The sequence below is a fragment of the Staurois parvus genome, unplaced genomic scaffold (assembly GCF_062004578.1).
Source record: "Staurois parvus isolate SC_StPar_1 unplaced genomic scaffold, SC_StPar_1.0 ptg000154l, whole genome shotgun sequence".
Taxonomy (NCBI): Eukaryota; Metazoa; Chordata; class Amphibia; order Anura; family Ranidae; genus Staurois; species Staurois parvus.
The window spans coordinates 505,531-649,709 of NW_028317950.1; the positions used below are offsets into that span (position 1 = coordinate 505,531).

Below are 144,179 nucleotides of genomic sequence, written 5' to 3' on the forward strand. Positions count from 1 at the left end.
TGTGGAGCCTGGGACGGGGCCCCAGGGAGGGGTGCCTACCTACAGGCTGGTTGCTGGAAAGGAGGAACTCCACTGTCCCACCATCATCTGGGGTGGACAACCTGTGCAGCAGGGAAGAAGCCAGCCCAGCGTAAGGCCTGAAGTCAGCCACCAACTCACTAAGCTGACAGGACAGGAAGTGTGACGGAAGGGATGAATGCTGCTCAACCGACCCCAGGTGTCCAATGTTGAGGAATTGCCTCAGCCGCCATTCTGGCCACACCATCTGATGCGTTTTGTCCTGCTCACCAGGGCTTGGTCCTCTGTGACAGGAGAGTGCGAGTACTCCTACAGCCCCCAGGCCAGATAAGGGGCGGTCAGGAGCAATACCCAACTAGTTCTCATCCGTGACTACTAATGATAGCTCTTGGGACCTCTTGCCCATGGATACACTCAGTGCAGCTGGGTGAAGAGGAGGGTTCATCTGAGGTCTGAGGAGGTACATCAAATGGGCTCAGTACTCCTTAAAGAGACTGTTGCTGATTTTTTTGTCCACATTTTGTACAGTGTTTTGCTAGGAAGTTCTCAGGTTCTACAGTTCCTTGGGCATCCTATATTCCCCTAGACCCTATCCAAGTTGTTAACCCCTATTAAAAAAAAAAAAAAAAAAAACAGCTCTAGGACTGTTTACTGACTCTGAAGGTACAAGTGCGGAAAATGCATAATGCCTGGCCATTCAGAGCTTAGGGGGACCTAAAACAATTACAGAATCCAATATGATCAATAGGTGGCTCTTTAAATGCCTTTACAGCTCATCAGTTTAGAGAGTTTACTAATAAGTGCCCCATGTGATGGCACTGGGCAGGTGACAGATTCTCTTTAGAGAGACATCGGGGTCTATTAGATCCCTAATGTCTTCCTTGCTCTCCACTACAACTTATCAAGCTCAGAACTGTCTTTGATCCACGGTTTCCCCAACTTTTACAGTTGTGAACTGGAAATGCTCAGACCTGAGCGCTTCCAGGTGCACAGTCATAAGGGGAGATGGAATGTATGTTCTCCGAAGTCCTCCTGCTTTCCATTCTGACAGCATATATTGTAGCTCCGAGCTCCTGGGAGGAACATGAGAGTGCAGTAACCACCAAGGAAGGGTGGAGGAGGGATGGTCCACGCAAATTCCCATTTTCAAGCCCTGGATGTGCCAGACACATCCAAAGACCTGAAAAAAGAACCGAGCCGTTCAAATGAATGGGAAAGCCCCACAACTGCATGCGATGCTTTCTCGTTTGTTCACCAATAATGGGGTCAAAGCAGGCAGCAAGGAAAAATCACATCGCCTCCACTGTCACTGACATTCCCAGCACATAAACATCAGCTGTCCAGGAAAGGATATGAGCAGTGCATGGGGCGTTAAAGCCCACCCCTTTTGCCTTCGCACATGTTTTGGACAGTCATAAAGAGATTAACTGCCTTAATTTAACTTCATATCAGGCTCTTGCAATCCCCTGGTAGAACAGAGCCCATGCAGAGAAGGGGAGAGTCAGTAGAAGGAGCCAATCAGTTGCGTTCAAGCACTCCCAAGGAACATGCTGATAGGAGGAGAGAGCGTTACTCTACTGCTTCTCTTTCTACTGTCCAAATATAGACTGGAGGGAGGAATAAGACCTTAAAGCTGACTTCAGGCAAAAAAGTAGAAGTAGAGTTTTTCTACTTGCCAAAGGACTTGAAGACCTCCTGGTGGACATACAGGCTTCGATTTTATGATCTGGTCAATGTGTGATTCAATCAAAATGATTAAATCTGAAAACAATCGAATAGCCATAACTTCCCTTCCATTTATAACTTAAGGGTGTGAACACCATACCTATGAGCATGTTGGACATCCCATTTCAAAACCATGTCCGTTATTAAGGAGCTGGTCTCCTTTGTGGCTATAACAGGCTACATTCTTCTGGGAGGGCGTTCTACAAAATTGTGGAAGGTGTATGTAGGAATGTGTGCCCATTTTTGAGGTCAAGTTGGATGAAAAGACTTAGCCCATATTTGGCAGTCCAGTTCATCCCTAAGGTGTTCAGTATGGTAGATGGCCTAAATTTGTGGATGCCCAACCATTGCACCTATTTGAGCTTGTTGGACATTCCATTCAAAAGCCATGGCCATGTATAATGAGTTGGCCCCACTTTATATGTATAAAAGCTTCCAGACTTCTGGGAAGCTTCACATGAGATTTTGGAGTTTGTCTGAGAAAACTTGTACCAAAATAGCATTTGTAACATCATACTGATGCTGGATGGACTTCAAAAAGGTGTTCAGTGAAGTTGAGGTCAGGGCTGTGTGCAGGACATGCTTCATCCAAAACAGACTGGTCAAACCATGTCTTTATGGAGAGGGCTTTGTTCACAGGAGCACAGTCATGCTGAAACAAAAATGGACCTTCTCCAAACTGTTACCTCAAGGTTGGAAACATGTAATTATCAAAAATTTCTTTGTATACTTTTCAGGGACTGGGTTTGAACCCAGGACCTCTGCTGCATCAGGCTGTGTTTCTTATTGTTGAGCCACCTGGAATGCTGAGCAGTTCCTGAACAAATCCTTGGATGATTCTGTCTTGAACCTTGAACTCTTTTCTCCTCCTATGCACTTCCTGATTTAAACCATGCTTCCTGTTGCCAGATTATTGTGCTCCTCTCAGTATTTCTACCAACAGCCTTGAGCTACCACTATTACTTCTTGGAATCAACCTTGGCTTGTAACCCCAACTACAAAACTCTTCTCCTACATCAGTCTTGGCTAGTGACTCCCACACTGATCTGAGAACGTCAGGCTAAGCACCATTCGCAGTTCTTAAGAGGTTGAATTGTCTAAACCACTAGACAGATGGTCTAGTGGTTTAGACAATTCAACCTCTTAAGAACTGTGAACGGTGCTTAGCCTGATGTTCTCAGCCATTGGTCTCCACTTTCTACAGGTATTTTCCTAACAATACTGTAACATGACCAGCACCCTTCACTGGAAACACCTGAAATCCATCATTTGGGGAAGGGTCCACATGCTTTGACTAACATATTCGTAAGCCTTATTATGAGATTTCCTTTTAGTTGCAAGAAAAAGTATGTGAACCCCTTGGGATTACGTGGAGTTTTGCATGACTTGGGCATAAAATGTGCTGTGAACGTCATCTAAGTCACAACAATAGAAGAACACAGTCTGCTGAACATAATACTACACAACATTAGATGTTGCCATGGTTTAATTGCACATAACATGTAAACATTCACAGTGCAGGGAGGAAAAAGTATGTGAGGCCCTAGCTTAATGACTTCTCCCAGAGCTAATTGGAGCCAGGAGTGAGCCAACCTTGACTCCAATCAGTGTGATGATATTGGATGTGTTGCTGACAGCTGTCCTGCCCTTAAAAAACACACATCTGTTTTGGGTTTACTGGTTTCAAGAAGCACTGTCTGATGTGAACCATGCCTCGCAGAAAAGAGCTCTCAGAAGACCTACGATCAAGAATTGATGACTTGCATGAAGCTGGAAAGGGTTACAAAAGTATCTCCAAAAGCCTTGATGTTCATGTGTCCACGGTAAGACAGACTGTCTACAAATGGAGAAAGTTTAGCACTGTTGCTACTCTCCCTAGGCGTGGTCGTCCTGTAAAAATGACTGCAAGAGCACAGCGCAGAATGCTGCATGAGGTAAAGAAGAATCCCAGAGTGTCAGCTAAAGACCTACAGAAATCTCTGGCACATGCTAACATTTCTGTTGACACATCTACAATAAGGAAAACATTAAACAAGAATGGAGTACATGGGAGGACACCACGGAGGAAGCCATTACTGTCCAAAAAGAATATTGCAGCACGTTTGAAGTTTGCAAAAGAGTACCTGGAAGTTCCACAGCACTACTGGCAAAATATACTGTGGACAGATGAAACCAAGATTGAGTTGTTTGGGAAGAACACACAACACTATGTGTGGAGAAAAAAAGGCACAGCACACCAAGATCAAAACCTCATCCCCACTGTAAAACATGGCGGAGGGAGCATCATGGTTTGGGGCTGCTTTGCTGCCTCAGGGCCTGGACGGATTGTTGTCATTGATAGGAAAATGAATTCCAGAGTTTATCAAGACATTTTGCAGGAAAACGTACGACCATCTGTCCGCCAACTGAAGCTCCGCAGAGGATGGGTGATGCAACAGGACAATGACCCAATGCATATAAGTAATTCAACAAAACAATGGCTGCAACAGCACAGAATACGCCTTCTGGAGTGGCCCAGTCAGAGTCCTGACCTCAACCCGATTGAAATGCTGTGGCATGACCTTAAGAGAGCGATTCACACCAGACATCCCAAGAATATTGCTACACTGAAACAGTTTTGTGAAGAGGAGTGGTCCAAAATTACTCCAGATCGTTGTGCAGGTCTGATCTGCAACTACAGGAAACGTTTGGTTGAGCTTATTGCTGCCAAAGGAGGGTCAACCAGTTATTAAGTCCAAAGGTTCACATACATTTTCCTCCGTGCACTGTGAATGTTTACATGTTATGTGCAATTAAACCGTGGCAACATCTAATGTTTGTGTAGTATTATGTTCAGCAGACTGTGTTCTTCTATTGTTGTGACTTAGATGACGTTCAGAGCACATTTTATGCCCAATTCATGCAAAACTCCACGTAATCCCAAGGGGTTCACATACTTTTTCTTGCAACTGTAGGTAGGGGTTCCTCTAGTGGTCATCCCAGAGATCTTTTGGAAAACCCTGACAGAGTATGGGACCCAGGGGGGGGGGGGGCAAAACTGAACAAACAGTGATTTGGAGAAGCTTAGTGTTTAAACAGGAGATTCGGGAAGGCTCCGTGTTGTGGTGTGATAAAAGGTGGACAGCTGACATGACTGATCTCTGCCTAGCCGCAACTTTACATCTCCAAGCTCTTAACAACTCAAGTCTTTCAAAACTCCCAAAGTGATCAATAAACTTGAATTATATTATTGAAAAGGCTGAAAAGAGGAGCTGAGGAACAAGAACAACGGTTTTCCATACAGTGTGTGGGCAGAGCTGACTGCAGCATTATAATACAGTTAGTGCTTTAGCCTGCAGTATGAGTCACAACAATCGTCATCATAACAAATAGGATTTCTGGCTGGACTGAAAATATTGGATGACAGTTTCATTATACGGAATATGCGCCATGGCAGGGCTCCTTTAGAACAGATCCTCCAACGTCCTGGGGCCACATCCAACCCACTGCAAGATTTTATCCAGCCCACAGCGAGTCAGTGGTGTGTCCTTGATGTGCGCAAATTGAGGATTAAGGTTAGCAGAAGCTGCTGGTAGTCTCTGCTTCAACTCCCCCCTCCCCCACCTCCCTTCCCCATGGAATCCTGATGTAAGGGGACTCTGATTTAAGGGAGACTCCAATGCAGACCTTGATATAAAGGGGGCTCTGATGGGGACCTTGTAAGGGGGACTTCGATGCAGACCCTGATGTAAGGGGGTCTTTAATGGGGATGTTGTTGTAAGGGGGACTCTGATGTAAGGGAGATTCCAATGTAGACCCTGATGTAAGGGGGCCTCCGATGGGGACCCTGATGTAAAGGGGGCTCTAATGTGGGACCCTGATCTAAGGGATACTATGATACAAAACCTTGATCTAAGGGGGACTCTGATGTAAGGGAGACTCCAACACAAACCCTGATGTAAGGGGACTCTGATGTTGTTCCTTTTGTAAGGGTTACCTTGATTTAAGGAAGGCTCTGATTCAGACCTTGCTATAAAGGGGGCTCTGGTGGGGACATATAAGCGAGATTCTGATGCAAGCCCTGATCTCCTGACCTGACCTGCCCTGACCTTGCTATAAAGGGGGACTCTGAAGGGGGACCCTGATCTCGGGGGGACTCTGAAGCGGGACCCTGATCTCGGGGGGACTCTGAAGCGGGACCCTGATCTCGGTGGGACTCTGAAGCGGGACCCTGATCTCGGGGGGACTCTGAAGCGGGACCCTGATCTCGGGGGGACTCTGAAGCGGGACCCTGATCTCGGGGGGATTCTGAAGCGGGACCCTGATCTCGGGGGGACTCTGAAGCGGGACCCTGATCTCGGGGGGACTCTGAAGCGGGACCCTGATCTCAGGGGGACTCTGAAGCGGGACCCTGATCTCAGGGGGACTCCGATGCAAACCCTGATGTAAGGGAGCCCCTGATTTAAGGAAGACTCTGATGAAGACCTTAATATAAAGGTGGAGTACTGTAGACTCTGATGTAAGGGAGGCCTCTGATGTAAAGTGAATTCTAAAGTGAGACTTCAGTGTAAGGGGGTCTCCAATTTGGGACCCTGATCTAAGTGGGCCTATGATGTAAGAACCTGATGTAAGGAGGACTCTGAAGTGGGACCCTCACCTAAGTGGAGCTCTGATGTTGGGCTCTGATCTAACAGAGATTATAAATTGAGACTCCAATCTAAGGGATACTCTGACATGGGATGATTTAAGGTGGGTGTAAAGTGGGACTCTGTTGTAAGTAGGAATCTGATGTAAGGGAGACTCTGAACACAATTAATACTTTCAATTTATCATTTAAGACCTTGGATTGATTTTTGGAGCTCTCATTGGATTGCATGTATGTGGATTCTCATCTCTGGGTCCTTTCCTTGTCCCTCAGGGTGTCCCTGTTTTATGGCATACTCCTGGACCAGAGTCAGTGTACCCAATGACCCTTCAAAAATCTGAATCCAGCAAACCTCCCCCTCTCCCCAATTTACTCTTATGTTTTACTTCGTATCTCGGTCACTCTGCTTTCTCCTCCTAGCAGCATGCTTCTTGCTCTGCAACTATTTGGCTCCATGTACCTCTTTGTCCTTTCCCAGACAGAGCTCTGCTGTACAGGGACGGCAAAAGGATGATAATTAAATTTAGGTACTTACACTGCTTGTAAAAAAAAAAAAAAAACTTATGGTGCATTAATTATTACAGAGCTGCGTTCATGTGTTTTATTTATAGCTGCCCGCCCTTTAATATTATTCCATCTCTCCCTTGAATGGCTCCATTGTTCATTTTTTTCTAAAGACAACTCCATTTTTTTCCAGGAATAAAAGCTCATGTAATGCTCTTTGTGACTTTTACAGACAAAATGCCAAAAAAAAAAATAAAAGTCAATAATTCAATGTGCATGCAGTCAATTTGGCCGGTACATGTGATCAAATCTTTAGTAAATTGAACACATTTTCTGTTGGAAAAAATTAACAATTAAGATGTCAATAAAAATGCAGCATGCCTTGAAATGTGACTATTGAGCTATTTAGGTATATTGCCCCTTTGTATGCATGGAAACCCAGTGAGGTTCTCTTATGTGCTGCCTTCTAGTCTGTTAAATGTTGTTAATATATTATATAATGTATAACAAATATTAAAATTATCAGCATTTAAAGAAGTTTGAGTGAAAAAACAAAGAAAAAAAACCCCTACCAAAAACAACACAAAACAAAACAAAAAACAATGACCCAAAATACATTCTACTCCTAACGATCACAGCCATACTACATCCATGTAATTTGTCTTGCCTAAAAAAACACTGACACTAAATAAAGTTTTTTTAAACCCTTTTGCTGCCAGAGATTTTTTTTTTGCACACGTTTAACCACGGGCCCTCCAGAGGATTTCCCTCCGTTCCCGACCAGGTCATTTTATGCGATATGGCGCTGCGTTACTTTAACTGACAATTGCACGGTCATGCAACGCTGCACCCAAATAAAATGTATTTTTTTCCCAAAAAAATATAGCTTTATTTGTTCACTTCTGCGTTTTTTATTTATTGCACTATTCACAAAAAAATTCAATTTTGAAAAAAAAAACCCAAAACAATATTTTTGACTTTTTGCTATAAGAAACATATCCAGTAAAAAAATAAAATTGTCATAAATTTGGGCCATGTCTTTGCTAAAAAAAATCCCAATACGTGTAAATTAATTGGTTTACGTGAAAGTTATAACGTCTACAAATGGCGGTATATATACTGGATTTTTTTTATACTAGTAATAGCGGCAATCAGCAACTTATAGTGCGACTGCTGTGGGCATTCTGACATGGGGGGGGGAAGGGGGCCACCAACTAACTGCCACTGACATCCCAACAACACTAATACAGTGTCAGAGATACTCTGTGATTGTCGGATACCGGCGGGGAATCTCCAGCCGGGACCTGGTGATCGACATCTGTAGCTGCCAATGGCAGCGCCGATAGGACGGCATGTGCGCCCCCTACCCGGAAATGCAAAAAAATGTATACATACATGATTTTGTGCAGCCCTGCCGCCCTGTAGAAGTACTTCTGCTATAGGGCCGTTGGGAAGCTGTTAAAAAATCATTTCAGGGCTGAAGATTTTATAAAGCCCCAAGCATTATATTTTTTTTCTGAAAGCAGAGACCCTACAGAATAAAATAATGGTAGTGCCAATTTTTTGTGTCCCATGCAATAGTTTAAAAAAACCCTAAATTTCAGTTAAAAAAGACACTAAAGCAAATTTTACATCATAACAAATTACCAATGTTTTAAAAAATATATATATATAAATGATGAGATTTTGCTGAGTAAATAGATACCCAACATGTAAAAATCTTAAAATTGTGTGCGCCCCTGAAATGGTGAGAAAATTCAGTAAGCCTCTACAGGTCATCAGTTTAGAGTTAACCATGAATAATGAGTGTAGAATTATTATACGTGTAGTGCCCCTCTAGATAGCCATGGGGAGCTAGTTTTAGTTAGCCAGGCGGAGTAGCAGCACAGGGAAATAGTAGGGTCAACTTTGGGTCAGGGCTGAGGCTCTGCAGATCAGTTCCTTGATACTGCCCCCTGCTCTAGAATCTTGGAGAAGATTCTAGAAACAGTGGGCGGGGATGAGGAGGGGCTGACCTGAACACTTAAAGGACTCTGGCCAATCCCCAAACAGGAGGCTTGGTATGGGGCCAGGGAGTCCAATCCCCAAAAAAGAGGCTTGGTATGGGGCCAGGGCAGCCTTTAAATGTGGCTGAGCCTTCTCAGGAGCAGGAGAGTTCTGGTGTAAGATGTGGGGAAGGCTGAGATGCAGGGGCCTCGGAAGGAGCCCAGTGGCAAGGGGCCTATCTACAGGCTGGGCCTTGAACAGGAGGATCGCTCAGCCTCTCCAGTCCCGGAGGGGGGCCTACCTACAGGCTGGGACTTGGACAGGAGGATCGCTCAGCCTCTCCAGTCCCGGAGGGAGGACTACCTGTGGAGCCAGCCTAGCATAAGGCCTGAAGGCAGTCACCTACCTACACCAGCTCACAAGAAAGACTGAGTGAGTAATCCTACACCCCCTGGGCCAGTTAAGGGGAAAAGAGCACTCTGGTGGAAAACCTGATTAACTTCTTACCAGGGACTGTTCATTTTAAAGTGGCAGCTGCTGGATCTCCTTGCCCAGGGATTCCTTCAGGCAGCTGGATAAGAAGAGGATTTATCTGGGGGTCTGGGGTGGTACACTAGGAGAGCCTGGAGAGCTCTCCCAGAAGAGAAGTTCTGACTTTGAACTTGTACATAGTTGCCAGGAAGTTGTCCTCGGTTTACAGTTCCCTTGGGTATCCCATACGACCCTTACCCCATCCAAGTTGAATTCCCCTAATAAAACTAAAAAACCAAGCTCAAGGATTGTTCATTGTCTCTGGAATGCAAGTCAGTGGGAAATGGATGTTGCCTGGCTGTGCAGGACTAAAGGGGGACCCAAAACTTCAGCGACTCATAAGGGGGTAGTGCTACATACACAATCTCGGTTTTCTTGTGTAGGTGCCAATGCCTGATCTACGGGGGTGCTGTTGTGGGCCTTGTCCCACTAGATTTCAGTGGTGTTCCCCCAGAACCAATGACATTGGTATCAGGAAGTAGAGGGGCTTGGGGGCATCAAGCAACCTTACCGGTGCCAAGTTAGCATGTCCATATAGTTTCCTGCCCATATCCTCTGCACTGCATCCTTTGTTGCGATTAGGGAACTCTTATGAGATGGGGCAATTCTGATTTGAAGGGAAGTGATGCTGTGATAGGGAGATGCTCTGTCTTTATAGGGAGATGCTCTCTTGTGATGTGGGGGGGTGCTCTCTTGTGATGGGGGGGTGCTCTATCGTGATGGGGTGGACACCAATAGGAAAGGGGACTCTGATGGAATAATGCATGTGCTTTTTATTGCAGCTATATACAGATGTAAGGAACTAGGAGAGAATAAAAAGATATTGTTTTAACAAGATGCCCCCCTGATTTTTTTAGTGCACCCCCAGATCAGACACCTGGTAGGTGCCCCGGTTGCTTGCATTTACAGTGCCTTGAAAAGTATTCATACCCCTTGAAATTTTCCACATTTTGACATGCTACAACCAAAAACATTAATGTATTTTATTGGGATTTTATTTGACAGACCAACACAAAGTGGCACATAATTGTGAAGTGGAAGGAAAACAAGAAAGTTTTCAAAATTTTTTACAAATAAATATATGAAAAATGTAGCCTGCATTTGTATTCAGCCCCATTTACTCCGATACCCCTAACTAAAATCCAGTGAAACCAATTGCCTTCAGAAGTCACCTAAGTAGTAAAAAAAGTCCACCCCTGTGTAATTTTATCTCAGTATAAATACAGCTGTTCTGTGAAGCTCTCAGAGGTTTGTTGGAGAACATTAGTGAACAAACAGCATCATGAATGCTAAGGAACACACCTGACAGGTCGGGGATAAAGTTGTGGAGAAGTTTAAAGGAGGGTTAGTCCTTAAACAAATATCCCAAGCTTTGAACATCTCACGGGGCACTGTTCAATCCATCATTCAAAAATGGAAAGAGTATGAAACAACTACAAACCTACCAAGACATGGCCATCCACCTAAACTGACAGGCCGGACAAGGAGAGCATTAATCAGAGATGTAGCCAAGAGGCCCATGGGAACTCTGGAGGAGCTGCAGAGATCCTCAGGTGGGAGAATCTGTCCACAAGACAACTCTTACTCGTGCACTCCACAAATCTGGCCTTTATGGAAGAGTCATTGCTCAAAGAGAGCCATAAGTCCCGTTTGCAGTTTGAGAGAAGCCGTGTGGGGGACACAGCAAACATGTGGAAAAAGGTGTTCTGGTCAGATGAGACCAAAACTTAAATTTTTGGTCTACAAGCAAAATGCCATGTGTGGCAAAAAACTAACACTGCACATCACCCTGAACACTCCATCCTCACCGTGAAACATGGTGGTGGTAGCATCATATTGTGGGGATGCTATTCTTCAGCAGGGACAGGGAAGTTGGTCAGAGTAGATGGATGGAGTCAGATATGCAAATACTTGAGACTGGGGAGGAGGTTCACCTTCCAGCAGGACAATGACCCGAAACATATAGCCAGAGCGGAGTGATTTAGATCAAAGCATATTCATGTGTTATAATGGCCCATTCATAAATCCAATTGAGAATCCGTGGCAAGACTTTAAAATTGCTGTTCACAGACGCTCTTCCATCCAATCTGACAGAGCTTGAGCTACACTATATTGCCAAAAGTATTGGGCCGCCTACCTTTCCATGCACATGAACTTTAATGGCATCCCAGTCTTAGTCCGTAGGGTTCAATATTGAGTTGGCCCCACCCTTTGCAGCTATAACAGCTTCAACTCTTCTGGGAAGGCCATCCACAAGATTTAGGAGGGTGTCTATGGGAAGGTTTGACCATTCTTCCAGAAGCACATTTGTGAGATCAGGCACTGATGTCGGGTGAGAAGGTCTGGCTCACAGTCTCCGCTCTAATTCATCCCAAAGGTGTTCTATGGGGTTGAGGTCAGGACTCTGTGCAGGTCAGTCAAGTTCCTCCACCCTAAACTGGCTCCTCCATGTCTTTATGGACCTTGCTTTGTGCACTGGTGTGCAGTCATGTTGGAACAGGAAGGGGCCATCCCTAAACTCTTCCTACAAAGTTGGGAGCATGATATTGACTCTGCAGACAGTTGGCGACTTCTGCGCACTGTGCGCTTCAGCATGCACTGACCCCGCTCTGTCATTTTACGTGGCCTACCACTTGGTGGCTGAGTTGCTGTTGTTCCCAATTGCTTCCACTTTGTTATAATACCGCTAACAGTTGAGCGTGAAATATTTAGTAGCAAGGAAATGTCCCGGATGGACTTATTGCACAGGTGGCAACTTATCACGGGACCACGCTTGGAGTCACTGAGCTCCTGAGAGCGACCCATTCTTTCACAAATGTTTGTAGAAGCAGTCTGCATGCCTAGGGGCTTGATTATATGCACCTGTGGCCATGGAGGTGATTGGAACACCTGAATCACATAATTTGGAGGGCGGGCCCAATACTTTTGGCAATGTAGTGCAAAGAAGAATGGGAAAAAATGTCCCTCTCTAGATGTGCAAAGATGATAGAGACATCCTCACAAAGACTTGCAGCTGTAATTGCAGTGAAAGGTGGTTCTACAAAGTATTGACTCCGGGGGAGTGGGACGGGGGTGTACAATGATAGTTCACCCTTTTTTCGGTAAAGGTGAATTTACCCTTTAACCACTTGCTGACTGTGCTATAGCCAAATGACAGCTACAATGTGGTCATCCAGTTGTGGAAGGGCATCGTATGTTGTCCTCCCAGGACCACGCCCCTCTCGTGCCCCGGTGGCGCTCACCTGGAGATCTCTGTGAACGCTGTGTCCTTTGGACACAGCTGATCACATGTCATGGTAAAGGGCCCATCACAGCGGCCTTTTACCACATGATTAGCTGTGTCCAATAACAGCTCATCACGATGAAGGCACCCTTGCCAGTTAACGGCAGTACTTTCCTCACTTCCATAACCGGCAAGTGTGAAAGGAAATATCTACACTTATAATCAGGGCACCGAATATCAGCGCCCAATCAGTGCAGCCCCAAAAGTGCCTGTCAGTGCTTCCAATCTGTGCCCATCAGTGCTTCCAATCTGTGCCACCAGCCAGTGCCGCCTATCAGTGCCCATTAGTGCAGCCTCATAAGTGCTGCCAATCTGTGCCATCTATCAGTGCTGCCAATTTGTGCCGATCAGTGCTGCCAGTCACTGTCCTTCAGTGCCGCCTATCAGTGGAGCCTCATCAGTGGAGCCTCATCAGTGCTGCCTCTCAGTGCCCATCAGTGCTGCCTCTCAGTGCCCATCAGTGCTGCCTATTAGTGCCCATCAGTGCAGCTTCAAAAATTACCTGTTTTCAAAATTTTATAATAGAAACTTTGAAAATGTAGTAAAATAAAAAGCTTTTCTGTCTTTTTTTGTTTGTTTAGAAAAAAAAAAAAAAAATACCCCAGTGGTGATTAAAAACCATCAAAAGAAAGTTTTTTGTTTGAAAAAAAATTATAAAAACTTAATATGGGTACTGTGTTGCATGACCGTGCAATTGTCATTAAAAGTGAAACAGCACTGAAAGCTGAAAATTGGCCTGGGCAGGAAGGGAGTAAAAGTGTCCATAGGCAAGTGGCCAAAGGGATAACATAGGTAGAAATGGTCATGTATAGCAGAGATGTACCTTGATTTTTTTTTTTTTTTTTTTAAATTTGATTTTGAACTTTACATTTCATAACATTAGCACTTGTGCTTTAACAATGCTATTGTTGCCCCTGTGTGTCATTGTAGATTTGAAATTGTTCTTTTTCATTCTGCAGCATGTGGTGACACATAATCCGTATCACTTAGTCTGGAAGGCATAAACATAAAACAATTTTTAAAAATAATATTAATTCATACAATAACGATCTGTTTACTGCACTCATAGGAGCTGTAAATCTAAAGGAATCACAATGACAATATACTACAGCTAGTAAACCGTCAAGTACTTCCAGTGACGGCATCCTGCGGCAATAAAACATTGTTTCCATATGTACATTTCAAGGTAATCCGGTATTGCGCCGTACGACAAAGCCTCCGGAATGACAATGAAACAAATCATAAGTCGAGTATCTTTTCTATATTATGACAAGTTAAAGTCAAACATAAAAATTCTAACATCAGAATCTTTTTAAAAATCAGATAATCTTTATTAACCACTGCAATACCGGGCACTTTTACCCCCTTTCTGCCCAGGCCAACTTTCAGCGCTGACGCACTTTGAATGACTATTGTGCAGTCATGCAACACTGCACCCAAATGAAATTTTGTTCATACAACTAGAGCTTTTTCTTTGGTGGTAGTTGATCAACACTGGGGGGTTTTGTTTTTTCGATAAACAAAACGAAAAAAAACCCTGAAAATTTAAATTTTTTGTAATAACATTTTGTAAAAAAAATAATTTTTCTTCATTCATTTAGTCCAAAATATATTCTGCTACATTTGGTAGAAATAAGCACAAACAGTGTATATTATTTAGTCTGTAGGAAAGTTAAGAGTCCACAAACCATGGTATATACTGTATATGAAAACTGATCAATCCTGAAATACTGACGGCCGACCTCATTTCTTGAAGCCCTAAAACCCCAGGCCAGTACAGAGACCCCCCAAATGACCCATTTTTGGAAAGTAGACAGTCTGAGGTATTTAGTAAGAGGCATGGCGAGTATTTTGAAGTTATTTGTTATAATTTTTTTTTGACAAATTGACAAAAACATTTTTTTTTTTCACCAGTGCAGTACAGCATCGCTGACTGGTGACAGTACAAAAAAAAATATTTTTTAAATACTTTTTTTTTCTTTATAATACACTGTGATCAGAGTAATATACTGTTACCATAGTAACACTGTACTACTCTGGGGAAGTGATCGGTACACAGGTCGGTCTCTGGCTCGGTACACAGGTCGGTCTCTGGCTCGGTACACAGGTCGGTCACCGGCTCGGTACACAGGTCGGTCACCGGCTCGGTACACAGGTCGGTCACCGGCTCGGTACACAGGTCGGTCACCGGCTCGGTACACAGGTCGGTCACCGGCTCGGTACACAGGTCGGTCAAAGGCTCGGTACACAGGTCGGTCAAAGGCTCGGTACACAGGTCGGTCAAAGGCTCGGTACACAGGTCGGTCAAAGGCTCGGTACACAGGTCGGTCAAAGGCTCGGTACACAGGTCGGTCAAAGGCTCGGTACACAAGTCGGTCACCGGCTCGGTACACAGGTCGGTCACCGGCTCGGTACACAGGTCGGTCACCGGCTCGGTACACAGGTCGGTCACCGGCTCGGTACACAGGTCGGTCACCGGCTCGGTACACAGGTCGGTCAAAGGCTCGGTACACAGGTCGGTCAAAGGCTCGGTACACAGGTCGGTCTCTGGCTCGGTACACAGGTCGGTCAAAGGCTCGGTACACAGGTCGGTCAAAGGCTCGGTACACAGGTCGGTCAAAGGCTCGGTACACAGGTCGGTCACCGGCTCGGTACACAGGTCGGTCAAAGGCTCGGGACACAGGTCGGTCACCGGCTCGGTACACAGGTCGGTCTCCGGCTCGGTACACAGGTCGGTCACCGGCTCGGTACACAGGTCGGTCAAAGGCTCGGTACACAGGTCGGTCAAAGGCTCGGTACACAGATCGGTCATCGGCTCAGTACACAAATCAGTCATTGGCTGTGTCCGATGGATACAGCCAGTGACAGATCTCACTGCAGTGCAGCAGCGATCCAGGAGGAAGTCATATGACATCCACCCAGATCGTCTAAAGTCCCGCCCAGCCGTCATTTTGCTATAGGCTGGCGAAAACTGGTTAAACTTTTTCAATTCCATTTTCACAAAACGCACACAGTTCACATAGACCAAGCTTTTGACTCCAGTTTTCTTAATTTTAAAATATTTCATAGCCCACAACATGTACATATGTGTATATCAACAAAGACTCCATTTGCCCTCTTGAAACCTAATCCCTTCAAAACGACAAATGAAATTATATACAACAAATAATTATTCCAAATTCCAATAATTCTCCAATTATTTAAATACAACGGTTATTTAAGACTCTCTAAATAGCGGAGAGATTCACCACATTTTCCCCAGAATTCAATTTACCTGTTAACTAATTATTTGACTTTCCAGGTGCAATATATTCTTTCACTCCATACTTTCTATCCATTATTTCCTACTCTCTTTAATACCTCAACTACTAGAATGCCACAACTTCAGCTACTAGTTATTAAAAAAAATTACCCCCTTATGTGCTTCGCCCTAACAACCTATCCCTAACTAATTGTAGCAGCGTTAATCCAGGTATGTCCAGCCAGTTACACCACAGTTTTGTAAATTTATCTGGACATCCCCTATGTTGATAAACCATATGCTCTTTTTGTAAGACTTCATTTACTGTTTTTACCCATAGAGAGTGGGTTGGGGGAGCCGTGGATTTCCATTTCTGAACTATGAATTTTCTTGTTATAAATAGCAACAATGGATTGCCATACAAGTCTGACAGGTATATACTTCCTTATCCAGCCACTCCGATCTTGGGTTTCATAGAAATGTTAACTCTAAACACATTATTAAGTGTCCAGTACACAAGTCCAGTATCTAACCAGCATAGGACATCTCCATATCTTCACCAGTGTCCCAACATGCCTTTCACATCGTGGTCATAGTTGGGGTTTCCCTCTTATGCCACTAAAAAAGTTTTTGGAGGGTATACTATACTCATTGGCCACTATTAGTTACACCTTGCTGGTACCGGGTTGGACCCCTTTTGCCTTCAGAACTGTCTTCATTTTTCATGGCATAGATTCAACAAGGTGTTGGAAACATTCCTCAGAGATTTTGGTCCATATTGACATGAGTTACTGTTGCCTTTCTATTATCTGGTTGAACTGGGTAGACTTTTGTCTTTTTTCAGCCAGACTAACTATGTAACTATCTTGAACCAGTCTGCCCATTCTCCTCTTACACCAAGGCATTTTTGTCCACACAATGAACGCTTACTGAATATTTTCTCTTTTTTGGACCATCTCTGTGCACCCTAGAGATGGTTGTGAATGAAAATCTCAGTAGATCAGCAGTTGTTGAAATACTCAGACCAGCCCATCTGGCACCAACAACCATGCCACGTTCAAAGTCACTTAAATCCCCTTTCTTCCCCATTCTGATGCTCAGTTTGAACACCAGCAAGTCATCTTCAACAGATCTACAAGCCTAAAGACATTGAGTTGCTGCCATGTGATCAGCTGATTTGTGTTACTAAGCAATTAAATTGGTGTACCTAATAGAGTGGATGGGCAGTGTATGTCCAATATATAACTGGGTAAGATCCCAAGATGCAGAAAGGGATACATTTTCTGTTATAAAGAATATCAGACCACTCCTCATCATTTAGGGGGCAGATATCCATTTGCCAATACAATCTGCATCTCGGAGAATTTGATTTTGACCTCATTTTGTAGCAGTGCATTATTATTTGCCTTATTTGTCCCCTCATAGATGTCCCTACTAGACTTTGGTTAAGAATTGTGCGTGTAACATGTACCCAGGGTATCTGTCTAGACTGGGTTTGGATAGCATGCCTGAACTGCAAATAATGAAAAAAAAACTTTTTGGTAGGTGAACCAAAATTCTTCAAAAAAACTGCACTGCAGGGATGCCCTGGCCTCTTCCTTGGGTAGGATAGAAGGAGCACCTGGTGTCCTTAAAACTGCAGCTTTGATGTATGGTTTTTAAGAAGTTTATTAAAAGTATAAACCTGTACATCAAGCCAACATGTTTTGGGGGAATGGACTCCCCCCTTCTTCTGTTGCGTGCTATTGGATGGGAATGGTTCCCAAAATTATATATTGATTATGAGGTTTTAGAAAGCAGAATGGCAGAGTGCCGGCTAGGCATGTACCGAAAAATTTTGGGAACAATTACCATCCAAAAGCAAGCAGCAACATCTTTGAAGAAGGGGGGAGACCATTCCCCCGAAACATGTTGGCTTGATGTACATGTTTATATCTTTAATAAATGTCTTATGAACCATACATCAAAGCTGCAGTTTTATGGACACCGGACACTCCTTCTATCCTAACCTGCGGTGACGATTTCTCCAGGATCCAGCTGCCTGCACAGACCTCCTTCATTACAGGTTAAGTGATGTGACAGTTTTTCTTTTTTTAAGCCTAACTTCAGCTTTAATCAAACATTTTACTGCAATTTTTTTTTCTACCAGCTCCTTCGATCCTACCCAAGACTTCTCGCATAAACAACCATAAGGACGTATCAGAAAGGTAGCAGCCCAAGCCCCCAAGAAGGTCTACCACCACCATCGGGCACGAGCTACTGGAAGGAACTTCTTGCTCTTTGCCCACATAATCACCCACCCACAACACAATCTAATGATCTAGTCTTTCCAGAGGGGTCTCCAGCACAAACCAGATCCTGTCCTCTTCCTGGCTCTGACCACTAGATGAGGTGGAAAACCATAGGCAAAGTAGTTTTTTTTTGTGACGGCTGTGGGAATTCGGAAGCAATTTTAAGGTTAATAAATAGACCCTTATGTTAGGACAATGCCATCAGAATATTTTATTAATATTCAAGTTACCGCTGAGCACTTTAGTGATTATCTCCATAACTACTGTTGATTTTGAAGACTTCACAGAGACTTTCTGGTAAATACGGTGCAATATCTAAACTTTGTGAAAAAAATACATTTATGTGAACTTGGAACCTTACTGATTTCAATTTAAGAATCGAGAATTTGTCATTAACCTTCGTGTCTCTCCTTGATTTCAGGATATGATCAATGTATGGTAATTTAGGTCTCCAACCGACATGTCATGGATTATCACACTGAGGTATAAATTAACCTGTCGCACTAAAGACAAAGATCTGATTGCTGAGTCTGTGCACCAGAATATAAAACCGAGACTGTAAAGATATAAATCTAACGTGTAATTGTTGCACTGACTTAGTGACTTCAATGTTCAGAATGGCATCTTACTTTTAACTGTGACAGTCCTGGTTCACCATATATTTGGATGCAAACAGCGCCACTATTAACAAAATTCTGCTGAAATAAAACAATAAAAACAGAATTTTACACAAAAGGAAAAATTATTAAGGCTGGAAAAAAATAACATTTTCTGTAACTTTTCTTTTTTCTTTTTTAACCACTTGTCTTCCTGAGTATTTACCCCCCTTCCTGACCAGGCCATTTTTTTGCGTTACGGCACTGCATTATTTTAACTGCCAATTGCGTGGTCATGCAACGCTGCACCCAAATTAAATTTTCATCCTGTTTTTCCCGCTAATTGAGTATTTGATTGCATGTGTGGTTTTTATTTTTTTGTGCTATGAAAAAAAATTACCAACAATTTTGAAAAAAAATATATATTTTTGACTTTTTGCTATTAAACGTGGCCACTAAAAAAATTTAAAAGAACAAATTTCGTCCTAAATTTACACCAAAATGTATTCTGTGACACGTCTTTGCTAAAAAAAAATCCCCAATACGTGTAAATTAATTAAAGTGAAAGTTCTAGCATTTAAAAATGGCGGTGTATATATATTAGGATTTACATTTTTACTAGTAATGGCAGCGATCAGCAACTTATAGCAGCGGGACTGCGGCGGACATTCTGACACGGGGGGGGGGGGGGCTAACTGCCACTGACATCCCCAGTGACATCAATACAGTGATCAGTGCTAAAAAAAAAAAAAAGCACTGACACTGTACTAATGGCACAAGGGGTTAACACGAGGGTAATCAAAAGGGTTACCTTTTGCTGGGAGTGTTTTACTAGGGGGTGGTCTCTGTGTGCTTCACTGTAATCACACTGCTCTGGATGGCTGTGCCATCCAGAGCAGTGTGCCCGAGCCAACAGGGAGGAGGACTGTTAATAAACTGTAGGGAACTGTTATTTTATACACTAGTTGTGGTTTGTTTACATCCATATACAGCCACTACCATAGAGGTCCCATTACAGACAAGTCCCTAGGTGTGCTTCCTGCCCCTACAAGGAGGTCAAGAAACCCCAGGATGTTATATAGTTTGTTTTCCAGGAAGTATCAGGCAGAGGGTACCAGCCTGCCATGTGCTATGTATCTGGGGAGAACTGTATGGGGATTCTGTGAGTAATGATCCAGATTAACAAGGCTGCTATTTATCTAGTTGTTACTGAAGCAGATTAGGTCTGCCTCTGTTATATTTCAACTTCTGTATAGGAACCCTAATATCTCTGTAAGAGAGAGATTTGTGGTTCATTATCATTATTCTATTTACACACTGCAGAATCCTTATAGTTGTCTATATATATATATATAGATCATTGTTTTCACCTGCATAAGACTGTCAGGTGAACTTTCTGTTAATTGCAGTGTATCTTTGCAGCCTCTTTGCTTAAAGCTATAGCATCCTTATTGGTCTGGATCTCCCTTTAGCTAGGATTAGTATAGGGAGCGTTGGATAGATTAGGCTAGAGGTAGGTTAGGCATCCGATGGCCACTTAGACAGATAGAGGCCCGGTTGCAGTGACAGCCCAGTTTAGGGATAGGGACAAAGAGTAAGGCTAGATAGGGCATTTTATCCTTTTAGGTGATGCATCGCTGATCTTCAGACAAGCAGTGCAATCATCCGCATGTTACTTGGATGCCATCACAGCATCTAAAGTGGAAGCATGCATCTTATTGACTCTCACCTCTCCAGGGGCCCCTGAAACCGGACTGCGCTATAACCCATGGTTGGAGGTATTCTGTATACCACATGCACATATACCCGGTTATAATTGCAACCTCCTAATTTATGGTAAATTGTAATTCCTGAATGTTATTCTTATGCATCCTGTTTTATGTGGCTGCTTTATATAAACTTTGCATTAATCTCATACAGGTGTGGTGACATGTTTTCATGTTAGAAATATAAGCTGGGTGCATTAATACTGCTATGCATAGTTACTTTAAGTTGTCTACCTGTTACATTCCTAGAAAGGGGTGAGTCTCCTCAATTGCAGGATCCCTATTCTAGGTGGAGGCACTGCCATTTGTATTATCACAACCCCCTCTTCCATATAGCGAAGGCTCAGGATTGCCTACTCATATACAGGTTAGCGCCATAGCTTGTTTGGTGTGGGCCATTTCACATAACCCCCCCCAAAACAGGGCTACATTTGGAGGCACTGCTGAGATCGAAGTGGGTTTAATAGTCAGTCATGGAGGAGCAACACGAAGAAAAGTGGCGCCCTCAACCTATTCATAGAAGGAGGTACCTTCCCTCTGTCCCACAAAACGTCAGTGTAAAAGAAGAACAAATGCCAGTTAACTATTCTTTTCAGGAAGATGTCAATATTTCACAATCTAGTGAGAATGCTGTTGGCACTTTAAATCAACTGACTGAGATGCTAGCACAAGGGTTACAGGCGGCACATTATAGAAAGCTAAAAGTGTTCTCTGGTAATGTTCCTGTACCACAAGGAGAAGAAACTTTCGAAGTTTGGAAAGAGCACACCCTTCAATGCTTGAAAGAATGGTCCTGCTCAGAGGAAGGCAAGCGTCAGCGTGTTATGGAAAGTCTGCGATCTCCAGCAGCAGAACTAATCCGCTTGTATCGAGATACCCATGAGGGGGTAAGTGCAACAGACTATATACAAGTACTGTCTGACCATTTTGAACCATACTATGACCTTGAACAGATGGTTGCTGACTATCGTATGACCCGTCAGAAAGAAGGAAAGAGTGTTTCCACTTTCATTAATCGATTGCAGTTACTGTTGTCACGTCTGGTGTATCACACTGCAATACATCCTGATGCAGTGAATTCAATGAGAACTAGTCAATTAGTACGGGGGTTGTTACCTCATCATCCTCTCGCACAGCTCCTCAAAGTGAAGTTATCTGATGATGATCTTCCTCTTCATGGACTAATGAAGTTAGTGAAGAAATTGGAAGCTGACATTCAGTTTAGCACCCCTAAGAAAGTGAAACAACCTTTTAAAGAGGACCTCCCTTCTCGTCCTGTTCAAAATGATCAACCTGAATTCACTTGGTCCAAGTCTTCCATTAACAAGCCCGTTGCATTACACAGAGGGAGAGACTCTAGAAAGTGCTTCAGGTGTGGTCAGACGGGCCATTCAGCTAGACAATGTCATGACGATTATGAGGGAACGGTGCAAAGTGTGTCATTCCCTGTACAAAAGCACAAAGGACGACTGAAATATTCAAAGTCAGGATCAAAACAGCCTATCATAGGCTCCAAGTCCATTGTTAACGTTACTGTCAACGGACTTAAAACTTCAGCTTTGTTTGACACTGGGTCTCAAGTTACCCTTATCTATCGTTCCTTCTATCAGAAGCATTTGAGCAACACACCACTTCAATCTACTGGACAGATGAAGTTGTGGGGGTTGAACTCTAAGTCATACCCTGTTGATGGAAGCCTGCGCATAATTGTTACTGTACCTGGTTTAGAGGACAAAGGTGTTCCTCCCATGGAGATCACTGCACTTGTGTGTCCCGACACTGGGGACTCCAATGCCGCTCCTGTGATATTAGGTACTAATTGTAAAGCAGTACACTGTGCTTTTCAGAAGTTTCTTGAAGGAGGTCGAACTGCTTCTTTTGATCAAATTGAACTGTCTTCTGATCTTAAAGAGCTTTGTAATGTCCTCTCTGTTGGCTATCAACACGGAGTGGTGTATCACATCGGTAGGCATGCAGTGGAAATTCCTCCAGGGGGAGAGAGAATACTAAGGGTTGCTTCCAGCATTGCTCCTGAGCTACTTGGAGATGGCAGTTATGTCCTTATGGAAACACCTGAAGAGATGATCAACAAAGAGGGGTGGAAGGTGATTCCTGAAAGGAAAGACTGGAGGGCCAGAGTGGACCTATCTACAGTTGTGACTGTGAGAAACTGTTCACCTTACCCCGTTGTAATTGATCCTTACCAAAAGGTAGCCCATTGCTATCCTGTGTTTGGTGTTAACCCCTATGCTGAAGTGTGCAAAGTGCAAGTTGAAGGTACCGCTCCTACTGTTGAATTTGATCTGACTGATCCAAACTTATCAGAGCTTTGGGTTCACAGATTGACACAGCAGTTATCAGGATTACCAGAAGTATTTTCTATGGATGAAATGGATGTAGGCTGTGCCAAAAGTGCTCAACACACTTTCAGGCTAACAGATGCCACTCCCTTCCGGGAAAGGCCCAGAAGGATAGCTCCAAAGGATGTTGATGAGCTCAGACAGACCTTACATCAGATGAAAGATCAGGGGATCATTGAGGATAGTAAAAGTCCTTATGCTTCACCTATTGTTGTGGTAAGAAAGAAGTGTGGATCTATTCGCCTATGTGTGGACTATCGAACCCTGATTTGAAGGACAATACCTGATCAGTATACACTACCCAGGATAGAAGAGGCTTTGGAAGCTCTGAATGGAAATCAGTGGTTCACAGTTCTTGATTTGCGGTCAGGGTACTATCAGGTTCCAATGGCTCCTGAAGACCAAGAGAAAACAGCCTTCATATGTCCTTTGGGCTTCTATCAGTTTACCCGCATGCCACAAGGCATAAGGGGTGCACCAGCAACATTTCAAAGATTAATGGAACGCGTTTTGGGTGATTTAGTGCCACGAGAGTGTCTTGTGTACCTCGATGACATTATTGTGTTTGGAGCTTCATTGGAGGAACATGAAGAACGTCTCATGCGAGTGTTGCATCGTCTAAAGGAGGAAGGGCTGAAGTTGTCTTCAGACAAGTGTAAGTTCTGCCGTTCATCTGTTACCTATGTAGGCCACATTGTTTCTGCTGAAGGAGTGGCCACAGATCCTGCCAAAGTTGAAGCAGTTGTGAATTGGCCACGACCTCAGAATATCACAGAGTTACGTTCATTCCTTGGATTCTGTGGTTATTACCGCAGATTTGTAGAAGGATATTCGAAAGTGGCCAAGTCCCTACATGACTTGTTGAAGACTGATTCGAGCGGTCAAGAAAAACAGAAGAAATCCACCAAAAATCCTTTTGGCGATAAGTGGACTTCAGCCTGCGAGGATGCCTTCATTCAGTTAAAGAAGAAGTTAACAGAGGCACCCGTTCTGGCCTATGCTAATGCTCGAAAGCCGTATGTTCTCCATGTAGATGCTAGCTTTGAAGGACTGGGTGGAGTGTTGCACCAGGAGTATCCAGCTGGGTTGCGACCCGTCGCCTTCATCAGCCGAAGCCTCACAGTTAGCGAGCGCAATTACCCAGTTCACAAGTTGGAATTCTTAGCTCTCAAATGAGCTATTGTCGATAAGTTACATGATTATCTTTATGGAGCAGCTTTCGAAGTAAGAACGGATAACAATCCTTTGACATATGTCTTAACCACAGCAAAACTAGATGCCACTGGGCATCGCTGGTTGGCTGCTCTATCAAATTATCAATTCACCTTGAAATACAAACCTGGTCCAAAGAACATTGGTGCAGATGCGTTATCCAGACGCCCTGGGTTACCGCCTGTCTCTGAAGACAATGAATGGGAGGAAGTCCCTGGTCCTGGTGTTGGAGCACTATGTTCTATGGCAGCAGTAGTGGACGATAACGTGGCTTTCTCAGAGATGCGGCTCATAGACTCCATAGGAAGTGGACCTGATGCTGTACCAGACATGTTTGCTTACCCAGCAGCCCTAGGCTCATTTGAGAACTGTTCTATATCTCCTCAGCAAATGATTAAGAGTCAAAAGGCTGACCCTTTGATTGGACCTTTATATAGAGCAGTTAGTGTTAATGATCCAGAGATATTGAAGAAAACCTTGCCTGCTGAATGTAGCTCATTTCTGAGAGACTGGGATAAATTCAGGATTGAAAAGGGCCTACTCTACCATGTGACTCTGTATCATGACCACCCAGGGAGACGTCAACTGGTTCTCCCTTATTGTTTTCGAAAGATGGTTTTCAGAAGTCTACATGATCATCATGGTCATTTGGGGCCTGAGAAGACCTATGGCTTGATTCAGGACCGCTTTTATTGGCTCAGAATGAGAGAAACTGTTACTAGCCTTTGTAGAAGGTGCCTCCGTTGTCTGAGACGAAAAACCCTCCCAGTTCGAGCTGCCCCAATGGGACATTTACAGAGTTCAGGCCCCATGGATTTGGTCTGTATCGATTTTCTATGCATTGACAATGATTCAAGAGGAATTGGGAACGTGTTGGTAGTGACTGATCACTACACCCGGTATGCACAAGCTTTTCCTACCAAGGATCAAAAGGCAGTGACAGTCGCCAGAGTGCTTTGGGAGAGGTATTTCATCCACTATGGCTTACCCCACAGATTGCATTCGGATCAGGGAAGAGACTTTGAGAGCAGACTAGTTAAGGAATTACTTCAACTGCTCAACATCCATAAAAGCCGGACTACCCCTTATCACCCTGAAGGTGATGCTCTCCCTGAGAGATTTAACAGAACTTTGCTTGATATGTTAGGTACTCTACAGGTTGATGATAAACGTACTTGGAGTCGTAAAGTTGAAGCCATGGTTCATGCTTACAATAGCACAAGACATGAGACTACGGGATTCTCCCCTTATTTCTTAATGTTTGGAAGGGAGCCTAGACTGCCAATAGACCTCTTGCTAGGGGTCTCCACTGATGGTGTCGATCATCAAAGTCACTATCAGTATGTAGCTCGTCTGAAAGATACCCTTAAGTCAGCTTATCGTTTGGCTGAAGAAAATGCTGCCAAGATAAATGAAGGGAACAAAAGGAGGTTTGATCGTCGTGTGAGATACAGAGAATTGAAACCTGGTGACCAGGTATTGCTTACAAACTTGGGCCCTTCTGGGAAGCATAAATTAGCTGACCGATGGAGGAATGAGATTTTTACAGTGGTGAGCAAATTACCTGGACTTCCAGTGTACAAAATAAAGGGACCAGAAGGTAGAGTAAAAGCTTGGCATCAAAACCATTTGCTCCCTATTCCTCAAGTCACTGATGATGATGACTCAGAAGATACTGTGGGAAGGGACTCCCCACAACCTCAGGCTAACATTACAACTGACCCTCCTGACTCTAATGAGAGTGACTGGACTGTAGTTCCTGAGATTCAGAGCCCAACAGCTTCTCCTCTTCCAAGAGAGTCACTGAACCCTAGATCTCCAGAGTTTGTGCCTGAATCAGTGAGTACGCCTAACCAAGGATCTAGTTCTACTCCACAATCAGTGCCATCTCTTCCCATGACACAAAGCCCTCATTCAGTACCTGAAAATCAGGGATTACCTCATAGGGAAGTGCGTAGAGGAGGAAGGGTTAGACATCCACCACCTGTTTTGACTTATGATGATTTCTCAGCCCCATCTATACCATGCCTGGGTAGGGGCAGTATCTAATCTGGTCAATATGCTACCTGTATTTGCATCACCTGGCATGTATTTATACTAATCTGTTGTTTTCTTTAGCAAACCATTGTAATGGAGAGAGGACAACGTTGTGTATTTGAAATTGAATTTCATTATTGTATATAATTTGAGCTTCCTTTGACGGGACGTAAAGGTTTCACCAGGGGGAGAGTGTAGGGAACTGTTATTTTATACACTAGTTGTGGTATGTTTACATCCATATACAGCCACTACCATAGAGGTCCCATTACAGACAAGTCCCTAGGTGTGCTTCCTGCCCCTACAAGGAGGTCAAGAAACCCCAGGATGTTATATAGTTGTTTTCCAGGAAGTATCAGGCAGAGGGTGCCAGCCTGCCATGTGCTGTGTATCTGGGGAGAACTGTATGGTGATTCTGTGAGTAATGATCCAGATTAACAAGGCTGTTATCTATCTAGTTGTTACTGAAGCAGATTAGGTCTGCCTCTGTTATATTTCAACTTCTGTATAGGAACCCTAATATCTCTGTAAGAGAGAGAGTTGTGGTTCATTATCATTATTCTATTTACACACTGCAGAATCCTTATAGTTGTCTATATATATATATATATAGATCAGTGTTTTCACCTGCATAAGACTGTCAGGTGAACTTTCTGTTAATTGCAGTGTATCTTTGCAGCCTCTTTGCTTAAATAGGCATTTTATCCTTTTAGGTGATGCATCGCTGATCTTCAGACAAGCAGTGCAATCATCCGCATGTTACTTGGACGCCATCACAGCATCTAAAGTGGAAGCATGCATCTTATTGACTCTCACCTCTCCAGGGGCCCCTGCAACCGGACTGCGCTATAACCCATGGTTGGAGGTATTCTGTATACCACATGCACATATACCCGGTTATAATTGCAACCTCCCAATTTATGGTAAATTGTAATTCCTGAATGTTATTCTTATGCATCCTGTTTTAAGTGGCTGCTTTATATAAACTTTGCATTAATCTCATACAGGTGTGGTGACATGTTTTCATGTTAGAAATATAAGCTGGGTGCATTAATACTGCTATGTATAGTTACTTTAAGTTGTCTACCTGTTACATTCCTAGAAAGGGGTGAGTCTCCTCAATTGCAGGATCCCTATTCTAGGTGGAGGCACTGCCATTTGTATTATCACAACCCCCTCTTCCATATAGCGAAGGCTCAGGATTGCCTACTCATATACAGGTTAGCGCCATAGCTTGTTTGGTGTGGGCCATTTCACATAACCCCCCCCCCAAAACAGGGCTACAAAACAAAACAGTCCTCCTCCCTGTCAGAGAGCTTCAGAAATCACTGGGCACTGGCGAGTAATTACTGGCTGGGACCAGGTAATTGACAGCTTTAGTTTGTGCCACTGTTGTCAGTGGAGCATGGATTGATTATTCAGGCCTACTCAGTGTCCAACAGGCTGCTGTTGTGATTGCTTCCCCCTGTATTCTAGAGAAGGGGTCACCAAACTATGGCCCTCCAGCTGTTGAAGCACTACAAGTCCCATCATGCCTCTGTCTCTGGGAGTCTTGCCTGTGGCTGTTAGAGTCTTGCAAGGCCTCATGGGACTTGCTGTTCCTCAACACCTGGAGGGCCATAGTTTGGAGACCCCTGTTCTAGAAGATTCTAGAATTATAGTGAGAGGAAGAACAGAGTAAGCAGCCTGAATATTTAGGGAACTCCAGCCAATCCCTGGGGAGGCATGCTCAGTAGGTGGTTGGACAACCCATAAATAGTCTGGGGCCTGAGATAGGAGCAGTAGAGTTCCTGGGTTCAGTCCTGCTGGAGGAGACCCCTGTGCAGGACTATTGGAGGTGCCCCTAGTGAGACATCAAGGTCCTAGATAAAAGTCTTAGCTGGGGGCCCTATTTGCAAGCTCAGTCCTGGAGTCGGTTTGGGTTTGGAGAATTTCACTGGAGAGTGCCAGAAGGAAGTTGGGGGGGGGGGTCCTGCTGTCCTGTGGTGGATTGAGGCTGAATCTCCCTCACTGAGGAGTGCCTGGTGGATATCGGAAGGAGGCAACTCCAGCCAATCCCTGGGGGGTGTGCCCAGTAGCTGGTTGGAGAGCCCATAAATAGTATGGATCCTGAGACAGGAGCAGCAGAGTTCCTGGGTCCAGTCCTGCTGAAACAGACCTCTGTGCAGTGTGTCTGGAGGTGCTCCTAAGCGGACATCGAGGTACCAGCTAAAATACGCAGCTGGAGAGTCCTGGAGTCATATAAGTTTGGTGAAGTTCCCTGAAGACAGCCAGGAGGAAGTTGGGGGGATAAATACCCAGCTTTCCTAGTGGAGCGAGTCTGAATCTTTTCACTGGGGAGTGTCTGGTGGATATCGGAAGGAGGCAAAAGATGATCCTGTGTAGCCTTTGATCTTTTGAGGAGAAGTCATAGTCGCCATCAGTATTAGAGATTCTGTGAGGACATTTCTCTAGCTTGCTTGAGTTGCACAAAAAATGTCCCAAACTGTTCAGTTCATCAGCTTTGGGGTATCCCATGTTCCTCTCACGCCATTCAGGTTGATGGTTCCCATCACAAAAAGACACCCTTAGACTGCTCCTTCGAGCCAGTGGAAGAGTGAAGAAAATGATGCTGCTGTCCCTTGCCTTGTGACCTAATGATATTGGTAGATATATAGACTTGGTAGACTTATAGATGTAGCTGTGAGAAAGTCCATCAAGGAGTTAAGACTGCGGACAAGCTTGGACCAATGTAACTATATAATATATATATATTACACACACATTTACACCATACCTGGACAATCCCCCTGGAAGTTGGAAGTCATTGTAGTAGACATCGCTACTACAGTGATCTCCACTAGCCAGGGGAAATTATGACCTGCTCTTTCACCTCATCCAACCAGAGAACACTTTGCATTAATTCAAAAGAGGCAAAGTATTCTCTGACTGGTGTTCATTCAGAGTGGCCATCCTCCTGTGTTCACAATGCAGCAGGCCAGCAACTCGGCATGGTATCTGGAAGCTGGGAGAACACTAAGGTAGTGGCGATTTCCATATTCCAGGGAAATCTACATCTCTGCCCCCCCCTACCCACCTCCACACACCATTCCTTTGTTCCATCTCCTACCCACCTCCCAGTACCACCCCTTTTAGAGATTACATAACAATGTATAATTTTGTGGTGCTACGTAATTTGTTAATGATAACAAGAAAACAAAATACCACCCAAGCTACAATAGGTCCCTAGCATCAACAACAGATCTCCTGGCAGCCATCAATAGACCCTCTAACAGGCAGCAACAATCGACCTCTCCCACAACAGTAGATCCCCACCAGCAACAATAGATCCTCCAGCACACCCCAGCATTCCTTGCCATTATACACATTCAGTGCTGAAGATACGTTCCCCAGCGTTACCGCTGAAAAGAAAAGCCCTGGAAGCTGGAACAGTGTAACTATGTATAAAATACCATACCTGGAATTCTTTAACAAAAGTGGAATTCCTCTATATTTATTTTAGTGATGCCAGTATTTTCCAAACAACTTGCTTTAACCATTAATTTTATCTGTCAGAGTTCATACTTTTTCACCTCATCAGTTAAATGTAGCAACATATTTTTCTTTGTGATTTTCGATGTCAGCTATGTCTGTCAGGGATACTGGGGTTTTCCTTTTCTTTCTCTGATATACAATGGACCTGACCTTCTCCAAGCAGAGATATTGCCACCAAAGAATAAATCCCGCTCTGATAAAAATCATTTTTTTTTCTGCAAATGTCTTTGCTAACAATTCAAAATAATTGCTTTTTACTTTTCTATTATCTTTTTCGCTGCTGGGAAAATCTCTACTGACATAATTTATCTGGGATTTATCGCCAGCTTTGCCTAAAGAGTCTTTCCATTTGCTCCGTGTAGTTTCTTTAATCCGGTCAATGCCTTATGACTTTGGTTCTTCTATGGTTCACGCAGTCCATTGAAGGACAGCTCAGAAAGTTACCTCTCGACAAATACAACCTCTTACATTGCAGGGGTGCAAAGTAGCCTTCTCCCTTTTTGTTTGGCATGGCATGGACAATAATCCCTGATGACCCTGCCATGAAGTTTCTTTTTCATACACTTCCTGTTATAGGGTAATAATGCTCTCTCTCTGGACCAAACAATGTCAATATGGATGAGCAAACTTTGAAAGTTAATGTCTATGCTTTTACCTGGCATGAATCCTAACTGGTCTGTGGGAACTAAGGCTGAAAAGACAGGGTTTACTCGATTAGCCAAAATTTTAGTGAGCAAATTATCTACATTTAGTACAAAAGAATTTGATAAGTTGAGGACAAATTGGGGTTCCTGCCAGGCTTAAGGACCCTCCGTCATGGAGGCAAGGAGAGACCCTTGGTTCAGTAAGGACAGTAGTGACTACAGTAACTTCGGGGCTAGTTCTTCAGTGTAGGTTTCAGCAAAATTCTACCTGTAGTCCATGTGTTTGGGGTGTTTTACTGGACTGGAGAATAGAGATGGCAGTTTGGACTTCCTCCAGCGTGATCAGGGCATCAAGTTGAGCTCAATAGGTGGGAGTAAGGGTTTGGAAGTCCACATCTTCCTTGTAGGTCTTAAGTTTGTCATTGGTGTAGCGTTCCCTAGAGCTGTACAAACTCTGGTAGTAGAAGGAATATTGTATGTTATTATGTATTGGGTCTGTCAAAAAGTCATCAACTGGATCTGAATTTTGGAGAATACTGGATGAAACAGTCTGCTCTCTCACCAACAAAGCCATCAACTTTTTTTGCCCCTTTCTCAACAATCCTTGGAGTTAGCAATTTATTTTCTTGTGGCAGAGTCACAATGGAAAAGAATGTCTTAGCAAGGCCATTTATAATCTATGGGTCTCAGTCTCTGCTTTCTCCTAGTTAGTCCATAGCTCTCGTTGCACCCTATCAATGGTAAACTGATATTGACCCCCTATAAGAAATGCCTTGAATGCATACCATAGCACCTACACCAGGACAAAGTCAAGGTTAACAGTATTCAAATCTCATCAGATCTGACTCAATGCAGGTTTACCTTTTTGTACTAGTTACATAATACTCTGTGGCAAAAAAATAATAATCTCAATATTCCTTTTCTAGAATATAGAAAATGCAAATAATTGAGATTTGAGAACTGAGATTTGCTCAATAATTTGTATTAGTTCTAAATACGAGTACAGTGCATGTAAACAGATTGTTACAAGATCCCATGTTTCTAAATAAAAAAAATTAAATACTCTTTGTGAAAAGGATAATTTTTTCCTTTAAATACTGGTAATCAATGGAAATAATTACATTTAATTAGCCTAATTCTGCAAAGATTACATCAAGGCATGTATTAATTACATTTTTGTAATAACATTCCTAAAATAATCTTGACAGAATCTTTTATGTTAGGAGAAAAATTAGCCAAGAACACACTAGAATAGTTCTGAAATTCAGAAAGAATCGAAAAGTTCCCTCCACTGACATCCACTAATTTTGCACCCACAACCTGTTCTGCCATAGTGCAACCATGGTATAGTAAGCATTTCCAGATCTTATGCATTGGGGGGGGGGGGGTACAGGAGAGCACAATAGCAACACGTAAGTTGTGATTCCCTCTGGCAAGTGACATGGGCTTTCCCAGAGTGTGGAATCAAAGAACCAGTCGGTCTTCACCAGAGCCAATTATGGTAGATACGAGTTGAAAACCCTAGCAGTCCCTGGAAATCTTCACCACAGAGGGACAAGAGTGGCCCCTGGGATAACCACCAGGGGCTAGCAGGTACAGCAGGACTATGGTGTAGAGACAGAGTGTGGTTTGGGCCTAGCAAAGGTATTGGCGTATTAGCTGACAGCAAGCAAAGAGAAGTCAGACAGTTCGTGTTCGCAATGAGTGGAAGCAGGGGCGGACTGACAACTCATGGGGCCCCCGGGCAATAGGGGATCATGGGGCCCCTGTGTCCTTGCCCAAACTCAAAAAAGCCTATGAAAAAGGTACCAGGGCATCTCATGGGGCCCCCTACTGACCCCGGGCCCTCAATAGGGGTTAATGGGGCCCCTGTGTCCTTGCCCAAACTCAAAAAAGCCTATGAAAAAAGTACCAGGGGCATCTCATGGGGCCCCCTACTGACCCCGGGCCCTCGGGCAGTGCCCGAGTTTCCAAATGGTCAATCCGCCCCTGAGTGGGAGGTAAACAAAGCTGGAGATGAAAAAGCAGTCAAGTTCAGGCAGGGGTCTTAGCAGGCAGCAAGCAAAGAGTAGTCAGACAGTTCATTTCAGCAAGGAAGATTACCAAGATCAGAGAATAGTCAGGCAATCTGGATCAGCAACAACAGTAACAGACTTCAGTATTCTAGCTCTTGCAATGGGTATAGATGAGCTTGTACATCCTTCAAACTCATCTCTAGCCAATCATTTCCGCTACATAGTCTGCCTCTACATGAGCTGCCAGGCAGGAATAACCCACCCACAGCGTGGAAAATAAAAAAAGGGAGCAGAGTTTGGGGTTTTGCTAGAACTACGCGTTCAGAGTTTGCATGAACTCATCTCTACTTATAGGTAGCTGGTTTGATAGCACATCCATCACTTCAAGGTTGTAGCCTAAATACCCTTTGGATCAAAGGACATAGCAAGAGTCATTTCAGGGAGTATTTCAGCATTCATTATCCAGGGCAGGGTGTAATCAGTAGCCTGTTATCTAGGCAAAGGTCAGGACAGGAGGCAGTCAATCACAAACATATCAGGCAAGGATCAGTAGCAGAGACAAGGCAAGGCACATGAGCCAAGAAGCCAATGCTATCATGAGCCCAAAGCCCTGGACTTGTAACTTTTAAATTAAGCACCACCAGCCAATGAAGAGAGAGGAGGCTAGGAAGACAGAAACGCGTTGTTGCCTAAAAATGAGGATGCCACCAGAGATAAGTGCCTCTGCTGGCCAATGTGAGTGGGACATTTCAAAAATGTCAATGTCCTGTTTACCAGCATATCATGCTCAAGTTGGGGAAAGGTCAAGTGGTTGAGTGGAGACTGCAAGAATCAGAGGGAGACACAGGATGAGGTATTTTTGACTAAGGTTTTGCTTAAATTCAAATAAAGGTTGTAGTATTGTAGACAGTAGTCACGATTTTAGAAGTGAATTGGTTGAAAGTCTAACTTAATGATCATTACAGTTCCCATTGATGGCAAATAACAAAAATACCAACACCGAAAAGGTCAGTGCATGTGTTTTGTCGTATTACTCTATTTGTACTGAGGTGAATGTATAATACATATGTAAAACATTGAGGAAATTGATGGTGCTGTAAAAAAAATCAATGTAATAAATAAATAAATAATTTTCAATATACATCAACATTGGTTTCTAGATAATCTACCATTTTCATTTTCTCCGATGTGCTCTTTGCTTTTTTGCAGCCGATATTTAATTTGGCTACACAGAAAATATTATTCAATGTTTAGCTGAGCATAAATTGACCATGACAATGACTCAGAGCATTTCATACTATATGGAAGGAGGAGGAAAACCAATGAGGAGCCACTGGATGAGACGTTAATACTACACAACTTTGAAGCACAGGTTCCCTTTTCATTTCCTGCACGCCTATAACGTAGACTGTCGCACTAACAGCACACAATAGGTCACCAGGGACTACAGGGTCAACCAGCTTTATCAGAGCTCCCAACTATATATCGATATCTGTCCTACAGTGGCTATGCAGAGAAAGGCGCAGTTATGACATTTTCATTACACCTACAGAAAGCTCTGTACAAAATCAGAATATTAAAAAAAAGAAAAAACAAAGAGAAAGAGAGCAAGAAAAAGAGAGGAGAGAGAGAGAGAAGGAGAGGAAAGAGGAGAGAGAGAGAGAGAGAGAGAGAGAGAGAGAGAGAGGGAAGAGAGAGAGAGAAAAGGAGAGAAGAGAGAGAAAAGAAGAGAAGAGAGAGAAGGGGGGCAGGAGAGAGAGAGAAAAGGAGAGAGAGAGAGCATGAAAGAAGGAGAGAGAGAGAGAGAGAGAGAGGGAGGGGAGAGAGAAGGAGGGGCGAGAGAAGGAGAGGAGAGAGAAGGAGAGGAGAGAGAAGGAGAGGAGAGGGGGGGAAGAGCGAGAGGGGGGAGAGCGAGAGGGGGGCGAGATGTGGGGGCGAGATGGGGGGGCGAGAGGGGGGAGAGCGAGAGCAGGGGAGAAAGAGAGAGAGGGGGAAGAGAGGGGGGCGAGAGAGAGGGAGGGGGGAGGGAGGGGGGAATGAGGGAGGGAGGGGGGAGGGAGAGAGAGAGGGAGGGAGGGAGAGAGAGGGAGGGAGGGAGGGAGAGAGAGGGAGGGAGAGAGAGAGGGGAGGGAGAGGGGAGGGCTAGAGAGGGAGATAGAGAGGAGGGAGAGAGGGAGAGGAGAGAGATAGAGGAGAGGAGAGGAGAGGGAGGGAGAGAGAGAGGAGAGAGGAAGCGGGAGAGAAGGAGAGAGAAAGCAAGAGAGAAAGAGAGAACGCGAGAGAGAAAAGCGAGAAAAAGCTGGAGAGAAAGTGAGAGAAAGCGGGAGAGAGAGCGAGAGAGAAAAAAGAGAGAGCACGAGAGAGAAAAGGAGAGCGAGAGAGAAAAGGAGAGCGAGAGAGAAAAGGAGAGAGAGCGAGAGAGAAAAGGAGAGAGAGCGAGAGAGAAAAGGAGAGAGAGAGAGGGGGAGAGGGAGAGAGAAAAGGAGAGGGAGAGGGAGAAGGAGAGGGAGAAGGAGAAGGAGAGGGAGAGGGAGACAAGGAGACGGAGAGAGAGAAGGAGACGGAGAGGGGAGAGAAGGAGACGGAGAGGGGAGAGAAGGAGACGGGGGGAGAGAAGGAGACGGAGAGGGGAGAGAAGGAGATGGAGAGGGGGGAGAGAGAGAGAGATGGGAGAGAGAGGAGGGGGGAGAGAAAGAGAGGGGGGAGAGAAAGAGAGGGGGGGAGAAAGAGGGGAGGAGGGGGGAGAAAGGGGGGGGATAAAAGGGGGGAGAAAGGGGGGGGGATAAAGGGGGGAGGGGGGATAAAGGGGGGATAAAGGGGGGGGAGATGGGAGAGAAAGGGGGGGGGAGAAATAGAGAGAGAGGGAGGACGCGAGAGAGGAGAGAGAGAGAGGAGAGAGAGAAGGAGAGGGAGAGAGAGAGAAGGAGAGAGAGAGAGAGAGAGAAGGAGAGAGAGAGAAGGAGAGGGAGAGAGAGAAGGAGAAGGAGAGGGAAAGAGAGAAGGAGATAGAGGGGGAGAGAGGGGGGGAAGGGGAGCGAGAGGAGAGAGAGAGAGAGAGAAGGGGAGAGCGAGAGGAGGAGAGAGGGGAGAGAGGGGGAGAGAGGGGGGAGAGGGAGGAGAGAGAGGGGGAGAGGGGGGGGGAGAGAGGGGGAGGGAGAGAGGCAGGGAGAGAGAGGGAGGAGAGGGAGAGAGAGGGGGAGAGGGGGAAGAGAGAGGGGACACAGAGGGAGAGGGAGAGAGGGAGCGAGAAGGAGAGAGAGGAAGCAAGAGAGAAGAGGAGAGAGGGAGGAAGCGAGAGAGAGAGGAAGTGAGAGAGAAGAGGAGAGAGAGAAGAGGAGAGTGAGAAGGGGAGAGAGAGAAGGGGAGAGAGAGAAGGGGAGAGAGAAAGGGGGGGGAGGAGAGAGAGGAGGAGAGAGAGGAGGAGAGGGAGGAGGAGAGAGAGGAGGAGAGGGAGGAGGAGAGGGAGGAGGAGAGAGAGAAGGCGAGGGAGAAGGCGAGGGAGGAGAGAGAGGAGAGAGAGAGGAGAGAGAGAAGGTGAGAGAGGAGAAAGAGAAGGTGAGAGAGGAGAGAGAGAGAAGGAGAGAGAGGAGAGAGAAGGAGAGAGAGGAGTGAGAGCGAGAGAGAGAGCGGGGGTGAGAGCGAGAGAGAGAGCGGGAGTGAGAGCGAGAGAGAGAGTGAGAGCGAGAGAGAGAGCGAGAGAGAAAGCGAGAGCGAGAGCGAGCAAGTCTTCACATCTGGAGGAAAAGAAATGTAATCTCCAAACACAGAAAGGTTTCTTCACAGTGAGAGCTGTGAAAATGTGGAATAGACTCCCTCAATAGTTGGTTCTGGCCAGCTCAGTGGATTGCTTCAAAAAAGGCATGGAATATTTCTTAGATACACAGAATATAACTGGATACTAACATTTATAGGTAAAGTTGATCCAGGGAATATCCAATTGCCTCTCGGGGGATCAGGAAGGAATTTTTTCCCCTGCAGGAGCAAATTGGTTCACGCTTTGCTGGGTTATTTTTTGCCTTCCTCTGGATCAACTGGGGGTATAGGATTATAACTTTTTTTTTCTATGGTTGAATTGGATGGGCTTATGTCTTTTTTGAGAGAATGAGAGAAAGCGAAAGAGAGAACAAGAGAAAGGGAGGGAGAGAGAGAGAGAGAGAAAGAGAGAAAGAGAGAGAGAATGAGCTGGAAAGGAAAAGTGTGTGTATTCCTGATCTTTTTAAAGCTGGCATCACCAGCATACCTCTAGCTGTGTGAGCTCTGAGCGGTATGGGACTGTCTCCCATCATCTAGACCAGCCATTCTCAACCAGGGTGCCATGAGGTTTCTTCAGGGGTGACTTGGCAAAATATCTAAGAATTACCCAAAAATTGTATACAAGCCAGTGGGTGGAACAAGCCGGCCATGTAGTTTTACAACGGCACAGGTTTTCATTGTGCACCATTACAACCTAATAGCCGCCGGTGTCCTGACAACCAATGACATCATCAGTTGATGAGGATGCCAGCTACCTGCACAGCATTCTAGTTTGACTCTCTCCTGCCCCTCTCCATCAGTGCTGGGGTCATGTTAGCTCAGTGATGGAGAGGAGCTGAGAGAGAAAAGAAACAGTGGTATACTAGTCAGTACCAGTGTGCAAAAGCGTATTTGCTTTGGAAGAATAAATCACCTCTAATGTTGGATGTCCAACATGTGTGGATGTTGCTGCGATATATAAAACTATTATAATAGTTTTTCACATTTTAGAATGGCCTCAAGACTGTTCATAATTTTAGAGGGTGCCTTGAGACTGATCATAATTTTAGAGCATGCCTTGACTGAAAAAAGATTGAGAAACACTGGTCTTGACGCAGTGACATCTTTCCTTCCAGTGACACCACCAATGAAGGGACATCTTTCCTTTCAGTGACAGCACTGACACAGGGACATCTTTCCTTTCAGTGACACTACAGACACAGGGACATCTTTGCTTCCAGTGACACCACCGATGCAGGGACATCTTTCCTTCCAGTGACACCACCGATGCAGGGACATCTTTCCTTCCAGTGACACCACCGATGCAGGGACATCTTTCCTTCCAGTGACACCAATGAAGGGACATCTTTCCTTCCAGTGACACCAACGAAGGGACATCTTTCCTTCCAGTGACACCAATGAAGGGACATCTTTCCTTCCAGTGACACTACGGACGCAGGGACATCTTTCCTTCCAGAGACACTATGGACGCAGGGACATCTTTCCTTCCAGTGACACTACTAATGCAGGGACATCTTTCCTTCCAGTGACACCACCGATGCAGGGACATCTTTCCTTCCAGTGACACCACCGATGCAGGGACATCTTTCCTTCCAGTGACACTACGGACGCAGGGACATCTTTCCTTCCAGTGACACTACGGACGCAGGGACATCTTTCCTTCCAATGACACTACGGACGCAGGGACATCTTTCCTTCCAGTAACACTACGGATGCAGGGACATCTTTCCTTTCAGTGACACCACTGATGCAGGGACATCTTTCCTTCCAGTGACACTACAGAAGCAGGGACATCTTTCCTTCCAGTGATACTATGGATGCAGGGACATCTTTCCTTCCAGTGATACTATGGATGCAGGGACATCTTTCCTTTCAGTGACACCACTGATACAGGGACATCTTTCCCTCCAGTGACACCACTGATGCAAAGACATTTTTTCAGCCAGTACCACCACTGATCCAAGGGCATTTTTTTTGGTAGGGTGCTAAGGGGGGGTGGGGTGCAGTTTCCCTTTTTCACCCTGGGCACTGGATGACCTTGGAGGCAAGTACTTCCCTACAGTCAGTGATCTTCATAGTGAAGCCTCGTCCAGAGACCCCCAGCGTTTCCCAGAAAATGGTCACTATGTGCTACGAATGGGCGAGTTGACCTATTCATTTCTAGGAAAAGTTGTACTCCAAAAGACCTCCTATAAAGAAGGCTTTCCTATAGATATGGAGCCACAGCATGCATGCGCGGTGTGAAGTGGCCACTTTCAAGTGGGCCACACTGGATCGGGCCTGAAGGTATTTCATCTCATGGGCAGCACTTGGTGGTTACACGTGTACTTTAAATCTTTAAGATTTAGGTGAGAGGTCATTTAAGCCAAATTCAGCTGCATTGGTCAACATGACTATAATTCTGACTAGTTTGCCTGCCTTTTTTGCTACCATTTTTATGTCTTTTATTTTAGTACATTGTTGTAATAAAAATCATGGTCTGTCTATTACTGTTATTAATATTGTCTGACAGGTGTAGAAAAATGTTCCCTGTGTTGTTTTAATTTTTTTTTTTAGATATTTTAATTGCTTTATGATTCTTTTTTTAAATACTGCAGTTGTCCCACACAATTACAATATCAAACAAATGCACATTACGGCTACAAGGCCATCTGCAGGCAGGAGGCTTTTTTTGTCAAGGATACTTCCAGCCTGAATTTGATTGCTGACATAACATACATAAGAGATCACATGACTAGGAACTTTACAGAGACTTTACAGTGGAGATCTGTTCATCATGGGGAATTGTGCTCAGAAACATTAAGGAATATGTAAACCCAACATTCCAATATTCCTGATATGCACCTGCTGTGCCATGCACTATGAAAAAAAAAAGTCTCCTGTTCTCTTTTTACCGTTTCCCTTGAGTGAAATCCGCAGTGTTCCTGCCAGTCCCTCTTGATTTCCTATTAAAAACTGACTACACTAGGCATGCGATCACAGCGTGGTCAGTTTTATAGCTGTGCTGGGAACACAGTTTGCTCTCCTCCAATGATCAGACTTCTGCTCACCCCTCCCCCCCCCCGCTCCTGCACAGCCATTCTGTATGCTGCTGTTTCTCCTCTCCCAACTCTCTGTTCTGTGTTTCAATAGGGAAAAAAGTATTTATGTTTCTTATATATATTCAAAAATGTTTTGCCTTTCATTTCTATTTGATACTGAATGGATTATTTTTACAATGTAAGGGTTTACCTATACTTTAAAGTAACTAAGAAACTAAGGGTGGCCATACATTATACAATTTTCTTGAGATTTTTGCTTTAGATTTTTCCAAAAACCATATAATAGGAGGTCAAACCTAAACAACACATTCAATTGTATACAGTTAGGCAGGCCCTAGCACTACATAGTTGAAGGTAAAGCTAAAAGAAATTGGACAGAAAATTGTATAGTGTATGGTCAGCCTAAGGGGGAGTTTTACTAAAGCTGGTGCAGTGAGAATCTGGTGCAGCTGTGCATGGTGGACAATCAGCTTCTAACTTCAGCTTGTTCTATTAAGTTTTGGCAATTAAACCTGGAAGCTGATTGGTTTCTATGTAGAGATGCACCAGATTTTGCACGCTCTAGTTTTAGTAAATAACCCCCTAAGTCTCTGTCAGAAGCACTAACACAGAAGTTCTTGTTTTTCTGAGCCCCCCCAAGAGTTTTTTATTTATTGATCCTGCCAGTGTGTCTTATTTTTCAACTTCCCTTAACCTCTTCCCGTCTGGCCCATGTACATAAACAGCCGGACTGAAACGCTGCCGATGCGGATGGACGTTTCTAAACATCCCTTCGCACCCATTCCCTGAGCACGCGGCACCACGATCAGTGCCCGCTGTCATCGTGAACACTGATCGCTGTACGGGACACCTCTGTGTGAAGTCCCAATTCATGTGATCACTGATTGGCCAATCAGTGATCACATGATTAGTAGTAAACAAGATGTCACTTCCTGACATCATTGCTTACTACTAGTGAAATCTGTGAATGAGCAGGGGTGGACTGACAACTCATGGGGCCCCCGGGCAATAGGGGATCATGGGGCCCCTGTGTCCTTGCCCACACTCAAAAAAGCCTATAAAAAAGGTACCAGGGGCATTTCATGGGGCCCCCTACTGACCCCGGGCCCTCGGACAGTGCCTGAGTGCTCGAATGGTCAGCCCACCCCTGGGTACAAGACTATTCACAACAGCCTTGTACCATGTGACGAGCTGTGACCAATCACAGCTCACACAGTATTTCTCAATGGCTGCAGGAATGCAGCCAGAGAGAAGGAGAAATATTTGCTTTTACAGCCTTTATGGGTGTAAAAGCAAATCAGTGTAAAAAACAAATCTTCATCACCCCCCACAAGTAGTAGTGTCACTATGGTGACACTGTACTGCTAGAGTGACGGCATGTTAAAAAACAAAAACAAATATTAAAAAAAAAATAAAAATGTAAACAAATTAAAATTGTTTGGTTGTAAACTAATTTGGGTTATTTTTTTGCTAAAAAGATAGATGAATACATATTGGCCAAGATTTATGAAGCAAGATTTTTTTATTTGCTAAATTTTATAAGAAAAACACTTTTTTTCAAAATGTTTGGACTTTTTCATTTATATAGCAAAAAAATAAAAATCTCAGTGGATAAATACCACCAAAATTAAATTTTATCTGTCCAAAAATGCTAATAAATTCATATAGGTACAATGTTGCATGACCACGCAATTGTCATTCAAAGTGTGATAGCGCTGAAAGCTGAAAATTGGCCTAGATTGGAAGGGGGTGAAAGTGTCCGGACTTGCAGTGGTTAACCACTTCAGCTCCGGAAGGTTTACCCCTCCATGACCAGGCACTTTTTTTCCATACAACGCTGCATTACTTTTTTACTTACTGAAAATTGCACGCAGGGCTGTGGATAAGGGGGTACCACCAGTCCTCCTGTAGGGGCCCAGGCCTGCAGGGGGGCCCAGGCGAATCGGATGTGGGCAGGAATGGTGAGTGGGGCAATTACTGGAACCAATCCCCTGTGTGGCTCTTGTAGCAAACTTGCTCATCAGAGTTGGACGCGGAGTTACCTTTTTTTTTTTTATTAGAAGTATTTCTCAATCCTTCATTCCCTACCCCCTCCCTTCCTGAGAGGCCCAGTGACAGCTGGTGTGTGCTGGTTAGGGGGTCAACCGCAGGTTAAAGCATCCTTAGTTCGGTGCCGAGCAGTCTGCGAAAGTGTAGCCTTCCTCACCTAAGTCACGATAAGGCCAGCTTTCCTCAGAGAATTGGGAAGCACTGACCCGAGAACTTGTGCAGGCTCACCCATCATAAAACAGATAAGGCAGCTTCTCCCAGGAATTGAAAGAGATTGTAACCTCACAAAACCAGTTAAAGATGACAGAATGAAATGAACATTCCTCAAGTCAGGTTTTTCCCCTATGTTTCATGTCATGGATTATGACAGATGTTGGTTCTAATTCAGAGTTCGCCCGACTGACCCCTCCCAAAACAGCGTAGTGGCCAGTATTCAGAGCCACCTCCCTTGCAGGGGGATTTTAAAAAAGACAGGCTGGCAAGCCTAAGGTAAGCAAGCACACATCTCCAAAACGTAACATCGTAACAGAGGAGATCAAAGACCCTTTCTGCTCTGCAACTTGGATCTGCTTACAAACCAAGGCGTATTGGCAAGTAACTTAATCCTTTAACTTCCTTCCTAATATCTCTTTGCTGTGCTGTGGGTCTTTATATGCATATATATATATATATATATATATATATATATATATATATATATATATATATCTTAGTTACATCTTTTTGTAAATATTTTGTGGCACCTGTTTGACTCTTTTAGTAATAAACCTTTCTTTCTGAAAGTGTTGAACTGTTTCTAAGTGCTTACTTGCAATTCACAAATTCCTGCCTTTAAAGAGACGCTGTTGTTTGTTATAATCTCTGTATAATGGGCCTGCGGACCATGTTGTATAGATCAATATTTCAATCATTATAGTGTATATTTGATAACGGGAGTTTTCCAGTCTCCAACAAAAGTGGTGGTGGCAGTAGAGGGTTAGTTGCGTAATTAACCCGACCCAGTAACAAGCGCATTCAGGCTGCAGACACCGATTATAGCCCATTAGCTGGACAATCGCTGTGCAGGATGCAGCTGGGTGTGGCCTTATTACGCGTGTCGCACCGCGGTTTTAGATCGGCCGGTCCTTTGGTCATGAGTTTGGTGAGAAGGTCTGGGGTCTGACGTCACGGGGGTGACGTATTATTGTTGGTCGCGGTCGTGCGATTGTCGCATGTTGGTGGCGGCGATCCTGCCAGCTCTCTCTGCAGCAGCTGAAAGCCGGCTTCTTCTCCCCCCCTTCCCCCCGGCTAGCTTTCAGCTGCTGCACAGAGAACCATACAGGTGATCGGTTCTAGTAATTTACCAGACCCTTCCATTCCTGGACAAACAGAATAAGTGATCGGTACTGGTCACTCACTGTGTTCATTCATAAGTGAAGCATAGTAAACTTTTTTTTTTTTGTTGTGAGGATGGGGGGCCCTGTCAGGTTGGCTGCAAGGGGCCCAATAATTTCTAACAGCAGCCCTGATTGCACAGTCCTGCAATGCTGTACATAAATAAATTTATTTCATATTTATCCACAAGTAGAGCTTTATTTTGGTGGTATTTGACCAACTCTGGGTTTTTTTTTTTTTTGCGCTATAAACAAAAAAAAACCCCAAAATTTTAAAATAATTTTTTAATGTCTTCTATAAAACAAATACAATAAAAATTTAAAAAAAAAAAAAATATCAAAATTTGTTCATAAACATTTAGGCCAAAATGTATTTGGTTATATATTTTTGGTAAAAAAAAATCCCAATAAGCGGATATTGATTGGCTTGTGCAAAAGTTACAGTGCCTATACATGGCGGTATATATACTGCAATTTTTATTTTTTTAATACTACTAATGGCGGCTATAGTGGGATTGCAGTATCACGGTGTACAGTCAGACACTGACACTTTGTGGGAACCCATGACATGAATACAGTGATCGGTGCCAAAAATATACACTGTCACTATATTAATGATACTGGCTGGGAAGGGGTATAAGCATCTAGACCAGGGGTCTGCAAACTTTTGAAACAAAGGGCCAGTTTACTGCCCTTCAAACTTTAGGGGGGACAGATTGTGGCCAATAGGAGTAGAAAATATCCTGGCATGAGTAGGAGTAAAGCATAACCTAGGCTTGGTGGCCAGTGGGAAGAACAGCACCCCGTCGCTGGGATCAGCGGGAGGAACAGCGTCCCGTCGCTGGGGTCAGCGGGAGAAACAGCACCCCCGCCGCTGAGGTCAGCGGGAGGAACAGCGCCCCGTCGCTGGGGTCAGCGGGAGGAACAGCGCCTTGTCGCTGGGGTCAGCGGGAAGAACAGCGCCCCGTCGCTGGGGTCAGCGGGAGGAACAGCGCCTATTCATCGTTGTCAGCGGGAGGAACAGCGCCCCGTCGCTGGGGTCAGCGGGAGGAACAGCGCCCCGTCGCTGGGGTCAGCGGGAGGAACAGCGCCCCGTCGCTGGGGTCAGCGGGAGGAACAGCGCCCCGTCGCTGGGGTCAGCGAGAGGAACAGCGCCCCGCCGCTGGGGTCAGCGGGAGGAACAGCGCCCCTTCATTGTTGTCAGCGGGAGGAACAGCGCCCCGTCGCTGGGGTCAGCGGGAGGAACAGCGCCCCGTCGCTGGGGTCAGCGGGATGAACAGCGCCCCGTCGCTGGGGTCAGCGGGAAGAACAGCGCCTATTCATTGTTGTCAGCGGGAGGAACAGCGCCCCGTCGCTGGGGTCAGCGGGACGAACAGCGCCCCGTCGCTGGGGTCAGCGGGAGGAACAGCTCCCCGTCGCTGGGGTCAGCGGGAGGAACAGCGGCCTGTCGCTGGGGTCAGCGGGAGGAACAGCGCCCCGTCGCTGGGGTCAGCGGGAGGAACAGCACCCCGTCGCTGGGGTCAGCGGGAGGAACAGCGGCCCGTCGCTGGGGTCAGCGGGAGGAACAGCGCCCCGTCGCTGGGGTCAGCGGGAGGAACAGCGCCCCGTCGCTGGGGTCAGCGGGAGGAACAGCGCCCCGTCTCTGGGGTCAGCGGGAGGAACAGCACCTATTCATTGTTGTCAGTGGAAACAGTGCCCCGTCTTTGGGGTCAGTGAGAGGAACAGCGCCACATCGTTTTGTGTACTGTGTGTGCTGTTTTACTAGGCAATCTGGCAGATCACCGCTGACAGAACACAGGTCTGCCTTTTTTCCATAGGCAGTGCTGTGTCCAGTCAGTCCCTTCACCAATAATGGGTGCCTGCGCTCCTCCATTGGCTGGCACCTATTGATCGGCTTCTGCTGTGTCCAATCACAGCAGAAGTGGTGCTCTGGCGGTGCATGCGTGCCCCCTATGTACAAAACCTGCAAAGAACGTCCATCCTGTGGCAGTAAATCTGCTATAGAGTGGACTTAAAGTGGTTAACAGATTGACCAAGCTGTCCAGCAAAAGTGGCAGTTAGAGGGTTAGAGGGTTGAGGCAACCCATTTAACACTGAGAGGGGTGCTTGCAATGGTCAGATTTTATTTATGAAAACAATGTACCGTATATACTCGAGTATAAGCCGAGTTTTTCAGCACATTTTTTGTGCTGAAAAACGGCCCCCTCGGCTTATACTCGAGTCAACATCTGCAGATGTCTAGCAGGGGGGGCGCGAGGCTCCGTCAAGGGGGGCGCGTACAGGGGTGGGCAGAGGGCTGCTGTCTCCTACCTGGCTCCCACGATGATCCATCCAGGAAGCGCCACTCCGGCCACTCCCTCACTCCTGCCGCTCGGCTCCGCCTCCTCACCGGTGATTGGCCGCCAGAACTGTAGCTCAGGAAAGGTACACAGGCGGCCAATCACGGGCGAGGAGGCGGAGCCGAGTGGACCCGCGAAAATCGAGTGAGGGAAAAGCCGGTAAGTGTGCAGTGCAGAGGTGCTGCTGCAACCACATATGCTGGCTGCAGCAGCACCATACTGCAACAGGTGTCAACAAGTGTCATTGGTGTCAGTGGGAGGAATAGTGCCGCATCATTGGTGTCACTCATACTAATGATGGGGCATTATTCCTCCCACTGACACCAACGATGGGGCACTATTCCTCCCACTGACACCAATGATGGGGCACTATTCCTCCCACTGATACTAATGATGGGGCATTATTCCTCCCACTGACACCAACGATGGGGCACTATTCCTCCCAGTGATACCAATGATGGGGCACTATTCCTCCCACTGACACCAATGATGGGGCACTATTCCTCCCACTGACACCAATGATGGGGCACTATTCCTCCCACTGATACCCTCGGCTTATACTCGAGTCAATAGTTTTTCCCAGTTTTTTGTGGTAAAATTAGGTACCTCGGCTTATATTCGGGTCGGCTTATACTCGAGTATATACGGTAGATGTGGAAATATCATCCTAAAACTGAAGTATGCTACTGGCAGAATCACCAGGTGAAAGTGAAGGGTAAAAGGCAAGCTCGAGCAAAGATCTGGTATAGATTTTTTTGTTTTTATGGGGTTCCACCTTAAAATTCATACCAGAGCTGGATGGATTTAAGGGGTGACAGCCATTTATTTACAAATAGAGGTAAGTGGCCAAGAGCTCTCATTTTCTATTACATTTAGACCCAAATCAGGACATTGGTGACCATGGTGAAGGCAAATTAAGGGGAATTGTGGTTGTCTCTAAAGTGTATGTAAAAGGAAATCCTTTGGTTGTTTTGGAGAAACCAGAAGGGTTCAAACCCTTATCCAGTCATTATTTACAATCTGTATCCCACTAGGAAGATTTCCCTTTCTGTCCTGGAAATGCAACAGAAAATATTCGAAAAGTGATGGCAATTCCCACAACAAACAGCTGTCACCTGAAAATGTGTCCCTATTGGATGATATACTAGCTGAATCACCAGTTGAAAATAAAAAGGAAAAAAGCCAATAAAAAATATTGCAGCCACCATCTAAATCTTGGAAGACTGCAATATATCAGATTATGGTTCTTGAGTTCAGATACTCTGTAATAAAGGGATTATGGGAAGAGAGTTAGCTAAAAAGTAAAAAAATACGATTAAAAAATAATACTCAAGTCCCAAGGCAGTGTAATAGTTCATCTCAACCCCTGGCGCTGACGCATTTGCTGGACAGTGTGCTGCGCATATAAATGTGTTGAGTGAAGGCATGTGATATAAGAAAGGAATTCATACACTGAACATTACCATCACTGCATTTTATTCTTTATTTTTTGCAATAGCACTCTTATTTCAGTTGTTATTTTTTAACGAACAAAGGTACCTACTGAAATAAAAGAAAGGAATTCAGTCGTAATTCATAATTAATAATCACTTAATAAATACGAATAATACTCATAATATACACAAGAACAATAATAAAAAAAAATCTAACCACTCATTTATAATGAATACAAGATCTACCGTATTTTCCGGCGTATAAGACAACTGGGCGTATAAGACAACCCCCTACTTTCCTGTTAAAATATAGGGTTTGAGCTATACTCGCCGTATAAGACTACCCCTCTTCCAACGCACACCAAATAAAAATGAAAAAACATCAGATTTGATTTCAATATGGTATGCTATTTCAGTATGGTATTCCAATGATGGGGTGCTATTCCTCCCACTGACACCAATGATGAAGCACTACTCCTCCCACTGACACCAATGATGGGGCACTATTTCATCCACTGACACCAATGATGGGGCATTATTCCTCCCACTGACACCAATGATGGGGCACTATTCCTCCCACTGACACCAATGATGGGGCATTATTCCTCCCACTGACACCAATGATGGGGCACTATTCCTCCCACTGATACCAATGATGGGACACTATTCCTCCCACTGACACCAATGATGGTGCCCCATCATTAGTGTCAGTGTGTGAGGAATAGTGCCCCATCATTAGTCAGTGGGAAGAATAGTGCCCCATCATTGGTGTCAGTGAGAAGAATCGTGCCCCATCATTGGTGTCAGTGGGAGGAATAGTGCCCCATCATTGGTATCAGTGAGAAGAATCGTGCCCCATCATTGGTGTCAGTAGGAGGAATAGTGCCCCATCATTGGTGTCAGTGGGAGGAATAGTGCCCCATCATTGGTGTCAGTGGGAGGAATAGTGCCCCATCATTGGTATCAGTGGGGAGAATAGTGCCCCATCGTTGGTATCAGTGGGAGGAATAGTGCCCCATCATTGGTGTCAGTGGGGGAGGAATAGTGTCCCATCATTGGTATCAGTGGGGAGGAGGAATAGTGCCCCATCATTGGTGTCAGTGGGGGAGGAACAGTGCCTCATCGTTGGTGTCAGTGGGGAGGAGGAATAGTGCCCCATCATTGGTGTCAGTGGGGAGGAGGAATAGTGCCCCATCATTGGTATCAGTGGGGAGAACAGTGCCTCATCGTTGGTGTCAGTGGAGGAGGAACGGTGCCTCATCGTTGGTGTCAGTGTGGAGGAGGAATAGTGCCCCATCATTGGTGTCAGTGGGGAGGAGGAATAGTGCCCCATCATTGGTATCAGTGGGGAGAACAGTGCCTCATCGTTGGTGTCAGTGGGGAGGAGGAATAGTGCCCCATCGTTAGTGTCAGTGGGGGAGAGGAGCGGCTGCTCCTTCTTCCAGTTCGGCCGCTCGATTTTCGCGGGGCCGCTCGGCTCCGCCTCCTCGCCGGTGATTAGTCGCCTGTGTGCCTTTCCAGTGCTGGCGCCCAATCACCGGTGAGGAGGCGGAGCCGAGCAGCCGCGTGACCATCGAGCGGCCGAACTGAAAGAAGGAGCAGCCGTGCTTCCTGGACCGGATCGTCGTGGGACCGGAGCCAGGTAAGGTACAGCAGCCCCTCTGCCCACCCCTGTACTTAGTGACCGTTGGAGGAGGAGGGGGGGCAGCGCCGCGCCGCCCCTCGAAAAAGTGCCGCCCTGACACCCCGGCTCGCACTGGCGTATAAGACGACCCCCGACTTTTCAGAAGATTTTCAGGGGTTGAAAAGTCGTCTTATACGCCGGAAAATACGTAATAATAATAATTAAAAGTAATTAGTCCTAATTCATATAAAAAAAAAAAAAAATATATATATATATATATAATAAAATATTAAAAGTATCTCATAAGTCCCAATTCATAGTTATTAAAAAAAATAATCTAAGAAAAATAACAAATAAAAACATAATAAGTCCTATTTCATAAATAAGATTAATAATCATTATGATGTCCTATGTCATAATACAAAAAAAAAAAATGTGAAAAATAAAAATAAGTCCTAATTCATTATTATTAAAGTAATTTGTCTGCACAAATTCATAAACCATAGTAATAAATACGTCCTAATTCATAATCCAAAAAATACTAAACATTTTTTAAAAATAAATAAAAATAAGTCATAATTTATAAATAATAATAATAAATATAATTCATAAGTCCAAATTCATAAAATAATAATAGCAATAATGCAATTCATAAGCCCTAATTTATAATAAAAAAAATAATTTGTAAGTCCTAACTCATAATAAAAATTACATAATAAAAATTGTAATTTATAAGTCCTAATTCGTAAGACACAAAATATTGAGGTTATTTTACAACAACCTAACTTCCGGTATCACCCTATGCTGTGGAACTCTCAGGTTTCCAACATAGGTTGGTTAAAGCAGGCCTTGAAACTTCCACTCACCTGCTCGCCAATGGCGAGTAGAAATTATGGTGGGGGTGAGTGTGTCCCCCGGGGCTGTCTTGCTGAGCAGACGTGATCTGTCATTGGCACTGGGAGCCATCAGACTGCTCAATAGCTGAGTGCAGTGAAAGCAAAGGAAGGAGTGTATGCTGTGCTCTCTGCCTCCCCCTAGAGTGCAGTACCCAGCTCTGTGAGTAAACAACGAAGTATTGCAACTTTTTATAGGGGTGTGTGTGTGTACGTGTGTGTTTGTGTGTGTCTGTGTATGCATGTACATGTGTCTGTGCGTGTGTATTTCTGTGTATGTACATCTGTATCTGTGTGTATGCGTGTCTGTACATGCCTGTGTGTGTATACATGTGCCTGTATGTGTGTGTGTGTGTACATGTGTCTCTGTGCGTGTGTGTACATGTTTGTGTGTATGTACATACCTATGTGTGTACAGGTGTCTCTGTTTGTGTGTGTTTGTTGGTGGCGAGTAACTCTAAGACCTGGCTGGTAGCTCAGGACTTGAAATTTTAAGCCCTGGGTTAAAGTGTATATTAAACCAATCGATAAAATTTGATATGAGCTTTAACATGTGTATGTCATCTTAAATCTTTTTAAATCTGCAGTTTTAGGCTGGCCATACACTACACAATTTTCTGTCCAATTTCTGCCCAATTTCCTTTAGATTTACCTTCAACTGTGTAGTGCAAGGGCCTGCCTAATTGGATACAACTGAAAGTGTTGTTTGGGTTTGACCTCCTATTATATGGTTTTTGGTAAATCTAAAGCAACAATCTCAAGAAAATTGTATAATGTATGGCCAGCCTTAATTTAAACAATCCCTGGTAATCCTGCCATGAATGTCTAGGTCCATGCACCTCCTGTTATAGGGTGACCCAGTCTGCCAATTGTTTTCAGGCATCGGCAACCTGCCACATAGGCTTCAGGTAAAGACCACAAGTGGCCATTTCAACACACATTACGCAGACGCGGTCCATTGTCATCGCCATCAGAAAGTGCCATACAGCCATCACTGGAGTACATGCAGACAGAAAAAGAGGCTGCAGGAAATCAACATGTAACAAAAAGGACAAAAAAAGGCAAAAAAAAGTATTTTCTAAACATTTCAAAAAAATCGCAGCTGTTTATAACACCGGTGATTTTGTAAATGAAATGTCTAAGGTCTACTATAAAGGTGGTTTTGAAATGTTAACAATTCATTAAGTCAAGCGACTCAAGTAAAACACTGAAAACACAAAAAAGCCATAATGCATGCTGAACTCATCATGCTGCTAATGAGCCGACCACCAACAAATACTTAAATCTCTCAGGAGGGGGGAGATTGAATGGCCAGTGTAGCCCCAGACTGAAAAGAAGAAGACTGCAGCAGGTTGACTGCCTGGCTGGGAAGATCTTCTGGATTTATTCATTTACTTATTTGTATGTTCCAGACAATGTACACTTGCATCCCTCCTTGCCCAAGGAGCTCACAATCTATAGTCTATCTCACTTGCTTACATGGATTTGGATTCGTATAAGCAATGAACAGATCCAGCAGCGCTCAATGGAAATCTACATGCACGCCTAAGGGGATGCTGGGGAAGCTCGCCTCTGTACGTCTCCAGCAATCAGGACTGACAAAAATAACAGCTCGATTTGAAAAAAGTAATGCATTCGAATCAGCACTTAAATGCAGAAATGCCCCCATTGGTTGTTGAGTGGTGGAGACCAACGTCACCATCCTGCACACTATGAGAACCAAGATGCAGGAGCATGCACACCAGTCCTGACTTCAAGGCAGATGGAAGGAGACACAGACACTCTCTCTCTGGCAAAGGATTTTTTCCCACTGGGAACTGGCGGAGAACATTTTCCGTTAGCACAGAAAACATCCACTGGAGTTCAGAGTTTTTAGGAATTGGAGAAAAAAAAAAATCACATCTTGTTCTGCTTTGGAGGACTAAAAGTAATTGCAAAGGGATTATCATGGGGCAAACAATCACCATTTAGGAAAAGTTTTGCACACCTGGACAGGGTAACCTGTGGAATACAGCAGTAGACGGAATTATCTGATGCCCTAATGTATTAAAATGACCAGACACATGTGGTTCTCCCTACCGTACGTCTCTAAGCCCTTTAGGAGGACCAATGTGGTGAACTCCTCCGACGTTTTCTCTGCCTTCTATGGCTTTCCTAACATCTCATCCCTCTTCAACGGGGACATAAACATTGATGATATTGGGGACTTCGAGAACAACACAAAGTATGAAGCTGAGTCACAGAGCTTGACCGTGAAAGCCTTATTGATAGTCGCCTACTCTGTCATAATTGTCATCTCTCTCTTTGGGAATATTTTGGTTTGTCATGTCGTCATAAAGAACAAGAGAATTCAGTCAGCAACCAGCTTGTTCATTGTGAACCTGGCAGTGGCAGATATAATGATTACCCTTCTCAACACCCCCTTCACCCTGGTAAGGTACCTGATATAGAATTCTCTTCTCAACCTCCCCTTTTCACGTTGGTAGGGTATATGCATTGTAGAGATAACTCTTCTCCACAGCCCCTTTACCCTCGTAGGTAACCAATGTAGAGATACCTGTTCTCCACAGCCCCTTCACCCTCGAAGGGTAACCAATGGAGAGAGAACTCTTCTCCACAGCCCCTTCACCCTCGAAGGGTAACCAATGGAGAGAGAACTCTTCTCCACAGCCCCTTCACCCTCGAAGGGTAACCAATGGAGAGAGAATTCTTCTCCACAGCCCCTTCACCCTCGTAGGGTAACTAATGTAGAGATAACCCTTCCCCACAGCCCCTTCACCCTCGTAGGGTAACCAATGTAGAGATAACTCTTCTCACAGCCCCTTCACCCTCGTAGGGTAACTAATGTAAAGATAACTTTTCCTCTTCACTAGATAAGGTTCCTGGTGTTGAGATAACTATGCTTGATGCCCCCTTTAACCTTTTAAGCTTCCCTATTTAGAGATGATTAGCCTTCTAAAGACCCCCTTCACCCTGGTAAGTTACTTGATATAGAAATGAGTACCCTTCTCAACACCCCCTTCACCCTGGCTACGCACCTGAGGTAGAGGTGATTAGTTTTCTCAACACCCTCCTCATCTGGTAAGGTACATGATGTAAAAGTTAAAACTCTTCCCAACAGCCCCTTCACCTGGTAAGGCACCTGATGTAGAGATGTTATCTCTTCTTCACACCCTCATCACCCTTGTAGGATACCTGATGTAGAGATAACTACTCTTCTCAATACTCCCTGCACCCCAGTAAGGTACCTGATGTAGAAATGATTACAGTTCTCAACATTCTCTTTACCTTGGTAAGGTACCCAATGTAGGGATGATTACTTTTCCTAACACCCTCTTCACTTGGTACGGTTTCTGAGATAATTACTCTTCTCAACACTTCCATTGGTAAGATACCCAAATAAAAATGATTACGCTTTTCAACACCCCCTTTAACCCAATAGGGTTCCCAATGTCGAGATGATTATTCTACCCAACATCCTCCACCCTGGTAAGGTACCTAATGGAAGGATAATTACTCTCCTCAACACCCCTTTACCATGGTAAGGTACCCAATGTAAAAGTTGATTACTCTTGCCAAAACCCCTTCACCCTGGTAAGTTACCCAATGTAGAGATGACTGTTTTTCCTTACAACCCCTTCACCCTGGTAGTTACCCAAAGTAAAGATGATTAGATGACCAATCATCTCAGCATCCCTTCATCTTGGCAAGGTACCCAATGTAGAGATGAAGACTAACACCTCTTCACCCGGTTAAGGTACCTGATGTGGAGAGGATTACTCTTCCCAACACCCAGTTTAACCTGGTAAGGTACTTGATGAAGGAATAATTATTGTTCTCAACACCCCTTCACCATGGTAAGGTACCTGATGTAGAGATCATTACTCTTCCCAGCACCTCTTCACTCTGGTAAGGAGCCTGTAGTACACATAAACCACTGTACATTATTACAAGATGTTATTGTGCAAGTCTCTATTATTAGCAACCCATTAGAACAAGATCAGTGTGATCTACAAACATAAAACACTAGAAAACAAAAAGTGAAAGGTAATTTCAGCTCAGCAATTACAGTTACATACATGAAAAATAAAGAGTCACATAATTATGTTAAAGTAGACATATGGTTAAAGGAAAATATATCACATGACTTGGCATATATTGGTTATATGTGTCCCCCATGTAACACGTGTAACCTGTTTGTACTCCAAAAATGTGAGACTCAATGTTTTCTAAAGCGAATTTGTGGCCAGGTTCTGGATATTCAAACAATTAACTATTCTTAACAGAGCAATGAACTTCACAACAAGAGTTTACTGACCTCTGTAGCTGAAGGAACTATGCAGCAATTCATTCTCAAGGTTCACAGCAGAGGCACTAAAGTTTATCATATTGGTTCTTTGAGCATCTCAGCTGACCCTGCTCCCAACTTCTAAAATTGACTCAAGAGCACTGCTCATCCTGCTCCCCCCTCCCAGCAGTGAATTACCAGCTCCGTTCACTCTCCTAGATTTGATTTGCCAGCTGAGCTCTCCCTTCCCAACAGTAACTCAGCAGCTCCGTTCACACTGCTCCCCACCTGCAATGGTGATTTAGAAGCATACCCCCTTTTTCAGCCGTGACTTGGCAGCTTAGTTTCATCTGCCAGCAGTGGCTCAGTGGTTCAGCACACCCTGATCCCCCTTCCTCTCAGCAGTGACCTAGCTGGCTTTCCCCTCCTGAAGATACCCAGCAGCTCAGCCAAAACCTCCCTGCAGGGACTTAGCAGTTTAGCTGACTGCCTTTCAGTAGTGACTCAGCAGCTCAGCTTCCCCTCCCTGCAGTGGTCCAACAGCTTAACTCCCCCCTCCCATCAGTGATCAAGCAGTTCAGCTGCCCACCTCTCAGCAGTGACTCAGCAGTTCAGCTCCCCCTCCCAGCAGTGACTTGACAGCTCAGCTCCCCCTCCTAGGAGTGATTCAGCAACCCAGTTCCTTCCTCCCAGCAGTGACCCCGCAGCTCAGCTTCCCTCTCCCATTAAAGACCCCCGCAACTCAGCTCCCTTCTCCCAGCAGTGACCCCGCAACTTAGCTCCCCTCTCCCAGCAGTGACCCCGCAACTCAGCTCCCCTCTCCCAGCAGTGACTTGACAGCTCAGCTCCCCCTCCTAGGAGTGATTCAGCAACCCAGTTCCTTCCTCCCAGCAGTGACCCAGCAGCTCAGCTTCCCTCTCCCATTAAAGACCCCCGCAGCTCAGCTCCCTTCTCCCAGCAGTGACCCCGCAACTTAGCTCCCCTCTCCCAGCAGTGACCCCGCAACTCAGCTCCCCTCTCCCAGCAGTGACTTGACAGCTCAGCTCCCCCTCCTAGGAGTGATTCAGCAACCCAGTTCCTTCCTCCCAGCAGTGACCCCACAGCTCAGCTTCCCTCTCCCATTAGAGACCCCGCAACTCAGCTCCCCTCTCCCAGCAGTGACCCCGCAACTCAGCTCCCCTCTCTCAGCAGTGACCCCGCAACTCAGCTCCCCTCTCCCAGCAGTGACCCCCCAAATCAGCAGCTCCCCTCTCCCAGCAGTGACCCCCCAAATCAGCTCCCCTCTCCCAGCAGTCACCCCCCAAATCAGCTCCCCTCTCCCAGCAGTGACCCCACTACTCAGCTCCCCTCTCCCAGTAGTGACCTCGCAACTCAGCTCCCCTCTCCCAGCAGTGACCCTGCAACTCAGCTCCCCTCTCCCAGCAGTGACCCCGCAACTCAGCTCCCCTCTCCCAGCAGTGACTCAAACAGCTCAGCTCGCCTTGCTTCCTTACCTAGCACTACATCAGCAGCTTACTTGAACCCTGTCCTCCCCCTACATTTTTGTGTGTAGTTATTTTTATGTTTTATTGTACTTTTTGCAAAAAAGAAAAAAAAAAGGAAAAATGAACAAAACCTTCAGGAAACATTTAAATTTCATTGCACCATTAAAAAAACGCCCTACCACCCCCCTTCCTCCTTACGTTTACTTCATTGATTCCAATGCAAAATGTTCTCAATTTCACCAAAATTTTGGAAATGACAAAAATGGGGAAATTTGCTTGTTTAGAATATTCGCATTTTGTAATAATTTCAGTTATCTTTGCCAACTCCCTTCCTTACCATTTAAGGTATAGTTCAGCTATTTCCATACATTACTAACTACCCCCCCCCCCCCCCCCGTCCTCCCGCCAGCTATATCAAGGATCTCATTCACTTCTAGAAGGTTAAGCCCACATTTGCCCAGATAATTAACCCCTGGGGGTAGTTGATTGTGAGAGTAGACCCCCTACCTGTCAGCCCCTCCTAGCTGGGAGAATGATCCTATATGTGCAATGATCATCCTATTATACGCTCATAGCATGCCTTGGCCATGATAGTGGTTGTATCCAATGTGATGGTTGTGACAATGATGTACTATGCTGTATAATAAAATGCCTTAATCCCCATTCAGTAGAATGACTACAATGGAAATGTAATGTGACAGCTGCTGTCTTTTTCATGCTAGAACTAGGCAGTGACAACACCTTTAATATAGTTACGGTAAAGAGACGATTTGTCAAAGCATCTCTGATAGCATGCCATAGAACAAGTCACATGTCCTAAATGTCCTTCAAAAAGGGTATCATTGGGAATTTGAAATAAAAACATTACTATTCTTGTAGTACCATGGACAGCAATGCTGGCACAGCTCCTAGGACTATTTAAATCCTGTATAATAATAATATCTTGTTTATTTATTTATTACAGGTACTTACATTTTATGCAGCGCTTTACATATATATATATATAATCTATATATCTCTATCTATCTATATATATATACACCTAAATATACACACACATATACATGCATATATATATATTAATACACACACACACATATATATATATATATATATATATATATATATATATATATAACATTCACATCAGTCCCTAGCCCTCAAGGGGTGTACAATCTAAGGGCCATTCATACATACACATGCTAGGGCCAAGTTAGACAGGAGCCAATTAACCTCCCAGCATGGCTTTGGAGTGTGGGAGGAAACCGGAGTACCCGGAGGAAACCCACGCAGGCACAGGAAGAACATGCAAACTCCAGGCAGGTGGTGCGGTGGTTGGGATTTGAACCAATGACCCTAGTTTTTCATGCAAATGTTGATTAAATTAAATCAGATATAAACCCTAACTAGGTGACATTTTATTTTCTCTATGCATTGTGTATCATAGGGCTCATTGACACTTGCTTTAAAATGTGGCATTGGACACGATTTTTTAAAGCGTTCTGGATACTGACATTTAAAGGTAAAGTTGATCCAGGGAATATCCAATTGCCTCTCGGGGGATCAGGAAGGATTTTTTTCCCCTGCAAGAGCAAATTGGATCATGCTTTGCTGGGTTTTTTTGCCTTCCTCTGGATCAACTGTGGGTGTAGGAATATAACTTTTTTTTTTAATGGTTGAACTGGATGGATTTTTTGCAGCCGCTTCCAGTTTGCTTGGCCCCCAGCGATGGCTGCATGCCATTTCTCAGGGTTTCCTGAGGATGAGAACAGCTGGCTATGTCAGTGTATTGTGTGTTGAAATTACCTCTTCTTGTATCAGTTTGAAGCCTGTGTGACAACCCAGGAGAGCAATTAGAGGACAGGGGCAGAGTGTTGTCAGCCTTTACAAGGAAGTGTTTGAACAAGGACCTCCATGGCAGGATCGCCAGGAATTATTCTCATGGAAGATGCAGATTTTAAAAGATAAAAAAGGCTTTCACAATGACATTACCATGGTCAAGCTTCTATTAGAATTTAGTGATTAGGTTTATTTGTTCTCTTCTAGACTAGTGTTTGATCCGTGTTTTTACTGCCCCCCAACCAACCCCTTAAGCTGCAAGGCAGCTGACAAGGATGTTCGCATGCTGCCGTTGCTTTACTTCACCACCTGTGGCAAAAAAGTACCCCCCATCATGTTCAGCGGGCAATATCGCATTATTGATTTATTTCAGGTAATTATATAGCACCATCAATTTACACAGATGTTTACATATATATTATACATTCACATCAGTCCCTAACCCTCAAGGGGCGTACAATCTAAGGTCCCTAACTCACATTCATACATACACATACTAGGGCCAATTTAGACAGGATCCAATTCACCTACCAGCATGTCTTTGGAGTGTGGGAGGAAACATGAGTACCCGGAGGAAACCCACGCAGGCACAGGTAGAACATGCAATCTCCAGGCAGGTGGTGCCGAGGTTGGGATTCGAACCAATGACCAGGCGGAAGTGCTAACCATTTAGCCACTGTGCTGCCCATGCACCGCAAATGCCCTGCCACTGCATGCAGTAGTAGTGTGTTGGTGCAACATTTATGGGGTTAAAACAACAAGGATCATATCACCTGTCAGATGCCTCTGAAAAGTTATCCACATGTGGATCATGTTTCAATTGTGCGCCAATTTAGCAGCGCATAAGTATTTGGAAGAGGATGGGTAAATAGTTTTAGCATCAAACAGGAAGTTAAAACATTGCATTAAGTACTCCTATGTGCTGTTGAAAGTGTAAGTTTGTCAAAGCGTCAAAATAAAGTTAGTGAGCAGCAGATGGAAGGTTTGTGGTGTTTTCCCTGTCTGGTGATCTTTAATTCCTACTGTAACAACAAAGGGGCTCATTTAAAAAACAAAAAACAAAATACTGGGCAAATGTCTAAGCATTCACACAGCTGTCCTGAATAATCCCCTTAGTGTGTTTAAAATGTTAATTTCCCATGATCATCAGCTCCATCTAGTGGACATAATGCTGCTTTTTTTGTCAATTACCACAATCAGGAAAATATTGCATTACGGCCACTAGATGGAGCTAGTGATCATATGAATTAATCAGTATTTAAATGATGAGGATTTTTCGGGATGATGATCATTCACACTGCAATTTGTTTTTTATACCTAGGCCCCATATTCTCTAAAAAAAAAATAATATACCTATCTATATCTATCTATCTATCTATCTATCTATCTATCTATCTATCTATCTATATATATATATATATATATATATATATATCTATATATATATATATATCTATATATATATGGGTTGGGCACACAAATGGAAACACTAAAAGATTAGCAACTGTGAGGACATGTTTCATGTTGAAAGCAGAAGTGATTGTAACACTGTTTTGTGTCCACTGTGTGATGAGACACCTAGCTGACAGGTGGGAAGCCTCACTTTTGTCATTCACTGCATATATATATATATATATTCTACATTATTAATTTAGTAATAGTAAACACATTAAAAGTGTCCAGATGAAGATGCTGGAAGTATTTTCACATTGGTTGTAGGTCTTGTACCATCTGTGACATTATTATTTTTGAAGTTCCTCCTAAGGGAAGCCATGCTCATCTCTGCAGTGGTGGAATTAGAGGAGCTTACATCTATAATGACTACAAGTTTTCTCATATCCCTGCCTCTAGAAGCTTTAGAAGAAATCCTGTGTTTTAATCATGCACTGGGATTTGTTTTCAAATCGGATAAGATATTCGGTATTCTAAATTCATAGGATACAATGTATCAGATAAGTGGTTATTGCATGCACACCACTACTATGGTTCTTTGTAAATGCAAATACTCATTTACAATGTGATAGAAATGTTCTTTTTTAAAGCAAAACAGTACTATATGACTAAAGGTTTGTGTACACCTGACCACCACACCTATAGGAGCTTGTTGATCAACCCATTCTACAACCTTGGCCATTAATATGGAGTTGCACCCCTTTGCAGCTACACTATATTGCCAAAAGTACTGGGCCGCCAGCCTTTCCACGCACATGACCTTTAATGGCATCCCAGTCCGTAGGGTTCAATATTGAGTTGGCCCCGCCCTTTGCAGCTATAACAGCTTCAACTCTTCTGGGAAGGCCATCCACAAGGTTTAGGAGGGTGTCTATGGGAAGGTTTGACCATTCTACCAGAAGCACATTTGTGAGGTCAGGCACTGATGTCGGACGAGAAGGCCTGGCTCACAGTCTCCACTCTAATTCATCCCAAAGGTGTTCTACGGGGTTGAGGTCAGGATTCTGTGCAGGCCAGTCAAGTTCCTCCACCCCAAACTCGCTCCTCCATGTCTTTATGGACCTTGCTTTGTGCACTGGTGGGCAGTCATGTTGAAACAGGAAGGGGCCATCCCCAAACTCTTCCCACAAAGTTGGGAGCATGAAATTATCCAAAATGCCTTGGTATGATGATGCCTTAAGAGTTCCCTTCACTGGAACTAGGGGACCAAGCCCAACCCCTGAAAAATAACCCCACACCATAATCCCCTTTCCACCAAACTTTACAATGCAGTCAGGCAAGTACCATTCTCCTGGCAACCGCCAAACCCAGACACGTCCATCGGATTCTCAGACAGAGAAGTGTGATTGTTCACTCCAGAGAACACGTCTCCCCTGCTCTAGAGTCCAGTGGCTGCGTGCTTTACACCACTACATCCGACGCTTTGCATTGCACTTGGAGATGTAAGGCTTGGGTGCAGCTGCTCGGCCACGGAAACCCATTCCATGAAGCTCTCTACACACTGTTGTTGTGCTAATCTGAAGGCCACACCAAATTTGGAGGTCTTTAGCTACTGACTCTGAAGACAGTTTACGACTTCTGCGCACTGTGCACTTCAGCATGCGCTGACCCCGCTCTGTCATTTTACGTGGCCTACCACTTGGTGGCTGAATTGCTGTTGTTCCCAGTTGCTTCTACTTTGTTATAATCCCACTAACAGTTGGGCGTGGAATATTTAGTAACAAGGAAATGTCACGGACGGACTTGCACAGGTGGCAACCTATCACGGGACCACGCTTGGAGTCACTGAGCTCCTGAGAGCGACCCATTCTTTCACAAATGTCTGTAGAAGCAGTCTGCATGCCTAGGTTCTTGATTGTATACACCTGTGGCCATGGAGGTGATTGGAACACCTGAATCCAATGATTTGGAGGGCTGGCCCAATACTTTTGGCAATATAGTGTACATACACACACAGTGTATGTGTGTGTGTATATATATATATATATATATATATATATATAATTATATTATATATAATTTTTTTAAACATTATTATTAATAATAATAATAATCATAAAACACATTAAAAGTGTCAAGATGAAGGTGCTGGAAGTATTTTCACATTGGTTGTAGGTTTTGTACCATCTGTGACATTATTATTTTTGAAGTTCCTCCTAAGGGAAGTCATGCTCATCTCTGCAGTGGTGGAATTAGAGGAGCTTACATCTATAATGACTACAAGTTTTCTTGTATCTTTGCCTTCTGAAGCTTTAGAAGAAATCCTGTCTGTTTTAATCATGCACTGGGGTTTGTTTTCAAATCAGATTAGATATTCGGTATTCTAAATTCATAGGATACAATGTATCAGATAAGTGGTTATTGCATGCACACCACTACTATGGTTCTTTGTAAATGCAAATACTCATTTACAGTGTGATAGAAATGTTCTTTTTTAAAACAAAACAGTACTATATGACTAAAGGTTTGTGTACACCTGACCACCACACCTATAGGAGCTTGTTGGTCATCCCATTCTACAACCTTGGCCATTAATATGGCGTTGCACCCCTTTGCAGCTATCACAGCCTCCGAAGGCTTTCCACAAGATTTTGGAAGGTGTCAAACTTTGTGCCTACTTGTGAGGTCAGGTATTTATTTTGAATGAGAAGACCTGGCTCGACGTTCAAATTAATTCCAAAAGGTGTTCAGCAGCATTGGGGTCAGGGCTCTGTGCAGGACGCTCAGGTTCCTCCACACCAAACTGGTCAAACAATGTCTTTTTGGAGATGGTTTTGTGCACAAGGGCAGTCATATTGCAAAAAGGCCATCTCTTAGCAAGCAGCTTGCTATGGGGGGCACCCAAGCAGGCTCACTCCTGAGCTGCTGCTCTGCGTGTCCATGGCTATGGCTAATATCTGCCCCTTCTCAGTCCTTATTGACTCACTGTCTGTGATTGACAGCAGCGGGAGCCAATAGCATTATTTTTAGAAGTGCATATTTTATTGCTATATTAACAAAAAAAAAATCAACTAAGATTTTTAAAAGAAAAAAGCTGAAAAAATGCAAACGGTCTCTAAAATAAATAAATAAATAATACACAAAAAGTAAATAAAACACAAAGAAAAGCAAATCCAAGAAGCCCTTTTGAAAGCCTCAAGAACACCCTAACCCATCGTTTCACCTTCCTGGTTGACTCATGTATTTTGCCAGTCAGGCAAAATGTACAATATTTGGTTGGGGTAACACACTTACAAGAAGCCACCTTCATATTTTCGCCTTCCCAATTTATTCCAATGCATTTTGCTGATTAGCCAAAATTTGATCAAAATGGAAAAAAGGGGAAAAAAGAGCTACAAAAAATGAAAACTGTCTCTTCAAAATTAAGTTGAAAATATTTTTTTTTCTGTTTAAAAAACACAACATACACCAAAAAAGTTAAATATAATTAAAGAACACAAAGGAAAAAGAAAAACAAGAAGCCCTTAAAAGCCTTAAAAATGCTCTAAACCATCATCATTTTGCCTTCCCAGCTGTCTCCAATGCATTTAGATGATTAGGTGAATTGTCCAAAATATGGTCAAGGGCTCACAGCCGCACGGCTATCAAATATGTACCTAAAAAGAATGACCATAGATAATTTTTTGCTCTCTCTCTTTTTTGTATTTTTTGTTCTATAAAAAAAGTGCAAAATGACTAAGTTAATATTTCCTTTTTTTCATTGTTTAAAAAAATAAAATAAAAAACACAAACTATACCGAAAAGTAAAAATAAATATGAATAGAAAAATCCAGGAATCCCTTAAATTTCCTAAACCATCATTTCACCTTCCATTACATTTTGCTAAAAATGTAAGTCAAAACTAGATGATCATCCAGTTTATCTCATGCCTGGATGTCTACACGGGGGATTCTGCCCCTGAGGAAGTGATAGCCAGACTTGATTCGTGAAGAGTTGGGACATTTTTGCTTTTCACTTGGTGTGCTTAGAACACTAGATTGGTGCAGGGCGAGGGGCACTTCTTCATTTCCTGACTATTTTCATTACATATTTACAGCCTTTCAATAATATTTAAGTGTGGCCATTCTGTTTTTGCACTACCTTTTCAGTATCCTTCCTTGATCGTTGTCCCAGTCACTGTCCTTGCTTTTGAGAATTTTTCTTTTGCCATGTAATTTATTCATATACTGTAGTTTTTTTCAGTGTTCCATATTATGGCGAGGTTTCTTAAAACCTTTAGAACCATATTGTGCTAATCTTTTTATAAATATTTATATAACAGATTATTACAAGGTTACAGTGTACAATGCCAATGAATCATCTCAGCCTCAAAGTTATGGGCATGGACCAAGGACAATGGGAGCTTTTCTGAAAAATGCTATTATTTGTACATAGAGACAAGTCAGCAATGTATTTGTTCAGTGTCTTGTACCTTGTGGTAGAGCCTGGCGTGAAGAAGAAAGACCTCTCTTGCAGCTCTGGCCAAAGGTCACTGGTAGTGAGACAGTGGCCACAGGAGAATGATGAGGTATGAGCACCTGTAGAGTGTCCAGCAGACTGCACAGGTAGGTAGCCAAGGCTTCACCAAAGACGAGCCAGATGGCAGAGACAGCAGAAGGCAGACAGGTACAGGAGACCAAGAACTGACAGACAGTAGACTGGCTGGTGTTTGCAGACAGGTTCCTGGTGCTGAGCAGGCTGGCGGAGACAAGGTAGGTAGGACACCAGTCAGGCAAAAGCAGTCTCATTCATGTCTATTGGGATGAAGCAGCTGCACGGAAACAACCGCTGCTCCCAATTAGACATCCGTGCGTGTACAGGTGCATATGGGGATTGGGTTGGGTTTGGAGAAACAACCCCCACACGGATGCCAAGATTGGGACCAGTGGCTGTGACTGTGCAGCCACTGCATCCCAATAGATATGAATGGGACTGCCTACATGTGGTTGCATGGAACATTTAAGCATCCCATATGGGCATAGACAGCCCTTCCTATGGGTGTACAGATGGGTGTCTCAGTTGTGGTCCTGCATCATCACCCTGTCACATAGACTTCCGATGGAGACCAGAATTTTAACATTCATTGCTCAAGCATGGTCAACTGTTGTCACTAACAAACCCGTCCTGAGAAATGCCATTAAGCCTTTGATGGATTACATGTAGACAAGAAGTGGCTGCAAAAAGACCATCAACAGCACTGAGATTAATGATTGCAAAAAAAAAAAGTGAAGACAAGGATTTTATTGAGTCAGGGTTTACATCTACCAAGGTTGGCCAAAAAAATACCAATGTCGGTGAACCTTCTCTCCAGCTACTACGGGATCAGAATAGCCCCTCCACTTAAAACAGGAATGGCAGAAACCTACTCTGTAAGAACATCTCACATCCCCAAACCCATGCTTTGTGCGTCATCAGTCTATTATCACTTCTTTTATTGTTTGTTCAAAGTGTTAGATAGTGTGACCCCGACCTTTACTTCAACCGTGGTACCATTATTTCTAAGGCATTTATCTGACCATTTTTATTGTATTTCCAATCCGTATTTTCTTTAGTATGGTGATACAGGAGTTTTACCGATCTTGTTTTTTTAAAAATCTAAATATTCCTAGCCAAGTTATTCTCTGCTTGATGTGAAAGCATGACCACATTTATCTATTTCGGGTGTTATTCACTTGGTTCTGATAATTATGCGTGAATATGTTGGTTACTTAATGGAATAAACAACAAAAATAATTAAAATAAAGATTTGGCACCAATTAGATAATTATTTTAAATTAAATTGTGCCCCCAACATTGTCCCCAGTAAGTTAATAATTTAATTAAAATTAAACATTGACGACAGCCTTGGCCCCAACTAGGTAAATGTTTTAATTAAAATTAAATTAGGCTTCCAGTCTTGACCCCAAATAGGTAAATCATTTAATTAAAACATAAATGTGCCCCTGGCCTTGGCCCCAAATAGGTATATATTTTAATTAACATTTAATTGTGCCTGTGCCTCTACCTTTAGTCCTAACTAGGTAAATAGATTAAATTAAACTGCGCCCCCAGCTTTACTCCTAATTATGTAAATGTTTTAATTAAATTGTGCCTCAGCCTTGGCCCCAGTTAGGAAAATATGTTCTTAAAAATTGAATTGAGTCCTAGCTATTGATTCCACTTAGGTAATATTTTAAATAAAATTAAAATGTCTCCAGCCTTGGCTCCAATTAGGAAAATTTTTGAGTTACATATGTGCAGAACTAAAAAAAATGTTTCTTTTTGATTTGTCAACTAATTTTGTTTGGTTAAATTTAGTTCAATTTTGAAATCCATTTAGTTTTTTTAATTCGATTTTAATTTTCCAAATTTGGAAAATTCAAATCTGCATGGAATTTTTTTTTTATTCGAATGCGGCTGCCGAATTTTTCACATGTAAGAATTGCAAAATGTTTACATTTTATATTTGTTTCCAAATTCTAATCAAATTCAAATCAAACTTGAATTGTATTTTGGATGAATGTTGTTTAATTATTTTGGATGATTCATTTTTATTTGTTAATATTGTGATTCTGAATTCGGATACATCCGAATTTCTGAATAAGGAAAAATTTGTCCAAATCTCGATACGGAATGAAATGAATCTGAATGTCAAATTTTAATTCAAATTAAATTTTTCCCCTGGCCTTGGCCCCAAATACGTAAATATTTGTACTAAAATGTAATTGTGCCCCTAGCTGTAGTCCTAACTAGGTAAATAATTTAATACAAGTGTGCCAGATTTACTCCTAATTATGTAAATGTTTTAATTAAAATTAAACTGTGCCTCAGCCTTGGCCCCAGTTAGGAAAATATTTTTATAAAAATTAAATTGAGCCCCCAGCATTGTCCCCAGTTAGATATTTTAATTAAAATTAAACGTCGTCTCCAGCCTTGAAATAAAATTACATTTTGCCACCAGCTTTGGCCTCAGATAAGTAAATATTTTTTGTTCATTTATTTTTATTGAAAGGTTAACAAACAAGTCCTCAGGGAGTATACAATGTCAACATGAAACATTATCGACCTCCATGCAAGGAGCGAGAGTGAATGACAGTATCCAAGTTAGATCATGAACAAGCAACCGCCAATGTAAAAATCGGGATAAATGTTCTCTGAGATTTGACAAAAAGGGAAAGTCAAACTAGTTTATATACATAAAATACCAACAGAAATTATCATTTTTCAAGGTGGCAACTAAGTGTGCTTTCCCTGTCATAGCTCAGTGTTATTTGTAAGGTAGATAGATACCAGAAATGATAATGGTAGACAGCAGGACGGAAGGGAAGGAAGGGGGCTCACAAGGAAGGACCAAGCAGCAGAATCGACTGGAATAACAAAAGATGGAAGTGTCTCCAGGCTTTCCAAGAGGGATTCTTCAATATCTGGAGGCTAAAACTGGTCAACCCAGGGTTGCCACATTTTTGTGTATGAGCAGATTCTGTCCTGTAAGGTAGCTTCAATGTTAGCATGTATCATCGCTTGGGTAACCCTATGTTTGATGGCAAGAGTACAAGGTACAGGTGGTTTCCAAGATCTGGTGATTGCTTAGTGGCTGTAGTAATTTGGGGCAGGGGTTTAAATTGGCTTTTGGTCAGTCTGGATGGGTTACTATTTAACAAGGCCATCTGGGGGACCGGTTGGAGGTCAATACCAAATAGTTGTGAAAGAATTTGCAAAAATTTTGAACTAAAAAGGACCACACCAAAGTGTAGGTCCACCAAATATGAAGGGATGAACCAGGTTCTCCAAAATCAGGAAAACAGATGGAAGAAGGGCAGGCCAGAATATACTTATCTAGGTGGTACCCTGTACCAATGTACCTTGTAAGTTGTTTCCGATTCCAAAATATTCTGTGACAATTTATGGGTGGCAAGCCATATATTTGACCAATCTTCAAATTTAAATTCGACGTCCATTGAGTGATGTAGGCGGGGGGGAGGGATGTAGGGCTGGTGAAAGGAGTCTTCTAAAACCTACAGATCACCCCTTTTGCACGTGGGTCGGCTGTATATGTAAGTGTTCGAACAAGGTCATGCTGTCTAGATCTTTGTAAAGGGTTTGAAAGGGTTTTCGTGGCATAAAAGTGTCTAACCTGAAAGTAGCAGAGCACTTCGGAACTCGAGAGTTTATGTTGTTCTTGCTATAGGGAAAGGGGCCTAAAGCCTGTAAAAGTAACCAGGTGATGTAATCTCCTTAAGGGTAAGCGTAAGCGAGACCAGTTATGAGAAGTGGCTGGGTAAACAAACACTGGATAAAATGTCAGATTGTGGAAGAAAGAGCATCAGGTTATGTGGGGATAACAATTCCAACAAGTCCCAAAGAACTAAAGACTGCTGGGTAAAGGGGTTCATAAGAGCTTCCCAGTCTTGCAGTTGAAGCTAAAGGATGTTGTTGATTAAAAGAGGATCAAAGTCCACTGCTTTTAAACCAACCCAAAGGTGTACTTCCTGAGTGGTGTGGTATTTTATGAATTTTGATAAGTATAGAATCCTTAGTCCCTCCACCAATCTGGGATGTAGCAATATTAATGTAGAGGTGTGGGGTACCCATGTAAAAAAAGAAACCTTACATTGCAATAAATGAAAGAGAATGCTATGGACAACGCTCTAAAGAAGAAGAGAATTTTCAGCAGCAATGTCAATTTTACTGAGGAAATCTTGCCCAACCAGAATATTTGTAGAGAAGACCATTTGGACACAAGATTTGCCAAGTGGGCCAGCATAGCAGGGTTGTTCACCTTATAAAAATAATCAGGGTGGCTAGTGAGATTTATACCTAGGTATCTCAGACTGTACTTGGTCCATGTAAAGAGAAACTAGGTGCACAAAGTTTAATATTCCGCCGTTGTCAAGGTGATATTCATGGCCCTTGATTTAATCCGGTTGACCTCAAGTTCAGAGATGCAAGTAAATCTATCTAGAAGTGGGAGTAGGTTTGGGGTGGAGACAAGTAGAGACATGATAAAAAAAAAAATAGGACATAATCTGCAAATTTACAGATTTTGTGCTGCGCAACCTCCTTCCTTTTATATTTGGTTCATTGTGAAAATTTGAGCGAATTACTCAATTGCTAATGCAAACAGCATGGGTGACTATTCTGTCTTTTCCCTCAAGCTCCTGGTCATGATCCCTGACATCACACTCCAAAATTTCCATCCATGTCTCCAAGTTGGAGGTTCGCTGATCCAGCTCCATGATCTCCCTGGCTAAACATTCTGTTATCCAGTGTCCTTTAGGACTTTCTTGAATACAGCCTCTATCTGCTGTATAGAGGTTCCTTTGGATGAGCAGGATGATCTGGGAACTACTGGGGCTAAGGTCCTCTTCCCTTTCATCATCACTAAAATGAGCGGTCAGGGGTTGTGCTGCAGGGATATGGCTGCCTCTTTTTTTTGTGGAGGCCCATGTCAATGCCCTGCTGATTGTTTTCTACTTAGGTTTGGTCCAGGAGGGGTTTTGTTGGTTAGCATATGTTGGGTGCGGCTGGTAACCCAGAGTTTCTGCTCACTATTCTAATTGTTCTCCTGGCCTTGGCCCCATTTAAGCAAATTATTTACTTAAAAAGTACATTTTCCCCCATCCATAGGCCCAACTAGGTAAATATTTTAATGAAAATATAATTGTACCTCCAAGCCTTGACCCAATTTAGATAAATAATTTGCTTAAAATGTATTTGTGCCACTAACTTTACTCCCAATTAGGTAAATGTTTTATTTAAAATTGAACTGTGCCATCAGCCTGGGCCCCAAATTAATAACTGTTTTCCTGAGAGGGCTGAACATTGAAACATATACTCATCCCACAATGATTTGCACTTTGCCGGGACTGAACTTGTTTTTTCTAATTTGAGCAGCAGGTTAATGCAGTGCACGAACAACACACAGGGATAGCAGTCTCATTTTCGCCTCTGAATTTTTTCTTTTTTATTAAAAAAAACTGTATCCAAACCCAAGTACAAAAATATAATATATTGCATTTTACCAGGCCTTAGATTTGTATATTTTCTACAAATACAGATTTTATTTTACAAATTGCACAACAGTATATCTTTTTTTAGTGCAAATAGGCACAAACATACAAAAACAACAACCCCAATTTTAAAACAGTTAGAAACCTAGACTGTTAGAGTTCAGCTGAAGAGTATGTTGTCTATTTGCAAAAAATGGTCTGGACAGGTGTCACAAACCTTTGCCTAGCCATTAGAAAGTCTTACTGTATTTTGCCTAATAGGTTGATCTTTTATGAATATCGATGCCATCTAGCGGCAATAATGCGGTATGTTTCCTGCCACACTTCAATTAGGAAACTACTGCATTATGGCCACTGGATGGAGCTGACGATCATGGAATATTCATGGTATTAAGGAAACTATGATAAGAACTTGTGGTGTGCCCCATTCATTACCCCTTAGCGTAATGGTTGGATAATGTGTGTCGCACTCACCCCCATATGGCTCCCCTTGCAGCTCAGGGGAGTGGTGAGAAGGCAGTAAAAATGTAGCTTAACCACCAGTTTTTACTGCCCACCCTCCCTTCCCAAGCACAAGTATCAACTAAGCCTTATTTGGTTTACCTGTTATCAGTTTGCCATATTACATACCATCATCTGTAAGAAGCCATATAATATATGGAAATTGACATCGTTGACACACATGCATTGATTTTTTCAGTGGATATCCAAGCATATTTTTGGATCCTGCTCAGATTCATTTTTATTTGATTCAATTGCTTCTAAGAAGCTGACTATCTGATGGATGGAATATGATTCCCAAGAGCATTCTTGATATACACTAGCACTTGTAATCTTCAAGCAATTACGTGTATTGCAGGGATATTGATCTTTGCTGTTACTTATGAATGTCCCAGTGCTCTTATTTCACCGGTGGATGTCCTTTCAAGTTCCATGATTACATACCTTGGGCGACTTATGAACATTTCTCCTGTTGTGCTACTATTCATAGGTACACCAATAATCCATGAAGTGTGTATGGACTATGTTAAAATGTACTGGATAATTTGAAGGGATATTATACAGAGCTTCAAAATTCACATGATGGGAGAGTAATTCTTCCTCTCTAGCAGCTCTTCTTCCTCCTTTCTTTTTTGTTGCAGATAAATAATGGATTCCAAGCAGAGGCAACTTTCCACTATTGATTTCTTAATGAAGGAAAGGTGCAAGCTGTCTGACATCCACAGAAGACTATTCTAAAAAATTTGAATAATCGTGCAAAAGTTAATTTATTTCAGTAATGCAACTTAAAAGGTGAAACTAATATATGAGCTAGACTCATTACATGCAAAGCAAGATAGTTCAAGCCGTAATTTATCATAATTGTGATGATTATGGCTTACAGCTCATGAAAATCCCAAATCCACAATCTCAGAAAATTAGAATATTGTGAAAAGGTGCAATATTCTAGGCTCAATGTGTCCCACTCCAATCAGCTAATTAAGCCATAACACCTACAAAGGGTTCCTGAGCCTTTAAATGGTCTCTGTCTGGTTCAGTAGGAATCACAGTCATGGGAAAGACTGCTGACCTGACAGTAGTGCAGAAAACCATCATTGACACCCTCCATAAGGAGCGAAAGCCTAAAAAGGTAATTGCAAAAGAAGTTGGATGTTCCCAAAGTGCTGTATCAAAGCACATTAATAGAAAGTTATGTGGAAGGGAAAAGTGTGGAAGAAAAAGGTGCACAAGCAGCAGGGATGACCGCAGCCTGGAGAGGATTGTCAGGAAAAGGCCATTCAAAAGTGTTGGGGACATTCACAAGGAGTGGACTGAGGCTGGAGTCAGTGCATCAAGAGCCACCACACACAGATGGATCCTGGACATGGGCTTCAAATGTCGTATTCCTCTTGTCAAGCCACTCCTGAAAAACAAACAATGTCAGAAGCGTCTTACCTGGGCTAAAGAAAAAGAGACCTGGTCTGTTGCTCAGTGGTCCAAAGTCCTCTTTTCTGAGAGCAACTTTTTCATCTCATTTGGAAACCAAGGACCCAGAGTATGGAGGAAGAATAGAGAGGCACACACTGCAAGATGCTTGAAGTCCAGTGTGAAGTTTCCACAGTCTGTGTTGATTTGGGGAGCCATGTCATCTGCTGGTGTTGGTTAACTGTGCTTCATCCAGCAGGTCAACACAGCTGTCTACCAGGAGATTTTGGAGCACTTCATGCTTCCTTCCGCAGCCAAGCTTCAAGGGGATGCTGACTTCATTTTCAAGCAGGGTCTGGCAGCTGCCCACACTGCCAAAAGCACCAAAACCTGGTTCAATGACCATGGGATTACTGTGCTTGATTGGCCAGCAAACTTGCCTGACCTGAACCCTATAGAGAATCTATGGGGCATTGCCAAGAGAAAGATGAGAGAAATGAGACCAAACAATGTAGAAGAGCTGAAGGCAGCTATTGAAGCATCCTGGTCTTCCATAACACCTCAGCAGTGCCACAGGCTGATAGCTTCCATGCCACGCCGCATTGAGGCAGTAATTGCTGCAAAAGGGGCCCAAACCAAGTACTGAGTACATATGCATGCTTAGACTTTTCAGAGGTCCGATATTGTTCTAGGTGCAATCCTTGTTTTATTGATTGCATGTAATATTCTAATTTTCTGAGATTGAGGATTTGGGGTTTTCATGAGCTGGAAGCCATAATCATCACAATTATGACAAATCACGGCTTGAACTATCTTGCTTTGCATGTAATGAGTCTATCTCATATATTAGTTTCACGTTTTAAGTTGCATTACTGGAATAAATGAAATTTTGCACGATATTCTAATTTTTCGAGTTTCACCTGTAGAATGTTTATGGAGAGGACACCATTAGAAAGAGTTGCCAATGACAAGACATTGCTCTTGTCAATTGTGTCATCTCCGTTAAACGTTATGCACCCCCTGACATCACCAAAGGGTCGCACATAATGTTCAATATATGTGATGATTGAAAGGACTGTCAGAAACGGCAGCCCTAATACAGGAAAGGAGGGTCAGAGAGTGTGGACATGCTATGTTTTTGGCTGGGAGCATGCTGCAGAAGACAATATGAAACTAGGAACATGAGGCTAGTAGAGATTAATGCTATTACCCTAATGCAGTGGTCTCCAAACTGCTGGCCGTGAGCCATATTTGGCACTTTGCTTGCTTTTATCCGGACCTTGGGTCACCATTCCATCCACAGACACCAAGGATGGGGTACCACTCCTGCCACAGACACCAAAGATGGGGGACCATTCCTCCCACAGACACAAAGAATGGGGCACCATTCCTCCCATAGATACCAATGATGAAGCACCATTTCCCCCACAAACTAAAATGATGGAGAACCATTCCTCCCACAAACACCAATGATGGAGCACCATTCCTCTCACAAATACCAATGATGGGGCACCATTCCTCCCACAAACACCAATGATGGGGCACCATTCCTCCCACAAACACCAATGATGGGGCACCATTCCTCCCACAAACACCAACGATGGGGCACCATTCCTCCCACAAACACCAATGATGGGGCACCATTCCTCCTACAGACACAGATGGGGCACCAGATACCAACAATAGGCCAATATTCCTCTTACTAAAATGAATGATGCAGCATTGTTTTTCTCCCACTCATGCCGGGATGTTTTTTACTCCGGCAACTGGCCACAGTCTGCCCCCCCCCCCCCAAGGCCTGAAGGATAGTAAACTGGCCCTTTGTTTAGAAGGTTTAAAGACCCCTGCCCTAATCAGTGCTCTCACTGAAAAAACTGCTGAAGTCTGAGAGCTGCACATCATATACCAAAAGGACTGCAGGCTGAACACCATGGCTATAGAGAGAGTTACTCTACCAACATTTGAAATTTGGACCGGCTTAGTAAGTTAATAAAAAAAGTTATGACCAATTTTGCATTACTTTCAGTACACTCCTTATAGATTGACGCCTATACCGTTGACCATTCACGTTACTTTAGGGTAGATTTATTGCATCATCAAGAAGTGCTTTTGTGATTATTATTCCTAGTGTGCATTGAGCAATTGTTTCCATAGGGATACTTTGAGAACCTTGATAATTGGATAAACCTTATATCAAGCTTGGCATGTATAGGAATACCAAGTACGTGCTCTAAAGTGGTATTCTAAGACAAGCTTTGAATGTGCTACCATCTTGGTTGGAATTCAAAACTGTCAATATATAACTGCGGTGAAAATAATGCAGCTGGAAACTGGAAACACCATCTATATGAATTTTGACATAGGTCTTGTTTATAGGAATACCGAGGACTGTGCTCTGAAGTGATATTCTTAGAAAAGCTTGGAATGTGCTATACTCTTGACTGGAGGACAATCAGTACAAATATAATTGTGGTGGGAGAGAACTAGACAAATCCTTCATATTTAATTATCAGATATTTATTAGGTACTTCGTTTGTGAAGGTCTGGACTTTCACATATTGAACTTGGTGTTTGATGATGACATTAATTATTAATATAGGGATGTAGGCAAAGTATAAAACTTTAATGAGTGTGGGTGACACATAATGCGCAGCTGAATTTTAATAATCCAGGAGGACTTAACCCTGGTAATGTGTGGGCAATTGCTTTTATACCTTTGTGACTACTTGTGCTAATGAAGATATTATTGTTTTACAATTTGCTGGTGACTGGAATTTTAACTATCTAGCTTGTGTCATTTATTACTTTAATTTGTAAAGAACTCTGTTCCAGTTTTTTTATATATTGTTAGGAAGAGGATTACTGTACACTTACATGTTTAATAATACCTTACACTGGTGGTCAGTAGAGAAGTACCACCTTACATTGGTAATCAATAAAGAAGTGACCTCACCATTGATGGACAGTGGAGAAATGCCCCCCTACACTGGAGAATGTACACCTTACATTGGTGGTGAGGGATAAAATGCTCTACGGCCAGTAGGTAATTATTCCCCTACACTGGTAGTCAGGAGAGAAATGTCCCCCTACATTAGTGATCGGTGGTGAACTGCTCCCTTATATTGGTGGTCAGTGGAGAAGTGCCCCCTTGTATTGATGGCCACTGGTAAACTGCTTCCTTACATTACTGGTCAGTGAAGAAATGCCCCCTTACAATGGTAATCAAAGCAGAAGTGACCGCATCATTGTTGGTCGATGGATAAATTCTCCCTTATATTGGTGATAAATTGAGAAGGAACCCTTACATAGTGAACTGATTCTTTTCATTAGTGGTCAGTGGTGAATTTTCCCTTTATATTGCTAGTTAGTGAAAAAGTACCATTACCAATGGTAATCATAACAGATGTGACCCCCTTCATTGTGGTCTAGAGAATATATTCTCCCTTATATTGATGGTAGGATGGAGAAATGATCCCTTACATTGGTGGTCATAAAGAAGCATCCCCATACATTGCTTGTCATAGATAAGTGCTCATTTACATTGGTGGTAAGTGGAGAAGGGCCTCCTTACATTAGCAGTCAGTGGGAAACTGCTTTCTTAAATATGTAGTCAGTGGAGAAGGGCCCATTTACATTATATTGGGGTTTAGTAGTGATCTGCTCCCTTACATTGGCAGTCAGTGGACAATTATACCCTTACAATGATGGTCAGCGGTGAATTGCCCCTGTAACATTACCCTTTAGGAGTTGCTGAAGATTTGGATCCCCCTATAGCCAGGCAACATGCATTTTCATTCAGACTTGCATCCAAGGGACCAGTCCTTGAGCTTGTTTTGAAGTTTTATTAGGGGATTTAGAACTTGGATGGGGTAAGGGGTGTACAGGATGCCCAATGGAACTGGAACTGAGGATAAACTTCCTGAAACTATTTACAAGCCTCTTTTAGGCCCAGGCCCAGGGTGTGCAGGTTTACTCACTTGGTCCCTCTCCTGTTGACCGATGGGTCAGTGGCTGCAACCAGGCCTTTTAGCTGGGCCCTCCTTCCCTGCTGCACAGGTGGTCCTCTCTCAGGGGGCTGGTGAAGTCCCAGGGTCTTCTGCCTGCAGGCTCCTGCCGCTCTTCCTCTCACATCTTCATCTCTCCAACCACCACTCTCCTGCTGCTGAGCAGGCTCAGTTACTCTTAAAGGTTGTCCTGGCCCCTTGCCAAGCCTCCTATTGGAAATTGGCCAGGATCCTCTAAGAGCAAAGACCAGCCACTTTTCAGATCCACCTATTGTTTCCAGACCTTTCTCCAAAGTTCTAGAGCAGGGGAAAATTCCAGAGGGCTGGTGTGCAGAGACTCTCAGCTCTGACCAAATTTTGACTCCTGCCAGCTATGACACCCAGGCTACTAGTCAGCCCTAGCTAACAATTGGAGTCTAACTCCCCTAGCTAACTAGGATGTCACTACACTGCTTAGTTGGTGAAAAATCACCATCTTACAATGATAATAAAAGCAGACGTGACAACCTTCATTGTTGTCTACAAGATATCTTCTCCCTTACATAGGTGATAAGTTGAGAAGGGCCCACTTACACTAGTGGGTTGTCAGTGATGAACTGATCCCTTACAATGGTGGTCAGTAGAAAAATGCCCCCTTACATTAGTGGCTGGTGGTGAATTGCCCCTTTACATTGGTAGTGAGGAAGCATACTCTTACAATGGTTTATTGTTGTCCAGTGGAGAAATTATCCCTTACATTGGTGGCGAGTGAAGGACCCCTTATATTTGTGGTCAATGGCGAACTGCTCCCTTACATTGGTGAGCATTTGAGAAATGCTCCTTATATTGGTGGCAACTGGAGAAGATCCCCCTTATATTTGGGTTCTGGAGTGAGTTGCTTACTTTCATTGGTAGTTAGTGTAGAAGTGTCCTCTCCCCAGTGGTGAATTGCCTCCTTTCGTTTTTAGATGAGAAATTCCCTCCAACATGGAAAAGACCCCAATATGATGGTGTTCAGTGAGAAGAAAGTCCCACCTACAGACTGCTAAGACAATTCATATGAGCAGTTTCTTAGATGACCATAACCTCACTGCTTCTAAGTCACTGGTTCAGCTAAATGATGCCAGCCCCTGGCCCAAGCAGGCACCATCAGGCAGGCAATTAATCCACCACTGCTCATAGCTCAAGAATTCTCAAGCAACCTATGAGAGAACCCATTGTATCCAAGAACCCCTGGTTGAGAAAGGCTGGGATAGAGAGTGATTTTCAAAGAAACGGGCTTATACAAGAACTACAGAATGAGGCATGGTTATGAAGGCTTTATTTAGCCCTGGACAAACATAGATTACACTGGAATTAAAGTTATTTTTCTGGTACCAAAAAGCTTTATTGAAAGAATTTGGAACATACAAAGTGTTGTTAGATGTGAATAATTGGAATGTTTAATGAGTTACTTGGAACAAACGTTTTTTGCAATAAAAAGAATAGTGTAAATCACGAGTAAATCTAAGGCAAAAACATTGCATAGGGCATACAACCTAACCCCAAGCATTGTAACTGTACGCATGCATGAGTGAACGATGGGATGGCAGGATCCTCCCATTATTCCCACCATAGGTGGGGAGGAACACTTATAATGTCTAGTTAATGCCGAGAGGAAAAATTAATGAAAAATAAAAAAAAAGGTTGGAGAAAAATGTTAGAAGGGGGAATTTGATGAAGAGGGGAAAGGTATAAGTCCTCAAGCACACTGGACATTTTTACAGCGGCTGCTTTTGTTTTTTGACATTTTTTTCTACAGCCAGCATGTTATCCTATGTGTCCATTCATACATAAACAGTAATCAACGTTTTTTGACAGGAACGTTTTTTGGCTGGAAAATGCTCTACTGCTGAAAAGCGCGGCAAAACGTGGTAAAAGGCAGTAAAATGCAGTAAAGCGCAGAAAATCACGACAAACCAGCGTTTTTGGACTTTTTTTACTAAAAAAATTGCGGTTTTTAGAGTTTTTTTGACCAAAAAAACCTAACATGAAAAAACATGGCAAAACTCTGCTAAACGTTAATACAAAAACGCTAAAAAACTCATGTTTTTAATGTGAATTTACACAGCTAACATTACCAGCATTATTAAAATGCCCAGTGTGCATGAAGCCTAAAGAATCAGGAAATGTCTGCCGCAGGGAATAGGCGACACTGACTTTGCCCTTCCAAACCCAGGGAGGAGCAGCAACAGAGTACCAGATCAAAGTTGGAGCAGCCTTGTGGGGAAAAGGGAGCCAGGGCTGCCAAACAGAGAAATTTATCATGTTTGCCGCTGCATCACTGTTAATTTTTTGTTAAGAATCATTGAATTCTGGACTTAGCTTCCTCAAAGTTTAGAAGTGAATAACATGGAAGAACGAAATGAAAGCATGGGACCGTAGCATTACATTCTTGAGTGGTCTACAGAGGAGGTCTTCATCCGGATTTTTCTGGATATTAAATTGTGTGACTAAATGGATCATGTTGTATACTCTGGACCATAAGCAGTGAACTATTGGGCAGGACCACCAAATAGGGAACATAGTCCCTACAGCCTTTAAGTCTCTGAAGCAGAGAAGGTTATAGCTAGGGACATATTTTGCTATGCGTGCCAGGGTAAAATACAATCGGGTAAGAACTTTGTATGAATTCTCTAAAGTTTGTATATTCCGGGAACATTTTTAAATTGCTTGCCAGATTGGTGCCAAATCAGCTGTAGTCAAGGACTCTCGGAAGTCCAGTGCCCAATTAAAGCAATATAAAGGCAAGGGCTCAGAAGCGTGGCCTCGAATGGAGGCATAGATCAAGGACAGTGTACCCTTCTTTGTAGACATCTACTTGCAGATGGATTATAAACCTGTAAGACTTTGGCGAAGTGAGGTTTCAGACTAGGGGTGTGAGGAGGTTTAATTGGGAGGGATATAGTGATTTTCCCTAAACTTTGAAAATATGTGGAGGCCCTTCACAGTCAACATCAAGTGTACTGTCACAAAATGATGAGAAATACACCATAAGAAGTTATTTTTCATTAGCACCTTTCAGGTACTTCACCCACCTCCCTCATGTCACTCTCCTCATTTGAGGCACATCACAGTCGTCTTTCCTCTCCAGTTTCTCCAAGGATAGCAGAGATCTACTGGCCCCCTGGACCAGTATCAGTATTTCTTGATGACTTCTTTGCCTGGCTACCATACTTTCTCCCTTCTGCTACCTCTAAACTTCTAAGTTTAACCTCCTACTTTGACCTGAAGCAATGGATACATGCTTCTAGTCACTTTGACGGCAACACCCTTGACCCATCTGTGCACTCCATGCAACCTCTCCAACAATCCTTTCCCTCTCTCTGATCACTACCTTATTAGTTTCACTCTCTCCCACCTCTTCTCCCTCCAACCACCCAATAATTACCATAGAAACCTTTGCCCCCTCAACCCTTTTCTCCTCTGCTACTGACCAACTATGACAAAATCTCATCCCTGTTCTGTCACTTTTATCTACAACACTTCACTGTTATCCTCCCTGGACCCACTGGCCCCACCCACTCCACTCAGAATCAGGCCCCAACCCCTACAACCCTATCAAACAGATGACACCACAAGTCTGAAAAAACAAGGCTGCGCTCTTGAGCACCTGTGGCGTAAGACTCTGGGGGAAATCTGCTGAAGCTGGTTCACTCAGAATCTCATGCACCTGTGCATGATAGCCAATCAGCTTCTAACCTCAGCTTGTTCAATTAACTTTTGCAATAAAACCTGTAAGCTGATTGGTTTCCATGCAGAAGTGCACAAGATTCTGAGTGAACCAGCTTTGGTAAATAAACCCCCAAGTTTCAGAAAGTTTTCAACCAATATAAATTTGCCCTTCAAAAATACAATTACTGCTTCCTCACTGCCAAGCAGACTTATTTTATCACTCTCATTAACAACTTATCATCCTGTTCCCATCAACTCTCCTCTACCTTTAACTTTCTACTTTGTCCCTCACTGCCTCCACCCATTTGCTACCTAGGAGATAGCCAATCACTTCACTATGATACAATTTATGAGAACTCCTCAGTACAGATACCTTCCCCACTTGCACTCGAGTCCACAGGTAAAATCATTAATTCCCTCATTCAACCCCACCCCTATAGACGAGATTGCTAAACTTTTTTCTAACGTCCACCTAATCACCTGTCCTCTGGACCCAGTTCCCTCATAAATGCCACGGTCACCCTCTAGCTCTATCCTACACTCTCTAACTCACATCTTCAATCTCTCCCTCTCTTCTGGCATCTTCCCCAACTCTGTAAAACATGCACTAGTCACCCCCATACTTAAGCCCTCACTGGACCCCATCAATCTAAAAATTATGCCCGTTCTCCTTGCTCCATTTTTTATCCAAACTCCTTGAACGTTTAGTCTACAACAGACAGAGCGACCATCTCACTGAGAATAACCTTCTCAATCCCCTTCAGCTTGGATTTTGCCCTTAACACTCCACAGACACTGCTCATTTATAACTCACAAGCAATCTAAAGGCTAAATCCAATGGACACTATTCTGTACTCCTGCTTCTGGACCTCTCTGTTTTCTTTGACACAGTGGATCACTACCTCTTCTTCAAAAAACTCCATGCCTTTGGTCTTCGTGACTGTACTGTTTGCTGGTCCTCATCCTATTTATCCAACTGCACCTTTAACGTTACTTACAATTCTATTTCCTCCTCTCTTCTTTCTTTCTCTGTTGGGGTCCCCCAAGGTTCTGTACTCTCTTATTCTCAATCTACACCTCCTCCATGGGTCAGTTAATAGCCTCCCATGACTTCCAGTACCATCTCTATGCTGACAACACCCAAATTTCTCTCTCTATCCCTCAGCTCATTCAGTCTCCGCACGTATCACTAATTTACTAACAGACATATCAGCCTGGATGTCACACTACTTCCTCAAACTCAATCTATCCAAATCTGAGCTCACAATTTTTCTTCCCCAACGTGCCTCTGATTTCTCTGTCTAGATCAATGGCACAATTATCAACCCATTCCTGCATGCCAATGCTCTAGGTGTAATCCTAGACTCTGAACTATACTTTCGGACCCACATTCAATCACTGTCTAAATCTTGCCGCCTTATTCCTCCACAACATCTCCAAAATACACTCCTTCCTACTCAACAACACCACAAAAGCTCCTAGTTCACTCCCTGGTCATCTCTCACCTCGACTACTGCAACTCCCTCTTCACTGGATTACCTTTACATTGGCTATCCCCCCTTCAGTCCATCATGAATGCTGCTGCCAGGCTCATCCACCTTACCAGCTGTTCAGTGTCTGCTACTCCTCTCTGTCAAACCCTCCACTGGCTTCCACTCACCCAAAGAATTAAGTTCAAAATACTAACAACTTATAAAGCTATCCACAACTTGGCCCCCAGCTACATCAATAACCTAGTCTCAAAATACCAACCAAATCCTTTTCTTCATTCCGCCCAAGACCTCCTGCTCTCTAGCTCCCTCGTCACATCGTCCCACGCTTGCCTCCAGGATTTTTCCCAAGCCTCTCCTAACCTATAGAACTCCTTACCCCAATCTGTCCAACTATCTCCTACTCGGTTCACTTTTAGACGATCTCTGAAAACCCTTCTCTACAGAGAAGCCTATTTTGCCCCCACGGAACTGTACTTTTATTTTCTCCATCAGCTCCTTCCCTACAGCTAGTACCTTCTGTATCATTTGACCCTCCCTCTTAGATTGTAAGCTCTAGCAAGCAGGGCCCTCCGATTCCTCCTGTATTAAATTGTATTATAACTATACGGTCTGCCCTCATGTTGTAAGGCTCTGTGCAAACTGTTGGCACTATATAAATATTGCATAATAATTAAAGTGAGTACTATAGTTGAGTATTTATTAGAAAAATCATCGAAAGCATTTTAAAAGCTCATGTCAAAACAGCCAAGTTCCAGAACTAAGTAATGAATCTGAGTTATTATTGGAATGTCAAATCTCTTATACAGCTTGTCTTTGTAGGCGTAATCGCTAACTGACAGATTAAATTGTCATTAACACTGCTACAAAAGCTAGAAGATCTTGTTACTACATAGCGAGACTTGCTAGTTGAGATAGGCGCACACAGCAGGGAAGCCTTCCCTCTTCCATTACATTGTCAGTCCATTAGGAATTTGTGGACATTAGTAGTCAAAGTGTTTAGAGTGTTTTTAGGACATGAATGAGTCATAGTCATTCTTTTGGGCTTTAAATGGCTTTGTGGGGGATGAGGAAGCTCCTTAAAAACAGACGGTTGTGCAGTGGTGTTATTCCCCCCCCCCCCCCCCCCCCGATAACCCAGCTAACTTCCATCATTGAAACTGAATGTGGCTGTAGACATGCCATGGCTGCAGTGCTTTGCATAATTTTGACTTAATTTGCAATTCAACTCTTTGCTCTTAACTTGAAATGTTAGACAGGGTCAATTTTGGTTTTGTTGCAAGCTAGCTGCTAAGTCAGCTGGGAATTTTTTTTGTTTTTGATGTGTGTTGCCCTTCCATTTGCTCCTTGCTGCAAAGGTTAGTTACAGGTTGGGGTGGTTGCCATTTGTATAGTTGGTGAATTGGTGCATGGACACACTAGATACCTTCAGCTGCCATTACACCCTTGCTGGGTGTCCCGTGCACCCTTCATACCATTAAGGAGGGGTGGGCTCCCTCCAGGCAAACCTGCCCTTAATTTATTCACTGCTATATGTGCTCCAAATTGAGGGACTCTCAAAATCATAGAGTTAGGACTGCAGTAAACTGTAGTGTGTTGACATGGCCACTGGGACTTAATCATATACAGTTGTGTTCAAAATAATAGCAGTGTGTTGAAAAAAGTGAATAAAGCTCAAAATCCTTCTAATAGCTTTTATTTCCATACACACAAATGCATTGGGAACACTACACATTCTATTCCAAATCAAAACATGAAGAAACATATATCAAATGTGTTCCTCTAAAAAAAACTGAAGAAAAGTGAATATTAGACTGTTCTAAAAAATAGCAGTGTTTGTATTCTTCTTTACGAACTCAAACATTCACTATATAAACTGAAAAATGTTTGAAGATTTTGCTTTCCTTTGAATCACTTAATTAATATTTAGTTGTATAAGCACTGTTTCTGAGAACTGCTCTACATCTGTGTTGCATGGAGTCAACCAACTTCTGGCACCTGTGAACAGGTATTCCAGCCCAGGATGATTGGACTACATTCCACAGTTCTTCTCTATTTCTTGGTTTTGCCTCAGAAACTGCATTTTTGATGTCACCCCACAAGTTTTCTATTGGATTAAGATCCGGGGATTGGGCTGGCCACTCCATAACTCCGTCAATCTTGTCGGTCTGGAACCAAGATGTTGCGCGTTTACTGGTGTGTTTGGGGTCGTTGTCTTGTTGGAACACCCATTTCAAGGGTATTTCCTCTTCAGCATAAGGCAGCGTGACCTCTTCAAGTATTCTGATGTATTCAAACTGATCCATGATCCCTGGTATGCAATAAATAGGCCCAACACCGTAGTATGAGAAACATCCCCATATCATGATGCTTGCGCAACCATGCTTCACTGTCTTCACAGTGTACTGTGGCTTGAATTCAGTGTTTGGGGGTCGTCTGACAAACTGTCTCCGGCCACTAGACCCAAAAAGAACAATCTTACTTTCATTGGTCCACAAAATGTTGCGCCATTTCTCTTTAGGCCAGTCAATGTGCTCTTTGGCAAATTGTAACCTCTTCAGCACGTCTTTTTTTTTTTTTTTTTTAACAGTGGGACTTTGTGGGGCTTCTTGCAGATAGCTTGGCTTCACATAGGCATCTTCTAATTGTAACAGTACTCACAGGTAACTTTAGACCTTCTTTGATCTTCCCGGAGCTGATTGCTGGCTGAGTCCTTGCCATTTTGGCTATTCTTCTATCCATTCGAATGGTAGTTTTTCGCTTTCTTCCATGTCTTTCAGGTTTTGGTTGCCATTTTAAAGCATTTGCGATCATTTTAGCTGAGCAGCCTATCATTTTCGTTCTTCTGAACAATGTCTGGAACAACCCATTTTCCTCAGAATTTCAGAGAGAAATGCACTATAACCAGCATGTACAACAATTGCTGCCTTCCTTCCTTAAATAAGGGCAATAATTGCCACCTGTTTTTCAAAGAATGAATGACCTCACTAATAGAATTCCACACTGTGTGATTCAATGACACAGAGTCGGTAGCATGCATGTCATGACTGTTGGGTCTGTTGGATTTCTATTACTCTACTACATCTGCTAGTAAATTATTTGCCATGTAGAAATATCATTTCTACCAAAAACAGTGATTGATCAGGTTAGTGATGTCTGACTGCTATTATTTTGAACACAACTGTATTTGCAAATGTGTGCAACTAAATTCATGTTTTCAACGTGAACGGTTAGACAGGGTCAATTCAGTTTTGTTGCAGGCTAGCTGGTTAGTGAGCTGGGAATCTTTGTTTTTGATGTGCTTTGTCCTTCCATGTGCTCCTTGCTGCAAAGGCCAGTTATAGGTTGGGGTGGTTGCCATTTGTTTGTATGCACTGTGCAGCCTGGATCTAGTCAGTTAGCAAGAACTGTTACTGCACTGTTGGACTGCGATATTGAATGTGTCCAGTAAAGTTTTGTTAACTTTTAAGAGCCTGGTCTGAAGTTGCTGCAAAGGGGTGCATGGTAGTACATAGCCTAGCCAGAGGAAAAGGGCCTGTAATTATACACGGGGGTGAAGAGGAAAGAACGGAAGGCTATCACAAAGGGTTAACTCAGCAGGGAAGTTGGCGGAAAGTGTATACATGCTACAGGTAACCATGAACTGGTGGGAATGTATGGGGTTCTCATCCTACTTATTCAACTGCATCTTTAACGTTACTTACAATTCTACTTCCTCCTCTCCTCTTCCTTTCTCTGTTGGGTTCCCCCAAGGTTCGGTTCTTGGACCTCCCCTATTCTCGATCTACATCTCCTCACTGGATCAGTTTATAGCCTCCCATGGCTTCCAATACCAGCTCTATGATAAGTTAACTGTTAAGAGCCTGGTCTGAAGTTACTGCAAAGGGGTGCATAGTGGTACATTACGTAGCCAGAAGAATGGGGCCTGTAGTTATACACAGGGGTGAAGAGGAAAGAACAGAAGGCCATCATGAAGGGTTAATTCAGCAGAAAAGTTGGCGGAAAGTGTGTACTTGCTACAGGTAACCATGAACTGGTGGGAATATATGGGGTTCTCATGCTACTTATTCACGTCACCTTTAACATTCCTTACAATTCTACTTCCTCCTCTCCCTTTCTCCATCGGGGTTCCCCAAGGTTTGGTTCTTGGACCTACCCTATTCTCGAGGGGGGGGTGGGGGGGAGTTCTGTAGTCCTTAGGGAGCACTAAAAACAATAGAATAGATAATAGTGCAACACAGGGAGGGAGCACAACACATTATCGGCTCATAGAAACTCATAGGATCAACAGGTAATTTTTTTTACCTATTAAAACAGATAAAATACCTTTCATGGTAAAGTTAACCAACTGAAAGGGAGCACATAAGGATCATATCCACTTTAAAGGTACAGAACACAAATCACATTAAAGTAAGTTATATATAAAGTAAAACCAAACCAAAAAAGCTAAACTAACCTAAACAAAACCCCAATGAAATGAAAAAAACACCTCCTTAAAAAAAAAAAAAAAATCACTGAAGCGCATCCTTAATCGCTGCAGCTTTTTATATATCTGAATTAGAACTTTGATGATTATTGAAATTACTTATTTTTATAGGCCAAAAATAGTCTAAACCTTTTCTCTTTCCTCAGGTTCGTTTCGTGAGCAGCACCTGGGTTTTCGGTAAGCTCATGTGTCACGTGAGCCGGTTTGTCCAATACTGCTCAGTCCACGTATCTGTCCTTACCCTCACCGCCATCGCTCTGGACAGACATCAGGTGAGACACCTAAACTGGATTATTTGCATCCTGGACCCTCCTAGGACCCAAGGCCCTTGATAGGGGCAAGACACTCTAGTCTGCCTAGCCTAAAGGCTTGGCGGACTCCTTTCCTCATGATCAACCTCAGATGACCACAGAGTACTAGATTAGGGGTTCTCTTGAAGAGAGACCCCCCCAAGGACAGAGCAGGAAGGAACCTAACAGCCATGTATCCTCCCCGTAGATTTCAGAGTAGGCCCACACCCTGCCCTCCTGGGGAGGGAAAAAAAAAAAAAAGACTCAAAAATAACTGCAGTGACATACGTGAGGAGAAGAATCGAATGAAAGTTCCAATGTGCAGTACAATGGCTAGGCATTGGAGCCTGATAACAAAAACTGTCCCAGTTCTGGCCAAAAAGTTTAGGTGAAGTGCAGAAATAAAGCAAGAGGTGTCATGGCCTAGTGCAGTTTTACGCAGTAGGGTCCCCAACCTATAGTTTTACTCCAGCACTGCCAGGTCGCCAATCCCAGAGGGGCTTCTGATACCGTAAGCTCTGTGCCCTCCCAAACCTCAGCTGGCCCAGGTAGCAGAATTCAAATCAGAAGGCACTGGGGCCCTTGGAATCCTCCACAGCAGGGAAATACTCTGGACCCCAACCTAACCCACTGGGCGCTTAATTTAGTTTATTTCCCATGTAGAAGAACCCTCATGACCCCCATTATACCAACAAGTATGCTATACAGCCAGACACCCCAGCAGAAGGCCAGAAAGATGGCGGAGCACCCCTACTGGGCACTGATAAGAACACATACTACACTTGATCTTAGCCAAAAGGCAGAGGAGGAACCACAGACAGACCTGGAAGTGCCAAATGATGACAAGTTGGACAGAGGCTATAGTGCTTCAAAAGACCAGGACCTTGGGAGAGGTAATATCTTTTCCACTGCAGGGACCTGCTATTAAGATTTTGTTTTGTTTTTTTGTTGACACTGTAGCTTTAATAATCTAAAGCCTTTAATGTGATTAGTTCAAAATAGCTTTTTGTTGTCTACCCACTGTAATATTTTCTCATTCTATGCCCTTTTTTTTAGCACTGCAATGCACAAATGTAGATAGATGAAATGGAACTAATTCCACCTAATTATTATGTAAATGTAACATTCATCCAACCCACTTGTGCTGCCAGATCTTACATGTTGGAATATCTGTGGGAATACTGTTTGGAATATTTCTATTTTTAGGTTTCCAGCTGTTTTGATTTCCTGTTTTCTTTGTTATACGCAGCATGTGGTAATAATCATTATTAGTTGTTTTCTGAACTCCATTCAAATACTAATACACCATTTAATCCAAAATTATATTCATGAAAAAATTAAATGTACACTATATATATGGTCAAAGGTATGGGATCACTTGATCCATTGCACCTGTAGGCAGGTTATCTTCCCCTCTGTAGGTGGCACTGTTTGGTTGGCCACTGTACAGAGGGAATGGAGGTTGAGATGAGCTTTGTTCCTCTGGAGCCTCTGTAGATGTCATTAGGGGAGCAGCTGTCTGATTGGACACAAACACTGGTTGACCTCCATGGCCAGCTTGAGTAAGGACAATACTAATAAATAGCACTGTCCCACTGCAGTTGACATGCGTTTTCCAAATGGGCAGGGACAGGGTCCATGCTGATCAGGGACAGTGAACTTCGGGTTAGGGAGAGATTCCTGGCGAGGAAGGACAGAACTGGGTTACCCTGCTGACTCTGCTATCTGGGGACTTTAGAGAGCTGGTAAAAGGTTTTAAAAATTTTATCAGTCTGCTGCGTGCTCCTGCACCATTGCTCTACCTATCAACCACCTCCAAGACTCAGTTGCTATTCCGATAACAGAAGCATTATTAGGGTAACATCTCAAGTGCTGGGACTCTATTAAAGTGCCACCAACTTTGCTGGGAACTGTTGCACTCAAATCGCCTGTGGTATAGAGACTCTGATGACATATTAGCTGGGACTGCTAAGTAGGTAACTTTCCACTGTTCTTCACATGCTATTTATTACTTCTAATTAACCAACTTATAATGCAATTTTCATTGGTCTCTGTGTGTCTTATTCCATCTCGGGTACCAACCAACTGAACGCCCCCCCCCCCCTCCCCACCCACACAACTATCTATATGGCCATCCCACTGACCATGTTCAGATGTTTCCAGTGAAGGGTTCAGTTAATTCTACATCTTTCAAAGATAGTTTAGATAATTGAGCTCTTCCAACCTTGTGGTAACAGTAAGGGGAGGACTTTTTTCTGTTCCATTATGACTGAATCCCTCTTAAAGCCAGCTCCATAAAGACATGGTTTGAACAGTTTGGTGTGGAGAAGCTAAAGTGGTCTGACCTCAACCCTACTAAATACCTTTGGGATGAAATGGAATGCCAATTGGGAGCCACTTCTTCTCATCCAACATCAGTATTTGACACCAACTGTATTTAACACCTTCAGAATGAACTGGAATGCCAATTGCGAGCCAGATCTTCTAGGCAAAATCAGTACCTTACTTTGACCCTACTGAGCACCACTGGGATCAGGTCTTCCCATCCAACATAAATACCTGCCCTTAACCACACTGAAAAAATTTAAGATCTGGTCTTTTCATCCAACATCAGTACCTGATCTCAACCTTACTGATCACCTCTAAGATCAGGTCTTCTCATCTGACAACAGTATCTGACCTCAACTCTACTGAACACCTTTGGGATCAGGTCTTCTCATCCAACATCAGTACCTGACCTCAGCCCTACTCAAAACCTTTGGGAACAAATCTTCCCATCAGACATCAGTACCTGACCTCAGCCCTACTGAACACCTGTGGGATCAGGTCTTCTCATCCAACATCAGTACCTGACCTCACAAATACTCCTTTGGACTGAATAGACACAAATTCCCAGACACCCTCTAAAATCTTGTGGAAAGCCTTCTCAGAAGAGTGAAGGTTGTTATAGCCACAAAGCAGGGCCAACTCTATGTTGATACCCATGATTTTGGAATCTGATGGCCAACAGCTGATATAGTTGTCATAGGCAGATATCCACAAACCTTTAACCGTATATAGTGTATGAAATGTTCATTAACGGTTATTGCATGCTGTAATATGGGTCTACAGTAGCGTATTACCTTCAGTGTATTAAGCTTTTTGTTGTTGTTTCAGGTTATTATGCATCCTCTGAAACCTCGAATGTCAACAGTTAAAGGAATAATCTGCATCGTCTTCATCTGGTTCATGGCCAGTGGATTTTCGTTACCTCATGCCGTCTACCAGAAGCTGGAACGATTTTATATTGGGTAAATTATTTAGGGCACCTTGCTTTCTTCCCTTACTTTATAATGCTTAGTATGTACACATTTTCAAATAAATTTTATAACATTTACGGGAAAGTAAATGTTGACATGAGTTTTAGATTAATACTGGTTTGCTGTTCCATATTTGAATTATTGTATATCATATAGTCACCGGTATATCAAGGAATGTAATTATCATTAACTCTTTAAAGTAGACCTGTCAGTAACTTTGCAAGTGTGCATGAACAAGTCTCATGATTGAGCCCCAAGGGCGGGGCGAAACATGTTGGGGGAATGGCTTGGATGCTGAGGCTGCTTTTACCTGCTAACCACTAGGGCCGGGTGAGATGTGCGGTGGTCCTGAAATCTTTTCCTATTTCTACAGGGTGCTATGGGTCTGGACAAACCTTTCCCCTTCCTGCACCCCAATTAGTCAGCGGCATCCAATTCATCAGATGTAGTTAGCCTGACCAGGGGCCACTAAGCATTTCTCGTGGGTCAGAAATTTCTGAGATGTCACAATAAAGTCACAAATCAGTATCATTATTCATTAAAGCTCCATTCTTTATTAAAAAGCCACTTTTGAGCTCCAGTCAATAACTTTGCCTAAGCTGCAAGGATGTCATCGGAGTGCTGCAGGTAGGAGGAAGCATTTCCTCAGTTTCCTCTCCCCAGTGGTCAGACTATAGCAAGTCACAAGGCTGCAGCAGGAGTTGATCTGTGTCACACATTTGCAAACACAGCCACCAGGATTTACATGATTGTGTCATCTCTGAGCCAGGATCTCGGTCCAGGGTGTAGATGGTGACCCTGCATGATGCCAGAACAAAGATGGCTTCGTCCAGGTCCAGCACAACCATAAGGTGGATTAGGCAACAACTTTAGGGCACCAGGATAGGGTGTGGTGGTAAAATCTGAATCTCCAGCCACTTGCTGGGAATTCAGATTTTTAACCATCCTGCAGACATGTTTTTTTTTAACATACTCCCGGCCGCTATACCAGTTGGAAGTGTATGTACTTTAATAAAGCCAACTTTCGGCCTTCAATGTGGAAGTGATACAAGCGGTTGTAAAGCCATTGATCACTTCTACAACCGCCATGATGTGCCGACCTCCCATGCGGGCCCAGTAATGGTGGGAGTTGCTCGGAAGGGCAGTAGGAGCTCAGTGGACATCCACAGGAACATAGACAGCACTAACATTTTCACAATCAATGAAAACCAAATAAAAGTTTTACATGTAAATTTTAAGTTTTCTAATCAATGTGCCTACAGAACACCTGTACAGTTAAGTGATGTCCATCTGGGACAGATCTCCCCAGACATCGAACTACTTAAGTACAATGCATACAGACATATCTGACTTTTATGTACAGATAATAGCAGAATTTTACCTGTGGATTTCAGACACTTAACAGCGACAGAGATGCATTTGAGATATTCTTAGAGAATAATGCCAAAGCGGGATACAATGTTTGTACTTTCTTTTTTCATGATGAATTATATTAGTTATACAGTTATAAAACAGACAAATGCTGAAAAAAGTTTAAACATAGAATATGCCATTAATAAAAACCCAATTTATTTTAAGTATACTGTATAGGGCCAGAAATTTGTTAGGTTCTCACCATCACACATAGGAGTATATTTGGACATCTCAGTCCAAAACCGTGGCCATTGAAATGGGGTTGACAACCCCCTCACCTTTTCCATTAAAGCCATAAAACCAAAAAGCATGAAAAAAAAAAAAATCACACAGCCCTGCCCCGAAAACCCACCTCATCTTTCTCTTCTGCAGTTTTACTTGGTCATGGCTGTCAAGACTCATTGATGCACATGGGGAGTAAAGGCTGGCCCGTGCATTCCTACTCAACAGAAAGTTACTGCAGCTCAAATGCTAAAAAAGTGAATGCTGGTTCTGACAGAAAGGTCAAAGAGCATCTCAGTTTGTTGTGTATGGGGCTGCATAGCTGTAGACTAGTAAGGGTGCACATGCTGATTCGTGTCCACAACCAACAGTGCCTACAATGGGGACTTGAACATCAGAACTGGACCATGGAGCAATAGAAGAAGGTGACCTGGTCTGAGGAGTTTAATAATGGTTTCAGGAAAACAACATGGAGTCTGAGGTGTTGACTAGACCTCCAAATTTTCCATCTGTCAATCCAATTGAGCATTTGTGAGACATGCTGGAAAAAACAGTGTGTTCCACAGAGGCCCCACCTCACAACTTACGGGACTTCAAAGTTCTGCTATTTTCTGCTTGGTGCCAGATACCACAGCATACCTTCAGAGGTCTAGTGGAGGTCCATGCCCTGACAAGTCAGGGCTGTTTTGGGGGCAAAAGGGGACCTACTCAGTATTAGGTATGTGTTGGAGTGACTTTTGAGAGTGTCATCCTTTTGAGAGTTGACACACTTGAGTACAGATTTAATAATTATAAGTTTTAAATTTTTTTAAATTTTGAATTTTTTTGTTGCATCTCAGTACTGTTGATCTTCTGCAGTCTTTTTTTTGTAGCCACTTCCTGCCTACATGCCCTCCATTGATAGCTACATGCCATTTCTCAGGGCAGATTTCCTGATGGTGACAACTGTGGACCATGCCACACATTACACTTTTCAAAATTTTTGCGGGTTACTCCTCAATTTTCACCATTATTAGAGGTTTCTGGTCTCTAGATTTAGGCTGTGAAAGGAACGTCTCCTTATACAGTATACACATTGCACCCTCCTAGAATAGGTTGCTAGAGCGGTACAGGTATATTTTGTTTTCTTTGCTCCTCTGTAAACATTGGAGCAGTGTGTGCTTATTTTTGGCTTTTCTGGGTGTGCTGGAAGAGGCAGACCCTGAGCCTAAATATTTATGCAGGCTCAGTCAATCCCTGGGGGAGGTGGGGGGCAACCAGTGGGTGGCTGAGAAGGAGATAAATAGTTTGAGACTTGGAGCAGCAGTGTTCTTGTCCAGGAGGAGAAGATCCCAGCCTAAAGGGCTGCTGCCCTTCTGAGCAGGTTAGATAAAGCCTGCAGGAGTTCCCGGAGGTCTCAACTCAGTGGGAGTTAGGGGACCTATTGCAGATAGAGAGAGATCATGGAGATCCCAACTCAGTTTGAGCTGGGGGGAGGGGTTATTTTGCTGGATGCAGTTTGGGCCAAAGCAAGGGTGTGCACTGAAGATCTGGCCTGGGGATTCACAGGAGAAGTGTCTGGCAGGACAGGAGGTATTCAAGTATTTAGGGACAGAGTAAGTAGAGGCCTGGAAGCAGGATCCTAGTGACTGCATCAGTGTTGCTAAAGTGGAAGCTGGGTGTCCCAGATGTGCTTGTGTTCTCATAACTCCCAACTGTCCCTGATTTAGAACAAAGTCACTCATTCCTCCTCATTTGTCTGTCGTTTTGGTCTGATCCATATTGTTATATATAAAATTCATTTTTTTATGGCATCAGTTTAAGACACTTATGAGATCATTCAGAATGCATGCATAGGTGCATTTGACCAGCAGTAGTTTGCTTGTGACCTGCATTTGGCCTGCTTCAAAGCAGGTTTTGCCTTCCCATAGACTTAAATGGGAATGCAAAACTCACTTGAAATAAACGAAAACCCATCAACACACCATTAAATTTGTCTGGTCAGTTTTTGGCTTTGCTTGATGCTTTGTCCCCTGTTGCCTCCTGTGGTTCCAAAGGTCCTACATCCACCAGCTGTGTCATGTAGGGGTGTAGGGGGCCTGTTAATGAAGCCCTAGTGTGCAGGCGGGTAGCGGGTACCTGATCACTCCTGAAGTGTCACTGAGTGACATTCAGTGGCATCGGTGGTGGAACAAGTATCTTTTTACTTCTCCTTGACCAAGTAGGGCAATATGACAAAACGACAGTGCTCAGACTCTGTATACTCCCTGAATCTACTTTCCCCCCACAACTCTCAGCATTTCTTCAGCTGGTGCTGTTGGCAGCTTGGGGGAACATTGACATCACTTCCTTGGTCATGTTGTAAGCCACCTCTTATAGCAAGTTCGCTAAGGCACTAGAACTTGTGGGACACTCCTGCACTTGCTACAGTTATAGGGGGTTGTAGGCTCAATTCTTCACAGCATCAGTGTTGTCAAAAGGAAACATATTGTGAAAGACTTTTCTTTTCAGGTAGCCCTAGGTCAATGCCCCAGGGCCCCACTGCAACACCAGGGCCAACAGAATGTCAAAGCCAAAGGACTCTTGGCGGAGTAGGGGAACACCCTTCAACAGGCCAACTGCCACTTTCCTGTACAAAGCCCATCCACATATCCTTTATCCCCAAGCATAGGCCTAATCATTAATTCTGCAGAATAAGGGAAAAAACACAGTCCATCAAAGTCCTTTGCACAAAACATTTTCCTTATGTCATTTCAAAATTCTCCAAAACCACGTCAACTACTTCAACTTTTTAACAAACTCTTCAACTCAGTTCTCCAGTCTTCTGGTGTGAACCAATTACTGATAGTACCAGCGAAACAGTCCTGCTGACTACCAGTATAAATTGCAGTCTTCCTGGAATGGCTCCACAAGAGAGAAACACTCTGCACCCCCCACAGAGGGGAAGCTAGTTCCAAGTTACTCATAAGTAGGACTACAGGTACTGTGTGGTCTGTAGTGATATATGAACTTATTTCAAATGTTAAACGTAGTGATCTCAACGTAATAAATCAACAAAGCATAACAAATTCTTTAAATCAAACTATAACTCTAAGTCCATGAATCTTGTGCTTCTTAATTCAAGTGTATCATTCAACTGTGCAGTCTCATAAAGTGCTCCTTCAATGCTGCTCCTTTAATGGCTGTACAAGTCTAGTGCTCCACTCCTATGTGCTCACTCACTCTTTTTACCCCCTTCCTGCCCAGGCCAAGTTTCAGCTTTCAGCACTGTTGCACTTTGAATGACACAGTCATGCAACACTGTACCCAAACTAAATTTTTTTTTTTTTTTTAGACAAATAGAGCTTTCTTTTTTGGTGGTATTTAATCACCACTGGGGTTATTTTTTGCTAAACAAACGAAAATAGTTTCTGGTTTAAGGTTTTGTAAATAAGTGATTTTTCTCCCTCCCTGATGTCAGCTTATGAGGCTGTGCTGATGGGCACTGATGAGGCTGCATCGATATGTGGCACTGATTGACACTGGTAGGAGGAACTGATGGGCACTGATAGGAGAAACTGATGGGCACTGATGAGCCTGATGGGCACAGACAGCCGGCACTGATAGCCAGCACTGAGGAGGCATTGATAGCCAGCACTGAGGAGGCATTGATAGCCAGCACTGAGGAGGCATTGATAGCCAGCACTGAGGGGGCACTGATACGAAGCACGGATGGGCACTGATACGAAGCACGGATGGGCACTGATACGATGCACGGATGGGCACTGATACAAAGCACGGATGGGCACTGATACAAAGCACGGATGGGCACTGATACAAAGCACGGATGGGCACTGATACAAAGCACGGATGGGCACCGATACAAAGCACGGATGGGCACTGATACAAAGCACGGATGGGCACTGATACAAAGCACGGATGGGCACTATTAGCCACAATAATAGGGCTACACTGATCATCAGGGGACTGATGATCAGTGCCCTGATGTTCAGTGTAGATTTCCCCTGTGAGAAATGCCACTTGCGGTACTCCTCTCCTCATGCGCTGTCAGTTACAAATTTCCCATATAGCTCCTGTAAACAAGCCCTTTCCTAAAGAACCTGAGGTGTTGTTCTAAGAGGTGATCTCAGATGAATACAACTAAAACTTCTACCATCATAACTATACTCTTCCCACTAATGGGAAACCTAGTGGCATTGTTGGATCCCAGCAGCCAGGGGATGGGACCTACCCGTAAGGGTTCCTACATTATGACAGTGCTTAGGCCTAGGGAGTTCCTGCTAAGCCTGGACACCATCAGAGATGAGCAGATCAAATGCTTCACCATACCCAGAAGCACACCAGTTGCAAAACAACAAGGAACTACAAGGGAACACGGGTAAGGCGAGTATAAGGGGGTTAGGGGGCCCCTTTCCAAAGATACAGTTGCTTTGTCTTGGATGGACAAAGTGATAGTATCTTGTAAATCAATTGAACCTTACAGCATGCTGTAACAGCGCCAGAGACGTATTTTTGCTACCAAGACAACAGAAAAACACACAGATGCTGATTATTAAAATAAACCCAAGATCTGGGAAAACAGGCTGGGGAGACATGAGTCTAGATGGAAAAATTAACATTTAGGTCCTTTAGTGACCACTGAAAGTATTATTAGATCTCCTGGATGGTTCAGATCAAGAGCAGCTCTGATCATCCATACACACATCTAACTCAAACATTGTCATACATAAACATTACTATTATCATTATTACTACTACTATTATTATTATGAGTAATTATGTGCAAAGCAGTCTAATTAGTTTGATATTTGAACAATGACATGCTCTATACATATATTAGAATGTCTTGACTCGTGGAACATGTCAGACAATAACAGAACAAAGCATTTTTTCTTAAAGAACATAATTTGCATTTTCAAGTGACACTGAAGCTTTAAGATGAACTCCACTGTAGTACCAAACATCATCAATTAAAGTAAAACTGCACTGCATCTGAGTACCACAAAGCAGAAATGCTATATAATTTTTAATATTCAAAACAAAATCCTCTATCCATCCATGTCTCCCTGCTACATGTTGGTGAGAAATCATTTTGAAAAGCACCTCCTGGCATTTCTGCCAGTGGCCATCTTGAGTAAGGGCAGATGATTCATGTAGCAGTTACTTCCTGGAATCTATCTGTCCTTAGCTCAGGCGTTATCTAAACTCAGAACCCTTCCTCCCCTCCTGAAGACTCATGGGATATATGGCATTATTTGCATAGGCATAGAAACCAATAGAAAGACAAACAAATGAAACCAGCACTCAAATCCTCATGTAGAACAAAGACAATTCTGAATGCCAAATGAAGAGGTGCTGCCCTTCAAAGATTGGGGAATCTGGACACTGATGAACAAAAGCAGACAAAGGTGCACTCTCATCGTGCATTACTGTGGTACACCACGTATTTAATGTGTAGACAAATAGATGTATACTCACAAACCAAAGGAAATTAAAAGCAAATAATGTAGTCCGCAAAGAGTCAATAATGCTGTGCCCTTGATAGGGATAAGCTGACGCATTTCGGGAGACGAACCCCCTTCCAAAAAGCTAAAACAAGCTCTGAGGAAGGGGGTTCGTCTCCCGAAACACGTCAGCTTATCCCTATCAAGGGCACAGCATTATTGACTGTCTTTGCGGACTACATTATTTGCTTTTAATTTCCTTTGGTTTGTGAGTATACATCTATTTGTCTACACATTAAATACGTGGTGTACCATAGAAACCAATAAGTAAATGAAGGAAAAAAAGGTAAAAAAAACAAGTAAATATTATATACTTTCCTATTTACTAATACTAGAAGAAAAAAAATTAGAAATGGCCCATGTTGATTTAGAGAGTGAAGTTCCGCTTCCGGACGTTATGCATTAAAGGCATCTTTAAACAAACAGTCTGTGTGACAGAAGCGCAACTAGAACCTTCAGGGCCCCAAGAAACCATCAAGGGGCCCCCTGACCCCCATCTGGGATCTCTTCTCTCTGAGCCCAGTGGCGGAGCGCCAAGGCCTGCAAGTGCCACCTTTGCTACCTTGGTAGTTCTGCCACTGGTGTCAGTAGTTTTTTTTATATCATTTTGTTTTATTACAATATTTTTTATTCATTTTTTTTTTTTTACAGGTTTTTAGAAGCCCTCTTTGGGGGGCTTTGGTGAGATATGAGGGATCTAACAAACCTCTGATGCTACATCTTTTAGACACAGAAAGACTGAGAACACAGCCCTCAATCACCTTCTCTGCAGCCTCAGCAGCATAGAATGAAAGGACAGGAATAGCTCTGTCATTCACAAACTGAAGTATAGTAAACACAGTTTGCTATGCTTTAGGTATGAATAGAGAGAGTGAGTGATCAGTACCTATCACTAACTGTCATTTCAGGCAAGGAAGGGACCAGTAAATTACATATTTACCGGCTCCTTCCCCATTTTCCATCCTGACGCATCCCATGCAGCAGCTGGCAGGAGAGGGGAGGGGGGAAGCCAGAAGGGCTGCGGAGGACAAGGGAGGGCCAGAGACAGTGCAGGGGGGACCGGAGAAGAGCACAGGTACCAGAGAAAAGCACAAGGACCGGAGAAGAGCAGAAGGACCAGAGAAAGAGGGGGGCAAGAGAAAGCAGAAGGGCCCATGAACAGCAGAAGGAAGCTAGACAAGAGAGGCGGTATATAGGGGAACCAATGCCCTCCATGTTTCTCTTGCAGTCACTGAATGCATGGAGGGAGGAGGAGAAACAGGCTTTCAGTGGCTGCAAAGGGAAGATGGAAGGCATAGGTTCCTCTATATGCCACCCCTCCTATCTAGGTTTAGAGGGAAGCCACACGGGCCCCCTGGAGCATGGGGCCGGATCACAATAGTGACTCTTGCGACCCCTGTGGTTACACCCCTTCTGTGTGAGTAACTGAATTTGATTTGGTAATACTATACAGCAGCACTCATACTGGGTAAGGGCTGGAGAGTTGTAAGGACCAATCAGATGTACTGCAGTGCCCATGGGCTGAGAGGAAACATGTTGACAGAAGGAGAACAGAAGGATGAGTTACCAATAGCTTCTACATGCATTTATATTCAGGTGCTAAATGGGTGTAACCACATAATAGAAATTCTGAAATAACCCGCTTCACACTGCTATATACCCTTTCCAGCAAAGTTTGAAATAAAAAATAGGAATGTGGTTACACCCCTTTAGCATGTGATAGATAAATGTACATGCTATTGGGATTTGAACACTGGTATACCTTGCATGTTGCATTACAGGTCAGTAGCTAGACCTAAGCCTAATAGCTCTCCCCCACCTTGTGTCTGTTTGCCCCATGTTGGTATTGGGCCCGTAGTAGCAAAGCAGAGTAGGACTGGCCAAAAGGGATTACTTTTGATATAATTGGCCAGCTTAAACATGTATTGCAATATGTGTGAACTAAAGATCCACATTTTTTTATTGCAAAATTTGCTGGAAAGGGTATATAGCAATGTGCAGAGGGTTCTTTCAGAATTTCTAGCATTATTATGTGGCTACACCCCTTTAGCACCTGATAGATAAATGCATGGAGAAGCTATTGGGATTTGAGCACAGGTATATCTCATCTATTCTTCCCACTGACACCAACAATGGGGCATTACTCCTCCCACTGGCACCTATGACAGGGCATTACTCTTCCCTTTGAAACCATTAACAGGGCACTTGTCCATCCACTAACACAAATGATGGGGCACTATTCCTCCCACTGACACCAACAACGGGGCATAAATCCTCCCACTGACACCAACAACGGGGCATAAATCCTCCCACTGACACCAACAACGGGGCATAAATCCTCCCACTGACACCAACAAAGGGGCATAATTCCTCCCACTGACACCAATTATGGGGCATTGTTACTGACACCAGGACATTTTCTACTCCCACTGGCCAAGTCTTAGGGACAGTAAACTGGCCTTTTGTTTAGGAAGTGTGGAGACCCCCGATTTAGAGTAAAAGACTACTAAAAATTTGAAGCCTCTGTGTGACCACCCAATAGAGTAAAGTGTTATGTACAGCCAATGCCTGGGAGTGAAGAGCGTTATGTGCTTTCCTGATGAAAGCCTAGCTGGCTCTGGAGTGAGTAGCGATGGAGGAAAAGGAGTCCCCTGCCTGACAGCGAGAGAGAACCCCTTCATGCATATACTGTACATCAGGCGATCTGGTCCGCCATGTCCCATGGGCCCCAGGTGGGTGGTTGGATTACTGGAACTTCTGACTGAACCATGTGCCAAACGTAGGCCTATATGAATACTTCAGACAAGAAGGAGTTTGTGGTGAAGTGACCAGGATGACTGGAAGAAGAGGTAGAATTGGTATCAATGTACATGACATTATGTGGTTTTGGCTGAACACCTTTGTAAGGCCCTGCAACCTTGCATGTATAGGCAGAACCAAGTTGTGAATGACTGCCACTTGGAAATAACCTTGGACTTCCTTACAGACAACCTATTTCCACCTCCTGACTAGAGTCAAGATGGCGGCATCTACAGCAGAAAAATAAAACAAACTGCCAAACAGAATGGACCACCATTCGAAAGGCATATGGATTTACTGTATGTTAGTTATACTGACTGATACATATTAAGTGGTGAATTGGTAACTAGCATCACGGATGCATCCACTCAAGATCTTCTTTCAAGGGCTTCCTTGTCCAATTTTATTATAAGTAAAGTTCGCGAACACGTTCACCCATGCAGGATTCCACTTTCACAAAAAAATACTTGTACCAGCCTGCCTGAATTTCCAGTTGCTCTTGTCCACAGGTTTAGGTCTCTGTCTGTTTCACCACAAACCTGTTCTCAAACTCAGCATGTAGGCAACCTGACTAGCTGCTCTCAGCTGCAATGACTCACTCTTTCCTGGGTGTAGTCCTCCTGTCTTCCCAGTGGAATCCTAAACCACAGCCAGTACCTGACCAAAAGGGCACCAGCACAATCGAGACGCTGGTTGTTGGCAAAATGTGGACCTATTGTTGAAGGCTTCATCCCACTCAAAGCTCTTCAAAGCCTCTGAGGTCCAGGATCCCAACCAGAATATGGTAATCCTGCAGAAAAATAGAAAAGCCAGTTTTCTCCATTCAGTACAGGTATCCGGGAACCTCTCAATCTTTATGGGAGTGAACCCTGGGTACCATCTAACCCAGGTGTGTTCATCCTTTTTGAATAGCGAGGGCCACTTAAGTGGTTTGGTAACCAGTCACGGCTCTTAGAGGTTGCAGGAGTAAAATGGAGAGGATCAGTTCCTGTATATGCCATCCCCACCACCCCTCCTCTCCAAGTGTAAAATGGAATAAGACAGGGAAGCCGCCTGGGCCCCCAGGAGCATGGGGGCAGGGTCACCATTGCAACCCCTGACCCTACACCAGTGGTTGAAGGGGTTATAAAAAAAAAAATCTCAACTATGGTGTTTTAACCCCCCCCCCCCAAGCCTCAAATGTAAACAAGCCCTTAGTGTCCTGATCCTTCTATAAGGCTTCTGCTCTGTACTTTGCAGGTGTGGTGCACTTTATGAAAACGCACCAAAAACGCAAGAGGTAATAGAAGTGCACTTCCCTGGTTTGAAGTTGAGGGCCACATCATAGGGCTGCATGGGCCACAGGTTGAGCACCCCTGACTTAACCCTTTTCACACTTAGCACAGTAGGAGGCTTAAAAACCTTTTAAGGTTGTTTTTACTTAGTATCCCATTTACTATCAGTCCCAAAAGACAACAGGAAATGAAAGGAAATGTCCCTCCAAAAAAATTCCCCTCTAAACGGTTGTCACTGGAAGTAGGCTTTAAAGCTGAACCCAGTGCAGATTTCAAAGAAGTAATAATGAATACAGAGCTTATTTTATATCATTCAATTTATTTCTTTTAAATACAAGCTGTGTAAGTACCTGAATTTGGCTTGGTATCACACTCTTGCTTTTCATGTACAGCAACACACAGACTGGGAGAGGGCAAGAAAATAAGATGTGCTTTTTGTCTGTCCAGTGAGCAGGTTGAGGGTGGAGAGAGGACAACACTGAATTCCTTAAAGTGGATATTCAGTCTACATCAGTTGTCTCCAAACTGCGGCCCTTTGCTTGCTTTTATCCGGCCCATAGGGCATTATTTCCCCCCACCATTAGTAAAGGTGGGGCATAGTTCCCACCATTGACACCAACAATGGGGCACTATTCCTTCCACTAACACCGATAGGGCACTATTCCTCCAACGGACACCAATGATTGGGCACTATTCCTTCCACTGACAATAATAATGGGGCACTATTCCTCCCACTGACAATAATAATGGGGCACTATTCCTCCCACTGACACCAATGATGGGGCACTATTCCTTCCACTGACAATAGTAATGGGGCATTATTCCTCCCACTGACACCAATGATGGGGCACTATTCCTTCCACTGACACTGATTATGGAGCACTATTCCTTCCACTGACACCAATTATGGAGCACTATTCCTTCCACTGACACCCATGATGGCACACTATTCCTTCTACTGACACCAATGATGGGGCACTATTCCTCCTACTGACACCAATAATGGGGCACTATTCCCCCCACTAACACCAATGATGGGGCACTATTCCTCCCACTGACACCAATGATGGGGCACTATTCCTCCCACTGACACCAATGATTGGGTACTTTTCCCTCCACTGACACCAATAATGGGGCATTATTCCTCCCACTGAAACCAATGATACGGCACTATTCCTCCTACTGACACCAGTGATGGGGCAATATTCCTCCCACTGACACCAATGATGGGGCACTTATCATCCCACTGACGCCAACAATGGAAAACTATTCCTCCCATTGATAGTGATAGGGCTCTATATCTCCTGTTAATACCAATGATGAAGCATTGTTTACTCCCACTGATGCCGGGGGCATTTTCTTTTCCCAGTGGCCATGGTCCGGTCCCCCTAAAGTCTAAAGGACAGTAAACTTACCCTTTGTTTATAAAGTTTGGAGAGCCCTGGTCTACATAATGCTGGCACCTCCCTGGTGCCGCCATCTATAAAAACCCGATCCATGCGCCCTGTGAACCAAGGGTTCTGCCTGGCCTTCAGGACCTGGCAGAGAACTGCTGCCACACCTGTGCATGTCCCGAGTTTCCCTGCACAACCTGCACCTCTATAACCACGGCCTCTTTGCACATGCACACAAAACCTCCACGAATGTGCAGATGTGCCAAAGGTCTCAAAGGCCAGGCCGAGCCCTTCAGCAAATTTATGCATGCATGGACTATGGTGGCGCAGCTGCGCCGTGAGACAACAGAAGTGCAGCATCCTTTTTGCCCTGGCGAGAAAGGAGGAAAAAAGTAAAGAAAATTTGTATATATAAATACCACTTCCTTAAATTAAAAATTAAAATTAAAGGTTAAAAATAAATCCCCACAGCACCAAAACACCTTCACCCTTGAAGATGTACAATAACGATGAAAAAAGTGCCAAAAGAATTATATACAAATACTAATCCAAAACAGTGTCTGTACAATATGCAACCAATCCTATCAATCCACATATTAAATAATATATCATATATCACATATTATTTGCTTTTTGTGTGATAATAATAATAGAAAAACTGTTCAAAATTAAATTAATAAAAAAGTGTCCAAAATTATAGTCCTTTAAATACTGCCAATCCTTTTCCACGATGATATAACCTCAAAAAAAGAAAATATCACACAGTGTATTATCTTTTAATACATCAAAACTCGTGACAACACTCAAGTGAATACCCAAAAAATAATGTGTTTTTGATAATTAGTGAATAAAAGTGAACAAAGTAAAAAAATCGTGAGTCCAAGCAATGAGAAACACTGTGTATGTAAATCACTTTTAAGTGCTCCAAAGCAAACCAACACTGTGACACTTCTATTGCAGTAAGGAATGCATAGCCTTACCAATAATCAAAAATAGACTTGCTTTTAGTATCATACAATATCTGGTGGTTAACGGCCTTCCTGTAGAGCTCCCCAAAATTGCACTGTGTTCAGGGCACTATCTAGGTCCATAAGGCATGATGTTCCATATCTCCATATATCAGACACCATATGGATAAAAACATGAGGGACAAAATAGTGTAATACCGCCAGAAATATGCCAATAAAGAACTTTATTCCAAATGCTCACATTATTTTAGCTTTAAAACCGCTTAAATACTGTACAGTCTCCTTGCTGCCATCCAGGAAACATCCAGGGACAAACAGTCTTTTCCCTTTTACAGAATGGCCGCCGGTCAACTTTCGGTTCCCGTGTATGTCTTGACGTCACTTCCCTTGACGCGTTTCGTCATCAACTTATTCATAAGTCGACATATGAATGCCGATGACGAAACGCGTCAAGGGAAGTGCAAGTCTATTTTTGATTATTGGTAAGGCTATGCATTCCTTACTGCAATAGAAGTGTCACAGTGTTGGTTTGCTTTGGAGCACTTAAAAGTGATTTACATACACAGTGTTTCTCATTGCTTGGACTCACGATTTTTTTACTTCGTTCACTTTTATTCACGAATTATCAAAAACACATAATTTTTTGGGTATTCACTTGAGTGTTGTCACGAGTTTTGATGTATTAAAAGGTAATACACTATTGATATTTTCTTTTTTTGAGGTTATATCATCGTGGAAAAGCATTGGAAGTATTTAAAGGACTATAATTTTGGACACTTTTTTATTAATTTAATTTTGAACACTTTTTCTATTATTATTATCACACAAAAAGCAAATAATATGTGATATGATATATTATTTAATGTGTGGAATAATAGGATTGGTTGCATATTGTACAGACACTGTTTTGGATTAGTATTTGTATATAATTTTTTTGGCACTTTTTTCATCGTTAAAGAAAATTTGTGTTTAACGGTGGAGGGAGAAGCAGGTGAAAAGAACTTTTTTGGGGCAAAGGTCTGCTCTAACAGTGAATGGTGCCATTCACCTGGGTGTGCTGTGTGGCAGACCTGTGAAGATCTCAGCACTGGACAGAAATAAAAAAATTCCTGGCAGGTAAAGCGACTCTTGTATCACATCTCATCTGGGGCTCAGTTATAATTCCTTAATGCCCTTGTGCTTCCCCAATGCACATAAATGACAAGGAAACGTATGTTCGCATGCATTTCTTAAGGCACTTGAATGCTGTGACTCAGACTCTTGGTGTTAGCGATTTTTGGTCTCACGTTGCGTATGAATCACTTTAGGAATACATAAAAAAAAAAGGAGGCATGATGGTTTCTATGACAACAAAATTTGCCTTCTATTAAGATGTAGATGTATTGAACCGAAGACATTTGCCAATTTTCTTTATTTATTCTTTATACTTTTCTGGAATCAGTTTAGGTTCCATGAAGGAAACACTTTTTTGTTTTTACTTTTCTTGCTGGCACAGCTTCTCCGTCATTTGAGTTCGCATGCCTTTGTTTCGGTGCTTTGTTAAAATGAAAGACAAGGACGAAGAGTTTTGTTCGAGCTGTAAAGCGGTATTAAACCTAAACTCAAAAAATGTCATTTATTGCAGCTTACCAATCATTAGATGTGGTGGCTGCATTAGTTTTCTTTTGTTTGACATTTTCCCCTAGTGACACACCTACTGTAATAATGAGACACCATTCTGGAGGAATGAGCACAGGAGGCACAGCAGACAGCAGCATTGTCAGCCGGGGGGGGAGGGGTGTTAAGTCCTCACACATACTGGACGTTTCTACAGCAGTTGTTTTTGGCTTCTGACGTTTTTTTCTACAGCTAGTAAACCCCCCAGCATGTTATCCTATGTGTTCATACACACACTGTAATCAACATTTTTTTGGCTGGAAAAAAAACCCAGGACTAGTGGATTAGAGGAGTTGATTCTGAAAAATGCTGCAAACCGGCATTTTTGGACTTTTTTTGACCTCAAAGAAAAATAATTTTTTTTTGGTAAAATAAAAACCCGGAAAACAAACACAGAAAAATGTGGGAAAACGCCGGTAAACGCTAATGCAAAAACGCTAAAAAAAGCTGAAAAACTCAGGTTTTTAATGTGACTTTACACAGCTAGCATTACCAGCGTTATCAAAATGTCCCCGTGTGCATGAGGGCTAAATGTATTGACAGATTTAATTACAACAACAAATTGAAGCCAAACTCCAGCTGACACTTTATAATCAGTTACAGCAACAGAGTTTTTTTCCTTTTGGGATAAAGGTTTCAAATGAATAAATAAAAGCCTTTAATCACCCCAGCCAGTGGTAAATGGATTGTCTCATCTACTATGTGTAGCGCTACCCCCACAGGGGCCGCTTGACAATGCTTGTCCCCAAGGGGGTATTTAAGTTTTGTGCTGCCTTAGGCAACACAAAAAAGCCCCCCCCCCCCCAGAGAGTGACACTCACCTTCACAGCTTAGGAATTAAACCATGGCCGCTCTCCCAGCTCCCCTTACTCTGCTCTTCCACCTGCCACCCTGCCCCGATGCCCCTCGGAGCCTCCACAGTACCATCAGCTCCAGATCACCGGTGTGACGTCATCACACCACGACGTCACCGGTGGCTGAAGGCAGAGCACAGGGCTCACAGGACAACCAGTGTTGTCCCCCTGAAAAATGGCACCCAAGGCATTGTTTGCCTTGCGGTAAATACGCCCCTGCTTGTCCCCAGTGGTTGCCCTAACCTTGCAATCCTCCTGACACCTCTGACACTCTGGGTTCCAACATATTTAAACAGTATGAAATAATACTGCCAGATACACAATTTTTCAGTAACACCTTTATGATAGTCTTGTTCAAAAGAGCAGTCTACAGGAATAATGGGTTTAGAATATACACAACCCTCATTAGCACATAAAGGCAAAAAACTGGTAAAATAGAAATCAATTAGCAACATTTAACAGGTTATACAGTCATGAGTAGTAAGCTAACTATTTAATTGCAACACCAGCAGCAAGAGGGGGAAGAAAAGGTTTGTTGACTTAGCTCCCTCCGTGCCTCTAGTATCACAACGGGGCATGCAGAGAATGATGTAAAGGTATACAAGATTGCATCTTGAGTCCTGTGATGTTTAAAGTTCCTGATATGGTGGTATCTGCTGTTTTCTGCTGGTAATGGTGGGGCTCATAAACATTAGTGAATGCTGTTAATTCAATGAAGTTAAACAGATATGTTGTGGTGCTGCTCAAAGAAAAGGTCTCCTGATAACGGTGGTGTAAAGGTGTCTACATACAGTGTTTCTAGAGCAGGGGTGCGCAACTGTGGCCCTCCAGCTGTTGGTGAACTACAAGTCCCACTATGCCTCTGCCTTTGGAAGTCATGCTTCTGTCAGTTTTGCAATGTCTCATGGGACTTGTAGTTCTACAACAGCTGGAGGGCCGCGGTTGCCCACCCCTGCTCTAGAGTGATGACAAAGATCTGCCCACAAACAAATTCAATGGATAGCACAGCCTCCTAGGTTATTGCCCAGGCTCTTGGCTGTTTGCAGGTATGTGCAGAAGTTCTGCCTCACAGCCTGTCAGCACAACAGGCAGAGATGTCTGTGTGAACAACAGACAATGACTGTTCCGATACAGAGACACTGATGTGATCCCAGCGTGGCGATCGATGTCACAACTTTGCTGAACTGATGTGCAGAGTCCTGAAGGAGTAGACAAACAATGTGTCTCTGGAGAACAGCAGTCCCCCTGTGTTCAGCTTTGAATCCCACACCAAAAGAGAGAGCCAGTCCCTTGCTGTAGAATATATCTGCTCTCCCAGCATCCTTCTGGTCCTCCAGCTCTCTGGTAGTTGTAGTTCAATCCGCATTCAGAAATACAGTATGCATTGGCTATAGGACTACAGGCCCCAAGATCCTCTGCTGTCAGAAAAAATGGATCCACTCTCAGTCTCATCTGTAAATGTCCCTGAAAGGTATAATATATCCAGGATCTGGCTACATATGTAAACTGATACACTCTGCTGGAGAGCTTGAGCGTGTGAAAAACTGTTTTCCTGCTGGTGGAATTGCCAGATAAAAATAGACACGTGTAAATGCAGTACCGCGTTTAGCGCTTGGACGTTTATTCATTTTATTGGCCAGAGTATTGGCCAAAACGTTCCTCTCCTGAATGCGATTATTCTGCGTTCAGAAGAGGAACATTTAACTGCCGCTAGACTCTGCTGCTCCTAAACTCTGGTAAAAGCCTATGTGTACATGGACACATAGGCTTTTACCAAGTTAATTTCCGGGGCTTTGGCAAAAACAAACGCCATAAACTTCTAAACTCATGTTTAGGAGCAGCAGTGTACAGTGGGGATCGAAAGTTTGGGCACCCCAGCTAAAAATTTGTATTAATGTGCATAAAGAAGCCAAGGAAAGATGGAAAAATCTCCAAAAGGCATCAAATTACAGATTAGACATTCTTATAATATGTCAACAAAAGTTAGATTTTATTTCCATCATTTACACTTTCAAAATAACAGAAAAAAAAAATGGCGTCTGCAAAAGTTTGGGCACCCTGCAGAATTTATAGCATGCACTGCCCCCTTTGCCAAGCTGAGACCTGCCAGTGTCATGGATTGTTCTCAATCATCATCTGGGAAGACCAGGTGATGTCAATCTCAAAGGTTTTAAATGCCCAGACTCATCTGACCTTGCCCCAACAATCAGCACCATGGGTTCTTCTAAGCAGTTGTCTAGAAAACTGAAACTGAAAATAGTTGACGCTCACAAAGCTGGAGAAGGCTATAAGAAGATAGCAAAGCGTTTTCAGATGTCAATATCCTCTGTTCGGAATGTAATTAAGAAATGGCAGTCATCAGGAACAGTGGAAGTTAAAGCAAGATCTGGAAGACCAAGAAATATATCAGACAGAACAGCTCGCAGGATTGTGAGAAAAACTATTCAAAACCCACGTTTGACTGCACGATCCCTCCAGCAAGATCTGGCAGACACTGGAGTTGAGGTCACTATTCCACTATAAAGAGATACTTGTACAAATATGGTCTTCATGGAAGAGTCATCAGAAGAAAACCTCTTCTACGTCCTCACCACAAAAATCATCGTTTGAACTTTGCAAATGAACATATAGACAAGCCTGATGCATTTTGGAAACAAGTTCTGTGGACCGATGAGGTTAAAATTGAACGTTTTGGCCGGAATGAGCAAAGGTACGTTTGGAGAAGAAGGGGCACAGAATTTAATGAAAAGAACCTCTGTCCAACTGTTAAGCATGGGGTTGGATCAATCATGCTTTGGGGTTGTGTTGCAGCCAGTGGCACAGGGAACATCTCACGAGTAGAAGGAAAAATGGATTCAATAAAATTTCAGCAAATTTTGGATGGTAACTTGATGCCATCTGTGAAAAAGCTGAAGTTAAAGAGAGGATGGCTTCTACAAATGGATAATGATCCTAAACACACCTCGAAATCCACGGGGGATTACATCAAGAGGCGTAAACTGAAGGTTTTGCCATGGCCTTCACAATCTCCTGACCTCAACATAATTGAAAATCTATGGATAGACCTTAAAAGAGCCGTGCGTGACAGACAGCCCAGAAATCTCAAAGAACTGGAAGACTTTTGTAAGGAAAAATGGGCAAAGATACCTCAAACAAGAATTGAAAGACTCTTGGCTGGCTACAAAAAGCATCTACAAGCTGTGATACTTGCCAAAGGGGGCAGTACAAGATATTAACTCTGCAGGGTGCCCAAACTTTTGCAGATGCCATTTTTTTGTTTTCTGTTATTTTGAAAGTGTAAATGATGGAAATAAAATCTAACTTTTGTTGACATATTATAAGAATGTCTAATCTGTAATTTGATGCCTTTTGGAGATTTTTCCATCTTTCCTTGTATTCTTTATGCACATTAATACAAATTTTTAGCTGGGGTGCCCAAACTTTCGATCCCCACTGTACATGAGGCCTTACTCTGCCTCCTCACTCCCAGTACCAGAATGGGGTTCTGCCATGCACTAAGTGCAAACCTCAGGCATACACTTAAACTGCTTACTCTCCCATACTTCTTTCTAGGTCCATGGGGTCTCTGTGCTATGGGTTTTGTTCTGATTGCTTTAGGGGTACCAACTGCTAGGGAGGGAATTAGTGCACAGACTCCCTCACTACCGGAGGACCCATCAACCATGCCAGATACCACTCTCCGCTGTCTGGCTGCTGTTACATTCCCACTAGTTCATATTTACCCCTAGCAACAACACACTTCCAGCCCACTCTTCTGCTAACTTAACCCTTTGTGGTGGCCTTCCATTCTTAACTCTTCACCTTGCATGTGCTTACAGACCCGGTTCTTCTAGATACTCTTCATAACACCATGCACCCCTTTAAGTAACTTCATACCAGGCTTTTCACAAATATTTACTAATCACATTCAGCATCACAATCCGACAGTACAGTAGCAGTTCTTCACTAACTAGATCCAGGTTGCCCAGTGCATACCTTCCCCAAAGGGTGAGTCCATAATGTGGAAGAGTCCTGGTCCAAGTGGAGTCTCTTGAGGGTTACTGTAGGTTACATCCTTCAGGTATAGCATCAATCTTCCCATGTGTCCATGGCAGAGAGCCCTTGAGTAGAGCCTTTCCCCTTTTTATAACCAGCAAAGGGTGTAGGGCAGTGTCCAGAAAAGCCTGGGAAAAAAAAGAAAAAAAAAGAAAAAAAAAAAGAAGAATCAAAACCCAAGTTAACCCCTTCCCGCCTGCGAAGTCTGCTGTACCTATTTAATCAACAAGTAGTTGACTCGAATTGAGAGACTTTTTGTCTGGGAATCTGGTCTGGTTTGACTGGAGAGGGGTCCAGATGATATTGGAAGGAGGTGTCCAACTATCCAAGGACATTAGTGAGTACAGGCTGGTGTGCTAGAGTTAGCGTTGTTCAAAAGGGAACATTTCTTTCGTCCTGATATAGCTAAGTCCACTATTTGCTTTTTCCAGGACTCTGCTCAGATTTAAGAGGAAGTTTAGTGTCTTTAAATTGTTTAGTGTCCTCAAATTGCTGCTAAGAGTTACTGGAGTATCCCACAGTTACCCTGAACCTATCCAAGTTCAAGCTCTACAATAAAGCTCTAGAAAAAGCATACCTATAGATTGTTCATTGAGCCAAAGCAGTGACTAGGACTGTGTGCCTGGCTGCGGGACAACTAAGGGAAAAGATCCTTGGAACCCTAAAACTGCAGGCTCCTGCAGGAGTGAGTGCTACACCAAGCAGTTCATGTATGTGTTCACTGTGCTGATGTAACAAACATCCACACAACATGGACAAAAACAATTCCACATTCTCTCTAATATGTGTAACTCCTATGTCATCAGCCCAACCTAGAGGACACATTGCATTCTTTTTTTTTTTTTTTTAAGGAAATACCTCAATCAGAGGGAAAATTTTTTTGATTGTGGCCATTAGATATTGCTGATGATAAAAGGGGAAGGAAATTTTCATCCTGATTGTGCAGATGTTTACAACGTGCACAACCAATAATTTTGTACATAGACCATTTAGTAATTAGGAAAATATGGGTCTGTGGTCTCCTCCTTTGCTGGGAACAGATACCCACCTCCATAGATATTGTGCATTGGGTATAATGGGGCCCCTATTGGGATCAGATCCTCAGCACACAAATGGAAGCACTAATAGGCCCACTTGTCCAATTGGCATATCCATCTGAAAGATATTTATAAATCATTATCTTCGGTTCTCTCACAATATAATATACCCGTGGATTCCAATCTGCCCAGAAGAGGTGGTTTCTTTGGGTCTGGCTTGTGGAAGCACGAAATCTCCAAATCACCATATCCCCTGCCATGCGTGTATAATGTGCTCATATGGTATCACATATGCACAATCACTCTAAATATATCTTCCCCATATGGTCTGAAGATGCAGAGAAACATGTAACATATTGCCACTACTATTAACCTATGGTGCATTTCGCAAGATAGAGAGTGTTCACAGAGTGTACAGTATCTAATAAATTGGTGGATGGTAAAGGTTTTATCTAAGGGAACAATTTATACTAGACATGCGCGTTTCATTTCAATACGTTTTTCTGAAGAAAATGTCATTTTTGGATATTTGAATGTATACGAATCTCCAAATGAACATAGTAAGAATGTCAACGAATCTGAAAAAAAGTTATAACGAAATTATTAAATGCATTCATTTCATTCAGATGACATCACATGATCGTAGTTCAGGCCCATGGAGAAATTAATTCAATTTTCAAATTCACTTGATAATTTGGATAACAAATAACAAATGGATCCAAAATTCATCCTATTCGTTAATGTGGATGCACATAACGTCAGGTAATATTGTCTAATTAGTAATTTCCAATAGTGGGTTTGACTAGCATCCGAAAATGTTGAATCCGTCTGATTTGATAATATATCGAATATACAGTATAGCAATTTTCTGGAAAAACTTCAAAATTTTTCAAATCCAACCGGACCAATGAAGATACAAAAGGAATGACAAAGATGCAAAATGAATTCCGAAAACGAATCGGGTCAACACAACAAATATGACTAAACAAACATCTTCAATCAATGAATGCATCTGAAACGGAACAAAAATTTCTAGCATACACATGTCTATATGGTTGGTTCTACGTCGTACTTTATGAGATCCCTCATATTTTTTATGTAATTTATGAAATTATGGTTTTCTAGAATATTGTAAAATAGAAATGTGATATTTAAAAGGGATTCTAAAAGTTGTTTTTTAAAAAAAAAACAACAAACATGTCTACACTTACCTGCTGTGTGCAGTGATTTTACATAGAGCAGCCCAGATCTGTCCCCCGCCGACGCTTCTGGGCCCTCCTCCCTCCAAGCAGCTTGCAATGGGGGCACCTGCTGCTCCATGTGTCCATTCACACACAGAGCTGTGGCTCAACCCTACCCTCTCTCTCCTCTCATTGGCTCACTGTCTGTGATTGACAGCAGTGGGAGCCAATGAGAAGAGGGAGTCCCAGGATAGCCGAGACTCCAGTGCACATTGCTGGATCGATAGGGGGCTTAGATGAGGTGAGAGGGGGCTTAGGAGAGTATTAGGGGGGCTGCAAGGGGTTGCTGCACAGACAAGGTTACCTTCATGCATAGAATGTATGATGGGGAAAAACTTTGACCCTTTAAAACCACTTTAAGGCACATTTTCTCCATTTATGCTTTTAGTTCTTGGAATGTGGTAACGTGAGTTTTTAATTTAGAGACTAGTCATACGATACAACTACTTCAGTATATATTTTTTTTACCTTAGTGCAGAGAATACATTAAGGTAAAAAACCCTTTTAAGCTCATTACTGCAAACATGGCTAAAACAAATCTTCTGTTGCTTACAGAAATCAAAATATATATATATATATATATATATATATATATATATATACACACACATTTATATATTTATGGGCCAGTCCACCACTTTACCAGGGCCTCCAAACCTGAGATTGGCTAGACTCCCATGAACATGCAGATTAGGTCTTCACCCCTATCTTCTCACTGTCTTCTGGAAGGTTCTATGGCCCTCCAGAGTCAGGAGGAGGTGATAGAGCCACAACCTGTTAAAGTGATTTTAAAGGCTTATTATTTTCAAAGAAAAAAATAACAAACACATCATACTTACCTGCTCTCTGCAGTGGTTTTGGTTCAGTGGCCCAGATCCTCCTCTTCTCAGGTCCCCCGCTTGAGCTTCTGGCCCCTCCCTCCTGTCAGGTGCCCCCACAGCAAGCAGCTTACTATGGGGGCACCCACTGCTGTGTGTGTCCATTCACACAGGGAGCCATGGCTCAGCCCCACCCCTTTCCCTTCTCATTGGCTCACTGGCCATGATTGGCAGTAGTGGGAGCCAATGGCTCTTGCTTCTGTCTAAGCCAATGAGAAGATGGAGTCCGTGCATAGCTGAGACTCCAGTACACATTGCTGGATAGAGGGGGGGGGGTGGTTAGGTGAGTATTAGGGGGGGATACTGTACAGAGAAGGTTTTTCATCTTCAGGCATGAAGTTGAAAAAACCATCAGCCTTTAGAACCACTTTAATCGTCCAACTGACCTGCAATAACCCAACCTTAATCACATGACCCACACAACTACCATAAGTCATACACAATGATTTTCCTATGATACACTACACTATTCTATTAGAACACTAGAGGGGGCTACACTGTATGTAACAAAAAAAATTATAAAAGTATGCATTAGCTCTCATAAGAAATTGCAAAGGTATTGATGAATCTATAGCTTCATAGAGAAAACGTAAAAACTGCATTTATCCATGTGAAAGCAGACATTGCTAAAGTGGACAAAGCCGATTGCTGACTTTGGGCTCCAAGTTGCTGCTATTCTTTTCTTTTCTTAACTCAGCTTAAAAACAGACTTTGCACCAAAATGTAAGGTTAACTTTATATAAAAAAAAAAAAACATATTGGTGAATGGGGAAGGGTCAATTCAAGTGGTTTTTAAGGAAGTAGTTTGGGGTTTAAATGGCTTTTAACCATCTAACCCTTCTGCCTGCGACCCCCCCCCCTCCCTGCCCTTCCCGAATTGATTGTTTTTTAATCATAGAAATAAAAAAATCAACCAACTTACTTGAAATGAAAAAGAAAAAGTCAGTAAACAAAAAAAGTGTATAACACACACACACCTTATGAATAAAAGGGAAAACTTTTTTTTTCCCAAACAAATTTCGCCAGTTAAAAATTTTCTAGTGAAATCATTTTTACTCTTTCCTATTTCTGGTGACTAAAACCCAAATCTAGAAAAAAGAAAAATACTCCCTTGCAGTGGGGATGCCCTCACACTAAAAGGGTTAAATGCTCATTTACTTTTAGGGGCACAGCAAATGCAGCTTTACTTATCCAATCCTCTGTTCTCCTGGCAGACAGTGCTACCCCATGCTCCGTCAGTGGTCTGTTTCTTTTTGTCCTCATGTTCAAAGTGGAGGGATATGGGGCGTGTCAGGGGCATCCATCCACCAGACCATAGGAGGTAAGAGGCTGCAAGCACCGGTTTTGCAGTACAGAGGAGACTGAAGGAGTGATGGATCAGGTAAATAAAACTTTTATACCAGTCCCTAGACCAGTGGTTGTCAAGCACCAAGCCATGGACTCCCTCCTGCCAGGCCTCCATCCAGCTGCAGATCCCTGAATTTCAAAAGTGCCTCCTAGCTCACATAGTGCCCTACCCCAACCACTCAGTGGCCCACAATGCTCCTCCACCTCCGACAGTTGCCCCCAGACCCCATAGTTCCTCCTAACCTTGCATAGTGTGACCCAACACCCTGCAAAGCCTCCAGCCCCCATCTATCCCTCAGCCTCCAAATGTGTCCGTCAGCCCCCACAGGGCCCTACATTGTTCATGCAAAGCTCACAACCTCCTGGAGAGACCCCATCTCCATTTGCTCCCAACTCCCTTCTGAAACATCTTCTACGGGGCCATCAAGCATGCAGCAACATCCTACCTCCCCCCATCCTCCCACAGTGTCAACCAGCCCCATCCAGAGCCTTCCAGCATCTTAATCCATATTTTGAAACCCCATACAAGTAATAATTTTTTTTTTTAATACCGGGGCTTGGAAGAATTCACCGGACCCTGGTCTCAAAGTTGATTACCACTGCCATAGATGTAAATGAGTATATAACCCTTGCAAAGTGGGGGCAGCCCCACTGCAGAAGCATTTTTACTCCCCCAAGTTCCTGGGAACTTTAAACACCAACTGGTTTCAGTAGTATGATGTATTGTTAGCCTAGCAAAGGGTTAAATGTCTCAGCAAGAAGACATTAAATTGCCATGTAGCTCTAGTCTATTTCTGTTTTAAATGCACGTGTTTGCACGTTAAGGTTTAATGGTGGGTTTTAAACAGACACGAACACCGAATGTAGTAATCTTTACAGACAATTGAGTAAATTTGATGCCAAGGAAACTTTCCTGGAATTCACTAAACACACGAGACTCATTAACAAATGCAACATGACTTAGATTTAGCATGTGCTAGGCTGGACTGAGTACATGTTCTAAGGTCTAGGAAGGTTCTGGTACTGGTTTAAGGCCTCTTTCACAATAACAGCCTGGGGGCAGTAAAAATCAGTGGCTGAGTTAAATTTTACTGCACCCACCCCCCAGGCACTCACTTACCTACCTAAAGTTTAAAATACAGCCACAGGAGACTGTTAACATGTGACTACTTACAAGGGTTGTGTAAAATTGACCCATTTGAGCAAAAAAAATTGAACAAATAAATGTAAAATTAATTTTTTTAGGCACTTAGAGGAAGTGTTTTAAGTGTTTCTACAGTTTTCTTTTTTGTGCATTTTGTTGGTATATTTGATGATTCTCCAAAAAAACAAAAATAAAATCAAAATAAAAAAGTAAAATTAGTCTAAATGAGTGACCATTACTGGAGCAAAAATGGATCCAGGATGGTTAAAAGTTAGTCTGTAGCCCTCAGGAACCATTTCAAGTGGTTGTAAACCTCAGACATGAAATATGAACAAAGCGTATCCTTCTATCCTTCTATAGTGTGCACTTGTCTCAGTCAGTTAAGAGAAATTGTGTCATTTCTGTCTGCTGTCTTGTATCTCTGATATCATCATGAATAAATTCTGACACGTTTTCCTGACACCAAGAAAAAAATGATGATGGAGGGACCTCCATTGACAGTCTCAGCTCTGTTCCTGTGTGCTGTGTGGGGGGGGGGGGGAGGGGGAGTCTCTCTCTCCTCCAATCATCTCTCAGAGCTCTCCTCACTGAGCTCTGCAGTGTGCGACTTCAGATCTCCACCCCTTTTTTTCCTGAACTCTCAGACAAGTTTTAAAACTCAGCACTTTGAACAGATGTAGATAAGAAAAGACTACAGATAAACAGGTACAACTCACGTAGGAGGATGTGTTTCATCTCTATGTATCACCTAAGGCCAGTCACTTCACTGGGTATATGGAAGGGTTTACAACCACTTGAAAAACTATTGACCATAAAAACCACCCGAAAACACTTTAGGTCTTTTTCCCCGTTGACACCGTACCAAATTGTTAAATGTAAAATTCTGTTGAAAATCTCAAAGTTATCAAGATTTTGAACAAATAAAAACTGTCCATTGAGCTCATTGCTACCTATGACTAAAATGTTTGAGATGAAAAAGAACTTGTCGTGTGGTAACCGGTGTCCATTGTATCCTCTTGCAGAAATGCCGTGCGGATGGTTTGCCTTCCCAGTTTTCCATACCCAGCTGACCTTTTCTGGAAGTATTTGGACTTGGCTACCTTCGTTCTTCTCTATGTACTACCCTTGATCGTCATCTCCATCACCTATACTACTGTGGCCAAGAAACTGTGGCTAAGAAACGCCATTGGAGACATTACCATGGAACAATACTATGCCCACAGGAGGAAGAAGAAGATGACCCTCAAGATGCTGATGCTTGTAGTGGTGGTCTTTGCCGTTTGCTGGTTCCCGTTGAACTGTTATCTTGTCCTGATGTCCAGTAAACTCATCAGCAGTAACAATGCCATGTATTTTGCTTTTCACTGGTTTGCCATGAGCAGCACTTGCTACAACCCCTTTATCTACTGTTGGCTGAACGAGAGCTTCCGCTCGGAGCTCAAGGCCTTGTTGTGGGTGTGCAGAAGAAAGAGAATGGTGCAGAGCCACGCATTGCAGGCAGTCTCACCACAATTCAGACACGCCTGGACTGAAAACTGTAACTGCAAGCAAGGTAGCAGCCCTCAGACTGGTGACTCTGCCACTAACGTAAATTCAGGGAGAACTGACATTTCTAGTGTGGAGCCAATTGTCACAGTCAGTTAAAAGACAATTTTGAGGTCATCAGATGGCAATGCATTGCAGATTCGGTGTTCGTAACTTTTGTTTTTTTAATTGTATTTTTCACACCTTTGCTATGAGAGGCCTATTTGTCGACTTAAATTACTTGCTTTGAATAAAATAAAATATTTATATCACAGTTATAAATACTAATTGTACAGACTTCAATTTGGAGCTGGAGATGTAGAAGAGAATGGTGCCTTCATCACTAGGCTCGTGCAGTATATGGTTATATGTTTTTTACCATAACGATCGCCAAAATCTGCTTGGGTTCAACTCATCAAAGCTTTGGCAAATCTTGTTAGAAATTTGGTAAATCTGAACCCCACTAAAGTTCATTGGGGGGATGGGGTGCATTTTTTGGGCTAATAGGTAAACTATTGTCAAAAAAGGAATGGGAGGCTTGTAGGGGCCCAGGTGGCAGGCACCCTAGAGGGACATGGCACACACAGCAAATTAAATTGGAGGAATTGTATTGTTAAGAAGCATTCCAACACACAGTAACAGTCTACGCAATGGCTTAGAACTGGCAATAACACCCACAGGTTGTTTTACGGTACTCACAGAGAGCAATGCACAGAGACCAGCAGAACCTGTTGCAGGAGGGATGGCTAGAAGGCATATGCAGCAAGAACTAATAGCAGAAAGATTCCTCTGCAGAAGGTCTGACGACAGCCCCTACACTGTCCCTCCTCCTCTGGAACTTCTCCCTACGCTAGGCACATACTTCCTATCAAGCAGGTTCCTGTCCCTAATCTAGCCAACACGCAGAATGTACGCCAACTATGGTGAGGCAGTGTTTATTATAAGCAATGCCCACACTAAAGATGGCCACAGGGGTCAGTGTCCAATTGGACAGCATCCCACCCAATAATGTGTGGAGGTTCAGAAGGAATGTGCATTCTTCATTCTTCCAATCTCTCTGCAGGGTAGCAAGAGCGCCACCTTTGCATGGAGGTCATACTGCACCTGCCTACAAGCTTTGCACTGGTATTGCCAAATGCAAAAAAGTTAAAAAAAAAATAGCCCTTTTCATATGGCTTTGAGGGAAACATTAACAATACACAAATACGTTAATTAGCATGCTTGGGATATGCCTTAAAGCTGTACATGGTGTTACAAAAACAGTACAATTTTCATGACAAGGGTTTTACTACAAGAATTAGGAGACTGCAGATGACTTGGCCAGCAGCAAAATTTTAATAAGCAATGCTTATTAAAAGCATGCTGTTCTTACACTTAATTTTTCTTTTTCCTTGAAAACGATCCAGCAGCGTACTGCGAACAAAAAGCAGCTCCAAGGACAGATGGTCAGTAACAAGTATATGCTTCACGTTGAGTACATCAAACTTAAAAAGTTCCTTTTGTATAAAATAAAAAAAATTAAAATTCCGTGAAACAAAAGCTCATACAAAACGAAATGTTGGCTATGGATGGGACAGCAGCTAAAAGTGACCACTGACCTCAAATCAAATGCAAATAAAATTAACCACTTGACCTCCAGAGGATTTACCCCCTTAATGACCAGACCTCTTTTTGCTACTCGGCGCTGCACTAATTCAACTGATAATTGAGCGGTCATGCAATGCTGCACCCAAACAAAATTTACGTCCTTTTTTTAACACAAATAGAGCTTTCTTTCGGTGGTATTTGATCACCTGTGCGCTTTTTATTTTTCACGCTATAAACAAAAAAAGGCCAAATATTTTGAAGAAAAACAATATTTTTTACTTTCAGCTATAAAAAATATATAGTAAACTCAAAGTTGGTTATAAATTTAGGCCAAAATGTATTCTGCTACATGTTTTTGGTAAAAAAAATCCCAATAAGTGTATATTGATTGCTTTGTGTGAAAGTTATAGCGTCTACAAACTATGGTATAGATACTGCAATTTACGCCATTTTTTTGCTATACAGCACTGCGCTAGTTTAACGGACAATTGTGCGGTCATGCAATACGGTACATAAGTTAAATTTACATCCTATTTTTACCCACAAATTGAGCTTTCTTTCAGTGGTATTTGATCGCCTGTGCGGTTTTTATTTTTTGCGCTATAAAAAAAAAGGCTGACAATTTTGAGGAAAAAAAACAATATTTTGGACTTTTTGCTATAAAACATGTCCAGTAAAAAAAAAAAATTAAAAATCAAATTTAGTCATAAATTTCTGCCAAAATGCATTCTGCGACATATCTTTGCTAAAAAAAAACAACCCAATACGTGTAAATTAATTGGTTTACGTGAAAGTTATAGCGTTTACAAATGGCGGGAAAGATACTGGGATTTTTAGTTTTTTTTTATACTAATAATGGCGGCGATCAGCGACTTATGGCGGCGATCAGGGACTTATGGCGGCGATCAGCGACTTATGGCGGGACTGCAGCAGACATTCTGACACTGGGGGGGTACTGACTTGGGGTCACTGACATCCCCAGTGACACCAATACAGTGATCAGTGCAAAAAAAAAAACACTGACACTGTACTAATGGCATTGGGGAGGTAGGGGTTAAGTTTATTTTGCAGGGAAGGGTTATCTCTGTGAGGGGGAGTGTTTTACTAGGTGACGGGGGTGTGTACTGCAGGGGACACGGCTGATCGAGAGAGTGAAACTCTTCTGTCCCGATCAGCTTGTCCTCGAGCTGTCAGGGAAGTGACAGAAACAACAGCTACTGCAGCTGTGCTCTCTGTCACTGATTGCCGCCGATCGCCGGGAGATAGCCGGTAAGGACCAGCTGTGACCCAGTGACTGACATCCGCGGCTGTGATCGGCAGGACTGGTAGGGCGGCGGCGCGCCTCGCGCGCGCCCCCTACCTGTTTACAAAACACACGTTTTAAAACGTGGTTTTGCCTGCCCGTGCCGCCCTGCCGCCGTATTTCTACAGTGGCAGGGCGGCAAGTGGTTAAAAGACAACAAAGGCCCCCCAATAAGGGAAAAAAAAACAGCAAAGCATTGATTGCCCAAAGAGCTAGCTATCAGTGATAAAGTACATTTTCCTAATTGACCTTAATCCCTTCCTATGCAGTTTACCACGGAGATGAACAAAAGAAAATGATTGATTCCCCCATGCACACACTCAATGTGGATGGGGGAATCCCTCCCACTGAGATATTGTATTCTGATAGCGAGAAGGCTTTTTCACCATCAGAAACCAGTCAGTCATCAGCACTACCCGCTATAGCAGGTGGGACTTATCGAGTGAACATTTTCCAGCAGGCAGGTTGTACAGATGTCTATCGAGATGTCAATTTCTGTACAACCAGTCTGCCCTTAGATGGATCAAAATTTGGCTGGGCTCCACCGAACTGTCCACATTTTAAACCATCTCTTTATGCTTTCTCTACAACATTTCCAGTACACTGGCACTATGGCTGCTCTGTGCCCCTCTTACAACGAGGGAGATGGCTTAACTAAAAGCCTCCTTATTGACCCTTCTAAGCCTGCTGGCTATAGTTCAGAGTCCATTCAGTGCAAAATGGCTGAACAAATTTGGGAAAATCTACGTATAAATTCACTGGGACTGCAAATCTCTAACCCACAGGATTCAGCAAGTACCCATGGTAGCAGTGAACCCCAACCACATTCTTAGGCTAGCCATAGATTATACAATTTTCTTGCGAATTTTGCTTTAGATTTACCAAAAAACATATAATTTGAGGTCAAACCTAAACAACACTTTCAATTGTATCCAATTAGGCAGGCCCATGTACTACATAATTGAAGGTAAATCTAAAGGAAATTGGGCAGAAATTGGACAGAAAATTGTATAGTGTATGGCCAGCCTTAGCGGACACCTTAGTATTTGGCCAAAAGAATGTGGACCCCACCCCTCCAAAGGATTGAGATCAGATATTTCCAGTAAGGGGTCATGTTAATGCTATAAATTTAGACAATTTTGCTATTCCAACCTTGTGGCAACAGTTTGGGGAAGGCACTTTTCTGTTTCAGCATAATTGTATACAAAGCCACCTTCAAAAATACACGGTTTGATGGGTTTGTTGTAGAGGAACTTGCGTGTCCTGCACAGAGCCCTGACTTAAACTCTACCAATCACCTTTGGGATGAATTGGACCATTTATTGTGAGTCAGGTATTCCTCTCCAACTTCAGTACCTGACTTCACATATGGTCATAAATCCTCAAAGACCTGCTAAGATCTTGTGGAAAGTCTTCTTACAAGAGTGGAGAATGCTATAGTCACAAGGGTGGGTGGCAGTCCCATAGTACTGCCGATTGTTTTGGAATGGAATGTCCAACAACACCATGTATGTCTGAAAATGAAAAAAAAAATGGAAGCACACACCAGAAGGATATTTGGTTCTAGGTGTATCTGAGGTGCTCTAATGCTTTAGAGGGGAGTTTTGTGACCGGGCAAGACAGGCACCTGTCAGAGTTGGAATCCCTGGGAGATCCTAATGGAGCTTTGAGCAGCGCTTTGGGTTTATTGGGTCTCAAGGTTGTATAGATGTGACGATTACATTCCACAAAACTTTGGTTATAAAGTATATGATTTTAATAAGTTTTGAAGTTAAATATGTTAATACTTATATGTTATTTCAGTGATTGTATTTCCATATAGTTTAACCATCTATCAAGCTCAGCAAGACCAGCTGAGATAATTAGGACAGTCTATCCATGGCGTTCTTGCAAGTAGCAATTACTGATATTCACTGCCACAGGAATGAGAATAATCCACAGCGTAGAAGCTGTACTTGCGGTCTTCGAAAACTTTTATTGCAGAGGAGATTCAGCGTATATAGGGATAGTGCAAAAGAAAGCCAATCATTGTCCCACATAAGTAATATAGAAATAAGTAAGCGCTAAAAGTAAAAATAAAACAAGCCGCTGAACACTAAAGGTACATAAACAACCTCAAAGATTCACATATAAACAAGAGTGCAGCGCTATAAAAATAACCAAAAAATATTTAAAATCTATAACACGTTTTGCATAATTTATGGTGAATGACACATCACGGTGCAAACATAGATAGCGAAATGCAAGCAATAGTATAGGACTATACTATTGCTTGCATTTCGCTATATATGTTTACTTTTAGCGCTTACTTATTTCTATATTACATTATACTTGTTACCAATTACTTTAGTTGAGCTGCTTTTAGTATTCACAATATGGCCAACATATTTGAAATTAGGTCTAAAAGGGTAAACATATCGGAAGATGTGTTTAATATTGATCAGGATATGGATGACCTAAAAGGCCTATTTGTTCACCTGCATAACCTGACCTCATCTGAAATCAGAACTCTATGGAACATCTCCTTCCTGGAGAGATATATCAAAGAACAGATGGTCCCAAGGTCTCTAAGATGGGAAATAACCCCTGAAACAGAGGATATAAACAGTACCTCAGAGTGGTACCAGTTTTTTAAAACAATGGGCATAGACTTACTAAAATTTCTCGTAAATAGGAAGAAGAAAAAATGGACACATTTAGATAATGAGATTAATAAAGTCAGAGATAAATTAGCACCATACAAAGGGAAAGAGGAGTACAATAAAGAATCAGATAAACTTAAGGCATTTATGGATAGTATGGAAAAGGAACAGAAAATAAAAAATGGAAAAAGTATGCTAGAGATTACAATGATTACTCTGACAATAGAGTCTTCAAGTGGCAGTTAACCAAAGAGGAAACAATGACCACTTAGACACTACCACAATTTGCTGTTCCCCATACACCTAGAGCAGTGATGGCGAACCCGTGGCACACGTGCCACAGCCGGCACGCCGAGCCTTATCTGTGGGCACGCCAGGAGAATCCAGCGGCGCGCTGTCTTCCCGGCTGTAGTGTGCGTGACAGCCGGGTCCCAAGTGCGCATGCACAAGAAGCAGTGCTCTTTGTGAATGGTAAGGCGGTACCTGGGACACATGACAGATCCCAGAAGCCGCCGGACCAATCACAAAGCGCAGCGCTTCTCGCGCATGCGCACTGGGCATCCGGCTGTCCGACGAGCGCCCGCACTACAGAAGCCGGGAAGACAGCGCGCGGCTGGATAAAGGAACAGGTAAGATAAAAAAAAAAACTCTGCGAAAGTAAGAGCGGGTACCTGTCAAATTCAGGTACCCGCTCCCCCTCCCTCCCCAAAGGTCAGCAGTCATCTCTGTACTGTCCGCAGTCTCTGGTCATCCCTGTGCTGTCCGCAGTCTCTGGTCATCTCCTGTACTGTGTCCGCAGTCTCTGGTCAACCCTGTACTGTGTCCGCAGTCTCTGGTCATCCCTGTACTGTGTCCGCAGTCTCTGGTCATCCCTGTACTGTGTCTGCAGTCTCTGGTCATCCCTGTACTGTGTCCGCAGTCTCTGGTCATCCCTGTACTGTCCGCAGTCTCTGGTCATCCCTGTACTGTCCGCAGTCTCTGGTCATCTCCTGTACTGTGTCCGCAGTCTCTGGTCATCCCTGTACTGTGTCCGCAGTCTCTGGTCATCCCTGTACTGTGTCCGCAGTCTCTGGTCATCCCTGTACTGTGTCCGCAGTCTCTGGTCATCCCTGTACTGTCCGCAGTCTCTGGTCATCCCTGTACTGTCCGCAGTCTCTGGTCATCCCTGTACTGTGTCCGCAGTCTCTGGTCATCCCTGTACTGTGTCCGCAGTCTCTGGTCATCCCTGTACTGTGTCCGCAGTCTCTGGTCATCCCTGTACTGTTAATTAGTTTGCACTACGGTACGAGTTGTTTTTTCTAAACCAAAAGCTCGATATTCAGGTTTCATTGCAGTGTTGGCACTTTGAAAGAAATAAGTTGGTTTTGGGTTGCAGTTTGGGCACTCGGGCTCAAAAAGGTTCGCCATCACTGACCTAGAGCATACAATAATCCTCATAAATGTGTTAATCCATCCCAAAAATGTTCCAAAAAATCTAAAAGACCTAATCAGTATAGAACACCTATTAAACCACAAAATAGAGGGGAATGGAGAATCCCGACAAATAACAAATATGAACCCCTACACTATGCCAATGAGGCCAATGATGAAAACATTGGGTCTAGGAATTACAATTGGTATCCCCAACAAGGATACAGGAACAATCAACACAACGGACAAAATACTAATGGCATCATAACAATACTTATAATAACCACCGAGGGAACCCAAGGCCTTATACACAACGTACACCTATGTACAATAATGGTACACCCTATAGACAGGATAATTGGAGAAAACAAGGACAGGGGCCATTTAACCAGTATTGGAGGAATAAAAATCAAGCCCCCCGCCGCCATGTGACCTGAACCCTCAATATAGAGAGAGACCTAATGGTAACAACCAGGCTTCGATTCATTTTTTAGAGGAAGGTCGGGCGCGCAAAAGAAGCGCCCAAGTAGAGGAAAGAGGGGAGGCAAGAGAGTTAACAAACCCAAAGAAGAGAAAAATATGAAAGGCAGGGGCATATTTAATTTAAGAAAGGCAGAGCTGTCAACCCAGGAACTAGCTCTGCTGGATAATGGACTGAAGTTCGCACCGAATAATAAACTTAATAAATTCCAAACGTACATCGACATACATAAGTTTGTACGTCAGATTTCACTTAAGAAATATTTTTTCCATAATTCCATTGTGCGTAATGCCTCTGATGGAGCGATACACTCAAATCTAATAAATGCTTCTCTTTTCAACCCCCCCACACAATCACATGGTCATATCAATGCATTTAGAGACACGGTCCTGAAAGAACTCGAGAATATTAACATTAAGAAAAACCGTAGTCATGAGTATCTTAATAAGGCCATTGATCATGAGTATCTTAATAAGGCCATTGATTCTCTTCTGAACAAAAAAGATTTAGTTATTCATCCTGCGGATAAAGGTGGGGGCGTGGTAGTTATGGATAAGATCAAATACATTCAGGAAGTGTATAATATTTTGGGTGACACTGAAACATACCGTTTACTACCAAAAGACCCTCTCCATAAATATAAGAAATCACTCAAAACCATCATTGCAGCAGGATACCAAAATAATGTTATAAATAAAAAAGAAAAGGCATTCCTTTGTCCATCAGCTCCCAGATTGCCGGTTATGTACATACTCCCAAAAATCCATAAAGATCCTATAAATCCCCCTGGCAGACCCATAATTAGTGGGATAGGATCTCTGAGCTCAAGAGCTGGCGAGTACATTGATAATTTCCTACAGCCTTTAGTGACTAAGACCCCATCTTATCTTAGGGACACGAAACAGGTTCTTTTGGATATTAAGGATCTGACCATAGAACCTGATACATTCTTAGTTACGGCTGATGTCCCGTCCCTATACACCAATATAGCACATCATGATTGAATGTATGCAGTTGAATTTTATTTGAACAATTTTATTGGAATGCCGGTTTTACAAAAATAATTTATTTTAAGTTTGTTAGAATTCGCAATGACCAATAATTATTTTTGGTTTAATGGCAAGTTTTATCTGCAGACCAAGGGTGTGGGAATGGGAGCAAAGTTCGCTCCCAGCCTGGCCAAACTCTTTATGGCACGATGGGAAGAAGACATCATTTATGCAAGAGATTGGCCAGAGCTATATTTTTATAGAAGGTATATTGACGATATTTTACTTATATGGAAGGGGGAGGAACAAGCACTCAAAAACTTTTTTAAAACCCTGAATAATAATAATCTGAATATTAAATTAACCTATGAATATAGTAGGAGCAGTATTAATTTTTTGGATCTTACACTCATGAATCAGAATGGTGGAATAGTAACACAATCTTTTTTTTAAGAAACGGATAGGAACAGTTACATTCCCACACATAGTTGTCACCATCCAAACTGGCTCTCTAATATCCCGAAAGGTCAATTCCAGAGAATTAGGAGGAATTGTACCAATCTGGATACATATTATCAACAAGCTGTTATTTTTGAAAAATAGATTCATAGAGAAGGGTTATGATGAATCTGCACTAACTTGCACTATAGAAGAAGTTGCTAATCTTGACAGAAAATTATTGTTGAATGGAGCGGCTAAACCTCGCCCATCCAAAATGTGTCCGTTTGTAACCACTTACTCCACTCAGTATAAAACTATAAGCAAAATCATAAGAAATAACTGGAAGATCCTTAAGGCTGATCCTATACTGGCACAAATCCTGCCTGAAAGACCAGAAATCACCTTTAGGAGGGCAACTTCTCTACGTAATAAAATAGCACCTAACGTGATTAACCCTCCCCCTAATATCTCCTTTTTTAATAACCTAGTTGGTTTTTATCCATGCAATAAGTGTGTGATTTGCACATGTAATAGACAAAGGAAAAGGAGAGTGAACAGCTTTGTGTCCTCCACCACTGGCAGAAATTATAGTATAGATAATTTCATAACCTGCAACAGCAGGTACGTAGTTTATTTTCTTCAATGCCCGTGGAAGAAGCAATATATAGGTCGCACAACAAGACGGTTAAGGGATCGTTTACGCGAACATGTGTATAACATCAAACGTGGCTATAAGGAGCGTTCCCTCTCCAACCACTATCGAAGGTGTCATCATAGAGACCCATCATCATTAACCTTTATGGGGATTGAGGTTGTACAAACACAATGGAGAGGGACAAATAAAAAACGAGCTGTTTCACAAATGGAGTCCAAATGGATTTTCGAGATTGGATCCATGTACCCTAAAGGACTCAATGTTGAGATGGATATTAATTGTTTTATAGATAACAGTTACATTTTATCCATTTTAACACATTTGTATACTCCTTTACCAATTTTTTTAATTTTTTTGCATTATTCTAGTCTTTGGGCTCATTGCGAGTTCTAATTTTTAATATTTTAACATTTTTAACTATTTTTGTATATATTTTATATACAATCTATTTGGATTTTAATAAACATGTTTGTGTAGTTTTAGTTGTAATAAGTATATTGTGTACATCTATGTTTTATCCATATTTAATATATACACTACATATAGTGTTTCCTGTGTCACCATCCCTACCAGAGATCACCATTATACATACACATTTGGGGTTGGTCCTAGTTGGCGTTTACATGCAAACACGTAGCATCTAAGGTTGGTTATAATTCTGCATCCTTGCAGACAATTCTTGTGTCTGTTATTAGCCTCTAATTTGTAATATGGGTATCTATATGGAGGTCTACTGCGCATGTGCGCAATTGCCGCCTTTACTGTACGCAAATAACTCATTCCCTAAACACTAATATGCGCTCTCTGGTTAATAGTATTGTGAATAATTTCATTTATTAAACTTGTGTTTTCCCCTGGTTTTCTTTATGGTGGTTTTGGTGACACAGATATTTGTAATTGACTCCAAAGAAATGGCGCTCGCACATGCGCGATTGAGATAGTTGATTTGGTGCCTAATCGCGCACACATCCCCGATATAGACGATTAATGCGCATGTGCGAACTTCGACAAAATGGTGCCTTTTTGGAGACACTTCTCTATCGCAAAATGGCGCACGCTGATTGTGCGTGTGTGATTTTTACTATATAAGCGCATTGTCAGACGTCCTGTACCCAGAGCATACCCCCTATGAATAAGTGCGGTTGCACGAAATGCGTCAGAGAGGAACTGCAGTACAGTGACGTCCTATTGCCGCCGGAACCACCTGGGTCCCGGCGGCCATCTTGATTTGTCTGGTCAGTATTTTGTTTTTACCCTTTGCTGGATGGAATAAATATACACATTTTCAAGCAGTATCACGCTGTTCTGGCCTCCTTTCTCTCTGGGGCTCCTTGGTGAGCTTCCCACCACCCACAGAGTCACGTCTAAAAGGGGAACGGAGCCATGCTTGATAGCCGAGGGATCAAAACACAGGAATAGACCAGACCTTATTCCAGACGAGTCCTGGAGCCATACCTTAAGAGGGGTCATCACTTACATGCGCATACTGATTGTGCATTTGGTGAGTGCGCAGTTTTATATCGGTTTTGGATACCACCACATATCGTTTTGTTTGGATATCACCATGTAGCAACAGGGATCCTATTGATCCTTCACTTTACTCCACCTACTGGGATACTTTGAACTGGGCACTCACGCTATATTAAGTCACTCTAATAGCGACATTATAAGGATTATTGTCCCACATATACAACATGCTTGCAGAGCACAGACACATCTTGAAGAACTTTTCTTATTAATTATATTATATTGTAATTAAAGTGGTTGTAGAGGCTAAAGAGTTTTTTTTTTTTACTTTAATAGATTCTCTACTTTAAAAAGGTAAAAACCTTTTATTATCATCTCTTGATTATATTTACCTGAGCCCGATCTCGATTCAGCTGTGTACCTGAGATCAGCGCCTCTCTCCGCTCCATCCCTCCTCATTGGACTCAGTGAGGGCAGGGGAAGCCATTGGCTCCCGCTGCTGTCAATCAAATGTGATGATGAGGGAGCTGGGGGGCAGGGCCGAGCTGCACTGTGTGTGCCAATGAACACAGAGTGGCTCGGGATCGAGCCAACACATGTATCACCATCGGAAATGGCTTCCTATGATGGTACACAGAGAAGAGACTGAGGCCAGAGTGCCTACAGGGTGCCCCAGAAAAGAAGAATTGGGGCTGCTCTGTGCAAAACAATTACACAGAGCAGGTAAGTATAACATGATTCCAATGAATAAGTCGCTTCCAATGAATAAGTGCCGCTCAAAGCCAGAGAAAAGAAATCTTCACACCAATGCTCAGAAAAAGGGAGCAGGCATCTGTAAATCAATCCAGCAGTGTGAGTTCAATGACCGAGAAGACGTAATTCTGTGGTCAAGCCCCAGTGGGCAAAGAAAAATGCTTCAGGGAGCATGGCCGGAGCGATGGATGAGGCCAACACAGCAATTCAGGCCTAGTTTGAGTAGTGTCTTCTCTGTCATTGAAGTATAACAGGTTTGGTAAAAAGAAAAAAATAAAACCTTTATAATCACATTTAAGTGGTTCTACAGTCTCAAATTTATTACTTTCATGCATTCTTTGCATGAAGGTAGAAAAGTTTTCTGTGTGCAGTAGCCCCCCCAACCTCCCCTTAACACTTCAATGAGCCCCTTCTTGATGCAGCGATGTCCACGAGAGCCTCTGCTCTCTGGGGAATTTCACTCCTGATTGGCTGAGGCAGCAACCAATGGCTCCTGCTGCTGTCAATCACAGCCAGTGAGCCAATCAGGAGAGGGGTTGGGATCGAGATGCGTCTCTGTGTGTGAATGGGCACACAGAGCAACAGCTCAAGAGCGCGTCTGCTCAGGTGTCCCCATAGCAAGCTGTTTGCTATGGGGACAGCCGACAAGAGGGAGTGGCCTGGAGCACCAGCAGGGGCCCCGAGAAGAGGAGGATCCGGGCTAACCACATAAATGTGGTTATATACCCACAGAGGTGGTGCAGGCCATTGATTTGTACAGGGCCCAAATCTGTCCGTTCTAGCTGTTCGCACATATTCTGCATGAGGATGCCGATTCTTGCTGGCTGAGTAACTAGTCAGTAATGTGAATTAATTCTTAAGCTTTTCTAAAGGTCACATTTAAAAAATAAAAAAAATATATATAAAAAGCTACAATACCATATAACCAATGACATGTACGCTTGGGGGGAGGGAGGGGGTCTATATTTAAAAAAAAAAAAAAAATTTGCTGTTCCTCAGCATTTAATTGAAACATCCCCATGATGTGTCTAATATGTTTATTTCATGTGATTGTCAGCTCCATCTAGTGGCCATAATGTGGTATTTTCCTGATAGAGGTATTTTGTCTCACTTTGAATGTATTAATGTGCTCTGTTCCCCAGGAGACAGAGTACATGTAGTATTTTGTCCCATTTTCATATGTCTTGTCTATGGCTAGCTGTAAGGTCAGGTCAGGCAAGGCACCACCTACACCCCCACCCCCCCCATGGGTGTTCAAACACACAGCATACAAGGAGATGGTTGCTTTGATAGGCAGCAATTTTGTCCATCTCAGGTGCTGTCTATGGCTAGCTGTAAAGTCAAACAGGGCGCCCCCCATGGGCGTTTGAATACACAGCAAGCAAGGAGATGACTGCTTTGATAAGCAGCAATTTTGTCCATCTCCAAGCACTTTGCTTGGAACATTTTAATTGGCCAGTGCCCCTGCATTCTTTGTCAGGAGATCCTCTTGGACAGGTGCTTGGAGAAAGTGGCTGTGTGGTTGGATGGCTGTGGAGGGAGCAGAGCAACCCTTTCCAACCCCACAGCTAGCCTTAGACAGCACATAGGAAGATGGGACAATGCACTACACGTAAAAAAAAATTAGGAGATGCGCTTTACCAACATCAAAACATGCAACTGTGACAATCATGCTAAAACACTATATACACAGTATATAAATTCTAAATCCCAATACAAAAAAGTTATATGATACTATAAGTCTCTTTTAGAGCACCAGTGCATAGAAAGAAGTGTGTCTCTTTCTTATTTTGACCATTTCCTTCAACCAAAATTGAAGTGCGACCACCGTCTGTGTGCTTCCACCACTACAATCATAACACTCTGTGCACCGTGTCCTCTGTCCCTCTAGGACCCAACTCACCAGAAGATGTTGACCCCCTAAGGTAGGTCAAATGCACGTTTCCACAGCCCTGCTGTGCATGGCAATGTTTCAGATATAGCTCAATACCTCTTGCCCATATGTAGAAGGGCTTAAGCAGAAAACATCTCCATAGTATAGCATTGTTTATTAAAATGTTTAAATCGCAAGAAGAAAAAAAAAGAAAAAATCGCACTCACATGGTACGGTGCCCAACCTGGCACCCTGGAATCATCTGCCAGTATGTGTAATGGATCTCTGCTGCTCCAAACAGCATGGGAGCTGGTGTGCATTCCAAATTGCAGAAGTGGCCCCTGAACCGGAGGCTCCTTACTGTACACATTTCGTCACATTCGTGACACCTCCTGATGACGTCCTGGATGTGACGAAATGCGTAGGAGCAGGAACTTCCGGTTCACGGGCCACTTCCGCAATTGGGAACCCAGGCCGGCGTTCCAAATATATGTGGTTTAGTAGAATTGTCACAATGATATGTTTTGATGTTGGTAAAGTGCTGCTCTTAATTTTTTCACCTTCTTGCACTATATCTTTGCATAAACATAGGACAGGAGCTGCTTAAAAATAGAGAAGATATTTCGAGTTTTTTGCACAAGTGTTATAAATTATTAAAATGCACTACACATATCCTATCCCTTGGGGAACTAAAACACATTTAATAAAAATCGAAATGGGACTTTTCCCTTTCCTGCCCAGCCCTGGTGTCCTTTTACGTGGGTCTTCCCCAGGGGGCAGGACAGACCTGAAAACGTGACCACTATGATTGGCTGTCACAGTGGTCACATGATTGGGAGCTTGTCCTGCCAGCTCCTGATCATGACTGGGTTCATGAACAGCTTGCTTATTGTTGTGATCTATGATTAGCCCATAGAAATCACATGCTACCTGGCTACCTGTACAATGTGATTATCTGTAGCCGATCACAACCAAAAGCAAGCTGTTCATGAATGATTAACCCATGCACGACAGCTAAAATTATTGCTTATATAAGATCAGCAGTATAAAAAAAAAACAAAAAAAAACCCCCTGATCACTCCTCAGAGTAGTACAGTGTCATATGGTGACACTGAGCTACTCTAAAGACAGGATGAAAAACAAAATTGTAAAAAAAAGAAAAATTAAAAAATTGAATAACTTTAAAAAAAAATGTTTTTAAACACACTGTCATCAGTCGTATGATGATGCTGTACTGCACTGGTGACAGTATGTAAAAAAAAAAAAAAAAGTTAAAAATTTTTTTTTAATTTCTTAATTTAAAAAAAAAAAAAAATTAAAAAACTCGCCATGTCTCTTACTAAATACGGTCTACTTTCCAAAATGGATCATTTGGGGGGTATCTGTACTGTCCTGGCATTTTAGGGTCTCAAGAAATGATAGCCCATCAGTACATCAGGACTTATCAATTTCCAAGTATATGTCCCATAGTTTGAAGACGCTATACATTTAATGCAAACCAATCAATATACACTTAATGGGATTTTTTTTTTCTTAACCAAAAATATGTAGCAGAATACATTTTGGGCAAAATTTATGAAGACATTTTCTTTTTTTTTTTACTGAATATTTAATAACAGAAAGAAGATAATTGTTTTCAAAGTTTTTGGTCTTTTTTCGTTTATATAATAAAAAGAAAAAACAGTGGTGAGGAAATATCAGCAAGCTCTATTTGTTTGAAAAAATTGATTACAAAAATTTGTTTTGGCACAGTGTTGCATGACCGTGCAATTACCAGTTAACCACTTGCCTACCGTAAACTTATACCCCCTTCCTTACCAGGCCAGTTTTCAGCTTTCAGCGCTGTCGCAAATTGAATGTCAATTATGTGGTCATGCAACATTGTACCCATATGAAATTTTTATCATTTGATTCTCACAAATAGAACTTTCTTTTGGTGGTATTTATGCACCGCTGGGTGTTTTACTTTTTGCGCTATAAACAAAAAAATATTTGAAAAAAAAATTTTTCTTTGTTTCTATTATAAAATTTTGCAATAATTTTTCTCCTTCACTGATGTTTGTTGATGAGGCTGCACTGATGGGCACTGATGAGCTGGTACTGATAGGTGGCACTGCTGGCGCAACTGCTGGGCACTGGCTGGCGGCACTGCTGGGCTGCACTGCTGGGCACAGGTGGGTGGAACTGCTGGGCGGAACTGCTGGGCACAGGTGGGCGGAACTGGTGGGTGGCACTGCTGGGCACCGATCATCAGGGCACTGATCATCAATGCACTGATGATCGGTGCCGATCCCTGCTCTGACAACTGCTGGTTCTCGGCAGTACTTTCCTCAGGCTGTGACAGAGTGAGAAACGTGCAGCTGAGAATCGGCAATTGCATTTCTCAGTGATCAGCCTTGGACACAGCTGATCACATGGTAAAAGGCAGCCGTGACTGGCCTTTGCCACATCACGTGATCAGCTGTGTCTGTAGGACACAGCGATCATGGAGATTGCCAGGGGTGCGCATGAGAGCGCGTTCTGGAAGGACGTAATATGACGGCCTCCCAGAACTGGCTGGCTGCAGTGCAGCCATTATTCGGCCGCCTGCAGTCGGCAACTAGTTAAAGAAGCACAGTGCTGAATAGCAAAAAATTGCCTGGTCATGAAGGGGGTAAAACCTTCCAGAGCTAAAGTGGTTAAACTAGAAATCTCATCACCCCCATGTAATGCAGATGAAGAGAGCACAGGTTTATAGTCCAAAGCCGACCAGGGTGACCATGTTGCTCCTCCATAAAGTAAAATGAGCGATCGTTGTTACCCTGGGACAGGAGGCAGGTTAATGGCCAGATCTTAGGACTAGCTGGCTGCAATACATTTCTTTGTTATGGGTTTAGATGTTCTTCAAGACATGTGCATGGACCAACCATGTGGTGCACAATGGGAAAACATGTTCTCCTGATCATAGATGAGCTCTATTTCAGGCTTTTGTTCTATTTCAGATAAGAAGTAACTTGGGTGGCTTTTGGCTAGGATGGAGAACGGGGGAAATACAATCCAACCAGGACATTGCGCCCTTCCAGCTGAAGTTGCAATTGGGGGGGGGGGGGATCTGAAGAAACACGTGTTGAAACGCATTTCAGCTGTAGAGAAGAATATATTTATTAATAAAAAAAGTATCGCTCATATCTCACAGCTTAAAGAGCTCCGATCAGCCTCAGGATAATATATTATTAGCCAACAGAAAAAGTAATTATATGCTATAAAAATTAGCGGAAAAATCCATTATACAGTTGAAAACATTTAAATTAAAATATGTTGCGCTATTAATTTAAAAAAAAAAAATTCTTATTTTCCACGATTAAAATGAGAGAAATTGCTTCGATGAGAACGCTTCTAGTGATGTGTACGTTACGGACATAAAAGGATTAAATGGAAGTTTATCGTATTGATCTGATTCAATAAACCCCATCAAACCACCTGGAGATTAGGTACAAACTATTTATTTTTGTACTAATTATATGTGAAATGGAATCTGAAATACACAGGAGATTTATCCTATTGATCTCCCAGTTTAGCCACTTCAATACCGGGCACTTTCATCTCCTTCCTGACCAGGCCAATTTTCGGTGCTAAATGCTGTCGCACTTTAACAATTGCGCAGTCATGCAACACTGGACCCATATGAAATTTGTATCATTTTTTTTTATACAGGTAGAGCTTTCTTTTGGTGGTATTTAATCACCACTGGGGTTTTATTTTTTGCTAAACAAATGAAAAACAAACAAAACAAAAAACAAACAAAACAAAACTGTTACAAAGTTTTGCAAAGAAGTAATTTTGCTCCTTCACTGATGTGCGCTGCTGGGCTAAACTGATGGGCACTGATAAGCAGCACTGATGGGCACTGATAGGGCTGCACTGATGGGCACTGATAAGCAGCACTGATAGGCTGCACTGATAAGACATCACTGATATGTGGCACTAAGGGACAGCACTGATAATCAGTGCCTTGATTATCTGCACAAGCAGGCCCCCTTTGGAACCCACTGTAATTGTACACAGCGGAAGCCTGTCAGCAGATCTTGGCCAATGATTCATGGCTGGGACCTGCTGATCGGCTGTGTCCAATCACAACTCAGAGTTCTGTGTTGACAAACAACACAGAGCTCCGTACAGAGGAAACAATCTCTCAGATTCTCATCTCTGCAAAACGCACACAAAAACACAGCAAAAATGTGTGATCGTATGTGATGTGATCTTATGAGGTGACAGAGGAAATAGAGTGATCCTCCTCCTCTCCCACAGTGCCCACAAAACACTCACAAGAACTTTTGACATCTTTTTTTTTTTTCAAGTCAAAAACAGCTCGTTAAATAGGTAGTTCTCCCCCTAAGATGATATATGGTCATCAAGCTCTCTCAAGACAATCTCCTGTGTCCTTATAAGAATGCTGCCTCTGTGTTTTTAAAGTGCCTCCATGCCTTAGAAAACCACCATTAGCATGTAGACAAAAGGATCAGAAGGACAAAAGGAGTCCCTCCTAGTGCGGACTTTTTAATAAATAAGCCAAAAAGAATAACATTGCACTTACTGTACGACAACCTCAGAATTAAAAGCAGGAAATTCAGCAGGAAAGCTCCACCCTACGCGTTTCATCATTTACATCTGACATATGTTGACTGATGAGCACCCTTATTCCCCAAAGATCTCACATTCCCCATGATAATGGAGGAAATATATGGTTTAACCACTTGCTCCCCACCACAGTACATTTTTTTTAATTATTATTGATATTATACAGGATTTCTATAGCACCAACAGTTTACACAGCGCTTCACAACATGAGGGCAGACAGTACCATTACAATACAAATTAATACAGGAGGATTCAGAGGGTCCTGATTGTTAGAGCTTACAATCTAAGACAGGGGTGTCAAACTGGCCGCTCTTCAGCTGTTGCGAAACTACAAGTCCCATCATGCCTCTGCCTTTGGGAGTCATGCTTGTAACTGTCAATCTTGCAATGCCTCATGGGACTTGTAGTTTGGAAACAGCTGGAGGACCACCAGTTTGACACCCATTAGCCAAGAGATACTTTTTATTCTCTGCTTTTATTTTAAAATATATAGAACATAATATTTACTTTTAAGCCACAATCACATTTTTCAAATCTTTACATCTTATACATCCTATAAACCTCACCCCCAATGAAAAAAAATATATATAATATATTAATATAACACTCCCTTCTCTTTTCCTCCTCCCTCAGAAACCCCAAATCATTCCTTCCTTACACTTCTCAAGTGTAAAAACATAAAAACCTCTTACGCTGGTTATCATTCCCCTGGACCCCTTTCAACTTCATCCAACATGTCTATATGCCTCCTGGATTTCTTGAACTCCAACCATTTCCCCAAATAACGTGATATTTCCCTAAAGAATCCTCCCCTATGTACATCATCTCCCCAATAGACCATACCTGGTCAATCTGTACAATCCATTCCTTCACACTGGGTGTAGCAATTGTGCAGACCCACCCAGAGATGGATGCGAACCTCCATTTTGGCCTTTAGGCCTCCATCTTCTATAATTTTCTACTCCCAAATCAGCTTCCCTCATCCCCCCTCCCTCTCTGTTGAGTAACATGTGGTCTGTATGATGCAGAGGTCACAGGCAATCAGGCTCAGTGGGAGAGCTCCAGGGCTATAAAATCCCAACCTAGCTGGTGCCCAGATGTCTGTAAGCTTATCAATCTGGGATATCGTAAAGCCAAAAACCAAGTACTTCACTGCGCTCAAAGACATTCCAGATAAACCGTGAACCAGACATCACATTCAACATCTATTTTCCCCTATGATCAGGGGCGGACTGACAACTCATGGGGCCCTCGGGCAATAGGGGATCATGGGGCCCCTGTGTCCTTGCCCAAACTCAAAAAAGCCTATGAAAAAGGTACCAGGGGCATCTCATGGGGCCCCCTACTGACCCCGGGCCCTCGGACAGTGCCCGAGTTTCCAAATGGTCAGTCCACCCCTGCCTATGTGTACATATCTTGGAATATGAAAGACTTACATAAAAACCAGGCATATATTCAGACCGGTCACTTTAATACAAGTCGTCTGATATATTACACCCCCTAGCTGACACAAACAGGAGAGCAGAAAATATCTCCTTAACCATCCCAGCAGGTATGTCATATTTCATATCTAGACGTTCAGCAGATGATTCTGCATAATAATCTACCCATGGATAGAATGTTACATGTACCTAGGAAAAGTTATTGACCATAGTATAATTTGTGAGGGATTTGGTCACAGCCTGAGCTCCTCGCCTACAACACCCCTCCCCAAATGAGGCGATTGGTTCTCTGCTTTAAGGAGACACCCCGCTGAGTTCCTAGAAAAAGGCTGTCATGCTTGGAGCTAGCTAAGCTGAGTTGAGCTAAATTGAAGATTTTCCCTTTTAACATCGGAACCAACTGTAAATATTTTTATTGCACCCTTTTGACCTTAGTAATAAATCTTACTTTCTGAAAGTGTTGAACTGTTTCTAAAGCTCTTCAATGCAAACTAAGAACCCCTGTCTCTGAAGAGCGCTACTGTGTGTGTTTAAACCTCTGTATACCCTGCCTGCGGTGACAGTGGTATACAGACGATTATTCAACCATCATAGTGTTATTGCTGATATTGCAGAGTTTCCTCTTTCTCTGTACAAAAAAGGTGGTGGCGGCAGTGTGAAGGGTTAATTGCGTAATTAACCTGACCCAGTAACAATCGCTTCCAGGCTGCAAGTACACAGATTGTGGTCCATTAGCTAGAAAATCTTTGAGCAGGGTGCAGCTGGGCATGACATTGTTATCCACGTGACAGCGCGGTTTTAGATTGCTAGTCCTTCGGTCACAAGTTTTGTTAGAAGGGCTGGGGTCTGACGCTGCGTTCGTCACACTGGGGATTTTTTGTGTACGCCAATACTAAGGCTTCATGTACATGAGCAGCTCCTAAACTTGAGTGTAGGAACTTTTGGCATTTATTTGCCAAATCTCCTAAACTCAACTCCATAAAAGCCTATGTGTCCATGTACATTTAGGCGCTTAGCAGAGTTTAGGAGCTGCCACGTTTAGGTGAGATTTTCCCTCTCCTAAACGCGGAAGAATCGCTTTCATGATAGGAAGGTTTTGTCCGCCGACCGTGGTTGCTGCGATTTGCGTTTTCCCACTGCCGGCGGTCAAGGTAGGCTCGTGTACATGAAACCTTAGTCCTCATGCACACTGAACGTTTTTACAGCGGCTGTTTTTGGCTTTTGGCATTTTGTTTTACTGCCAGTAAACTCCCCAGCATGTTGTCCTTGCACACATAGGCTTTAATCAGTTGTTTGTGGCTGGAAAAAAAACCCAGAACTAGTGGGTTTCTGGTGGAGTTTTTTAGCTGTAGAAATGCTCTAATTTTGGACTTTTTCTGAGCAAAACAAAAATGTTTTTCTTCATTAAAAACTACTAAAAAACCGCAAAAAAACCCTACTAAAAATCGCGGGAAAACGTGGCTAAACATTAAAAAACTTTACACCACTAACGTTACCAGTGGTATTAAAACACCCAGTGTGCATGGAACCTTAGGGATCGGGCTTTTAGAAGCATTTAATAGGAGCGGAATTAAAAAAAAAATCTTTATTGTGCTATTGTCTTCACTATGCAATGGAACAAGCATTTCCAAGGCTCAACCTGTAAATATTCCCGTTATTTCATGAATTGCCTTTGCAACCTCCTCCTAGTAGGCCTGTATCTTTGTACATTCCCTCCACAGGTGAGTGAAGGTACCTGGTGATTCCAAGGCTCAACCTGTAAATATTCCCTTGTTATTTTGTGGATTGCCTTAGTAACCTCCTACTAGTAGGCCTGTATTTTTGTACATTCCCACCACAGGGGAATGAAGGTTCCCAGTGATTCCAAGGCTCAATCTGTATATATATAATCCCGTTACTTTGTGGACTGCCTTAGCAATCTCCTCCCAGTAGGCCTGTATCTTTGTACATTCCCTCCACAGGTGAGTGAAGGTACCTGGTGATTCCAAGGCTCAACCTGTAAATATTCCCTTGTTATTTTGTGGATTGCCTTAGTAACCTCCTACTAGTAGGCCTGTATTTTTGTACATTCCCACCACAGGGGAATGAAGGTTCCCAGTGATTCCAAGGCTCAATCTGTATATATATAATCCCGTTACTTTGTGGACTGCCTTAGCAATCTCCTCCCAGTAGGCCTGTATCTTTGTACATTCCCACCACAGGTGAGTGAAGGATCCCAGTGATTCCAAGGCTCAATCTGTATATATTTCCCTGTTATTTTGTAGATTGCCTTTGCAACCTCCTCGCAGTAGGCCTGTATCTTTGTACATTCCCATTACAGGAGAGTGAAGGTTCCCAGTGATTCCAAGGCTCAATCTGTATATATTTCCCTGTTATTTTGCGGATTGCCTTCGCAACCTCCTCCCAGTAGACCTGTATCTTTGTACATTCCCTCCACAAGTGAGTGAAGGTTCCCGGCGATTCCAAGGCTCAATCTGTATATATTTCCCTGTTATTTTATAGATTGCCTTTGCATACTCCTCCCAGTAGGCCTGCATCTTTGTACATTCCCTCCACAAGTGAGTGAAGGTTCCCAGTGAATCGCAACTTCTCCAACATAGTGGAGAGATCTCCACTCCGAACCTCTGCAGCTTCAGCAGGGTCACAAACCACCACAGCAAAAAGATGAAAGCACATTTCAGTCGTCTTTGCGTCAATTGATGAAAAAGACGCTAATTTTAAGACCTTCCTGAAAGGTTGTCCATAGCCCCTGGCTATCAGTCTTTATAGTCGGTTTCAGGTACGGACGCGTCGGGGAGATTGACTTCATCTCAGAAGAGAAAGACAACAGACATACACACAGTGATAGGTAAAATCAATCTCTCAAGTTTATTAGCGGGAAGAAAATTAATATAACAGAAAAAAGAAAGGTGGGGGGCACAGAGTATCAAAAAGCTGAGTTGTCAGTAATTGATTGGCTGAATACAAAAAGACAACATTGACGTCAATTCTGAAAAGTGATGAGAAGCGGAGTTTCATTTTCCCAACAATAAAGTTTCTACATTGTTTTAAAACACTTATCTACTACATACAATAGAATCTCGCTAGATACTTGTCAAGGCTGTGAACATGACTTTCTCAGGCCTTGAAATCAGTTACAAGTATCCAACAATTATTTTCCCATGGGACAGAAGTATTTGACTTTTAATTATATCATAACAGAAACAGGTGCTGTTAGTATAAAGAAATAATTGGATACTATCTCCTCCAAGGCTAACCTAACATAGCATATTTTCATTAACTCATTCTGGGTATAATACAAAACAATTAATCAACATGTTAGTACAAAATGGAGTGGGGAAAACAAAATGACAGACCTAAAAGACATACATTCCCCTTCACTTCCTCCTTTGATTCTCATCTACTTCCACTCCCCGTTCCCACTCCCATTTCCCAAAATAAGGCGGGTACTCAGGTTCAGCTTCTTTCCCCCATAGTGGTTGAATTTGTGCATATGTCCATTTATCTAATGGCATACTACCCCATTTTTGTTTTAGTTCAGAAAACGTGCATACCCTATTCCCTTTTATCACATCACATCAGGGCAGCACGTTCAGGTTCAGTCATGTATATATATATACGTGATTGAGCCTGGTTAGGGGCACGTGTAAGCCGTGTACCGGGGTGGGCTCCCCAGGATACAGTGAAGTCACGAACGAGGAAAGCAACCTCAACACCAGCTTTTGCCACAACAGAATTTTACTTAGATGTGGCAAATAAACACAACCACAAATGCTGGGAACACACAATAAATTTACATACACCCAGCCCAAAGGCTGAGACCCTTGTGTTGCACAGCACGGCGCCTCCTGATGGATGAAGGTAGAAAGTGAAGTAATTTACCTACTGGAGGGCACAACTAAGCTGCCACACCTTACCTGTTATTACCCTAAAAGAGCAGGAAGCAGTGTATGGGTGTATGGTATGGGCTAGCCTGTGGTGCAGCACAACAGCTTACAATCTTACACAAATCTACAGTATTCCCTCTCCCATAACTGGTCCTGTAGCACGTGCCTGAGTATTCCTTCTGAGCAAAACGCCAGTCTGGCTTGAGTTTGTGGGATTTTATCAGCTCTCCAATGTGAAATGTCACTTTAAGTTGTGGAGTCCTTCCAATAATCAGTAACAACACTTGTGGCCTGACACAAACAGAGACCCTAACTAACTAACTATAGGCCTGGTCGCAGTCTATAGGCGCCAACACTGAAATGAGGTGCGTGCATGATCTTACCGACCCGGGTTTGTTTTGCATCCGCTGGTGACTCTGAACAGAACAAATGTCTCTCCAACAGGCCTGCGATATTGTAGTGTATGCTGCGTTGTTCCTCGGCTCTCATCAGCTTCCTGGCAGCAATCTCATCAGCTTCACCCAGCTGCAGCTCACACGGCCCCTTCATTCAGCATTCTCCAGAACATGGCTCCTGCATTCAGCATCGTCCAAAACATGGCTGCAGTCTCCTCTTCCTGTTCACTAAAAACCCCAACTCTGTGTGAAAACCCCACCTCTTCATGAATATACAAATATCTATGCAGTCTGAGCCTGTGTTAGAAAAACAGTGACATCTTGTGGCTAAACTGCAGAATGTCAGTCAAAACATCAATTTACTCCACACCATAATTTACTGCACACAGTGTTTAAACAATGAGAGCTGTTTCCCCATCTCACACATGCAGCATGCCCCTCCAGCTACTGTGTCCATTGGTCAAAGCGGATCATGTACCACTAACCAGGTATCATGTGATTGCTATGATTGGTGAGGGGTGCACTGGACACCCTGGCTGCCATTGTGCTATATGCTGGGTGTCCAGAGCACCCCTATACTTTTAAGGAGGGGTGGGCTCTCTCAGGCTTACCGGCCCTCAGTCTATCCATTTACACATGTGCTTCTGCTATGGAGGCTCTCAAAATTTTTAGAGTTAGGAACTACAGAATATCGGGCTCTGCAGCTTATGCATGTATTTGCAAATGTGTGCTAACTAAACCCCTGTTTCTAACGCATACTGTTAGACAGGACAATTCGGTTTGTTCGCAAGCTGGTTGGTAAGCTGAGCTGGGAATTTTTCTCTTTTATTGTTTGACAAGGAGAAAAAATGACTGGTTTGCAAAATTTTAGAATAGAAATAGAGTTTTTTTTCAACATTTGCTTTTTTCGTTTGTTTAGCCATTAATAAAATGCCCCAGTGGTGATTAAATACCAACAAAAGAAAGCTCTATCTGTGTGAAAGGCAGGATAAAAATTTAATTTGGGTATAGTGTTGCATGACCGCGCAATTGTCATTCAAAGTGCGACAGCGCTGAAAGTTGAAAATTGGCCTGGGCAGGAAGGGGGTAAAAGTGCCCAGTAGGCAAGTGGTTAAAGTAGGAACTCCCCTGCTGTGCTCCATATAATGAAAAAAGATGATCCTTGCTGTAATAAAATCGATAACGGACGAACTTATTGGATATACATATGATAACGGACTTTGTGAACTGGTGTGCGGGCCCAACTGCTTTTGCTGTATATTCAATGAGGAGGATTGAGACTGCTGCTGTTGAGTGAAATTAGGTATGGACTTGCTAGAAGGAAACAGGGACAAAGGAATTAGCTATTGACCGAGGCTAGTTGCCGCTGAATGAGAAACTCCAGCTGCCGTTGCAACTAAAACTGCTATGTAAGAGATTGAAACTGCCGGGGTCACACAACAGTTCATCCCAAAATTAAAAGGATGTCAAAGCCAAAGTAAAATGGAGATAGAATCAAAGATCACTGTGAGAACAAGGCAGAGTGCCTGCCAGTTCAAGCAAGAACAGCAGTGGGTTCAATTCAAGAAGAGCACACAGAATCAATCTTAAGCACTTGTAAACAGGAAGATAGGAAACCACAATATGGAAAAAAACGCTTTTAAAAGCAATACAAGGCATGTAGAATGTATGCTGGTGTGTGCACACGTAAACATGGAGCATGGCCAACTACAACACACTTGAGGACATACATGGAACACAGTGTGTGTTGGGACATAGGAAGGAAGTGCAGTCCAGAAAAGGCCACAGGAGAAGAAAGGGCAATAGCCCTGGGTGGACAGGAGTCTTGAGGATAAGCACCAAGAATAGATAGGTCCAGGGGAGGCATCTGGCACATCAATAACAGGTGGGCAGAAGGGCCCAGGGAAGCACCAGATTCAGCAGGAACAGGTGGGCAGGAGGGTCCAGGGGATGCACCAGAAGCAACAGCAAGAGGTGGGCAAAAAGGCCCAGAGGAAGCACCAGAAGCAGCAGAAATGGGTGGGAAGGAGAGTCCAGGGGAAGCACAAAGAACAGCAGCAATGAGTGGGCAGAAAAGTCCAAGCAAAGCATCAGAAACAGTAGGAGCGGTTGGACAGGAGGATCCAAGGGAAGCACCAGAAGCAGCAGCAAGAGTTGGGCAGCAAGGCCCAGGGGAAGCACCAGAAAAAGCAGGAATGTGTGGGAAGGAGAGTCCAGGGGAAGCACTAAGAACAACAGCAACAAGTGGGAAGAATGAGCAATGAGTGGGCAGGCAGAAAAGTCCAAGCAAAGCACCAGAAACAGTAGGAGCGGTTGGACAGGAGGATCTAAGGGAAGCACCAGACGCAGCAGCAAGAGTTGGGCAGCAAGGCCCAAGCAAAGCACCAGCAACAGTAGGCATGGTTGGGTAGGAGGATCCAGGGGAAGAACCAGAAGCAGCAGGAGGGTGCAGGGGAAGCAACGTGAGCATCAGCAATGGAAGGACAAAAGAGTCCAAGGGAAGCATTGAAAGCAGTAGGAACAGGTAGGCATGAGATTCCAGGGCAAGTACCAGAAGCATCAGAAACAATTAGACAGAAGGGCAGAAAGCACCAGAAGCAGCAGGAAAAGGTGGGAAGGAGAGTCCAGGGGAAGCATCAGAATTAGCAACGGGGGGCAGGAGAGTCCAGGGGAAGCATCAGAATCAGCAACAGGGGGGGCAGGAGAATCCACAGGAAGCATCAGAATCAGCAACAGGGGGGCAGAAGGGTCCAGGGAAAGCACCAAAAGCAGCAGGAATAGATGACCAGAAGGGTGCAGGGGAAGCACCAGAAGCAGCACAAAGAGGTGGGTAAGAGGGTCCATGGGAAGCACCAGGAACATCAGTAAGAGGTGAGCAGGAGGGTCCAGGGGAAGCACCAGGATCATCAGTAAGAGGTGGGCAGGAGGGTCCAGGGGAAGCACTAAGAGGTGGGCAAGAGGTCCAGGGGAAGCACTAAGAGGTGGGCAAGAGAGTCCAGGGGAAGCACTAAGAGGTGGGCAAGAGAGTCCAGGGGAAGCACTAAGAGGTGGGCAAGAGAGTCCAGGGGAAGCACTAAGAGGTGGGCAAGAGAGTCCAGGGGAAGCACCAGGAGCATCAGTAAGAGGTGGGCAGGAAGGTCCAGGAGTCACCAGGAGCATAAGCAAAAATGTTGGCATAAGGGCCCAAGGGAAGCATCAGAAACCTTTCCTAGGCATTGTGATTGATGACACAGCTCTGTCCACATGACCCTTGGGTCCAAACCTAGCTGTCACTCTATAATAGGAAGTGCCTGAACAATATGAATCACCAAGGATTATTTCAACAAAAGCAACATATTTAAAAATGTAGAAAACAATGATTATTGAAATTCCATCAAACATGTTAAAGCCTCCATGTGATTGGGCTTACGTCTGCTCCCTTTTAAAAACCGTACCACTAATTAATGAATGGCCTAACAACTTTACTCAGTGGCAATGCACAGCCAAAAATAATTAAATTTATTTTTTAATCATTTTATTTTAATAGTTACTTTAGCACTTAACTGCAATGTACACTTTGATACAGGAGTTGACAAATCCATATTTTCTGTCTACGATCAAAGAATATGTTCCAGGTCAGACTCTTCGCTTTTAGAAGCCCCGGATGTATAAAAGGGCCCAATTATCTTAATTAATCTAGGCGGTACATTTTGTTCTAGGCTTTCCGGACAGATTTGAAAACAAAGCTGCTCAAGAAAATGTGAACCGTAAAACATCTCAAGCTTCTATTTTTGCTGTGCAGGTTTTCACAACGCTGTCATGTTTGTGTCATATAATAACATAAATCAGGAAATTTCTACAATACATGCACAGTGCCATAAATTGGTTCTTTAAAAACGCTGTAAGCCAAGAAAAATACCTTTTTGATCTGTCAGAAACCTAATGAGTTTTTTATTTCCTGTAGTGAGCTGACAACGCCGCCTCTGCTGCACTAAAAATTCTAAGCAGCGTTGTCAGCCCTGCTTACTTCTTCCCTACAGGACTACAGAACACCTCCCTATTTTCTTATTTCTATAACCCCTCCCCTTATCCTAATGTCCATAGTACCTTCCACTTGTCTGGTCACATTAGTCAGCAACCACAACATTTAAATTCGGAGGGTATTTTCTTCTTTAGGTCTCTAAAATTGTTGGAAGCACATAAAGATATCTGGCGAGACAACCAAAAATGTAGTGTTCCTAGTTTCCTGTGCTGTAATGGTATGCAAAGCCTTTTTGGAGTACAGAACCCTTCCCCCCAAGGTTATAGAGACTAGGGGAGGTGTTCTGTAGTCCTGACACACTTTCTGTTCAAGGGTGACAACATTGCTTTTTGACAGGTGCAGTAGAGCGAGCAAGCGTTGTCACCCCAAGACAGGAAGTGTGTGTCACCATGTGAAAATAAAGGAGGAAAAACAAAGTATTTTTCAAACTTGCAGCCAAATTGTGATAATGCTTACTTTATATTTGTTAAATGATCTCATTCACACAGCATTACTTTAACACCTTCACGCCAACATCACACAAATATGCGGCCTCACAGAACTGGGCTTATTTCCGTGGGGCCGCATATCTGCGTACCTGTCTTTGTGCTGGAAGCGCACTGTACAGCCCCCTTTTTTTCTTTTCTTTCTGAATGGAGGAGAGAGATACATTGTATCCCTCTCTCCCCTCACATAGACAAAAAAAAAGATAAATAAATATTAATTCAAAAAAAAATAAAAGGTTTAATTAAAAAAAATAAAAAGGTTTGATCTAGTTCAGTGCCAGGGTTAGTGTTTGGGTCAGGGCATTTTGTTTTTTTAATTGGCATCATTGTCAGTCAGTGCCAGTGTGTTTTAGGTAAAAAAAAAACAAAATGCCCACTATTGTTTCTGGGCTGTACTGTGGGTACAAACACCAAACATAAACATATATGGTATCGCTGCAATCGTCAAGAGCTGGAAAATAGATTTTTGGTTGGTAGGTTATGATAGTAACAAGAAATACAGCTAAACTTAAAAAAAAGGTTTTTTTTTCCTTACTATTTTGGGCCAGTTTTCCTTTGATAATAAAAAAAAAAATCAGGAGAAATCTATTACCATTTACCACCAAATAAAAGCTCAATTTGTCCTGAAAAAAAAGAATAATTCACCTGGATGTGCAAAGTAGTTGTGATGATCTGTATTTTTGTACTAACACATGTCAAAGTTGCAAAATTGTGCTTGGACGTTAAGATTTGTTTTACTCTTAGGTGTGAAGGGGTTAAACCACTTGCCCACCAGAGGATTTACCCCCCTTCCTGACCAGATAATTTTTTGTGATGTGTGGTGTTGCTTTAACTGAAAATTGCGCAGTCATGCAACTCTGTACCCAAATGAGATTTATGTAATTTTTCCCCATAAATTGAACTTTCTTTCGGTGGCATTTGATCACCTCTGAGTTTTTTTTGTGCTATAAACAAAAAAAAAAAAAAAAGACTGCCAATTTAAAAAAAAAAAAAAATTACATATATTTTTTATTTTTTTCTATTAAACATATCCATTAAAAAGTTTTTCAAAATCACATTTCTTCATAAATTTAGGCCAAAATATTCTGCTCCATGTCTTTGCTAAAAAAAAAAAAACCCAATATGTGTAAATTAATTGGTTTATGTAAAAGTTATAGCGTCTGCAAATGGTGGTATATATACACTGGAATTTTTTTTTTATACTAGTAATGGTGGTGATAAGCGACTGTGGGACTGCTACGGGCATTCTGACACTGGGGGAATTGACTAACTGCCACTGACATCCCCAGTGACACTAATACAGTGATCAGTGCTAATAAAAAGCACTGACACTGTACTAATGGCACTGGGCAGGAAGGGGTTAACATGTGG

The 144,179-nt window shown here is 43.0% G+C and overlaps 1 protein-coding gene across 1 annotated transcript; it reads left to right on the forward strand.

Moving 5' to 3' along the window:
• The first annotated feature begins 50,292 nt into the window (after positions 1-50,292).
• Positions 50,293-114,642, forward strand: LOC149463404 (G protein-coupled receptor 83-like). Its single transcript, XM_089674897.1, has 4 exons — positions 50,293-51,304; positions 83,628-83,753; positions 86,928-87,061; positions 113,859-114,642. Exons 1-4 carry the CDS (start codon positions 50,924-50,926, stop codon positions 114,478-114,480), a joined length of 1,263 nt encoding a protein of 420 aa, XP_089531023.1. The 5' UTR covers positions 50,293-50,923; the 3' UTR covers positions 114,481-114,642.
• Positions 114,643-144,179: the final 29,537 nt, after the last annotated feature.

Coding starts and splice junctions, on each gene's coding strand:
- LOC149463404 (XM_089674897.1), top strand. CDS start 50,924: ATGACCAGACACATGTGGTTCTCCCTACCGTACGTCTCTAAGCCCTTT. Junction 51,305..83,627: donor TCAACACCCCCTTCACCCTG/GTAAGGTACCTG, acceptor CTCTTTCCTCAG/GTTCGTTTCGTGAGCAGCAC. Junction 87,062..113,858: donor CTGGAACGATTTTATATTGG/GTAAATTATTTA, acceptor ATCCTCTTGCAG/AAATGCCGTGCGGATGGTTT.